A 118,326-nucleotide genomic window follows, 5' to 3' on the forward strand; every position below is an offset into this window, starting at 1 on the left:
ATAGTAACTAAAATGGGTACTAAAACCTGCTGAGCTTGGCAAAAGCTAGCTCTAGTTGTCGCGTACTTCCTACAGTTTTCCCTGCATTTTGAAGATCTATGAATTTCTTACTTTTGTGCTTATTCAGCAATGTTTATAATTATTTTTTTTAACAAATACATTTTATCCAGCATCTTGTTTTTGCTGAAAGTCTTTCCAGAGTATCCAATCCACAATGCCAAAAAACAGAAGCCTGAATTAGTTATACACGAATTAGAAGTTATACACTTCTCCAGCTATACACGGAGAAGGCAATGGCACCCTACTCCAGTACTCTTGCCTGAAAAAATCCCATGGACGGAGGAGCCTGGTGGGCTGCAGTCCATGGGGTTGCTAAGAGTCGGACACGACTGAGCAACTTCACTTTCACTTTTCACTTTCATGCACTGGAGAAGGAAATGGCAACCCACTCCAGCGTTCTTGCCTGGAGAACCCCAGGGACGGGGGAGCCTCGTGGGCTGCCGTCTATGGGGTCGCACAGAGTCAGACACGACAGAAGCGACTTAGCAGCATCCACACTACATTCTCCTGACCCTTGAGTCTGAAAAGAGTGGGCTGTAAAAAGGCCCAGAGTGCCAAGTTTGCAAAACGTCAGTGCTAACTTTAAGATGGAGCAAAGGACTGAAATGAAGACCAGAGCAGTGGGGTGCCCAGCACATTACCACGAATCTCTCTCGTATTTCTGTCTCAAGCACAAATGCCTATGGCATTCAAACTACTGCCCATTAACACGAGAAATACCTGGGGAGAGACAGCAAGATAGTAACCCTTCTGTATCCTAAATAAAACTGGAAGCTGTCTTTTCAAACAGTAGATAGACACATATTCGGTGAGAAGCCTGGCATTGTGCCTCAGCTAAGGAGCTAGTTGCCACACGCTCACACTATGGGTGGCTCCTGCAACTCCACGGACACGTGCGAGGCTCTTGACTCAACCCACTCGTGGGTAGTGGGCCCTGATCGTTTCTAGAGACCAGGAGTCCAGTCTTTCACCGCCATCGCCTGGGTTCAATTCTCTGTGGAAGTAAGATTCTGCGAGTCACGTGGTGCAGCCAAAAACACTTTGCTCCTACAATGCTTTTTCTATTTTCTTTAGATAGGTTGTCCTTGGGAGTGATTTTCTTTGGATAGGTTGTCCTTGGGAGTGATTTAAATCTCCAGACACATCTCCCTGGTTTTGGCCAATGGGGCCACTTGCTCCCCAGTTGGGATACTCTATTTGTAGCCAAAAATGACACTTTTGTTAAAATTTGTTAGGGAATTCTCTACTGCTCTGGAGGGCCCCATATCAAGGGAGAAGTTCATCTCCCATCCACAGAGATGGCATGATTTTGCAAAAGATGTTTCTCCTACCTACATGCCTGTCACCGGTATCTTAAATTCTAGTCAATTCATCCCTTTGAGACAAACGTTTCCTCAATGAACTCTTTCTGTGTGGCTGTCACCACACCCACCATGAAACTAGTATTACCGCCAGTGGAGCTGAGCCCGTCATCCTGGCTTCTATCATAGTCTGAGGCTCAAATCTTAAGCAAGTCTTCAGATCAGTGTCTCAAGTTGCAATTAACTCACCACAGGTATTTGAATAACCTAGGTTACTTAAGATTTCAGGATTCCTGAGTCCCACCTATTGAAGCAATTTTTGGAAAAGCAGCATGGAAATCTGCATTTTTAACAAGCTTCCCAGGTAATTCCTGTGTACTTGCTCCAATCTGTAAGACTAGGTGTAGGTGGTCTACAACTATCTATGAAAATACCAAGATGAATCTTTACTATCCAGTACTTCAGAAATAAACAGTGAAAAATAATGGTCTAGAATAACTGGTTCTTAGCTCTTCCTGGCAGAGAAGGCAATGGCACCCCACTCCAGGACTCTTGCCTGGAAAATCCCAGGGACGGGGGAGCCTGGTGGGCTGCCGTCTATGGGGTCGCACAGAGTCGGACACGACTGAAGCGACTTAGCAGCAGCAGCAGCAGCAGCTCTTCCTGCGTGAGCTATTTCTAATTTGTAACAAACTGCATTAGTTCAGGAAGAAACCAGTGGCCAAGTGAGGTCACAGGTCTGAGCTCAGTCACAAAGTATGTCACAGTGAGACTCACTGCAGCTACTTCACAAACATGCTCACAAAAAAAGCATCACTGAGGCAGAAGAGTGGCTGGGCATAACCTATTACCACCTCTGCTGGGAGTGGGGAATAAAAACTCAGGCTGTAAAGATCAGGGAATAAGTTGGCAAATCTTGACAAAATACACAGGATTCCTAAAGCTCGTGTCGAGAGACACCAAGAGGCTTCAAAAGTGTTACTAAATCAGTACCAAGAAACAAGATATATGGACTCTGTAGATCGTTCTTTTTAACACCTTGTTTTAGTTAAGGGCGGAGGAATGTTTTAAAAAGAGCACATTGCTATCGATATGAGAAAGCGTCCATCCGTTTCATTCTCTCATCTAAACCTCATGTACACAACAATGCCTGATACCTGGAAGATGCTGAGGAAATATTTATTGAATGAGATAAAACAAATGGACCAATCCAGGGAGAGGAGAGTAACGTTTGTGTGTAGCTCAATGCCAGCGGATAATAAATATAACAGAAATGAAGGCTATTCACCAATAGCCAGCATTTTCTACATTTAAAAAAGACACTCAAGCAGGGCTACCAAATCTCTCTATAAAGCAAACTCTAAGAGCCTTCCGGCTCTACACTTCACCTTTCTAGAACTACAACTGCCGGACACGAATCAAGCTTTAAAAGGCATCAGCTACAATGCTAAGATGTCCTGGTCTTACTAGTCCAAGAAAGTTTTCATACCTTTGAGACCTAGTTCAACAAAATTGAGACGTGAGCATCACCAGCAAAAGCTATGCATCTTTAATCTAAAGACTGGGCATACAAGAAGCATTTTACATCAGTTCTCGTCTTAACAAGGTAACAAGGCCCCTTTCCAGAGGTCTTAATCCTTGGCCTCTACACTGTAGACAACCCCTGGTAATCTGAGCATTTGCTACCCACCCATGCTACTTGGTAGACATGGAGGAAGCGATGGGCCTGCCCCTTACCATCTTACTAAAGGATGGCAGACAGCCTGAGAAGCAACCTCATGGCCCAGTGAGCCTTTTAATTCTTCATTTCCATACTTATTAGGATGACAGCTGGAGTTGGTAGCTTCTAATCTTCTACTCATAAATATGTTCAAGAGGGTCATGTATTGCAGAGCTCTACTCGTTAGTTTTGACAGATGTCACAAAAGAATCCCAGTGACTAAGAAATTTATTAATTCTTTATACTTCAGTTTCCTATCTAAGTTAAGCAGTAAGCTTCCCATGCTCTACATTTGATTTTTAAGAATCTTCGGAGGAAAAGTGTTTCATATATAATTAAAAGAATGTTCCTTGTTAAGAGCTGGGATTGGGCTCAAAATAAATCCATGCTGGTACAATCCCCTTCTGGGTGCTCTGGAGAGAAAAAGGACACTGATATATAATGAAGTAATCGAGATGAAAAGGAGAGAAGAGATACAAGCTTAAAGTGAAGAAATGACACAGACCCCCTAAATACACACTTTAAAAACTTTATTTATATAAAAAACTCATTTGTTTTTAAAAGCATTAACAAGAGAGAAAGAAAAACAGAAAAGGTCTGGGGCAGAAGACACGCCCCTCAGTGTTCGGTGGGAAGGTGGGATTTTTGGTTCTCTGAAATTGAATGTTTAGTGTTTTAATAAATGAAAAGAAAATAACAGTTAAAGGTCCCCAAAAGCCTATGGCTGTTCTATTACCCACACCCCACCGACAAAAAGAGCACCAGGAAAAGAGCAGAAAAAGACGAGAAACCAAGAGTGGAGCCAGGGCTGGACGGGGCGGTCTCCCCTGTGCAGTACGCTTAGTCACAGACAGGAAGAGGCTCCTTTTTGCCAGAAAAGGAGTGGGAAGTAAAGTGAGGAGGCAAAGGGGTAAATAAGGAACTTTAATGCATAGGAGAAGGGGAGGGGGGGTGGTGGGTTGTGCACTTTTCTCCTACCCCAAAGCCTCAATATATTAGGGAAGGGGGAGAGAGGAGAATAAAGATTTCCAGTTGCATTTGAACAGCGCTTTTAGATTGAGGGGAGGAGTAAAAAGTAAATAAGGGACAGGGTTTTTAAAAAAAAAAAAAAAAAAAAAAAATCAACCGCATTGCAGCCGATTCCTCTAGCCCAACCTGCAAATATACACTAACAGGAGGAGGGAAGGGGCGGGGCAGGGCGGGGCAGGAGGCGGGGATGGACACGCCTTCCCTGTCACCCCTTCAGAGGTGACGGTGATCCTGGGCAACCAACCTCATCTGGAGACTCATCAGAACAGGACTTTTGCAAAACCCCAACATATACAGTTGAGCAAAAACCTTCTATGGCTAAAGTCAGAGGCTGTTCCAATTCCCAGTGGAGAGACGGAGGGTCTCTAGGTCCCTTCTCTTCTTTCTGCTATTTGGGGCCAACAGTAGGTCAAAAAGCAACAAAGTATAATTTGCAAAATCATGAGAAATGAAACTGCAGAGGCAAAGAAAGGCACATGGAAGGGAAGGAGGAGATGCACCCCAGGCCAAAGGCACAAAGACAAGGCAGAGCCAGGGGCGAACCCCACCTTTTCAGGGTAGAGGGGGCAGGAGTATGTACATCAAGTCCTTTAGTCAGCCAGCCAGTCCAGGGGGGACCGGGGGCAGGACGGGGCTGCAGGGGTGAGGATAGGAGACAGCAGGGCAGGGGGAGCCAGCTGGGAAGCTTCCTGCCAGTTTCGGACTAAGCGAATCATGTACATTCCTACTAGCTCCTCCCAGAGGCGCTTCTCCTCCCCAAAGACATCTTTCTGCTCCTTTGCACCCAAAAAAGTCTTCCTTGACACGTTCTCCTCTTTCTACAGCCTCTTGCAAACAGCCAGACCGAGTCAGCAGACATTACCACGGACTGGGAGAGGAGGGTTTGGGACAGCCTCAGCGGGGGCATACGCGGCAGCTGGGGTTGGCAGGAGGCTTGGGGAAGAGATGGGGGGTGCAGGTCCTTGGGTGGTCCCGCCCCGCAGAGGATCAGGGCAAGGTCTCTTATTCTCCGCTCTAGGAAACCTTCACTTACTCAAGGGCCCTTGCCAAGTGGGATGTGCCAATGTTGCCGGCCTTCTTTGCTTCAAAAATAGTCATTAGGAATAAAAGAAGAGCTCACACTTTCCATTCTCAAAAAAAAAAAAAAAAAAAAAAGTCCCTTCCCCACCAGGAAAAGAAAAATCTTGATTAAGAATCATCAGTTTATCAGATTGCTGGACACGGCATGTATAGCATGTAACTTCCGGTTCTTTCCAAGGTTTCCAGTGAAGGTTCCCACTCTCTCCCTCCCTCCACCAAGGCCAAGAGTTCCAGGGAGAGCTGGCAAAAAGAGCTAATCTGCAGCAGTTTCTCAAAATATGTCTATAACTGAGTCAGGCTTCTCGGGAGTGACTGGAGGGGTCTGCAGGGGGGAAGAGGGACAATTAAGCTTCACTGGAAGCAGTTAGGGAGTTGATGGAAAGAAGGCAGCCACTTCAGGGCCATCAAGGCAGGAGGCAGCCTGGCAGTTGGCACAACAGTCCAGCGAAGAAAGGGAAAATCATCAGTCCATTTCACCACCAAAAAATAAAAGTACATATATTATAAGCCCGGATGTAGCGGAGAGAGTGGTGCTAAATCTTCTGCTGTAGGAAAAAAAGAGAAAGAAAGACATGTTAGTAAGGCTGGCAATAAGGAGAAGAACAAATCTGGAGGGAAGGAAGTGGCATAAACGGACAATCAGATCACCAGCGGCCTCTTAAGAGGTAACAATCACAGAAGCAGCGCCCCTAAACCCCACGTGGCCGAGAGCGATCGGATCCGCATGATTGGCAAACTGCTGGCACATAGAGGCCTCGTTCCTCGAGGACCATCTTGGGGGTGGCTAGGACATACCATGGGAGGGCAAGACATGGGCTCCCCCTCATCATCCAAAAACAATACATCCAACTCTTCCTCCAGAGATTCCTGCCCCTCGTCCTGCTGTGAACACATGCGATGTGTTAGTAGGAGAGCAAGGAAACAGGACCCTCACGAATGAGTGCAGACCCAGGGAAAACCCCCACATCTGTAAGGTCAAACAGGAGGAGGCAGCAGTAGTGAGGGAACGGCAAGATAGTCCAGAAAAGGCAGGAGGAGAAAGCGAGTGCTGTGAGGGAAGATCAGCTGGCGTTAGTCACACACGCAACACATTCACAACCTTGCTTCTCCCATCTCGACCACCACAGAATTAACAGTCCAAGAAATCTCAACATGAATCAAAAGTCCTAATTTTTCCTAAAAAAAAAAAAAAAAGCCTCAAGAAATGGATGCTATCTTCCACTATACCCTTTTTTCCTAATTCACAGAATACACAGGCTTCAAAACAGAAGTGGCCTCAGAGGGACAGCAGTACATAAAGAGGATTTACCATCAGGGGTGCTCCCTTCAGTGGCTCCATTTCGCCTAGATCTCCGGGTCGGTCCAGTGTTCTGTTGTGGTCCCCTCTTTCATTGAGTGTGGAATAGTTGTTATCTAGTTTAAAAAAAGAAAAGGAAAACTGTACACAGAGAGATGGTGTCCCCTCCAGAAGGGCATTACGGTCTGGCAGGCCTGGACATAAAAAACATACATCTCACTGGGAGGGCAATACATACCACGTGCGATAATAAAGCTAAACTGAAGAGATCTGTCTATGCAGAGAACTGGAGTGAGGAGAAGACAGTGAGGTGAGGCGAGCTGCAATAGTAAGGCAAGACCTAACCAAGGAGCCAGGACTTCAGCCAAGCCTTTGGGGAGAAGAGAACTTAGAGAGCAGTTGGGAAGGGCATTCCAACAGCAGACATCACAAGAGCAAAATAAAGAGAGTACGGAGTGAAGAGACAGGCCAGCAAGTAGACCAGGCGGGCTGCGGCACGGAGAGCAGGACAGCCAGCCGCGGCAGCAGGCCGTGAAGGGACACAAATGAGCTTCTGTGGTAACGGCAGAGGCACAGAGTGGTTTCTTTTTAACCTCTGAGCATTTGGAAATGTGGCAAAAGGTAGATAGATCAGGTTTTACTGAATCTCTTCGAACCCCTCCAGTGAAACGTGCAGCCAGCGCTCTTGAGGACGGCAAACAGCGAGGCTGCTGGAGAGAAGTGCAGCACCGGACAGTCCTCCTCGTCCCAGTGACCTGCTCCTCCATATGCTTAGGCACGAATTAATCACCTACCTAACGATTTCGTATTTGATCCCATACTGCTCATCTGAATTTCTTCCCGATCAGGTTTCTTATCTATAGAGAGTCAGAAAGTTATCCAGGTCAAAAACCGACTCTTCAAACTTTACACTCATCATAAAATCGCTCTCAGTCTGTCTCTCCTTCCCCTCCCTCTCATCAAAGCTTTACTGAGCACCACCCCCAAGTGCCAAGCTCTAGATAAAAGAGCTCCCTCTCCTACAGACTCTAATATAAGAAACCATTCACTCTAAGCCAGGGGGCTTCAAACCATTAGGTCTCAAAGCACCTTATATTCTTAGAAATTACGAGGCTCCAAAGAGCACTCATGGGTGCAGGTTACTTGTATTAACGCTTATGGCACTAAGAAATTCTAAATATTCATTTCATTTAAAAATAACAATAAACCTATCCCATGTTAACATAAATCATACTTTTAATTTTTAAAAAAAGCATTATTTTACATTTTTGCACATCTTTGGAGTTGGCTTAAGAGAAGGTAGCTAGACTCCCATATTTGCCTTTGTAATTCAATCTGTTGGGAAGTTATTTAGGAGAAGGCAATGGCACCCCACTCCAGTACTCTTGCCTGGAAAATCCCATGGACGGAGGAGCCTGGTGGGCTGCAGTCCATGGGGTTGCTAAGAGTCGGACATGACTGAGCGACTTCACTTTCACTTTTCACTTTCATGCACTGGAGAAGGAAATGGCAACCCACTCCAGTGTTCTTGCCTGGAGAATCCCAGGGACGGGGGAGCCTGGTGGGCTGCCGTGTATGGGGTCGCACAGAGTCGGACACGACTGAAGCGACTTAGCAGCAGTAGCAGCAGGGATGTTATTTTGGATGAACTGTATGAAGAAAATCCAGCCTCACACAGATAAGAAGTTGGACAAGGGAGGAGCATTTAACGGTGATTTCAGGTGACGGTGACCATTCTTTGTAGTGTACTAACACCCAACAGGCAGAGTTTTCCTTAAGGTCAGCACAATGTGGAATCTGAATCCAAACCAACGCTCTCTTCATCTTCTGTTCAATTAAAACCCATTTGTCTGTTTTGCACTTTGAATGGATCAATTAACCCTGTATGATTTTGAAAATCATGCATTGGTCACCTGGAAAATATACTGGTTCACAGTTATGCAGATCTTCTAAAGTTAACATATCTCATGATATATCAAAAAAAAAAATCCCACTCACTAAAATCAATGAGTTTATCAAAAAGTACATTAAATATTGGGATTTTACCAGGCTCACAGTGGCAGATACAAGTCTTCCAAAATTAAAATTTTCACTTGAAAATTCAGGCAGCAAGTACTTGTCAGTTACTTTTTCCTAAACTGACAAGCTCTCTGCATTCATTTTCAAGAAAAAGTCTGTCATTTTTAAGTAAAAATGGTGTTTCCAAAAAAAAAAAAAGGTGGCTTAGTTCACCTAGTAACTCAAACAAACAGCACAAGTGCTCCCCCTCAAGATAGCGGTCAGGCTCTGGTGCGCTGCGGCCCGTGTGAGCGCTCCCTACAGCAGACCGTTAAGGAGTCCTCAAGAGTAGAACCCATAAAACTAGTAACTGTTACAGTTCATCAAGTACATTCTTAAGTGAGACTGGCTTTTCTTCCTCCACCCTGCCCAAACTGGCTCGTCTTGTAACAGCAGCAAGTAAGTGGCAACAAAGACTACAGCAGCTGGCTTGGTTTGGGGTCACTGCTCTGGTTTGTGCTCAGCCCCCAGCAACAGAGCAAGCACCCCCCATGCTTCTGTACCGTCAGGACAAATGTCAACAGATTTGATGATCCTCAGACCACATTTCAGCAAAACCCCAGTGTCATTAAGACAATAAGGATTATAAAAGACACAAGTGACAATCCCTTCACAAAACAAAATATATTATTTGTCTTTTGAAGAAAATGTGTTTGCTCACATGGCAGTGTTTAAAAGATACAGTCCAGAATAACAGAGTTATCTCTGGACAACGGAAATAAGTCGTTTTTGTTGTTGTCCCTTTCCTGGTTTGCCTGTACTTTCTAATTTTTCACAGTAAACATATACTACTTGGTATTATATGAAAATTTAAAAGGGAAGAATAATCCTTTTGCAATATTCAGATCTCCCTTAGACTGATGATAGGGTTACGTCCTGATAACCTAAGCAGAGAAACCAGAGCAGGGCTCACTATCGGCCATCTGAAGTCCACAGGCAGAGTCGGGGGTCACACGCAGCCTAACTGCCTGTCTTATCTTCTGATGCTCTCCTATTTTCTAAAGTTCCGTGCTACAATCCCGAGGTGAAGTATAACTCTCCTTCACCAAAAGACAAGCTTGTTCAGAAATAAATGCACATCTTATTCAGTTAGATGGCAGGCCCACTAGAGAACAGCAGAGGTGGAGTGAACAGAGAGGTGCGTCGCCCGCCCTGTGTCCCCCCGCCCCGTGCCCGCCCCGTGCCCGCCCCGTGCCCGCCCTGTGCCCGCCCGCACCTGCTCTCTGGCTCCGGTCGATGAGCGGCAGCGTGCTGTCATCGTAGGGGTGGCTGCCCTGGCTCCGAGCAGCACTGTTCAGGCTCACCTGGGGGCAAGCGCGAAACGCAGTCACGGCACCGAGTACCGAATTCACCCATGCCCTACTCCTCAATGGGCCCAGACGTTTAGGGCCTTATCCCCAGACACAGTTCTTAACCAAAAGGTGACTCGCATGGCTTAAACAAACACCTATATACTGAGACAAAGTAGGATGCGATGGCTTTGATCTGTGTTTCTGAACCAATTCCAAAGGTACCAAACGCTCACACTATCCAAAGGAAATCCAGTCTCAGAAAGTGGCCAACTCCTTCAAAGGGCCACCGGTCAACACTGCCAGCAGCACTTACAGCGCACCACGCGACGTGCCAAGACCAGGGCTATTTCAGGCACCATTTGGGGGGAAAAGTAAATAAATGATTTCTTTACACACAGAGACGTGGGTCAAAAGTAGACTCAGTGTGACAGTGAAATAGAAGAAGCAAAGAAAGAAGCATTACCTGAAACCAAGGGGAAGAAAGGGGAAAGCCTCGGTCCCAACAGTCACTCTACCTGAAAGTCTGACTTCTTCCACCCTTCCTTTTCCAGTGGCTTCCGCAGCTCCTTATACCCCCAGATTGTCTGTAACACAAGCGCGGCTGCTCGAACTTCTTTTTCTGAGCGGTTCCTTTTAGGGAAATAAAACCAGATGGAATGTGGATGTAAGACCAGGAAAGAAGCTGAGAACATGTCCTCTCTAATACAATGTAACATAAGAATATAAGTCCCCAAATAGGCAAGACCAGGTTTTCACCAAGTCCAGTATTTCAACTCAAACAGTAACAAAAAAATATCTGACGGAAAAGTCTTATCAATTTATGGATCAACATTAAGATAGAAAAGAGAGCAATACCTCCTTCATTCTTTACAGGTGAAAAAGGGAAACAGCCCGCAGAATCGGCAGGGCAGAGTCCCTCCCCAGCGCCCTCTCCCACGCTCATGTGCCCCAGCTGTGACCGTTCAGTGTTACTCTCACCCTGATTTGTTGATCAAAACCAGCTTCTCAATACCCTGGGTCTCCCGGAGCTTTTTGGCAGCCTCCAAGTTCTCAGCGATAACTTCATTGATGGTGTTCAGAATAGAGACCACAGTGTCCTCAGAGAAATTCTGCGAAGAGCTCTGCTGCCCTCCCGGCAGATTCTTGACCAAGTTAGGAATGGCATGTTTACCTACAGCGGTAAGACGGGAGGCATGTACACAGGGAGAGCCAGCGTAGCCAGGCTCGAGGAGCCCAACGCTCACTGCACTGACCGTATCAAGGGCAGGGACCCCCAGGAGGATCAGCTTCATGCTCCTGTAGCAGCGTCACTTCAGAAGGGCAAAGCGCCGGACAGCCATGGAGGCGCTGTCCTTCCTGTCTGTCTCCTTATCCTCCCCTGCAGTCACGTTAAATCAATCTGGACACTTATGTCACATGTGCTACTCAGTCCCGGCAGACCTCTCGGTGAAAACGCTGCACTGAACGCTACACTAGTCTAAGGCAACAGTCACTGTGATGTGAAAAAACAAAACTGGGCTCTGCTTTATTAACTCTGGAGAAATTACTTAACGTGCCGACCCTCAGTTTTCTTGTTCTATTTAAAAAAAAAAAGTACCTTTGTAAAACAGTGACATTTAAATGAGAACATACAGATATGCTTAACAATCCCTACAAACAAAGTACATGCTCAACAAATAAGATATGATTTTTCAACTTTTAAAGAGTCATCACCTCTTCTCTTTCCAAGAACCGTTAGAATATAACCCTCTCTAATGCCCCAGATTCACAAACGATGGAGGACTAGGATTCTTCCTCAGCTGTTTCAACAAATAAACTCAGCACCTGCTGAATAGAAGGTGCGGTAGCAGATGCTGAGGTGGCGGCTGACAGCCAGCTCCTTACCAATCAACTCTTTGTTGCGCGCATCCACAGCCAGGTTTCTCAGGGCTCCGGATGCAGCTTTCACAACCCGCTCGTGTTCATTGGTCAGGAGGTCAGCAATGGCGGAAAGAGCTTTCTCTTGACGCAGAGCTGAGCGGATGTATCGACCATACTACAAGTGGCACGTGGAGAGAAGCAGAACAGATTACAAACGATAGCAGAAGAGGAAGCTAAGTCCTTCCATTCCCAAATGCATCTTGTACAAGGGTCTCACCGTCCAGCGCCCAGCACACAAGTTCTGGATGGCCCCAGCTGATGCTTCTAGGATGGCGGGATTCTTGCTCTCTTTGAGGAGTGAGATGTATATCCGAACCACCTCCGGCTGAAATAAAAGCTCATAGCCTGCACAAGAAAGGGCAAGAAAGCAGAGGGTGCTTAGCAGTGCCTACAGAGCAGGCTCTGGCTGACTACAGTCGAGTATTAGGGTTGACTCTGGGTTGATGCTCCTATACAAGCAGGCTCTCTAAAACACCTCCCCCCAACCCAAGAGCAAGGTCAGATTTGACTACATGCCTTCTCAAGAATAATTCGTCCATGGCAAAAGCAGGACATGTATCAACTCATATGCAATTCCTCTCTCTCCTTCCTAGTTTCTTTTCTAGCCACAGTTTACTCTGGCCATGCCCAGCTCTCAAGGGCTTCATTTACTCATCAACGGCACTGAAGAGTTAAAGATTTCTCATCTCAAATGATGGAGAAGGAAATGGTAACCCACTCCAGTGTTCTTGCCTAGAGAATCTCAGGGATGGCGGAGCCTGGTGGGCTGCCGTCTATGGGGTCGCACAGAGTCAGACACAACTGAAACGACTTAGCAGCAGCAGCAGCAGCAGCATCTCAAATGAATTATTTCTAACTTAAGTGAGTCATCCTGCTCACCCTAACTATGATTAAGCCAAAGGGTCTCTCATACATTTAATAACATCTAAATTTTAATATCCATGGAGAGCTGTGAATTTTGGACTCACCATATCAATGAACATAAAAAGTTCCTCGTCTAGACTACCATCAAGTCCTTACCCTCAAGTAATCTGAATAACTGCCATGACAAGAAGTCCTTTGAAAGTCACTGTTATAATATTTAAAATTTCCAAATACTTTAATCACCACTTCAAATTCCTTAAGTTGGGGGGACAGAACAGTGAACACACTGTATAGCCTAGTGGTAGGCTGCCGAACAGTCATCCGTGACGATGTTTATGAGAACCATGGAGCCTGAGAAGAATAAGATAACGTACCTCGAGCAGGACTGGTTCTTTTAGGGAAGTCCACTGTATCGTTTGTTGGATCCTCTGTGGGTTTTTTCCCTTTGGAAATTTAAAAAGAAAGTGGGGGGAGAAGGAAGTTTAAGAAAGGAAGAGTCCACTCAGTATATTCTTTATTCTTCAGTCAGAATGTTCCCATCAGAGATGCATCAAGAGGGGCATAAGACAAAACAACAAAGAAACCAAGACAGGATCCCCAAGAGCAGAACACGCGCAGCAGCCGGGTGAGCTAAGGACGGCCGCTACTGCTGCCGCTGTCCTCAGTGCCGGGAACAGGGGCTGCTGCCCAGAAACAGGTGCCGGGAGCCGCTCGCTCAGAAGAGCGCGACCGGGCTCAGCGGCCTTCCTCCAATGAATTTTCCTACATGCATCCACAGGGAAGGGTTAGGCAAGGAAATGCCAGGAACGCTAAAACCCAAACATGCAAATTAGAGGTAGGTAAGCCGCTTAAAAGATTCCACTCACCTCTGGAGAACCACTCATCTTCCAGTGCGTCACCCAAGGTGGAAAGGAGAGGAGAGAAATGAAGGAAGAAAAACGCAGGAGAGAGATGTCAACAGGATCACGGGAAAACAAGCAGGGAAGCACAGAGGAAAAGACAAACACAGGAAACAGAGGAGGAGGAGGGGGGAGAAGGCCCCGGGTCAGCTGGGCTCTCAGCCTTCACTGCCCAACTACTGATCCTGACTCCACCACCACCACCAGCACCAGCGTGAAGCCCACGGCACAGGGGACATCCCTGACTGGGCAGACTCCAGCACTGCCCAGCAAGCGTTCCACACACACAGCCAGAGACACCTTCCTCTCCCCGTCCTGCACGAACGAGCGGGAGAGCAGGAAGCAAGCCTCACCTTTGCCTTTCTTGGCCCCGAAGCAGCTGGCAGCGTGTGGCCCGGTACTGTTGGCGACGCTGGGAGGCGCCTCCTGGTAGCGCTCTGCTTGCGGGATCTCCCGGTGAACCTGGTAGGACAGGTTCCGAAGGAGGCAGACGCAGTTCTCGACAAGCTGGGGTCACAGAGAAAGGCCCAGTGAGAGGAGAGAACGACAGGGGGTCTTCCAGCACGCACAGGTTTCCATGATGACCCTCAAAAGCACAGCCCAATTCATTCTCTCTCATAATGCCTCTTAAGTGCCCCCAAGCTTCTCAGATTCTTTCAGCCTCAGGCTAATAAAGGTTTATGCTACCATTTGGTGTGCAACATAAAACTCGACGTCACACTGACTTTTTCCTAATTAGAAAAAAATGGAAGTATGGCTAAACAGCTTTAAAATATGTAGGCAGAGGACATTCCAAAGCAAACAGTTTTCCTCTAAGGTGAATACCCGCTTTAAGGAGGGGGCCGGTACAGGTATCTAACGTTATTTGAAAGCCTGAGATGATAGGTCTGTCTTACGGGTACCTGACCTACCTTGCTATCCGAATCTTTCTGTCCAATCTCAGCCTGGACAATGAAAATGAGAGCATCCACCAACCCATCGCACTCCCGAAGTTTCCGGCGCGCTTCACTCCTCTCCGAGCTGACATTCCTGAGGGGAAAGGGGAAGCTTCGAGATGCCTGAACTCCAGAAAGCCTCTCTTAGTACCCCTAGGCCCTGCAAGCTTCCTTACTGCCTTTCCACGGTCACAAACAAAGAGTATCTGTCAGGGGAGGCACTAGAGCTGACGGAAAGCAGACGTTCCTGCTTTCAGGACACTTATGACCAGGCCAGGGGTGGGCTGGAGGAGACCAACAGCAACAACGTCAGACAGAACAGACGCTGTTCGTGGGCAAGGGCAAATGACGAGTGGCGGCAGGGCACACAGGCGCATGTCCCGAAGAGAGATAACACACTGCACGCTTATAGGACACAAGACAAAGAACTCAGGAGAACGTTCTGGAATACAAACACCTGAGTCTGGCCTCAAAACAGAAACAAGCAGATGTGCCCTGCAGACAGGGAAGGACTCTTCCCCACTCTGTCCTTCCAGTATGCTGTACCCATTTGCTGCATTTATCGCAGTCTGACTTGAAATACAATTAAAGGCACAGACACACACAAGCCCAGGGCTAGACAATGGCCTTACACCATTGGTTTTGAACAAATTATATTAACAAAGTCAAAGAGGCACAGAAGTGAGGAAGATGTGTGGGAACCGCAAGTAAAGCCTACGGTACGCCAGCAGGTAGCGACGGGCAGAAGCACAGGACGGGGTCATGGACGCAACACAGACCGGAACGGAGTCTGAGTGACAGACTACGGGATTTAACGTGCTTCCAAAGCAGTTTCAGTCTTTAGAAGCCCAGTCTTCCCACGCTCCCAGCCCCTCTGTTACCTGAGGCAGCCGGCGGTATTGGTGAGCACGGACTCCCACTCGACGTGGCGTGGCTTACAGTCTTCGCTAGGTTCCCGCTCCCACCCCGAATGGGGAATGATCACTTCATCCGTCAAGGCGTGCAGCGCGTGGTCCACGATCTCCATTTTTATGGAGTCATGGGATGAGAGATTCCACAGGGTTCCTGGCAGAGACCACTCATCAGACAGTTCTCCAGCACCAAGACAGTACGTCTGAAGAATGCCAAAGAGAAACCCCTTTCCCAGCACTTCTCAGTCTTCCCCAATGACCAAATACCTTGTAACGATATTCAAGCTTTAGTTTGTTGCTCATGACAATGTATTTTACATTATGGCTCAATACAAACATACACATCATGAAGTAAGTTTTCTAAAACAATAATTACTATAAGCAATACTTTCTGGGCCTGCTATACCCATCTGTTAATCTCACAACCACTGACATTTTGGGCCAGATAATTTTTGTTGTGGAGAGCTATCCCGCCCATCATTAAATGAGTAAATGTCAGGAGAAGGCAATGGCACCCCACTCCAGTACTCTTGCCTGGAAAATCCCATGGACGGAGGAGCCTGGTGGGCTGCAGTCCATGGGGTCGCTAGGAGTCAGACACAACTGAGCGACTTGACTTTCACTTCTCACTTTCGTGCATTGGAGAAGGAAATGGCCCCCCACTCCAGTGTTCTTGCCTGGAGAATCCCGGGGACGGGGAGCCTGGTGGGCTGCCGTCTGTGGGGTCGCACAGAGTCGGACACGACTGAGGCGACTCAGCAGCAGCACAGCAGCAGCAGGCCTTCACGCATTAGAGACCAATGGCACCGTCCCAACTCCCAAACTCCCCAGGTTATGACAACCGAATACCTGCACACACTGCAAATGTCCTCTGGGGGCGAGATCACCCCCGACTGAGAACTAATCATCTGTGCTATTTCTTTTCCTTTCTTTCTCTTGGGCTGCTCACTGTGATCCACACAGGCTAGCGGAACACGCCCCAGTCACCTCAGACCGACTACTGGGCAGTGAGACAGGTCCGCTGTCACCAGCTCCTGTGAGTTTAAAACAGGAGCCAAGGATCTGGAATTTTAAGGGAAGTCTTCTGCGTTTAACACATTAGCAAACAGTGCCTTTAAAATCAGACTTCCCTGGTGGCTCAGACGGTACATACAGAATCTGCCTGCGGTATAGGAGACCCAAGTTCAATCCCTGGGTCAGGAAGATCACCTGGAGAAACGAATGGCAACCCACTCTGGCGTTTAAAATCTGGAAAACCTTGCACGATCTCTGACCCTAAACCTAGAGGCTCCCCCTCGGGCCTGGAACTCACCAGTAATCACTTCAGTGAGGTCCATGTCACGAGCCTTTCGGAGCAATCGCACGAGAGCAGGAACACCGTCACAGTTTTTTATAGCAATCTTGTTATCCTGGTCACGCCCAAAAGAGATATTCTTGAGAGCGCCACAGGCTCCAAGGTGCACCTCCTTTTTGGGGTGGTCTAACAATCCCACCAGCACTGGGATGCCCTTGAGCTTCCGGACGTCCGTCTTCACCTTGTCGTTGCGGTAGCACAAGTGCTGCAGGTAGGCAGCCGCGTTGGACTTGACGGCGTCCAGGCGGAACCCCAGCATGGCGATCACCTCGGGCAGCTCCGGCTGTCTCCAGTTGGGGGGCGGGGGTCCGCCCTTGCGCAGGCTGTCCAAGCTTGCCAGACTCCCTCGTTCGTGCTGGGCCAGAGGTGCCCAGTAGTACTGGTCTGATGGCACCTCCTCACCAATCATGTCTTCATAGCTCCTGAGGTGTCAGAAGGACCAAGAGAGGAAAAAGAATACACCGAGCTGTCATGCATGGTTCTTTGGAGAGCTCCCATTACCCCTCATCTTCAAGGAAGGAAGAACCCCAGCTCTAGTGTACTAGATCTCATCTCTCCTTTGCATAAAGAATATACTGATCGATTTTTCTTAATGAGATACGACAATAATTTTACAGGCATCTGCGATTAAAGCTATCATTTTTTTCTGTGACGTTTACTAGCAACAAACATTTGGACGGTTGATCACAAAAAAGAACCAAATCCTGACTGCTTAGTGCTTGAATGGTACCTGATACCTAATAAGTTCTCCAGATAGAGACTGAAATAAACCTTCAGACAGCAGAGTTAATGAAACCAATGAACTTGGCAGCAGAGAACTAGGGAACAACGTTTGATACCAGCTCTCGTGAGGCATTTACACACAGGAAACACCTGATGGGATAAGACTCTTAAACACATTTCACCTGTAAACCTGTCCTTACCCTATTTGGGGAGTTATTTTTTAAAGCGAGAAAGCGAGATTCTTACAGAGTCTCTCTTTTTTTGCGAGTAACAGCAGTAGAGGACACTGAGGACTTAGCTTTGGTACTGACGAGCTGTAAACTTGAACATGAGTTTGCACAGTTCATCCCAAGGTCATCTCTGCTACTCAACAAACGGGTTTGAGACAGGATTTCTAGTCTCCAATTTCTAAAGAGAACACTTCCACTTCTGCCAAAATACACTCTAATGGCCACCATCACATTTGGGATACCCAGCCACTGAGAAAAGAGCCAGAGCCAGAGCCACCGCAGGTGAAGAAGAATCTAACCCGGGACAGGCTTCCTACTCGGTGCTACCGACCACCACTAGAGGGTGAGTCTGTCACGCGGTTATTTACTCCTAACAGCCAGGAAGGAAGAGACCCATCATCTGCGAGCTCATCTCACTCAGTGGCTCCCGTAGGAGAGGGGAGAATCCATTGTGCAGAGCACTCCAAAGAAGCCTCTCGTTTACTCCACAAAACCACTGCCCCTGTCAGCAAACCCTCGAGGTTAGCCTGAGCAGAGGGCCAGCCTCAGAGCTGCCAACGTTACGCTCAAACACAGTTCAAATGGACAAAGCAGTCAGTCAAAAAAAAAAAAAAAAAAAATCACTATTTTTTAATACCACTGAAACAAAATACACAGGTTATATAGCTAAGTGTTAAGAGTAGGTTGCTAAACAGCCTATCAAGTAAGATTCCATTTCAGAAGGGAAAAATAAGGTCAGAGTGTGTTTACATGTGTAAGGAAAAGAACACAAAAGAAAAGCATAACAATGTTAAGGGAAGTGCTTTATCAATGGATGGATTGATGGTTTTACTCTTATTATTATTTTAATATAAAGCAATTGCAAAACAATCACCATAACGATTTTGGTCACTTTTACAAGTGGGTCATGACATTCTTTCCTTTGTCTTACAAATAACAAAGCTGTGCCCAGAAGGATTAGATGACTCGCCTGCGGCCACATGGCTGATGGCAAAGGCGCAGCTAGACCCAGGCCTCGGGTTCGGAGCCTCCTCCCCTCCTCTCTCCGCCTCGCGGTCTTCACTTGCCCTTGCAGTGCTCTCCGAGGCCAGGAACAGGAAGCAGCAAATGTTCCTGGCTAGTCGAGCAGGTTTCTAAGTCCAGTACCACCCTGGGATAAACCCAAGAACCAAGCCCAAACCCTCTTTATGTCAACTGCTCCAACCAGGGACAAGCGAATGACCTGGCCACCAGCACTCACTCAACCCACTCAGTCCACTAATGAGGAAGGCAGGAGAAGCACGCCTGTCCCCAGGAGAAGGTGCCGCCACCCGAGGCCGCCTCCTTTGGTGATGGCTGTACCTGGTGTGCCCCCCAGCCCCACCCCGGGAATAAACCATGAGTCACATGGGAGCTGGATTTGCTGTCCAAAAGATTCCTGAAAGGTGAGTGACTCAGGCTTAGATAATGGGCCCTCTAGCCTGGGCCCAGCCCCGTCTGCTGTTAACCAAAGCTACCTAATATGAGTAAAATGAGCACCAAGGCATCTGCTTTAGAAAGTCATGACCTCACAGAGAAATTCAGCAACAGCTGGTAGGATATTCTTACCATTAAGACATCCGTAAATCTTCTCCTATAATTCTTATTTCTCTTTGCTCAGAAAACACTGCTCTCTGATTTATTCTAAAACAAGGTTGTCAGCCCATGGGCCACATCAGCCCTGAAACTAAGAACGGTTTTCACATTTTTTGTGTGGTTTTTGCTCAGTCACTAAGTCATAGTCAACTCTTGTTGACCTCATGGACTGCAGCATGCCAGGGTCCCCTGTCCTCCACTATTTCCCAGAGTTTGCTCAAATTCATGCCCACTGAGTTGGTCGTGCTATCTAACCATATCATTTCATATTTTTAAAAGGTTGTAAAATGAACAATGACATACAACAAAAACAATATATTATTTGCAAAGCCTAAATCAGTTCAAAGGTTTAGGGCTTCCCTGATAGCTCAAGTGGTAAAGATTCTGCCTACAATGCAGAAGACCTGGGTTCAATCCCTAGGTCAGGAAGATCCCCTGGAGAAGCAAATGGCAACCCACTCCAGCATTCCTGCCTGGAGAATTCCATGGACAGAGGAGCCTGGCTTACAGTCCACGGAGTCCTCCCACAGGACTGAGCGACTAACACTTTCACTTTCAACTGTCTATCCGGCTCCTGAAAGCCTAAAATCCTTAACCTTGTTCTTAACACCAAACAAGAAGTGGAAGAAATTCACAAGAACAAGTATTCAATAGCTTCAGATATCAGGTTCCAAACGGGGGCGTCAAATCTTAGGCAGAAAATAAACAAACTCTTGACACAGAACCAAAGGCCTCTCCTCAGGACACAGACCAATTATCTGTCACAGGTTGTTTTCTATAATTAGAATATATGATATTTATAATGAAAAGGAGACCAAAAAAGCCCAGTCAGTATTTAGTAAAATCAGAAGAGGGAGATGAGGATGGTCTCCTACAGACGCAGGCCGGGGAGGGGCCCACTGCCTCAGTTCCCCGCGAGGAAGCGCGGCCCCTTCCCTCGGCCAGAGGCGCGCCGCCGCCCTCCTCCCTGCCCACCTGAGGCGCCGCCGCGGGTCCGAGGGCGTCCCCGTCCGCCGGCCCGTGCCGTAATCGGACATCATGCCGTAATCCACGTCATCGTAGCCCATGCTGCGCTGGTCGTCCTCCAGCCCGTAGGGCTCCGGATGAAAGCGGTGCAGATCCACACTGCTCCCGCCCACCCGGACCTGGGGCTGCGGCCCGTAGACGTCCTGCCGGCTGGGCGCCCGGTAGCCTTCCATGCTGGGCCTGTACCGCTCCTCGATGCGGGTCACCCGCGACAGGCTGCCGTAGTTGTCGCCGCTCCCGGGATACCCGTCCTCGTAGTGGCGGCTGTATCCGTCGGGCGGGTAGTGGAAGTTCCTGGGGAGGGTGGCCGTGCCTGCTTGCCCCACGTAGGGACCAGGGCCCCCGTTGCCATTCTTGCGGAAGTCACGGCCCAGAGTCTGGATGTAGCTGTTCGACACCGACGAGGCGTCTACAGGCAGCCCGTCGGGCCCCATAGGGACTGGCTGCACCGTCCGTGTCGTCACCGTCTTCACCACTTTCTTGACCTTCGAGTAAGGAAACAGAAAAGGAACGTTAATGACGTGAACAAATTAAGCGTCAACTCTAGACCCCTCTAAGAAATAACCCGGTGTCCCCAGCTTGCTTTCCCTAGAAATGCCGAGCAGTCTCACCGCCTCCCCGCCGATCTTCCGGAAGTCTGCCGGGAACAACACCGCACTGGGAGCCACAGTGCCCCAAGGAAAGCTGCTGAGACTCTCTTCCTCGTTCCATCAGGTTCCTCATATCTCTTCTAGCTTCCCTGTCCAGCCCGGGAGCGCTTTCTCTACGCCTTCACTACAGATCACTGGCCCTTCTGCCACCCTAGTGAACTGCCCGGCCCTTCCCTCTCATAAAGGCCACAGGAAGACCTCCACCCTCACCCCAGACCTCACACAAGGCTCAGCTTACTGTGGTCTCTGTGCGCCGAGTGGTTCCGTCCTCCGAGGTCTCCACGGAGACCACAGACATGGCACCCTCAGGGTCCTCTTCCGTGTAGGTCTCCACAATCTGCCCCGGCTCCTGCATCCTGGGGACAGTGCTGTACAGAAGGTGGCTGTGATCCTACACGGCAGAGAGAAGGAAAGAGCCACCCCTAAGCCATATACACTAATGATCCATCCCAACGGGCAGCACAGTCTCCCTGAAGACAACACATCTTCTGTGGGCCCAGAATTTTTAGGAGTGACTGTTCCCACTTTCCCAACTTGTACAAGAGGGCAGAAGATATAAGTTCCCAGTCCCATTCACGTAACAAACAGGAACTGAGTTAACTACAGCTACATCAGCACCCCCCCAGTGGCAGAGACAGCAGATAGCGTCCCAGTTCTAGTCATCTAAGTGAGCATGAACTGTGTAAAAAGCAGCTGTATCTGTATCTGAGTGATCCTTCAAATAAACAAAGTTTACCCAATAAGAACCTTTAAGATGAACCAGAAAACCTCAGTAAGAGCCATCTTCTGAATGGCTCAATGCGATTTTTCAGACATGCCTAAGGCTCAAGACCAGCTAGATTTCAGGTAGGGATTTCTGCAAAGTAGAACCACACCCACTCTAGAAAAGGGATGCAGTAATTGAAGGATCAAATACTAAATCAATGGCCAATGTACGTCCAAAATAAAACCATATATATACTTTGAAGCTCCACTTTTTTTCATTTTTTTCCACTAAATGAAACTAATTAACGAAGAGTTTACAACGTGCCAGGTAATTTAGAAGACACCAATATGCTCTCAAGCTGGGAAAGTAAAAAAGATATGAACAAGCAACCCAGACCTTGAACCAAAAGAGGTACCTGGGGTCCGTTGAGGTTTAGATCTGAAAATTTCTGTCGCTCAAGGTCAGCATCGCCCACAAAGCGGCCGTTCTGAAACAGAGCCCACAAGAAGACAATTCACTTCGCGGCCTTCTTCTGCTCTATCAAACACAAATGAGGTTTTTTCCAAACAGGAAAAGGGCTTGCAAGAAGGCGTTTGTGGCCCAGAGTCCGTCTGTCAGTACAGATAAAAGAACCACAGCGTGCCTTAGACTCAGCACCTCAGACCCGCAACTGGGCCTGGAGCTCAGGCAGCCTGGGTCTCTGGAACGTAAGACGGTGAGGGCTCTGAGGGCAGAGGTGTCTGTGCGCTTTGGTCAGTTTTGTTCAGCGCCTCCCTAGCACCCTCAACAGTGCCTGCACATACTAGGCACTCAAAACTCTCTTCTGAATAAGGTAAGTTCCCTGTGAAATCTTTTTGGAAAGCCATAAGAACATAGGAAAGTTGGAAAAGCTAGGGTGGGGGGTTTCCAAAAGCCTTTACTGTTTCATGCATCTTCATGCCCTACAACCATGGGAAACACCCACACCAGGAGGCTTTCTACAGAAAGAAGCAAGAGATAATGAGTTTCTCTTTCCAAGCAGGAAGAAAATAAGCATCTCAGCCCCCTTCAAGCAAACAAATGTCTCAGTATCTTCATCACCAATTATAAGATCCACAGAACACATTCAAAAATGCCATTCTTAAATTGCCCCATCTGAAGCAGCAGGAAATAATCTAATGACCTTATATATGTAAAAACACATTTGACTACTCCCCTTCCAAAAGCCTACAGTGAGATCAGCCACCTTGGGAGACTCTTCCCCTACCCTACTCGCATTACGTAGGACGTGTAATGCTGTAGGGAAAGGAAGTTAAACATTATTTTCAGGAAGAAGGAAGGGTGTGGTTTCACTGTTGAGCAGAAGTTAAAAATAAAAGAGAGAGACTCCATGTACTAAATCCTGGAATTCCCCACCACCTCCAAGGCTGAGCGCTCCTGCTCTCCTTTGCAATATATACCCCTTCAACCCTGAGCCTCTATTCTTGTTCCTGTAAAGATCCTAGAAGCCCTGCAAACATGGCTTCCAAATTCCTGATCGTCCCCAATTGAAATTACATCCTCTCACTCAACAAGCTCCGTAGCCTGAGGAACCTTCTCCATTTCAAACATTAATAAGCAATCATGAGCATGAGCATTGCTCTTGATTCCCATCAGGATCTCTTAAGATGAAGTCTATCAGGCAATGCCTACTACACACACACATACACACGCACACAAACGCACACACACACACACACACACAGACAAAACCTCAGACAGATTACATCACAACAAAGTCAGACTACAGAAACCATAGGAAACACAAGATACTTCTCGTTTCGAACACCAACTCACTTGAGAGTCACATCCGAGTCAGCCAACCCAGAGACCACTGGCTCCTGCGGTCATCTGGCTTAAATAGCAGCATGATGCTCCCTCTCCAACTCTAACCAAAAGAATTAACAATGACCCCCTTCTCCAAAAAAATGACTTGCACAGCCAACAAAAAGTGTGTGGAGCGGGAATACAGAATTTACCGACACTGCCACGCCTCTGAGCAAACTGTTCTGTGAGGGAGAATGAGAATGCAAGATGTCCAACTTCCCCAACCACGAAGCAGGCATTTAATATCCTGAATTTTTGATATGGAGGAAGAGGGAAACCAGGGGGGAAAAAAAGAAGTAACTTGAGCACAGCTTCAAATTATGATCTGCCACTACCAGAACAGCATCCCGACCCAGAAACCCCACTGCAGCCAACAGGAAGTCAGATGGATGCTTCGAGAGAGATGTCCACACAACTCAGCAGAGCAGCAATGTCCTGTCTTAATCAGTACCGAGCACCCTGCGAAGGCGATCACTAGGCAGGGGCACGGGATGCCCGCCGTGTGCAGAGCAGCCTCCCCGAGGGGTCCGTGTCCGCGGGCAGGCCTGGCGGATGGAGGGTTACCTGGTGCCGGCGGGTGAGCGTGCCGTTGGCCAGGAGCGGGCTGGCGTCCTGCGGGGAGACGCGGACGCGCTCCAGCTGCGCCGAGACGTGGCGCCGCTCCTCCTCCAGCGCCCGGGTCAGCTTCTCAAATTGCGCCTCCTGCTCCTTCACGGAGGCCAGGATGCTGGCGGGCGACTCCACCTCCGAGTCGTCCATGGAGGTGAGGGCAGGGCAAGAGAAGATGGCCCACTGAGGGAGGGGGGAAGGGAGGAGGCCCCTCACTGCTCACTGCCGGGGAGGCGAGAGAGGGGAGAGAAGGGCACAGGTCAGAGAGGACAGGCGCACGAGTCACCCCAGGGCCAGAGCTGCCCCGCGCGGTCTGCCTGCAGCGCAGAGGGAGAGCCGCCACCAAGCCTGGGGCCGCCACCAGCGCCTGCACAAGCAGGGTCCTCTGCCCGCTGCCCTCTGTAACAGCGCTTGGGACCGCCGCTGAAAGCGAAGGTGCGACCAGCCCTGTGCCCTGCAGGTCAGTAAGAGAGGACGGGGCTCAGGACTGCTCACACACAAGCTTCAAGTCAGGCTCCTTTTCTCAGCGAAGCTGCAACTCCGCACCACAGACAAGCGTTCAGGGTCCCGCGGGACAAGCCGCCTCTCGAGACAGAGGGGAGGACAGATCTTAGTTCACGTCTCCCAGATCCGAACACTGAAACTGCGGCGGTGGTGGCAAACACACTCAACCAACACGCGAGTTATAACACCATACGGAGCGGGAGAGGTGAGAATATTCCCACCACCAAAAGCAGGGAGTGAAACTGAGGCCCTCAAACTGAATACGTATACAAAGGGCTTTTCTACTTTTCAAAACTGTACTACAACATTGAAGGCAGAATGTGTGCCTTGGCTAACGGACAAGAAAGCAGCAGAATAAAAAAGACTGTGCGAAAAGGAGCCATTTTCAGTGACCTCCACATCTCTTTGTGGAGTAGGAAAAGGAGCCATCATATGAAACTATAATAAAGTTATCCCTTCTAGCAGTTCATAGACTAACCTTTAGTCGATAGCTGGGACTTCCTACATCCCTGTCATCCTGAAGAAAGCTCTAAATAGGCTTCATTTTTACATCTTTACTTATTCCAACTAAGGGCAAACATCCAAGCACCTAGCGAGGACTTGTGTGTAACTACCCCCACAGATGATAGTTACTCAGAACTGAAGAGTGCCCCATACCCTGTGACGTGAGCTACCGAGTTGGCTAGCAAGTGGACGGGCACAGCAGTTACACTGTTGGAGTCATTAGCGATTCTCGCTTACAAGTCAGCAGTGGGAGACTTTCTGGGGAGTCCCAGATGTACTATGTTGAAAGGTGGGTTTCAGAATAAACCCTCTATTTCCCACCCTCTCATCAACATCTCCAGAAAAAAAGCACTTAACAATTTTTTATTGTTAATAAACATATTTATATACACACCTGTTAAGAGAAGGTCGCAACTGATTGGTTTAACAGAAAACAGCCCAGGCTAGATCCAAAGTGTCATGGGAGAAGCATCCCAGCCACCACAGCAAGGAGGAAGCAGGAAGGAGAGAGCTGTAGGAATACGTGGAGGAAAAACAGGAGTGAGAGGAAAATAAAATATATCTAATGTATTAAAAAAAAAAAAAAAAAGAGCAAGGGCAGATATGGGCGGAAAAACAATCTAGGAATGGGGGTAATTTAAAACATGACCTAGAATTGCTTAATGTGACAGATGCCCTTTGGACTTTGCTGTTTTCAAATACACGGACCCTGAATGTAGTTTTCAATAAAACTGGATTCTGCGGTCATGTCAGAGTTTCTCTACCTGTACTTCTGCAGAGCACTAGGAGCAGGTTATAATATGGATAGAAATTCATTTACCCCCTGTTCCCAGCAACCAAATTGGGAAGAGAAAACTGCTTTTGGAACGCCCTTCCGCCTCCTCCCCACCCCTGAGGCAGATACGTCCAGAGCCCAGTCCCAGCATGCCCACAAAGACGTTGGGAAACCAGTGCAATCGTCGTGCTGGGGAAGGCGTGTGGGGACTAGCCAGGCTCAGCCTTCGGCTTCAGTTCCCTTTCCCACGCTCCCCAGGGCCCTACCAAGCACAGACGCTCAGGCCCGTCTGCTTCAGCGTACACGCAGCGTTCAGCAAGCACGAGTATCCAGAGGAACTGACAAGCAGGCGCCCAACAAACTCCTTGGGCTTCCCTGGTGGCTCAGCTGGTAAAGAATCCGCCTGCAATCCGGGAGACCTGGGTTCGATCCCTGGGTTGGGAAGATGCCCTGGAGAAGGGAACGCCTACCCACTCCAATACTCTGGACTGGAGAAGCCCATGGACTGTATAGTCCATGGGGTCACGAAGGGTCGGACAGGCTGAGCAACTTTCACTTTTCAGACGCCTTAATTAATTCTCCATCACCCAGACTCCTCCCAGTGGACCAGGCCCTCAGTCCAGGAACGCAGTCCTCCGGCCTCTGGGTTCTGGGCTCCCACAGCCACTTACCAACCCCGTTCTTCCTCTAAGTTCAAAGGCCGCTGTCGCTTTCTCAATCCCCTACAGAGCAACAGGCCACTCAAAAGTCTTTTTTAAAAAATATTCCTCCCTTTCATTTTTATTACTGAATTTTAAATACTTGTGCTTACCCACTACATCAATGACCTACGAACCTTCCATACTGAAAGGACTCTGAGCTCGAGAGCTTCTCCCAGGTCGGTCTGAACTGTAGTTACTACTCGGGCAGTCTCCACCCTGTAATTTTCTTTGCTAATAAAAGACCAAACTACCACTACTATCGAGCATACAATGACAACATTCCCTGTTGCAAAGAGAAACTGTCAGTCTGCCATAAAATCGCCGCCTTTTGCCCCCATGACTTTAGGAAGGGTAAGGGGGCTCTACCCAGGGCTCCGAAGCAGGATCTGGAGACCCGGCCCTAATTTGGAGAAGGTGAAAACATGAAGAAAGAGAAGATCCGATTCCTAGGACTAAAAGCATGGGGGAGGCTTATCTGCCCAGAACAGGGCAGAAGCAGAGCTTTGCAGGACAGAACTGGGCTCAGAAGACACACCCCGTCCGCGGTCCGCCACTAGCTGACGACGGCAGCAAGGCCTGCCACGTTCTCGTCTCTAAGGTGCCAACACCGCCAGCCCAGCCTAGCCCAGAGCCGCAGCGAGGAGCAGCTGTGACGAGGCACATTATATAAATGTGAGGTATTAAGTTGTTTCAAGAGTTAGGTTTTATCTTCCAATTACATTACTTAATGATAATGCCTCAGCCTAAAACTATTTTGTGAACTAGTAGATGAAATTAACTGAGTCAAGGGCATACCTGGGTTCTAAGGAGTGGATGAGCTGGTTTTCCTACTCCAGAACTATTTACTAGGAGGTCCTGCCTAGACCAGTGTTTCTGGGACGTAGGGGGCTTCTCTTCAGCGCCTGGCAGCCATCACAGAATTACACATCTGCTATAATCAACTCTCAATTCCCTACTTGAGGCTTTAGCAGTTTATTAACAAGGAGAAAGGGAAGGTGAAAAGAACTAACAATCACTGAGTGTTTGAGATTTATTATCCTGGCAATCCTTCCAAGGACTACTAAGGAAGTTTTACTGCAAATGAGAAAAAGGCCTACAGGTGAAGAAATTACCCAAGGTCTCAGTTAATAGCAAATTTGAACTTAACTCCAATATAAAATGATAGTCCAACACCTCTCTCCTATAACTCGTAAGAGGTTTATTCCCAAATATCAAAAGAAAGGGGGAAAAGAAAAAGTTTCTACTTATCTTTAGGTTAACAGGTTACCCATAATGTCTCCATATAAGAAATAAGTGGGATTAAAAAAATAAATAAATGGAAGAAAAAGGAAAGCATATGTGGGGGAAGAGAATGAAGCAGTTAGGTAAGCTATAGAGGACAGTTTTCATTCCAATCCCAAAGAAAGGCAATGCCAAAGAATGCTCAAACTACCACACAACTGCACTCATCTCACACGCTAGTAAAGTAATGCTCAAAATTCTCCAAGCCAGGCTTCAGCAGTATGTGAACGGTGAACTTCCTGATGTTCAAGCAGGTTTTAGAAAAGGCAGAGGAACCAGAGATCAAATTGCCAACATCCGCTGGATCATGGAAAAAGAGAGTTCCAGAAAAACATCTATTTTTGTTTTATTGACTACGCCAAAGCCTTTGACTGTGTGGATCACAGCAAACTGTGGAAAATTCTGAAAGAGATGGGAATACCAGACCACCTGATCTGCCTCTTGAGAAATTTGTATGCAGGTGAGGAAGCAACAGTTAGAACTGGACATGGAACAACAGACTGGTTCCAAATAGGAAAAGGAGTATGTCAAGGCTGTATATTGTCACCCTGCTTATTTAACTTCTATGCAGAGTGCATCATGAGAAACGCTGGGCTGGAAGAAGCACAAGCTGGAATCAAGATTTCCGGGAGAAATATCAATAACCTCAGATATACAGATGACACCACCCTTATGGCAGAAAGTGAAGAGGAACTCAAAAGCCTCTTGATGAAAGTGAAAGTGGACAGTGAAAAAGTTGGCTTAAAGCTCAACATTCAGAAAACGAAGATCATGGCATCCGGTCCCATCACTTCATGGGAAATAGATGGGGAAACAGTGGAAACAGTGTCAGACTTTATTTTTCTGGGCTCCAAAATCACTGCCGAAGGTGACTGCAGCCATGAAATTAAAAGACGCTTACTCCTTGGAAGGAAAGTTATGACCCACTTAGATAGCATATTCAAAAGCAGAGACATTACTTTGCCAACAAAGGTCTGTCTAGTCAAAGCTATTGTTTTTCCAGTGGTCATGTATGGATGTGAGAGTTGGACTGTGAAGAAAGCTGAGCCCCGAAGAATTGATGCTTTTGAACTGTGGTGTTGGAGAAGACTCTTGAGAGTCCCTTGGACTGCAAGGATCCAACCAGTCCATTCTGAAGGAGATCAGCCCTGGGATTTCTTTGGAAGGAATGATGCTAAAGCTGAAACTCCAGTACTTTGGCCACCTCATGTGAAGAGTTGACTCATTGGCAAAGACTCAGATGCTGGGAGGGATTGGGGGCAAGAGGAGAAGGGGATGACAGAGGATGAGATGGCTGGATGGCATCACTGACTCGATGGACGTGAGTCTGGGTGAACTCCGGGAGTTGGTTATGGACAGGGAGGCCTGGCGTGCTGCGCTTCATGGGGTCGCAAAAGAGTCGGACACGACCGAGCAACTGATCTGATCTGATATAGGACATCATCTCACAACTCTAACACCTGAGTCTCATGCCAAACATACACAGCATAAAAAACAAATTATCCTAGAGACCAGAATCTGCAAACCATTAACTAATTTTGGCAGTTAAGAGTCATGAAAGCCTCAAGACTACAGGCCAACACCTTTACCGGTTTGCTACTTTTATTCTCAATGGATTACACTTGTCCTCACTAAAAACAGGTCACTGGGAATTGCCTGGTGGCCCAGTGCCAAGGCCCTGGGGCTTCACTCTCACAGCCCCACGTCAGTCCCTGGTCAGGGAACCAAGACCTGCAAGACATGCAGTCAACACCCCCCAAAAAAAGATCACTAAGGAATTCCCAGGGTGGGGGAGGGAAGCAAAGTGAACAGGTGAAACGTGCAATTCACCGATCACTAGACTTGCTGAGAATACCCTCTTTATTCTTAACAAGCCAAGACCTATAGACCCTGAATCGACAAGGTTCCCATATTCAAGTACAGACAACAGTAAATATCCAATCTCTTCTATAAGAATTCTAAACCAAAAAAAAATAAAAAGTTGAATTAAATCAGATACCCAGAAAGACCAAACAGTTCAACCATGTCAACCAGGTAACAGGGCAAAAAGTCACCTGCCTACAGCACAATCCCCACGATGATGTTCTACTGTAAACAGGCTGCAGAAACGGTTTGGAGTTAGAATTCTTAGAGGTTAAGAATATCAACTTTGTAATCACACTGACTGTGTTCAAATCTCAGCTCTGTTGCTTCTTAGCTATGTGACTTTGGGCAAATCTAATCCTCAGGTTTCTTTTCTGTAAAATGGAGAAACAGGGAGAAACAAGACACAAGGGACAGCTGCGAGGATGAAATGAGAGGCTCCATGGCAAGCACTCAGCAAACGCCCGACGCACAGAAAGCTACTGCTACCAACACCGCTGCAAGGAGGCCAGTCCTGAAGACTCACTGGGAGGACTGATGCTGAAGCTGAAACTCCAGTACTTTGGCCACCTCATGCAAAGAGGTGACTCACTGGAAAAGACCCTGATGCTGGGAGGGATTGGGGGCAGGAGGAGAAGGGGACGACAGAGGATGAGATGGCTGGATGGCATCACTGACTCGAGGGGCGTGAGTCTGAGTGAACTCCGGGAGTTGGTGATGGACACGACTAATACTACTACAAACAGCTAACATAAAGGACTAAGGTTTTGGAGGTGTTGGGTTTGGGAAGTGTTGGGTTTAGGGAGGTGTTGGTTGGGGAGGTGTTGGTTGGGGAGGTGTTGGTGGGGAGGTGTTGGTGGGGAGGTGCTGGTTTGGAGGTGTTGGTGGGGAGGTGTTGGTTGGGGAGGTGTTGGTGGGGAGGTGTTGGTGGGGAGGTGCTGGTTTGGAGGTGTTGGTGGGGAGGTGTTGGTTGGGGAGGTGCTGGTTTGGAGGTGTTGGTTGGGGAGGTGCTGGTTTGGAGGTGTTGGTGGGGAGGTGTTGGTGGGGAGGTGTTGGTTTGGAGGTGTTGGTTGGGGAGGTGCTGGTTTGGAGGTGTTGGTGGGGAGGTGTTGGTGGGGAGGTGTTGGTTTGGAGGTGCTGGTTTGGAGGTGCTGGTTTGGAGGTGCTGGTTTGGAGGTGTTGGTTTGGAGGTGCTGGTTTGGAGGTGTTGGTTTGGAGGTGTTGGTTTGGAGGTGCTGGTTTGGAGGTGTTGGGTTTGGGAAGTGTTGGGTTTAGGGAGGTGTTGGTTGGGGAGGTATTGGTTGGGGAGGTGTTGGTGGGGAGGTGTTGGTGGGGAGGTGCTGGTTTGGAGGTGTTGGTGGGGAGGTGTTGGTTGGGGAGGTGTTGGTGGGGAGGTGTTGGTGGGGAGGTGCTGGTTTGGAGGTGTTGGTGGGGAGGTGTTGGTTGGGGAGGTGCTGGTTTGGAGGTGTTGGTTGGGGAGGTGCTGGTTTGGAGGTGTTGGTGGGGAGGTGTTGGTTTGGAGGTGTTGGTTGGGGAGGTGCTGGTTTGGAGGTGTTGGTGGGGAGGTGTTGGTGGGGAGGTGTTGGTTTGGAGGTGCTGGTTTGGAGGTGCTGGTTTGGAGGTGCTGGTTTGGAGGTGTTGGTTTGGAGGTGCTGGTTTGGAGGTGTTGGTTTGGAGGTGTTGGTTTGGAGGTGCTGGTTTGGAGGTGTTGGTTGGGGAGGTGCTGGTTTGGAGGTGTTGGTTTGGAGGTGCTGGTTTGGAGGTGTTGGTTTGGAGGTGCTGGTTTGGAGGTGCTGGTTTGGAGGTGTTGGTTGGGGAGGTGCTGGTTTGGAGGTGCTGGTTTGGAGGTGCTGGTTTGGAGGTGTTGGTTTGGAGGTGTTGGTTTGGAGGTGTTGGTGGGGAGGTGCTGGTTTGGAGGTGCTGGTTTGGAGGTGTTGGTTTGGAGGTGTTGGTGGGGAGGTGCTGGTTTGGAGGTGTTGGTTTGGAGGTGTTGGTTTGGAGGTGTTGGTGGGGAGGTGCTGGTTTGGAGGTGTTGGTTTGGAGGTGTTGGTTTGGAGGTGTTGGTGGGGAGGTGCTGGTTTGGAGGTGTTGGTTTGGAGGTGTTGGTTTGGAGGTGCTGGTTTGGAGGTGCTGGTTTGGAGGTGTTGGTGGGGAGGTGCTGGTTTGGAGGTGTTGGTGGGGAGGTGCTGGTTTGGAGGTGCTGGTTTGGAGGTGCTGGTTTGGAGGTGTTGGTGGGGAGGTGCTGGTTTGGAGGTGCTGGTTTGGAGGTGCTGGTTTGGAGGTGCTGGTTTGGAGGTGTTGGTGGGGCATTTGAAGAAACCACTCGTCTCCGCAGGCTCCCCTTTGCCACTAGCTGTAGTTCCATAAACTACAGGCTACACGAATCCTTCACACTCTTAAGGGTCGTGAAGTCGCTCAGTCGTGTCCAACTCTTTGTGACCCCATGGACTGTAGCCCACCAGGCTCCTCCATCCATGGAATTTTCTAGGCAAGAGTACTGGAGTGGGTTGCCATTTCCTTCTCCAGAGGTCAAAAGACCTGGAGTTCAAGACCTGGCTTTGCCAGAAACAGACTGTGAGACCTTGGAGAAGTTTTAATAACCCCATGTAAGCTTTACTTTTTGTTGCTTTTCCGAGTTTAGCTTTATAAGATATGTAAAACTGTAGACAGGGTGACTCTGAGCCTCTCTCCCACCTCCACCCAATTCAGCGAAGTATATCCAAAGAGATGACCAAAATTAGGCACATAAATCTCTGTGGAAAGAGAAAGATTATTTGTCTTCAGATGGAAAACTCTTAAACCCCACAAAACAGTCTTTGGGCTCTGGAAGAAAGCAAGAAAAAAGAAATTTTATCTTCTGTAGCCAGGTTCAAAGGCAGCGCTGTTCCCTTCTATTTCTTCATTACAGAATCAAAGATAAAGTTACGTCCTCCCTCTAAACGCAATGATTAGCAAAAACTTCATCATCCTAGGGATTCCAAACTGCTTTTTTAAAAGGTACAGACTGAGCCATCTACTGAAGATCTCTACACCTCAATAAAACATAGCACCTGTAACACTACAGAACATAATCAGACCAAAAAGCATAGGCGTTCTAAACACGTAAAGGTATTTATTTGCCTTGACTGGCATTTGCCAAGTTCAAACCAAAATAGTCCAGTTCAACCACACAAAGAGAAAATCCACACTTAATTTTTAAATCAAAAGGAATATATTTTGTCGATCGTTTTCCAGGGCTTCTTATCACAGAGTGCTTATACCAAAGTCCAAAGTCTAAGCACCCCACCCACCACTTGAAGTTCCACCATCTGAACTGAGAACAATTCAAAGCTCAGTCAGAACAATTCTAGTATTTCTCCCTGCTGGATAGACTTGCTCCTACACTAACTCAAACCCTGGACAAGATCTGCAATAAGACGGAAAGAGGACTATGTTCACTTCCCAACCTCCTGCCAACTGGGCACTTCTCAGAATTACGTGGCCTGCTTTATGACCGGCCCAGCTTCTCCACTTAAGAGCACCCAGAAGGCTGACCGAAGGAGACTCTGCAAGGAAGGACTAGGTCTCACCGTGTCCACCACTGCGTGCATGCGAAGTCCCTTCAGTCCTATCTAACTCTTTGCGACCCCGTGGACTGTAGCCCGCCAGGCTCCTCTGGCCATGGGATTCTCCAGGCAAGAACACTGGAGTGGGCTGCCATTTCCTCCTCCGGGGAGCGTCTTCCTGACCCAGGGATGGAGCCGAGTCTCCTGCCCTGGCAAGCGGGGGCTTGTTACCACTAGCGCCACCTAAATCTAATGCATTAAGGGACTCTGGTAAATCATCCTCCTCTTAGAAAAGAGTGATCATGCTATCTCATTGGAGTTTCTGAGAAAAAAAACGGAAAACAAATACATGAAACTCTTGGGTGGTTTTTTTTTTTTTTTTTTTTTTTAAGAAATACTCCTTGTTAAAAGGCAGCTGAGCTAGCAATCCCTATAGGTCACTTAGGACACCTTAAATATTCTAGTTACCTGTTCCAGGATTTAAATGTTTTTTACTGTGACTTAAAAAAAACAAAACAAAACAAAAAACCTCCACCATCTTGACCTTAAATTCAGAAACCAGATGGAACATTCTTATTCCTCTTTTCCCCTCCCAAGTATCCTGGGAACCCCCCAAACCGTAATATACTAAAATGGCTAAATGCTAGGCTGGCTTTGAAGCAAAGTAAGGGTGCGGCTCTCATCTACAGAGGGGGCCCAGGACTGAAATGGTATGGAAGGAAACAAAACCTGCTTCTCTGGAGGGCGAGTGACACACAGGCAGGACTGGTCTAACAAGTCCTTCCGATCTCTCAGGCCAGGCTGCCTCCTCCTCCCCCACTAACCACGTGCCTCTCCAAGGCCTTCCACCAGGACAGAGAGCACTGAATTTTCTCTCAATCCTGAGAGTCTGAGACACACTGAGCTACTTACCTGTATCCCTGTTGCAACCCTGCCAGAGGCACCTCAGCCAGCCTTATAAGGAGAAAGCAGAGCTTCAGGGAGAGGCCGATAAGAAAACAAAGATAAGAAGGAGGGGCCAAAAAAAAAAAACAGAGGGAGGTGTCAGACTGGAGGAAGGGGAGAGGCCAAATGCCTTTCTCCATTCTACAAAAAATGGGAGAACAAGAGGGAGGTCAGCATACAAAGGGAAATTAGGAAAAGTCTACTCAAAACGGAACTTCACTTCTGTCTCATAAAAGAGAAATCCTAAAATTAACTAGGATACCTTACACTCTTCACTACCACAGGCTAGGAACAAAAAAATCCACGGGAAAAAAGCTTAACCTTAAGGTTTACTAGAGGTCACCCAACTGTTTGAGTTCACATTGCTTTTTTAAAGTGGCAGCTTCTCACCGACCTGCCTAACTTTCTATCTCTGGTATTCCCACCGACTCTTTTTGCCCATTATTTGAAGATGACCTGGAAAAGCTGAAAGCATGTAACTGAATCACATCTACAGTCCAGCTTCCTCAGAAAGCCCTGAGCCCTAAAATGAGCAACAAGACACCGGTTCCATTAGGTTTAGGGTACGCCTCTTTTGACACAAGCAACAGAGAGACAAGTGTGAGTCTATGAAGACATCACGAGGTGTGAAGGTCCTATTTCAGCCACAGGGCAGATGGCTGAAGGAAATGTTTCGCTCTAAAAGAAGAAAATCTGACCTTATAGGGGACAGTATTTGTGAGTTATTAATTACTGACCTCTGCCTATAAAAACACACACACACTGCTCCCAACAACCTGAGGTAGCGTTGGCCCCTTCTGTAGACGAATAAACTTGCACATCAGAAGGATTCCTGCCCAAGGTCAACACAACTAGTGAGTGGCAGAAACTTGAAAGACTGAGTGAATATGAACTTTCTATGTTTCTTGGGGTTAAAAGTCATTCTAATTCAAATTCAGAAGGTGACCAAAAGTAACTTTTGGGTGGGGGGATGGAGGGGTGGTGACAGAGGATGAGGCGGAAGCATCTAGACCTTTGGGCACTACCTTCATTTTAAAGAGCAAGACCTTACTCAGTTCTGGAGAAGAATAGCCAGAATTGAAATACCTTAGATTTCTCATTTTAAAAGGAACAAGAACTCAGGAGAAAAGCTAAGAGAGACAAAAGAAGTATTACTTTGTATAAAATCACCTACTTTTACCCTGAAAGGCCTGCTATTGAAATCTGGCTACTTGCCACATTCTCTAAGCAGCGCGCAAGAAAGAAAATCTAATCACAAATATCCCTACTACCATTTTTAATGTGACACCTCACTAAACCAATAGCAGAGATTGGAGGTGGGATAGAAAACAGAAGGAACTAGAAGTAGGGAAGACTGTGCTAGGCAGCGTCAGAACAGAGGGGAGGGACTGTTCTAGTGGTATGCCAGCAATCTGCCTCTAGGGCAGCTGTCCTCCAGGGTAATCAAAGGCCGCTTGTGTGCGTCCTCAGGGACGAGCCAGCTCCGCAAGAAGTTGAAGACTCAGCCACCCAATCCACAAGTTGAGAAGAGATGCCTGATTCACAGCTGGAATGGAGGGCAGGGAAAACACAAAACAAGGGGAGCTGGGAGTGGGAAGGGGTGGGGGCGCTACAGGTGCTGGTTCAGTCTAGACGGAGGGGGAATCCCTGACATCGACCAACCGCAGCCCACTGGAGCCAGGGAACTGCCAGCACCTCTCAATACTGAGAAACGGGGGCGCGGGCGGGCGCTTCCCTTGGTGGTCCAGTGGTAAAGGCATCACGCTCCTGATGCAGGCAGCCCAGGTTCGAGCCCTGGTCAGAGGAAATGGATCCCCCATTCACTGGCACAGTGAAATGAATAAATACAAAGATAATTTTTTTTTAAGAAGTAGGTTTCTCCAGCTCCGTATGGACTAAGGCATCCATTGGAATTGCCCCTTTCTACGATGCATGAGACAGGGTGCTCGGGGCTGGTGCACTGGGATGACCCAGAGGGATGGGATGGGGAGGGAGGTGGGAGGGGGGTTCAGGATGGGGGACACATTGACTCATGTCAATGTATGGCAAAACCACTACAATATTGTAAAGTAATTAGCCTCCAATTAAGATAAATAAATTTATATTTTAAAAAAGGAATTGCCTGTTTCTATCCTTTTCAGACTCAACAGATCTGCAATATATACCGTGAATAACATAAAATAAACATCTACCTCCTTCTAATATTCCTTCCTTAATTAAATCCGAGAGATCTATAAATAGTAGCAGCACACATTAAAAAGTCAGCGAGATCCCAATATTAAGAGACGGTAGCCATTTACTTAACGCGAGTGCTGAACGCAAAAGGCCACAGTCACAACTTGCGCTCCCCGGCCCTTGGAGAAGCTCGCTGCCCCGAGACCCACTAGACACACAAAGGCTCTCTCTTCTCAGTAGAGCCCGGCAGCGGAGCGGCTCTCCAGGGACAAAGAGATTTCACAGGAGAACCACAAAGACATCGCCCCTCTCGGCTCCCCCACTCCCAGCTTCCCCACTTCCTGTCACAGTAGCACCAGACCACAGTCTCCCAGAAACAAACAAATACAAAGTGCTGGATTCTGGGCTGCAAGCCAACCGCATTCCAGGGCATCCTGTCTACCAATCGCCAGCCCGAGCTCCCACTCTGCCCCGCGCAGCTCCTTATCATGTTCAGGGAAAACAACCCTCCTCCCTGCCCCAAGCTACAGGGGACAAAGCTCGGGCCTTTCAGCATCGGCGGAAAGATCCTGTGTGAGGACCTAAGGGCTCAGAGGGGCTGGGGCGATTTTCAAGGCTCCTTCTTGGCTAGTTTCTTCACCTGGGGGACTGGGGATTTTAAAGCTGCTGCTGGTGTTAGCTCAGCTGTATGTGATAAATCCCACAGAAAGCTTCATTATGGCAACCTGATCATCAATCCGCATTCAGTCAAAAGAATACGCGCGCCTGGGAAAACGACTTCGGACACATCTCTATCCTGCTCTCTATCACCCATTTCTACTGTTTAAAGTCTTTCAAACTCTTCGCCACAAGCTAAAGCTGCTTTCTAAAAGGCCCCACAGAGAACAAACAAAACACAGCAGACTCCACCCTGTGTAGAGGCGGAACAGGCACCAGCAGATGCCAGGAGCAAAGTTCTCTATTTCCCCAGGGAGAGAAGGGAGGTCTCCTAGGGGCTGCACAGTAGTTCTTGCAGCAAGAAAGGTCACCACTACGGACTCGGCTTCTCCTGCTCACTGCTGCCCCTGGGGTGGGTCAGGGGCTGTATGTAGGTTTGGCACCTCATCAGGAAGGAAAACCTCCCTCCCTATAAGAGCCCTCAGCTCATACCAAGAACGGGATAAACGATACATTTTTGTATTGTCTTATACAAGCCCATTGGGTGTTAGCCCTAAACTCCAGAAGCAAAGATGCAGAAAGAAGTCAAGCCCTATTAACCAGATTCTTGAAATCCAAAGTAACACCCTTTGCCCCCAGGGCTCAATTCCCCTTGCGTAAAGCACAGCACAAGGTTTAGGGCGCAGAGCTCTCAAACCAGGGGGATATTCCAGGCAATTAACGAGTGAGTAATACACAGTTATTTCTCATCTTCTCCCCTTCCTTTCTCCTTCTTGGCTCTGCTAGAAGCTCCTTATGCGGAAACCTGATTTGGATGGTACATGTTGATGCAAAAAGAGATAAGTCTAAAACAGCACAATTAGAATGAATTATTCCATATCTGGCTATGATATAACCAGATACAAGGAGGTGGGGCAGGTATAGACACAATAATCAAGTCATTCTAGGACTGGACAGAAAAAAGAATATTTAGCCATATTCACCCTGTATTTCAGACCAGACAGAGCCTTGCCACTGCAAGCTCTATCGCTGAGGCACACAGTTTAAAATCTCTTACACAGCGCTGAATCAAACCAACTCAGGAATAACTTTAAACATTTGTATTAATTTAAAAGTTAGTATTCTTACCCAATTCTCCTTCCTTCATACTCCAGGCCAAATATATTCGTGGGAGATGGTTATACCAAAAGCAGATAAAACAGCACAGTAGGAGAGTTTAAGATATCTTTTTTTTAAGATACTTAAAAAAACACACACCCCAGACAGAGAACCGGACACACCAGTATCAATGTTGCTGTTACTCCAAAGGGATACTCAGCAAGTTCTCTGCCTCAAATTGAGCAGGTGAGACAGAAAATGCATGCTGACTCAGAAATACAGTCACCCCACAATGTGAGGGAGGGAAGCAGACCAGTATAGCCAACTGATCGCAGTTCAGCACAACTTCACCGAAGGCCCCGCTTCTACTCCTGTCCTATCTCTGGCTGTTTGCAGACAGTCAGAAAACCCAACCAAAGAAACAACAAAGAAGTAAGGAGAAAGTCAATGGAAGGGACCAAGACTTAAGCTGAATACTAAACGGTTGGGAAAGTATGAATCTGTTTTGCTATGTAACTTCACACATACCCCTTTCTCTCCCCGTCAGCCCAAAGCTGAAAGAATTGGAAGGAGGTGAGGCAGAGGAAAGAATGTGATTGGGAAAAGGTTTTGCTACATTCCAACTAGCCAACATCCCACATAGCATTAAAAGTGCCCAAGGATCCAATCCCACTACTGAGAGTTGCTAGGACTCTGCTAACACACACCCAATTCCTCTACCACCCTCCCCCTAACACCCTGAAAAGAAGCATAATGGAGATAGCTTGATGAAGGCACCAGCTGTTTCCCCCACCCTCCCTCCCCCCAGCCCCAGAGACCACAGTTCAAACTCACATCAAACACTTAATACAATTGACTGGCCAGTAGGAAGGAGAAGCCAGAACTAAAATAGCAGGGAGAGTGCCAACTGGCCCCACTTAGAAGGAATGCTTTCTTGGCTCAATTTAAAAATACGAAACTTCTGTCATCCACTCCCCTCTGCCCATTTATGCTCTCCTTTCCACAACCTACCCCTCAGTATCAAATGGATTTCAGTTTCTTCCCTCCTTGATCTATTTTCAAATGTCAGGGAATACAGGGGAGGTATAAGGTTTAATGTAAAATAATGTCTTGGAGACTGGAAGGCTTCCTGGACTGCAACAGCAAACGCAGCACAAAGCTATTAGATAATCTCAAGTAGAAAGCAGTCCACACAGCATCCATCTCCGGGTTTTAAGAAGGGAACAAATGCTTCTGCTCTTCCACACTGATATGACCTGACCTCCCCAGGCACAATAGCCAGTTAAAGCCCTACTGTGACCAGCCCCTCCCCCAGCCATATTCTAAGCGGGCCAGCATTAGCCAAGGAGGAAGGGAAGGAAGCCCGCACTTCCTTTTCAGACAGGAAGTAACATTGGCCCTTCCTGCTGAGTTTTAAACAAATTGTCCAGCTGAGTTTCAATGCTAGCATCCTCTCCTGAAGTTGTTCCACAATTTCAAAATGGAGATGGGAAATGGAGATGTGGTCTAAGTCTCCCTTCCCCCTAAGAGGCAAGTCCTCCACCCCATACTAAGCGCTGGCAGAATCCCCAAATCCGACAGTGACATCAGTCATTTATTTCAAACAACACGGGATACAGAGTAGAAAGCTTCCAACTACCCACTGACACCATGAACTAGTCTCCTCTATTTCTCATACTAAGTCACCACCCATCTGAGAAATCATACAGATCTGTAGCTTAACTCAAAAGTTCCGATTTTGTTGTCCTCAAACCTGAGTGATCAGAATCACCTGGGAAGCTGTTTTTAGAAATATCTCCCAAATCTACATCCCCAGTCCTCACACCTTACTATATAGGTGCCTCAGAATTCATCTTTGTGAAAAGCTCTCAAAGCGGTTCTGACAGCTGCTGGGAACCACCATCCTGGCCTAACCCTGACAACCCTCTGCCCACCACATTCCTCTCTCAAAAAGGACACTGGTTATAAAATACATTATTCAGACCTGCTTTACTGTTCATCAGACAGCTCGTTATTCAGTTTGGATTAAAGTTTCTTTGAAAGTATGGAATTAAATATATAGATGGCCAGAATGATACAATACTAAATGCTACATTCCAGGCTCAGAACCTAAAAGGAAGAACTATCTCACTTCTTTGGAATCCTGAGTTGCTACAGTGGAGGATATCCCTATTTACACTGCAGATTGGAAAACCCAATTATTGTTTTAAATGACTCAGTTTAACTTTCCTCCAAGGAACAAAGAGCTATACCACATTTCCTAAAATTGGTTCCACATTCCATCCCAAAAGAAGTCCGAAGTCTTAAATCTAACATTCAAGACCCTAGATAATTTTAGCCCAGTTGACAATATAATAGAAACACCAGAAACTCTGGATTCACGTGTTACCGCTGACACTTATCCAAGTAAGTCACTTTAACTTCTGCTTTGAATAGCAAGTGAATAGTAAGATGTTTTTAGAAGGAGCATAAAGAGGAGTATTTCCACAAGGAAGCATGTCACCAGAGACTTAGGAAAGAAGAATGGCATCAAAAGACTTACTTTCAAGACAACTATAAACATCTGTAAAGCAGTGATTTAAGCAACTCCAAAATTTGGAGAATCTGATTGCCGAGAGTATTTCCTGCAAGATGATACAGTTATCTGACCAAAGGAGAAGGGGACAGGAGGGAAAAAAAGTTTTCTGATTGAGGGCATCTCCCAAGGATATTAGGTAACAGAATGACAACTAGATAGGTATAATTAAAGGGAAGAATAGAGGGTAACCAGGTCAAGCTCTAGGGTTAAACCCCAAACTGAGAGAGAGACCCAGAAAGAGACAGAGACACTCTTTCACTAAAGGACAGACTAGCAAAACAAGAAATCTTGCAAGAGAAAGAAAGAATGGGTGATTCGAGACAGACTCCTCTGGGAATCACTATGCTTTTACTTTCCATTATGGGGGTGCCACAGAACATCGACCACTGCACAGCTAGTGCTTCTTCAATCCCACCAAAGCCAACCAGGCCAAGGGGTTCAGCCTATGTTTTAACACCATTACTGCTTAAACGTATCAATACATAAAAAGGGAAAACAGACATACAGTTAGTTATCAGGATTGATCACACCCCCCGATGTGCAAGACAGTAATATGGATACGGTGACCTATAAAATGGACCCTCAAGCTATTTAATCTCAATGATTAGGGCTGTGAGGAAGCAGGAACTTTTGGTTCAATGAGCAAAACAAAAAGCAGCAAATAAGTGGGGTAGGCATAATATTTGGTCATAAGCCAAATCAACAAATGTACTAAAAAAAAAAAAAAAAAAACTCAATGTACTCAAAAAGAAGGCTGTCACTTCTACTGTTCATAGAAATTTGACTCTGTAGATCAGTTGGTGGAGAAACAGATTTCTCTAGGGAATAAAAATTTGATCTCAGTTTCCACACACACACAAGCTTGTTCTGCATTACTTTTATCATTCTCCAAGACAAGGGTCATCCACCTATGCAGATTCTGCTACTTTGCGATTTCGTGCTGACTATTCTGCAATGGGACAAAGATGGAGGCTGGGCCAGGTGTTGCCTCAGCTCCTTGTAAAGCACACACAAAACTCGCTCTCAGCTGTGGTCTTTGGGGTCTGCGGCGAGGAGACTGCCCTGCGCTGCGCAGTGCAGGAGCCCACACGGCCTCCCGACACAAGCACACTCACCGGCCTCTGAATGCGCTTGCCGCCCCATCTCTCTTGCCTGCTAGTAACAACCAGTCTGTCAGGGCCTTTGCACTTTGTACCCTTATCTGTGTGACTTCATTCCGATTTCTTTTTCCTTTTTTTTTTTTTTTTTACAGCATTCTGTGTATTTTAATAGCCAAAAATTGCAAACAACGAAAATATCCATTAACAGGTGAACAGATAAACAAATGATGGTGGAATTCTACAATAGAATAGTTCTCAAAAATAAAATGGAAATCAACTACTGATAAATGTTGTAATATGGATGAACTCAAAATCATAATAAAAGAAGCCAGATTACACACAAAAAAGAACATGCTATGATTCTATTTAAATTTTGGAAAATGTGAACTAATCTATAGTGGCAGGAAGTAGATCAGTGGTTGTCTAGGAGCAAAGTGGGCAAGAAGTAAGGATTACAATGAAATAGGATGACACTTTCAGGAATGGTTGGTTGCTCACCATCTTAATTGATGTGATGCTTTCCTGTGCTCACGTGCTCTGTCGTCTCCGACTCTTTGCAGCCCTGTGGACTGTAGCCCACCAGGTTCCTCTACCTGTCGTATTTCCCAGGCAAGAATACTGGAGTGGGTTGCCATTTCCTACTCCAGAAGCTTTCCTGGGTATGTATATGTCAAAACTGCTCAGACTGTACACTTTAAATATGTGTAGTTTATTTCAGTCATATTTCAATGAAGTATTTAAATATGCTAATATAGTAATAATGTAGTGAGAGGACTAAGAAGAGTAAGTTTTTTTTCCTTCTCAAAGGAAGGACTGTGTGGAGCGCTGAAATTCAGAAGGACCTTAGATCAGTCAGTATTACTGGACGAGCTCGTCTGCAAGCTGTTACTGGTGGGGGTGGTGCTTTAGTCACTAAGTCGTATCTGACCTTTGTGACCCCATGGACTGTAGCCCACCAGGCTCCTCTGTCCATGGGATTCTCCAGGCAAGAATACTGGAGTGGACTGCCATTTCCTTCTCCACATTCCGATTTCTTTTAAGTCTCTTTCAAACATAATTTGTAAGTGAGGCCCCCCCTAACTGCTCCGTATTAAACAAGCTCACTCCTGCCCTTGCACTTGCTATTCACCACTCCACATATTTGGCTTTATTTTGTTCCTCAATAGTGCTATCATACTCTGACTTACTGTGTATTTACTTGCTCACTTAATGCCTATCTTCCTCCAGCTGGAATGTGAGCTCCGTGAGTCCCAGTGGGTGCACAGCAGGCTCTCGGATCTCTTTCAAAGGAAGATGTTTAACTTTTTCAGTAAAAGCAAAAAATTAAACTTTGGAAAAGTAAATCAACATTATTTCATTTTTCTTTCTACATATTTTTTTCTAATTGTGACGTTAGGCCCATCAATGGGGGTCTCAAGTAGTCTTACCTGCAGATTTGGCTGACCTTCAGCAAGGTAGACATTCAATGGCCAATTCTTCCCTGGTTTACAAAGCAGCCAACAGAGAACTAAACAGAAGAGAGGTTACAGAACTTCCCCCGTCCCAACAAAGAAACAGTGAAAAGAAATCAGATTACACCAGCTACTTTATTTGAACGAGATTTCCTTCATTTGCAATGAAATGGAAACTGTAGGTGCTTTGATAAAAGTACTGAAAAGTTGACCTAGTTTCTATAACAATGCCTTATATCCTCAACCACCAGAATACATTTTGGGTTTTTCAAATATAAGCTCCCTAAAACAAATATCTTTACTCCACAAAGAGACCTCCCAATACACGACCGCATTCAGTGTTGAGCAACATGGGAAACACACACGAAACTGATAAATATCCCATAAGTGACTTACTTTTACTCCGGGAAAAGTAAGAATCTTCTGCTCTACTGAATAAAAAATGAGTAATTAATTAGTAAATGTGGGTGATATTTGAAAATGGGGGGGGACCTTAATCTGAATTAGAACTCAGTCTTCTTGAATCATAACAATTAATCCTAATATAGACCTAACTGAAATAACCAAATTCAGTATCCTAATACTCGAACCTTCACCACATGAGTACAATTTATTCTATTTTAAGAATTAGAAATTTCTTTCATACTAAGTGTTAGTGAGGCAAAGTGATGCCCATGAAGACCACCAACCTAAGGGGAAAAAGATAGGGGAGGCAAAAAGGTAAAGGAGACACCAAATAAAAAGAGGAAAGCGAACGAAAAGGAGAAACAGGAGAATCAGTAGAGGGAAATGTGGGTTTAAAAAACCACAGAGGACTTCTCTGGTGCGCAGTGAGTAAGAATCTATCTGCCAACGCAGGGGACACAGGTCTGTCTGATCCCTGGTCCGGGAAGGTCTCACAGGCCGAGGGGCAACTAAGCCGCAACCACGGAGCCCATGGGCTCCACGGTCCCACAAGGGAAGCCGCATATTGAGAAGTCCACACACCGCAACTAGAGCAGCCCCCAGCTCGCTCTGTCGCAAGCAGAGAAGCCCACACACTGCAGCCAAGACCCAGCACAGTCAGAAATGAACCCCTGTGGGGTCAGGAGAAGTCACGATAGGGAGCTATAGAGAGCCAACAGAAACGAAGCGTAAAGACTTTCCAGAACACTAGTTTCATGGGTTATTTGGTATGAGGGAAGGAAAAACTTAGGCTGGAAGAAACCAAAAGCTTCCAGACAAGGCTGCAGTTAACACATATGTATTTCCCACAGGCCACAGTTTAGTTTTCCACATATAAGAGCAGACAGATCACTTTCACAGAAGCACACTTCTCACAGGAAGCACTGATGAACTCAAAATCTCTACGTGTCTCAGTTTTGCAAATGTCCCATAAATAAGGGTTGGAAATAGAAAATGATGTTTCCTTAACATTAAAAAGTGAGGTTTATTTCAAGAGAAGACAGTAAAAAAAAACCACCTTCATGGCTGTGCAATTGCTTCCTGTACATTCAAAACTAACGTTATCCTACAAAATCCTGGTTGGACAAGTGAGACATCAAGGGAAAGAAACTGGTCCGAAATTAAGAATAATAAACCCAAACAAAGCTTTTTCAATCCACTCTCTACCAAAATTAAAGGAAGTTTATCCTTGGATGCTTGAGTTCTGTCTCCTGTAGATACAAAAAGATGGGAGAAATTGTATTGCTGTTTTTTCCCCCTGAAGTATCCAAATCTCCTAAGAAATTTGCAGCTTTGGCTGCCACCAGCTTCTCTTCCCTCACTCACGCCTCAATTTATTAAGAGCTATCCATTCCCACAGCACCCGTATTTTGGACAACCCTGCCTCCACAACTTAAACTTGCCTATCGCTAAAGGCACTTTTTGTCTATTTAAAAAAAAAGAAAGAAAAGCCTATTCATCCAGGATACCCATTTATTCCATAATAAAAGCATCTATATCCACCACAGAGTCTCAGGTCTTAAGACACCTTAAAGGAAACTTAGTGAGACAAATGATGTTTGAATTCATTCAAAGTATCCATTCTAATAAGAAAAACGAGGTGTTCCCAAGAGCCAGACAACAGCCTATGAATTTCGCATGTATTAAGTCACTTCATCATCACAACAATCCTATGCGATAGTTAATATCATTGTCCTCATTTCACATACAAGGAGATCGAGGCATAGAGCAATTAAACAATCTTCCCAGGGCTACTTAGCTAGTTAAGTGGTAGAAGATTTGAACACAGGTACCCGTCTATGGGGTCGCACAGAGTCAGACACGACTGAAGCGACTTAGCAGCAGCAGCAGCAGTCCAGCTCCAGCATCCACGCTCTTAGCATGCAGAGCTGCCCTGCTTCTATATTTGTGGCACATTTAGATTGGAAATTCCCAGTTTGGCAGCATATTGATCAAAAAATACAGAATAATAAAGCATTTATGGCAAAATTTTAACAACTGGTGTTAAGGTGAATGAAGGATATACAGGAGTTATTGTACTCCTCTTCCAATTTTTCTGAAAGTCTGAAATGTTTTCAAAATAAGTTTTATCATCCAAAATGGGTCATGTTTTGTGACCAAATTACCTGTAGGCCATCAGAGAAGACTTTGAGAAAAGAAAACTCTTGATCTTTATAATGTCCCCACTACATGCCTAATCTAAATGCCCACATCATTCCAATCAGGTTTAAGGACTCACTGGAGAGGAAAATGGCCTTAAAATGGAAAATACTGTCCCTGAACCAGAATAATAAATATTAAGTATTGAGAACAGGGTCCACATTTAATAATCAATAACATGCAATTCCAAGTAGAATGGGGGGTGGGGGGCGGTTACTTCCAAAAATACATTATACAATAAAACTAAATACAAATCAATCCATACCTTCATATCCCACTGGATAGTTGTAACTGAACAGTCGTTCTTCCCCGCCTTTAAAATCTCCCTGCCAGGAGATATCAATGCCCTCTATTACAAACCTTGGAGGCAGCTGCATTTAGGCAGAGCAATCCCTATTTCAGCGTCTCACAGCATTTAACCCCTTTTGCAAGGAAAGAGAACATGAAATCACATAGTAATGACCTATGGCTCACTCCTTTAGGCAAATTTCTCATTACTATTATTCCTAATTTCCCAGAAAATTAATTTGGGTTCTTAAACTCATAAACTTTCCAATACACTTTGTGAACAAAATCTCCTAGTTTCACAGTGAAAGCAGTGACAAAAAAATATATATATATAATGATGTCCAAACATACTTTCTTTGAAGCACTAATGTTCAAACTATCATTTCAAGCTTTTTATGTTTTTATTAACAAGTATAAAAACCATTTACTTCCAACACAGCTGAAAGCAATACTTCCCTGCTGCTGCCCTAATATGTTCTGGGTAACCAGTTCCTCCCCTCTAGAAAATGGTTACCTATAAGGTTTCAGTGGCTGAAGTTAACAGCTGCCTATAATATGAAATGAACTGACTAGGATTCTTAACTATTTACACTATTATTTGTACTGCTTGCCCAGAAAAGAAACAGGATTAAAGAAAAATTCAAATTTTAAACCTTCAATTCTTTCTAAAAACTGTATTTAAAAATGGAAGGTAGGTAATGTATAAAAAGTTAAAACTACAGACTAAATTTCAAAATCACATTGCAATTTTATTAATCTTTGTTGAATTTCTTTCCATCTCAACTTCCTTTCAGCCTTCCCCACAAAAGTCCCTCACTGATTCCCATCGTGCCTTATTTAACCAAGATTTACTGAGCACCTCAATATATCACCAGGGCTTCCCTGGTGGCTCAGATGGTAAAGCGTCTGCCTGGAATGCGGGAGACCCGGGTTCGATCCCTGGGTCGGGAAGATCCCCTGGAGAAGGAAATGGCAACCCACTCCAGTAATCTTGCCTAGAGAATCCCATGGAGGGAGAACCCTGATAGGCTACAGTCCATGGGGTCGCAGAGTAGGACATGACTGAGCGACTTCACTTCACTCAATATATCCCAGACACTAAGACAGGTGCTAAGGGGATACAGAGGTAAGACAGTATCTACACTCAAGCAGGTCAGTATAGGGGAAAAGACAAAAAAAAAAAAAAAACACAGACAATTGTAATACAGTATGATAAACATTATTTGAACTACCTGCTACAAACCTCTCCCTGCAAATTGGCAATTCATTCCAAACCCAAGTCAGAAAATTCTCTGGAAGAAATTTCACTGACAATCAAATAAAGTTTGAGGCATTTCCAGTAGGTTTAAGAATTACAGGACAGTAATGGTGTGCATATGGAAAGATCCCTGTAATAAAGTTGAGATAATATCCATTCTAACATATCTAGCTCCTTACAGCTTTATGGAAAATGGATTTTTTACATACACTACTCTCCCTCGGAGCATGCAGTAACTCTAAGCAAGCACTGACCTTCCTCAGGATGAAGCACTCCTGCCTCTTGCAAGGGCTCAGTTTAGTACTGGCTCTTGTTTCTATTCTCTCTGGAGAACGGCAGTGTTTTAGCGGTTAAATCCACTAACTTTATATAGTCAGAACAGGGTTTAATCCTGGCCTTGGTCACTTACAAGCACTGAAATTTTCAGCAAACCTCAGGTTCTCTGAGGCTCAAATTCCTTTAAAAACAAAAAAATAAACCAAAAAACAACAAACAGAAAGTTACTGTAGGAAATTAAGTAAATAGTTCAGGCAAAATGGTTAGCACTCGCTGAGTAAACAAGGTGGGGGCGGGAAAGGGAGGGCTGGCACTTAGGAACAGGGGCACCAGGTACCAAAGCAGAAAGCAGTGAATTACACCGAGCTAATCACTTTGGTATTCCAACTGAATAATGATCTATGCTTAATTTATTTTCATCCATCCTCTCTCACTCATCTCTAGAGATCATCTACCTCATAAACCCAAGGCTGAAATTGCAATTACTCAGAGCTTCTTTTTAAGATTTCCAACAGTCCCCATTTTTATCCTAGCTGAAAGAACGTGTTCTAACCCCCTTGACTTTCCATAAGTGAACCCTAAGAAAGGAATTAAGACTCTAGACACCCAAAGGAGGCCCCTACCTGGAACACAGACCATACCTTAGTCATATAACAAAGAAACCAACAGCACAGAGGAGTCAAACAAGGAAAGGAAAATCTGCAGAACTCATACTTACTTGTCATTTTCTACCCCCAAACCAAAATGAGGAGCAAAACAAAAAATAAAAGATTTACTTATTCACACTCTTCCTCTATTTCCTGGAAGAACTAGCAGAGGTGAGGTAAAAGACGAATCTTCCATCTTATCATTCAAAAGGCTCTAACAGCACACACCAGTCAAAACAATGCCTCAGTTCGTGGAAATAGTCCTGGACGCTTTACAACCAGGATGCTCACTGCAGTGATACAAAGCCCAGTGTTTAAAGCTGGACCCAAACCACCACCACTCAGCCACCCAGAACCTGTTTTCAAACTGCCTTTGTACTCGCTCAGACTCCCTCATCCCTCCCCCTAAAGGCTGAGTGGGAAACGGACACTCTGGCAGCAACACGACCAATTCTCCAAAGATCCACCAAGAAACCCCCCTAGGCTGCAGTCAAGGCTGAAGGGAGCATTCGAAAATTTGGAAATGATATAACTACAGCCCAGCAAAATATACACATTGTCCTTTCTCTTTCTTTTTAACTGCACTTGCTATAATTAGATGATCCAGACATTAAAATCTTACTGTAGCCCTTGCATAAATTAGATTAAAAGCGACAAAGTTCAGTTTCCTCTGAAGCTACAACCTCACAAGAATGAAATCATCTTTCAAGAAATAGTCTTGTCCTGGAAAAGAAATTCAAGAAAATGGTCTAGTCTAAAAAGAATTAAGGGGCGGGGTGGTGTGGGGTGGGGGGGTTCAAAACCAGAGGATTATTATAGATACATACCAGTTTAAATCTAATAGCAGCTTACATATTAAGGACCATCCTGCTACAATTAGAGCAATGTCTATTGCACTTATAATTTTGCAGATGATTCGCATTTTCAAAGGCAGAAGGAAGGGAACATCCAGTTTTCAGCTACCGAGGAGCCGGCTATATGCTTATCTAGTATTTTTGCAAGAATGTATGTGCAAAACAAAAACAAATCTTAAGATTAAACGTAAGATACGAAAGCACAGCCATGGGCCTTCAGGTCTTAAAAGATTTCTGATTTCACAGCAAGTTAACCAAATCAAAAATGCACCTCCAAAAAACAACTTTCAGATTTGTTTAAAAATAAAAATTCCCCCTGTTCTTTCGCAAACGCACCCTAAACACTAGAGTCTGTATTAAGTGTTTCAGCCTGACCTTTTTTAATCCCAGCCTCTTTCAGAGAGCACAAAGCTGAAAATGTCTCTTGTGTGCTACTTTACTCAGGTGAGCTAAAAGGCATGGCTAGAGGTTCCTTATCCCTTTAAGCACGGGCACCAGACATTATTGTACATGCAGACTGAACATACAATACCGCCACAAATCTTTGCCATCAAAGGTAGTTTTAGAAGGAAGGGGATGGCAATCATGTTACCAAGGATCTATCTGTTTTTTTTTACAAGGCAAAGCAGGGAGGCTAAGTCTAGAAGGTGAAAGAGGCTCCCACCCACCACACCTGAAAAAGTAAAAGAGGGATCCACCCAGGAACAGCAGGGCTGAAACTGATCTGGGCCGTTCAAACTTTCCAGGGGAAAAATATCACTATTTAAGCTGCAAAGCTCCCTGCAACTTTCCACTTTCACAAATTTAATGATAAAAGGGAGAAAAAAAACTTCTAAACATATGAAGAACCATCTGTATAACTAGCTTCCGACCCGGACAAATTCCTTTCCCAGCCCACACACAACATGCCAAAAAAACCCAACTTTTGGTTTGGGCTCTGAAAACAGAAGTTTGTTAACCTAACCTAGAAAAAAACACATACAATCAAAGACCACACCAAAATGTAAATTTATGGAACAGCTCTCACCCCTCTGAATCTATTCATCTCCCTATATCAGACCTAGAAGTTTGTTTCTGGGTCTTGAATATCTTCCTTTGCTTTAAATACGATAAAATACCAAAATTCCCCCAAATAAGCAGAAAGAAAAAATTAACAATTGTTTAAAAGTCACCCGTCAGCATAACAGACCGTCTCGTTTTCAAATTCCCTCGGTTACCATAAGACAAAAATTCAACTTGGCTTATCCTGCTTTACCCGTCTATACACATATTTTTTAAAAAGGCACACACCTCAAACGTGGACTTCGGAAAACCACTTCTTTAAGAGAGAAAACCAAGGCTCCGTCAATGTGCTGAGAAAGGCAAATCCAGCAAGGTAGTTGCTTTTTCGCCACCTCTTCCTCCTTTCAGGATCTTTCCTGCTCTTCTTTCTCTCTCTCCCCTTTTTTTTCGCTCAGATCCAACGCCTAAAATGGAAGTTGCACCCAGCCAAAGGCTAGGGAGCCTGGGTGGTGACAAGCCGATCTGGGCGCCCTGCCCCCTCGCTTTCCTAAGTGACGTCAGCCCCTGAGAACTTCCAATAGGAGCGAGGCATACATCAGGGAGCGGATGTTATCCAATGGGAAACTTTATTATAGGAAACAGGGGGAAAAAGCAAGAGGAGGAGAAAAAGAGACAGGGGCAAGTTTTATATATATATTTATATTTAAAGTGGAGACTATATAATCTCTAAGGAATTACTGCAGAGCTGGGAGGAGTCGGGGAAGGGGGCTGAAGGAACAAGGGCTTTCTAGAATGGCATGCCTAAGAACCACGGTTCTCTTTGATGGTGGAGTTCTTGCTCCCTCCTTCCTTTCCGGGTAGGGAAGAAAAAAAGCTGATTTTATTTGCCTGCTGTTATTTGGTTTGTTGCTTTCTACCCCAGAGCATTTCCCACAGGAAGATAGGAAGGGAAGGAGCAAGAAACACTAGAAATAGGGCTACAGTGTGTTGACTGGGGTAGTAGGGGATATCTGAGGTAAATTCTCAATTTTATTTTGGTTTAAATGCATTAGAGTTAATTAGAAAAACAAGTACTTCGACTTAACATTCTTAGTGTCTATACTTTCAACTGGGCTTCCCTGGTGGCTCAGCTGGTAAGGAATCCGGCTGTAATGCGGGAGACCTGGGTTTGATCCCTGGGTTGGGAAGATCCCCTGAAGAAGGGAAAGGCTACCCACTCCAGTATTCTGGCCTGGAGAATTCCATGGACTGTGTATCCATGGGGTCGCAAAGGGCTGGACACAGCTGAGCTACTTTCACACACACACATACTTTCAACTAGAAGGAAGCTGAATCCACTAGGCTGTTGAACAAAATCAGTCTGCTCATTTGCCCCAAATCAAAATAACGTGGGCTTGAGGGGCGTAGTAAATGATATCCCATAAACAAGTGATATATTTGGAGACAACAGCACGTGCAAGGAAAAGAAACTCTCACATTAAGAAAATTCAATTCATTTGTGAAGTTTGGGCTTAAGAAGGTCTAGTTCATACATTCTCTTTACGCTTGACCTAAATAAAGGATTATAACAGGTATTCTTTTTCTCATTAAGAGTTATCTTTAATATGTTCTTAGACTATTAGGCCATGAAGGGCAGAGATTGAAAATTTTTTATGCTTACAAAGACTATTATATTATGGTCATTAACTATATGAAAATGATAATGATGAACTGAAAATTTTCTTTTTCTTTCTTACTGAAAAATCTAAAAATCTGAAGACTGCTACCAAATGAATCTTCATAAAGTTTTCATAATTTAAAATAGTGGTTAAGAGCATAGGTTCTGCAGTAAGGCTGACTGGCTTCAACAGTTTCTCCTAAGTATACCTAATCAAGTAAATAAATGTGCTGCATACTTTGCAGCTCTCCAGGTGGCGCAGTGGTAAAGAATCTGCCTGCCGATGCAAGAGACTCAGGAGAATGGGTTGAGGAAAATCTCCTGGAGAAGGAAATGGCACCCCACTCCAGTATTCTTGCCTGGAGAATCCCGTGGGCAGAGGAGCCTGGGGCGGGCTACAGTCCATGGGGTCACAAAGAGTTGGACACGACTGAGCAAGCAGCACACACATGCTACACACTGTGCAACCCTGGAAAAGTTATATAATTTCCCTGTGACTCAGTTTCTTAACTATAAATGGAGATAATAACTATATCTCTCTCATAGGACTGTTGAGAGAATTAAAATACATATAAAGTTCTTAAAATAATACATGGCATACAGTGTAAACTCAATAAGTTATGATTATCAATATCTACCCTGCCAAAAAATTTTCAATAGCTCACCATTGCCCCAAAATAGCAACCAATGATGAGGCATCCATCATGTAAGGGCACTTTGCACTCATTATCCCTAACTTCAAAAATACCACCATGGAGACAGTATTACTACCATTTTACAGATGAGAAAATCAAGGCTCAGCAAGGTTAAGAAACTTGCCTGAGTTCAACCAGCTAAGGAGTAAACCCTTATCAGTCTAACTCCAAACCCATGCTATTTCCATTACCTTACACTGTGGTCAGGATAAAGGCCAAGCTCCTCATCTGTTTTTAAGATCCATGTTTATTCATCCAATACATTAAAGTAACATTTATTCACCATAATCTGACCCTCCTTATCTATCTAAGCTGGAATTCCACTCCTCAGCATGCAAGTGCCCTTCCATTCAGGTTTATCTGATCATTATCCACCCCCTCGTATTTGGTCTACAGACTCATAGACCCTCTCATTTGGCCTAATGTGGCCAAAAAGAACTTCTCTCAGAAGTGCTGGAAGACCAAACAGACATCACAGCACCTGTCTGATGGGCTTTAAACAAACTAGAATGGGAAATGAATACATTTGACAAAGAAACAAACAGCCTTTAACTCTCATTGCTTAAGAATCTTTTCCAATTACCTTATCACATCGTTTACCTCTGCTGCTGCTGCTAAGTTGCTTCAGTCGTGTCGGACTCTGTGCGACCCCATAGACGGCAGCCCACTAGGCTTCCCCGTCCCTGGGATCCTCCAGGCAAGAACACTGGAGTGGGTTGCCATTTCCTTCTCCAATGCATGAAAGTGAAAAGTGAAAGTGAAGCTGCTTAGTCGTGCCAACTCTTAGCGACCCCATGGACTGCAGCCCACCACACTCCTCCGTCCATGGGATTTTTCTAGGCAAGAGTACTGGAGTGGGGTGCCATCGCCTTCTCCCTCTTTTACCTCTACTGTCCATCTATTCCTAGTCCTGTACAGCAAGTTTAAAAGCCAAAGATTATTGTCAAAGGAAAACAACACCAGAAATCAACCAGTTTGTTGATTCACTGGTTCCTAGATGAGAGCCATTATCTAGAATAAGCTATGATTTTCTAGAGATGAATTAGTCTCATTTTCTTCACACCATCACTAACAGATTGCAAATATTTTGACTTCCTTCCTTCATGCATGTGTGTCTGTGCGTTTTCCTGTCTCCCCCACAAGAAGATAAGCTCCATGAAGGCATTAAAAATTCTCTTTCTAGTGTATCCCCAGAGCTCAGCCTTGTATATCAAATTTAGCAACACATGAATAATGAAATGAAGTCTGTTGTCTTACTAGTTAAATAATCCTGGACAAGTCATTTAGCATTAATGAATTTGTAGATAACATTCAAAATAAAATTATATACAAATTTTTGAGGTTTGACAGAAAACAGCAAAATCCTGTAAAGCAATTATCCTTCAATAAAAAATAAATTTAAAAAATTATATACAAATTTAAACAGTTAACTCAGTGATGAAAAGTTGTTAAATTTATCTGAAACAGCCATCTTCAAATAAAGAATCATAAGGATTAACACTCACTGAGGGAAAACCTGTTTATACTCAGTGAATAGAAAATAAAATTAAAAGACGTGTTCCTTTTGGGTTATTTTGAACACCTACTGTAAGCCATGCGCCCTTCTAGAGGTCAAGGATAATGAGACAGACAAGTACCCTGCTCTCAGTAAGTTTACATTCTAGCTGGGTCAGGGGAAATTGCAGGTTAACAATTAAGATGTCAGATGGAACACTATGCAGAGATCAAACAGACTGATGAGAAGGACTTGTGGCTTGTTCTAGATTGGATGTCAGGGACAAACTCTCTGGACAAGTGACATTTAAGGGGAAACCTGAATGGTAAGAAGCAGCCAACCTTGAGAAAATATGAACAATGGTAACTACTAATGCCAAAGGGCTGAAATATACTGGATCCAGCAGAATATGGTAGAAATGAGGGAGGTATAGGTGGGAATCAGAGTATAAAGGCATCTATAGGTTAGAGAAAGGAGTTTTGATTTTATTCTAGGTGAAAGAAAGCCTGTGGAAATTTTAAACAGCAGAATGACATAATCCAATCAACATTTTGAAAAGGTCTGGCTGCTTATGTGACAAATGGATTAAAGTAGAGGGAAGAGTGAAAGCAGGAAATCCGTTTGAAAGTCAAGTTGCAGGGATATGGAGCTGACTGCAGAAGTAGCAGTAAAAATGGAGAGAAATCAGTGGCTGTGTTCAGAGAAAAAGGGCTGTTTTTATTGGAGCCTTTTCTCCCCCTTTCCTTTTTTCTTTCTGTTCTTCATTTTGTTTTTAATGCATGGAAGACTACATTCAGTACTCATTTTTACAACTCTCAAAGTTTAACTTCTCCACCCACAACCATCATCACATACACACAAAGAAAAGATATCATAAACTGAACTATGAAATAAAACTGTACTTAAAAAAGAAATGTTAAAATTATTATATAGGGCAGAGCATTGTGCTGTGATGACTTTACTTCTAAAACAGCCTAAAACTATAAATGCCAAAGAGAAGAAATTTTTAAAAATCCAACTCCAAAAAAAAACAAAAACAAAACACTGTCTACTCATACAAAGGAAAACAAAACATTTTTATTTCTTTCTCTGCTCTGATGGCAACACATTACCATCCTAAGTTTGCCATTTTTGAAGCCTTGGGTAGGATGGCAATATTTCATTCCCTTTATAAAGTCGACTAACGCAAGATTTAACTAAACTGTTGTTGCATTTCAAACAAACAAACAAACAAAAGAAGTGAGTCCTCTCTACCTCTTGAAAATTAGTCTAGTCCTGATAACAATATATTTCTGAGAGGATGCAGTATTTATATGTTCTTGACAAACGCCATAGATTCACCTACGGCGGCGCTGCACCTGACGAGTCAAGGCTCCATTTCCACAGTAACAGACGCTGCAAACAAGTATTCCGTCTTTTTCCCTTGCTTGCTTTCGTGCGTGTGTGTATGCGTGTGTGTATGTGTGTGTGCTGGAGAAGGAAATGGCAACCCACTCCAGCGTTCTTGCCTGGAGAATCCCGGGGACGGCAGAGCCTGGTGGGCTGCCCTCTATGGGGTCGCACAGAGTCGGACACGACTGAAGCGCCTTAGCAGCAGCAGCAGCAGCACGTGTGTGTGCGCGCGTGCGTGTGTGTGTGTGACGCACTGGCAGCATCTAAAAATCTGTCCTCCTTCTGCTAAGTTTTATGTCCTTTGACGAACTGCTACCTCTTCAAAGTCTGACAGCAACCCCAAATGTCGTTCTGTTCCCTGCTTCTTTCTCCATCTCAAGCGCAGGGAGCTCAAACTAGGGAAAATATTACCTGACTTGGCAATCCATGCCCCGCCCCATATTTCAACCACCTCAGATCCTTTTGAAAAGATGTAAGATAGCAATCAAGACACACTTGAGCGCCCAGTACTATTCAGCCCTCTCCGCTTTGTCCCTGGACAGGTTCCCCGTGTCTCAGGTACCGTCCTTCCTGCCTCCGGCCGGGTGACTGCACCACACTTTGTCCCAGGTGGCATTGGATCTGGCCGGCTCCGTCCAGCGCAGGACGACACCGGGCAGCTACCTGAAGCCGGGACCCGGGTCCTAACACGCACGGGGCAGAGAACTGCTGTGCGGTTCCGACGCGGCTTGGCGTGCTCTCAAAATGTGTGATCTCTAGATCATTTAATTTTTGATCTCACCCCTGAAAACAGCTTGTTTCCGACCAGGAAGTGCGCTAAAGACCTCAAGACTCGAGATCCCTCCGGATGGAGAGTTCTGCCCCCCGCCTCGGGTCATCAGGTCTCCCAGATGTGGGTCTGGGGTGGAGTCTATGACAAACCTGAAATCAGGAGTTAGCCCAGGAACCTTGTTCCAGAACATTCCTGGCCTCAGGAGCCACCTAGTGTGAAAGACATGTGGGACCAGGTGCGACTGGCGCCATCCGTAAGCCTTCGCCTCCATTACGTCTGGGGCGCTCTTAGCAGGACCGAGGCCATTAGCAGCCTCCTCCACGGGAAGCCGGAGGTGTCCTCCCACCTCCTTGGAGCCTCTTTTCCATTTGTTTTCATCGGGTGCCAAGGATGAGGCCTGCTCCTACAGAATCCCTCCCCGGCGGGCCCTTCCCCCTGTCTCTCACCTTGGGAGCCCTCTTGCCCCCAGCCCCCAAGTCCCTCGAGACTTAGCTTCCCGCCCAAAGCGCCCCTCGCCCTGTGATTGGCTGTCTGAGGGGCCTTGGCCAATGCGGGATGACGTATTCTCTCGGCGTCAACCCGCGAGGCTGGAGGAGGAGGAAGCACGTCGGATCCGAGACGTGAGTGCGTGTGGTGCGCGCGAGGTGTGTGGTGCTGGCTGCGTGGCCTCAGGCTTTCGCTGTCTGCGCCCCCCACCACCACCACCGCCCTGGTGCACGCGTGTGCCAGGGCCCGCGCCAGGACGAGGGCATTGTGGGGGCGGCTGCAAAGCCCGTGCGGCCGGAGGCGACAGTGAGGGCTAGCTTTGGATTCGGGCCTCCGGGACCCCCACACTCCATTCCCAGAAACCTTCGCGCCGAGAGGTCTCTCTTCAAAGGAGTTGGGCCCCGGGCGCCCGGAGCTTGCGGAGCGCCCCGTTTTGCAGGGCCTTCCCTGAAGCCCTGCGTTCCCCGCTCCGCCAACCCCGATTCCTTTGGTTCTGGACAGGGAAGGAGACCTCGGGACTTTGTGCAGCTTTGCTAAGCCTCCCCGCTCCAGGCTGGAGTGTGGGAGGAAGCAAGGCAGGCTGGATCGAGGACCCAAGCACCGAGACGACCGCAGGAGCATCTCCTCCCCCAGAGCTATTCCAGGTTGGGTCTGGGGGCGAGGCCCAGTGCTGGTGGGTCGGGAAGTCTCCCCCAGGGCCTACGTTTGGGCCCTTGCAACCGCTGCCATCCTCCACTTCCGTGTCTCTGGCTGGGATGGAATTGAACCTACGGTTTCTTAATTTACCTTTTCCACTCGTTTCTTTCCCGATAGTTTGACGTGAACCGTTTGGAGCCCCAGTGCCACCTGACGGAAACCTGCATGCCGGGAAAGGAACGCCACCTGTGCAGCGTGTGGGGCTCTCGGTGCAGAAAACTGGAAAGGTAGTAAGCCGGAGTCCGAATCCCCAGCTTGTGTTGGGAAGGGATAGAATCGAGCATAATCATCCTTGCTTCACTGTTAGCCAGATAGTTAACCAGATTGACAAACCTAAAGGCTAAATTCTGTACCAATTTCCAGGCGGAAACAGGCTTCCTCTGGACAAGAACATATGAACCAAGGGTGGCAGTCTTGTTATTTCGGTTGGAGACCTCACCAAGCCCAGCAGCTTCTCTTCTTTGCTGTGCACCCTCTGCTGGTTAGTGTGATAGAGTGAGCTTGGAGAAAATAAGGCGTGTGTGACTTCTTAGAGATCATTTAATACTCAATAAGTGTTTTGTTAAAATGTGTTAAATGTGGGAAGTATACCCATGAAACTCAGAAATGTGGTGCTCAGGAAGAATATGAGTAGTCAGCACCATGGGAGTTGAGTCCCTGGTAATTTGAATGAGGAAGGTTTAAGGATAACAAAAATTCCATTTGTGTAGTGCTAGATCTGTGCCAGGCACTCACAGTGCTAAGCAGTTTGGTAGAAATTGACTCATTAAATCTCTCAAACAGCCTTATGAGGTTAGTACAGGACTGTTATACTTCTCATTTCCTAGCTAGATCAGAAAAGTAAGACTCAGAGAAGTTAGAGCATTTGCCTGAAATTATATAGCTCAGCTAATAAGTAACAGAGCTGAGATTCAAATCTAAGGCTATCAATGAGCTCCCACCTGTAACCACTAGGATATTCTTAAGATACACTTGGGGGCACAATCCCTGGATTTATGGTTCCTCAATTCATGCTTTTGTCTCTTACTTTCAAAATTCCTCTGTCATTTTAAACATAAAAAGAAAAAAATTAGGTATAACCATGCCTCTGAAAGGTGTTATTTCACCCACAGGAATCTGATCCATGAAAACCCAGAAAGGTTGTTAAGAGATCAACATGTGCTCTCCTGCCAGTCCCAAAATCCTGTACAGGAATCCCCGGTTCCTCCGGTTAGCTTTTCTGCAGCTTTATCACCAGCAAAAGAGTGGTGTGTTCTGTGATGTCCTTCTGCAGGCAGAAGGTAAGAGACTAGTAGGGACTCAATTGAAAACTCACGATAGACTAAGAGAAAATGATTTTAGGGCCAGGCAGTGAAGGACAAAACCAGGAAAGTGTGTAATGATTGCCTTTGAGTCCTTTTTGGTAAAGAGCTTTTTCTAGGACGGGTACATTTCTCAAAAGTGAAAGTGAGATTATACTCCTCTTAAAAAAAAAAATGAACTAATTATAAAGCTCCGTAAGTGTAGAAATTCTATAAAATGTGGATAATACGGTAGTGGGATGATTGTGAAGATTGAGTTTGATATACGTGAAACACTTAGGTACTTTCAATGTTGTACTAAGCAGAATGTCAGTATTAATGGTCCTATTATGTACTTTTCTGCTTTCTTTTTTATTTCTCGTTTTGGGCTGCGCTAGGTCTTGATCGCTGCGCCGGCTTTTCTCTAGTGGCGCTGAGCGGGGACTCGTCACGCAGTGCGCAGGCTGCTCCTTGCAGTGGCTTCTCGTTGCGGCGCATGGGCTCTCGAGTGCGCGGGCTTCGGTAGACGGGGCCCTGGGCTCTAGAGCGCAGGCTTAATAGTAGGGCTTACTCGCTTCTCAGCATGTGGGATCTTCCCAGACCAGGGACTGAACCTGTGTCTCCTGCATTGGCTGGCAAGTTTTTTACCACTGAGCCACCAGGGAAGCCCTGTGTTCCTATTGTCTTGCCAAGCAAGTAACTTCGTCTCTTGGCAGCTCACTTTCTTCATTACCAACATTGTGTAACACTCGCCAGTTTACCAAGTACATACAGTATAGTTTAGTTTCTCATCTTGATTTTTACGACAGCCTTGTGATATAAAGAATGTTGTTGTATGGTTCCAGTTCTACAGATGTGCAAATTGAGACAGTGATTTAAGTGACTTGTCTGTTGGTTCTCTTAGTAAGAGTGGCGTTTCATTCCTTTATTCAAAGTAAACCAAAAAAGTATACTGTACGAGCATGGGCACATAGTATATATGGAGATAAAGCCCATCCTTGTAAGGAAACCATATAGGGGGAGATACTCCGGTAACCAGTGCATTCAGATAACGGGGCAGTGTAATAAATAATATTGGGGTAGATATAGGCTGATACAGGAGTGCAAAAGAGGCACCTACTTCACAGACCTGAGGAGGTTGGGAGATGGGGTTAGGGAGATTTTCTTGGAGGAAATAACCTCTTATATGAGTTGTGAAGAACAAATAGACGTAGGAAGAAGTGGGGAAGGATTTTCCCAGGCAGAGAAAACAGCATGTACCGAGATTTAGAGGTATGGGCCAGAGGTTTGCAAGTGGTTCATTATGGCTAGAGCACAGACTGTAAGAAGTGTATTGATCAGAGCTGTGGCTAAAGAAATTAGCAGGTCTGAAGTGTTATACCAAAGAAGATGCTCTTGTCCTCAGAACACTGGAATTATACTTGTAGATTTTAAAGAAGAAGGTCATAACTTGTTTAGAAATAGCACTCAGGCAATGAGGGGAATTATTAGATTGTTATTGAGTCCAGATAGCAGGCCGTTTTGGGATCCAGGAAAAAGAGAATTGTGGCCTGAACTAAGGCATTGAGAATAGAAAAGAAATATATGGTTTATGAGCTATTAAAGATAAGTATTAAAGAGGTATACGAATGTGAAAGTTGGACCATAAAGAAGGCAGAGTACTGAAGAATTGATGCTTTCAAATTGTGGTGCTGGAGAAGACTCTTGAGAGTCCCTTGGACATCAGGGAGATCAAACCAGTGAGTGCTAAAGGAGATAAACCCTGAATTCATTGGAAGGACTGATGCTGAAGCTGAAACTCCAATACTTTGGCCACCTGATGCAAAGAGCTGACTCATCGGAAAAGACCCTAATGCTGGGAAAGATTGAGGGCAGGAGGAGAAGGGAACGACAGAGGATGAGGTGGTTGGATGGCATGACAGACTCAGTGGATATGAGTGTGAACAAGCTCCAGGAGATAGTGAAGGACAGGGAAGCCTGATGTGCTGCAGTCCATGGGATTAAGAGAGTCAGACACAAATTAGCGACTGAACAACAGCAACAAAAAGAATTTACAAAATTTGCTGCAGTTAAGAACATAGGCTGAGGTAGCCTTGGGTTCAAATCTTGTCCCTGCTCCTTCAGTTCAGTTCAGTCGCTCAGTCATATCCGACTCTGCGACCCCATGAACCGTAGCACACCAGGCCTCCCTGTCCATCACCAACTCCCGGAGTTCACCCAAACTCATGTCCATTGAGTTGGTGATGCCATCCAACCATCTCATCCTCTGTTGTCCCTTTCTCCTCCTGACCTCAATTTTTGCCAGCCTCAGGGTCTCTTCAAATGAGTCAGCTCTTCACATCAGGTGGCCAAAGTATTGGAGTCTCAGCTTCAACATCAGTCCTTCTAATGAACACTCAGGACTGATCTCCTTTAGGGTGGACTGGTTGGATCTCCTTGCAGTCCAAGGGACTCTCAAGAGTCTTCTCCAACACCATAGTTCAAAAGACTCAAGCTTTCTTTGCAGTCCAACTCTCACATCCATACATGACTACTGGAAAAACCATAGCCTTGACTAGATGGACCTTTGTTGATAAAGTCATGTCTCTGCTTTTTAATATGCTCTCTAGGTTGGTCATAACTTTGCTTCCAAGGAGTAAACGTCCTTTAATTTCATGGCTGCAGTCACCATCTGCAGTGATTTTGGAGCCCAAAAAAGTAAAGTCAGGCACCATTTCCCCATCTATTTGCCATGAAGTGATGGGACTGTATGCTTAACTAACTAATTTTGCACATTACTAGACTATGCCGTCTATGGGGTCACACAGAGTCGGACACGACTGAAGTGACTTAGTAGTAGTAGTCTATGCCACGGTTTACTCATCTGTAATAACAACTACCTCACAAGGTTGCAGTGAAGATTAAAATTAATTCTGGTAAGAGCCTTAGGTGCCTGGCACATAGTAAGGACTCAAGAGTTATTAGTTTGTTTGTTTTTTTTTTGAAGAAAACTTAATATTTGATTAGATGCAGTGAGTAAGAGAAAAGGAAGAATCAAATATGACTTCTAGTTTTCAGGCCTGGGCCATTGGATGAATGTGTTCTTATTTTGAAGTAAAAATCAGGAAGTTTTGGAGTGTGGGGAATGGTGAGTTTACTTTCTAGAAAGCTTGCATTGGAGGTACTTGTGGGACATCCATGTTGTCTTGCAGGCTGTGGAATGCTTAGTATTTCAGAAGAGGTATCTGGGGCAGGGTTGGATCTGGGAATCATCAGCAAGCCTTTGCTAACGGAAGCCATGGGAAAGGGAAAAATTTCTCCGAAAGTACCCATAAAATGAGAAGGGGGCTCAGGACAGTGGATACCATGCAGTGGAGAGATTTCAGGAGAGAACTGAGCCCTGACTGAAAAGTGAAAGTCACTCAGTCGTGTCCGACTCTCTGCGACCCCATGGACTGTAGCCCACCAGGCTCCTCTGTTCATGGAATTCTCCAGGCAAGAATCCTGGAGTGAGTAGCCATGCCCTCCTCCAGGGCATGTTCCTGACCCAGGGATGGAACCTGGGTCTCCTGCGTTGCAGGCAGATTTCTTACTGTCTGAGCCACCAGGGAAGCAAGCTTCCCTGATTATCCTGATTATCCATATCCAAAGCTCATGATCTTTTGATTAGATCACAAGCAGCTTCTGTACAAATTTTTAAGCTCTTGGGTGAGTCAAAAACATTTATTCAGCAAATGTTTGATCCCCTACCTTGTGTCAAGTAGTGGGTATTCTTCAGTGAGTCAGACAGACACCGTTCCTGTCCTTGGAGCTTAGAAGTTTAGTGAAGGAGATGGACAATTCCAATGCAATAGCTGAATGCTGTGATAGCTAGCTAACCCAGACGGGATGGCGGAGGAGGGGTGGGCAAGGCTTTCTGAAAGCCTAAAATAAACCTGTAAAGATAAAAACTGAGTTAGCTGGGTAATGGCAGAATGTTCCAGGTAGGCAGAAGAAACAAATTTCTCCTACTTGAACTTCCATGAGGGAAACAGAAGGGACAGCACATTCAGGTATAGTGTCTGTGTTTAACCCACGAGTGTGCCAGTAGGCCTGAGATAAATACTTGGGTTTCCCTCCAGGTGAGGCAGTCCCAGCCCATTGCTGCATCCTGTCAGCCTGCAGCCCCTTCTTCACAGAGCGCCTGGAGCGGGAGAAGCCAGCCCAGGGTCGGAAGGTGGTGCTTGAGCTCGGGGGCCTGAAGATCAGGACCCTGAGGAAGCTGGTGGACTTCCTGTACACCTCCGAGATGGAACTATCTGGGGAAGAAGCCCAGGACGTGCTTTCCGCAGCCCGCCAGCTCCGTGTGTCTGAGCTCGAATCCCTTCAGCTAGAGGGTGGGAAGCTGGTGAAGGTCCCTCAGGGTCGAAGGCTGAACAGGGAGTGCCTGCAGCCTCCCAGCCCCGCGCCAATCTCTGCCAGGGTGGTGGCTTCCAGCCGGCGGCCTCAAGCCCCCCTGCCTGTCACCCAGGCGCCCTGTCCTCTCAAGGCAGCGAGACTGAAGTCCTTGGGGACGGAGGAGGGGCCCCCAGAGAAGAACCACCAACAGAACCCGGAGAACTCATCTGGCACTCTCCTACTCAAGAGGAAGGCCAGGGCCTGCCCAGCTCCACAAGAATCAAGTGCTTCACCATCGAGCCACAGTCAGGCACCCAAAGAGAACAGGAGTGACCCTGCCCTCGGTCCTGTCGCACTCTCCCCACCCAGCTTGTACCGCTGCGTAGATGAGCGACTCCTGCCCAGAAAGATCAAGCTGAGCCGCTCAAAGCCATCTCCCGATGTCTGCACATCCAAGCCTGCCAGCCTCCTCAGTGGAGCCAGCTCAGTGCCCACAGCCCCTGGCCGGCGTCTGTGGCGGCAGAAGAGTACAAATAAAGAAGCACCAGAGGACAAGCAGAAAATGGGGCGAGCTAGTCCCCTCAGGAGCAGCCCAAGTGCATCGGGTCTTGGGAAGACGGCTGGGAACAAGAAGCGGAGCCCCGAAGCCAGGACCCCTCACCTGGACTCTGCAGAGGAGGGGCAGGTTGGGAGAGTGAAGCTTCGCAAGATAGTCAACGGGACCTGCTGGGAAGTCGTTCAGGAGCCTCCCCTCAGAATCTCTCAAGATAGCCCTCAAATCCCAGAACTCAAAGACTCAGGAGAGCCTCTGGGGACACAGCCATCCTCAGGTAAGGAGCAGGACCTGTCATCCGCGAGAACAAACCTGTGTGAGGACTCACCCATGTGCTCCGGGCTACAAGACGTTTTGCTCTCTGCCGGCCGCTCCCCAGACCACCCGGTGGAGAAGTCCAAGTTTGGGTCCAGCCCAGAGCTGGTAGGGAAGGAACCTGGACTGGACATGGACTGCAGAGAGTCCTACACGTTCAACCCAGCCCTGCTTGGGCAGCCCTGCGAAGCTGAGGAGTACCGCATCACCGGTGCTGCCGCCACCAGCGAGCTGGAGGAGATCCTGGATTTCATGCTCTGCGGCTCCGACATGGAGCCGCCCATGGAGTCTCTGGAGAGTCCCCGGGCTGAGGGCTGCAGGACCCCGAGTTACCACCTGACAGAAACAGGCAAGACCTGGATGGAAGGGGAAGAATGGTGTTTGCCGGATGTGGAGCTCTGGCCCAGGGAGCTCACAGGACTGGAAAAGGAACCTCTTGGTGAGAACAAAGGGCCAGCTGAGCCCTTCAGCCCCCTAGTCCTGCCCTCTGAGAACAAAGAGCCAGCTGAGCCCTTCAGCCCCCTTGTCATACCCTCCGAGGTAAGTGAGGGGGAGGTGTTTTCAGTGGGAGGCTCTTGGACTCCAGAGCTGGAAATTAGCAGCTCCCAGCCACTGGAAGGTCAGAGAGACAAACTTCTCCAAATGGACTCCCTTCACCCTCCCCAAAAGTCCTATGGAGACCTCTCGCCTCCCTGTTCAAACTGGGTGGACGCTGGCCTGGAAGTGTCCCTATCAATGGATGAGGTATTATACCCAGCTCCAGAGGCAGGCAAGGAGGGATCTGGCAACTCTGAGTGGGTGGGTCCACTTCCTGCCAGCCCTGAAGAGGAGATTGATGTAGACTCACTGTCAGAGGGGAGTCTACCCATGGGTATTCTCTCCGTGTGGCCTGACCCTTCCTCAGAGTCAGAAACAGAGGTAGATATACTAACGTAGTGGCAGAGCGGGGAGGGCGGGCCACAGGGACTGGGAGGGAGGGACACGCTGGCTAAGAGGAGGCCACCGACAGGCCAGTGTGCATCCCTGTGCTCTCAGCACCAGAGGCAGGCACGCCCGAAGCGCTCCTTCCCTCCCCAGGCTTTTGGAGCCAGGCAAAAGTCATTCCATTGGTAGAAGATTATGAACTCGAATCCCCTTCTTTTATAATCTTGTCTTCCAGTTAGTGACAAGTGAAACAATAAACTCTGTGGTCACCAACTCTAGTGAGTCATAGGTGACAGCCAAAGCCAGTCTCCCCGATCAGCAGGCATCTAATCCCTAGTACCTGGTATGTATGATTAGTCACTGCCGACATGGGAAGTGTAGCCAAAAGCTCCACGGGGCTGGGAAGATGTCCTGCACCATCACTTCTGAGAAGTGAGGTGAGAAAAATAGTTCCTTTTATTTCCTTTTCCCCCATAGTTTTTACAAGTGTTTCTCATGCTCTAATAAGGACCATAGGAGACCCAAGTTAATTGGTGACCTCAGGCTATGAGGAACAGGAGGACCAATCCCATAAGACTGGCTTAGGGCACCCCTTCCCATATTAATAAATTTACTTCAGGACTCAGGCTTTATGTAAACTCAAATCCTTTAATTTTTATTAAACCAAATCCAAGAACTTTTCAATGTCTTACTAGAGGACTGCCTCACAACTGAACCATCGTTTCCGGAGGGGAGGAAACCACAGCTTCAGGGACATGACTGAAGTTTGGCCATGTCCCGTCATAAATGCTCCAACATCACCAGGGACAGAGGCTGTGAAAAGGAGAAAGGAAAAGAGTTAGAGAAGGGATCCAAGTAATCCTAGCCAGCCCTCCACCACTGGACACAGCTCAAGGGGTGTGCACACACACCGCCCCCATCTCACTCAACATCAAGTGCCTGACAACATGCCAAAGCCCTGTCTGCAGCACTCGGACAAGGACAGGGTCGGGTTCTGTGCCCAGGAGTGCCGGCACCACCACGCAGGGCCGGCAGCACATGCTGCTAACACAAGAGGGCAGTAGGCATACCTGAAACTACACAGAGATTTGGCCAGGGAGAATCAACACACACAAATGAGGGCATCGGTGGGTTTACAGGAAAGGGAGCTGTTTTTTTAGAAAACAGAAAATCGGCCCATACTCCAAGGGACACAGTTCTCTGCATCCTTTAAGGACACAATTTGCATTCTCATAGTCATTTACATTACCAACGGCATTCCACGACTTAGCTCAGAGACACTGGAATGAAACATAAAGGTAGCAAAGGGCACACTGAAGAGGAAATTTTTTTAGGGGGGGTGGGGCGACTTTCAGTTTTCCACCAGGAAAAAGGGGAAGAGGTATTCCCACTAGAGGAAAGCCCGAGAGCAGAAGCGAGTCATGGAGAACCTACGTCCTGTGTGAAATCGGGGATTGGGGGTTTAACAGGAAGGGCTGCTTCGCCAGCAGCCGCACGAAGATCAGCCCGCTCCCCGCCATTCGCCATCTCGAACCTCAGCGAGACGCCTTCTGCCCCACCTCCCTACGAAAGGTACTTCTTCAGCTCCTCCAGCACCACGTGAGGCTCCGGAAACTTGAGTTTGCGTGGGGGCCCCTTCTTAAGACCCGTCCAGAGCTCCGCGCCTGGGAAGAAAGGCCACGTGAAGCGCAGCGGCTATGGAACCCTGCAGCCGTTCCCCGAAGCCACCGGGAGGCGGCGGTCTGGAGGCCCGCCGTGTCTGGCGCCCGCGCCCGGCCCGCACTCACTGCTGCCGTCGGCGCGCAGCAACGTCACCTCGAAGCTGCCCCTCCGCGGCCTGGCGGGGTTCACCTTCACCGTCAGCTCGGGGGCCTGCAGGCGCAGCGCCTGGCTCAGGGCCGCGGCGTTGCGCCCGTAGACTCGTCAGCTCGTGCTGTGGGGAGAGGGGCGAGGTCAGAGCCGGGCCCAGGCCTGCGGCGCCCGCGCCCCGCCGCGCCCCGGGCCGCTCACCAGTGCTCGATGACGACGCTCGGCCCCTCCACTCCCCCTTCCTGGCCGCCGGCCGGCTTCTCCCGCTTCTCGGCCGCAGCGGCCAGCGCCGCCTCGGCCTTCCGCTTCCTCCCGCGCGACGCCATGGCGCCTGGGGCCCGGTTGGGGACAGGGCACCGCCGCGGGCACAGGCCAGACCGGCTCCGAGCGCCGAACCGCAGCCCAGGAACTCAGCTCCCGATGCGAAACCTCTTAAGCTGCGGCAAGCGTGGCGCAGGGCGCACACGTGGTCTGGAGGCGGGGCCTCGGGCGAAGCCGCGCTGCGCGCAGAGGCGGGGAAGTACGGGGCGCCGCGCCCATCCACCTGGCTGGGGGCCGGGTCGCTGTGAAAACAAGTCTTCACGCAGGCGTTTCTGTAACCGCGGCGCCAGCTTGAACGGTGTCCATCAGGACTGCTTCCCAGAACTTCGCTCCTGGGACCCACGGATCAGTCCCAGAGCAAGTGTACAGCTTAACTCTGGGGTTAAGTAAACTTTGTTACGGGTGCAAGATTTTGATTTGAAGCTTGGATTGTTTCCTAGTCTTTAAAGCCAAGCCAATATTATATCTCCAATTCATTTTGAGCTTCTTCCAAGTTAATTGCTTAGATCTAACGTCGGTAATCATTCAGGATCCTTCATTAATATGAATAAATGCTAAGTAAATTCACTATATTGTTTACATCATTGATTTTCAAGTGGGATGTTAGTAGGGTGTTAGTAGTATCAACACCATTTGAGGAACATTTTTAAATGCATGCAAAGGTCCTGAGGTTTTGACGAGCCTATCTATGTCTATTTTGAAAAGATGCCCAGGGATTTCTTAAGTCCTACTCATCCCTCATTTCCTCCCCCTTCTCTCTCTCATTAAGGTCTGTATTGTCATATCATAATAATCTAGTAGATTCTTCAGTTCTGTTGGATAGCTACTCTTCAAAAGGGCTTCCCAGGTGGTAAGTGGTAGAATCCACTTGCCAATGCAGGAAACATGGGTGTGCTCCTGGGTTGGGAAGATCCCCTGGAGAAAGGAAATGGCAACCCACCCCAGTATTCTTGCCAAGGAAATGCCATGGACGGAGGAGCCTGGCAGACTAGTCCATAGGATGACTGAGCGACTAAACACCAACAGAGGGAAGACCTAAACCTTCTGCAGCTGTCCACAGTGTGGGGACCTGTGTGCAGCATCTGATGAACTAATCAGGATGGCCTTTGAAATGAAGAACATGGCAGAGTCCTCTGCAATTGCCTGGCTTTTCTAATGCAGGAGCGACTAACACTTCCACTTGTAATGCATGAATCACACATGTGAAATCAAAAGTAATTCTCAGTCTCTTTATTGTGCAAAACCATCAACTGGGTGTGGGGAGGATGCAGGAGGGTTAAATGAGCCATCGTCCAGGGCCCACCACACAAAGGAAGTCTCCAACTTCTATTCCCCTTCTTCCCAATCTTCATAAAATACGTAGATTATTCAGTAATCTTCAAAGAGAAAAGTCTGTGGTTGAAGGTTTTTCCTTGGGACTGGTCACAGGCTTACACTTTTTAAAGTACAGGCCAGACTAAGCCAGAAGGGCCTAAAGGAGTAAGATTCCTTGAGGGGAAAATCTCAGCACTAACTCTGCACCTTGGCCTGTTTGTTGGGGTTTAATCTAGGTTAAGTAGGCTGCGTGGCGCCACCGTGAGGAATAATGAGACCAGAGCCTGATGGAGACGTCGGGCAGCACACGGTGATTGACGCGCTGGCCCCGCTTGGAGGGCAAGCCTTCTCCCTCCACCAGACAAGATCTTTCCCTCCCTCCAGTGAAACGGGGCCGCAACAGTGGGGGCCTTCCGAGAGGGTGCCTTTCATTGCCCTGGATGCCTCTTAAAAGTCAGAAGCGATACCCTCCCCATCTAGGCATAGCCAAACAGGGGAAACATAAATAAAAGGCCCGGGCCTCAGGCAAGGCTTGTGGTTACACAAGGGCAGGGCCCCTGAGGTGCCGGGGACTGACAGGAGAGGAAGCACTGGAGCAGGGGTCCTATTTGTCCTTCTTGCTCTCCTCATCTGGCACGGCAGCAGGCACCGCAGCCACAGGCTGCTCCTCGGGGATCTTATCTCCAGCCTTTGACAGCTTCTTGGCCCGCTGATAGAGCTCATTCAGGTTGAACTCTCGGATCACATTCTCCTGTGAAAAGGGACACACGCATTAGGTTCAAGTTGGAAGGGAGAGTGGTGTCTGGGAAGAAGTACAGTTGACCGTTGAACAGGGGTGTGGTTGGGGCACCGACCCTTTTGCAGTCAAAAATCCACCTATAACTATAGTCAGCCTTCCGCAACCACAGTCCGGCTCCAGCCGACCACGCAGGTTGCACAGCACTGTAGTTTTTACTATTGAACAACATCCACACGAGCAGACCGACACAGTTCTGACTCGTTTGTGCAAAGGCCAATTGTATTTACACAGTCTAGGAAGGAGGAAGCAAAGGACAGGAATCTAACCCAGATCTCTTTTTTGGGGGTACCTGAAAAAGTCAATTAATATTCACCTATTATGTGCCAGTCACTGTGCCAAGAATTATAGCTACATTATTTAATGTAATCTGCAAAACAAAACCTGTAAGCAAATGTTACCCTCTCCAATTTACTGCCAAGGAAACAGACTGTAAGAGCCACCGAGACTGAGTCTTAACTAATAACCGTTCCTTACTGCTATAATGTCTGGCACGTGGTAGAATAATTTGCTGAGTGAATCCATGATTGAGACCTAATAAACAGTCCACACTCTCAAAGCTGGTGGGCAAGTAGCAGAACTAGGAATCAAACCCAGGGTGGGCTCCAAACTGATCTCCTGTTCTACACCCTCCTGCGAACCACCTGCCCGCTCACATACCTCCGAGAACGTCCAAGAGACAGCCCGGCCCTTCTTGTCGATCTGCGGCCGCCGCATGACCTCCTTCCCACCTTGGAACAGGATCAGGGTAGGCAGCTGCTTGGTGAGGGGTGACGTGCTCACTTTGTACCTGCAGGATCCAGAAGGTTCTCTGTAAGTGCACTGCGTGTATCGCCCCAGGGGACACCCTGCCCAGGCCCTCACATACCGTGTACTAACGTCAGTGTAGCGTCCAACGTCCACCTTCCCAAAATTCAGCCCCGTACAGTTGTACCTGGGAGGAATGTATTGTTTCACAAGATGAGAGAGAAGGAATCAATGAAACAGAGGCACAGATACCTGAGGGTGGGGCGGGAGTGCCTTTGGTTGCAGTGTGCAAAAACCAAGGCCAAACCAACGAGAGGAAAGGGACAATTTCTACCGCCCCTCCCTCTGTCCCACTCACTTGAGCGAGAGGTCAGCATAGATAGGGGCAAATGACTGGCAGTCACTAGACCAGTTGGCGAAGAACTCCACGATCCAAGTTACCCTCTTGTCCCGCTCCAGCTCCTCCTGCCACACACAGGGAGGAAACGGTGAACTGAATTACACAGGCTCCTGGAAGATTCAGACTTTAGCACCTAATGTCTCATCTCGGCTTCCCCATACCTCTGTAGACCCCACAATGAACCACGGTGCCCTTGATTCTCCTCTGGAGCCCACAATGAACCAGTGCCCTTGACTTCCATTCTGAAGCACGGCTGTTCCTCTGAGTAGTGAGCGCAATGACAAAATCACCCCCAAGGCACCCAAGGAACAGGGAAGAAGAGTACTCACATCAATGGTTTTGTCACTGAAGTACTTGATGTACTCAGGGCCCATATACAGGGGGGGTTTGCATGTCATCAGGAACACTAAACACAGAAAAAGGGTGTCACAGGTGTTAGCTGCAAAGTGGCACTCGCCATCTACCTCTGTAAGGATTAAGTCACGTGCGCCCGCAGCTGCCGACCTTCAACACCCTCTGAAGGAGCTCAGGGTGCAGAGCAGAATCAAGGCACCCTGTGCTCAGGGAAAAACTGGCAGGACAGGTCTTCTGATAGTTAAATATTCTCAGGAGCCGATTTTATGAGCTCAATTCGTGTATCTCCTCACATCTAGAAAAGCACCAAGATCCTTTATGGTGACACTGGTTTCTCGTGACCAGCAGAAAGCTTCATGAGACTAGCACACACTTTCTATAAAAACATACGCTGACTGCATGTACTCCCCCCTTCGCCAAAATCAAATACACACTGTCCTTTCCTCCCACCTCTCTGAACCAGTTCCTCAGAGCTAACTGAGGTGCTGTCTCCCGGCCTGCAGGCCTCGTTTTCCCCAATTAAAACTTACCTTGCAGCTCTCATGTTGTGCATGTTAAGTCAGCACAGAAAACATATAAGGCCTTGAGTAGGGGATTTACTTTCAAACCAACCCCAAGATTCCAAGTACCAAAGAGTGCATTTTGTAGACATACACAGACACATTCCCTTCCTCTTAAAATACAATCTCTGTAGGTTCTCACCATCTGAGCCTCACAGTTAATTGGTTGTAAGCTATGGAAGACAGGTATGGAGAAACTGGTTTGGTGCTCGAATTTGGTTCCCATAACCAAGTCTTACAGTCTCCTTACCTATGCAGAGTGTGATGTAAAGCAGGCCCATACGGATATCCAGGCGGAAGAAAAGAATCGCATTGGCCACCTTACTGAACATGAAGATGTTGCCTACATGCTGTTCCACGGTGACTGAAACACAAAGATGTCAGAGGTCAGGCTGGGCTGCGTGCTCCCATGTTCTATTATTTGTCCCTCTCCTCGGAATACTTTGAAACGGGAGAGGGGGGAGAGGATAAAAGTCTAAGGTCAAATTCAGCCTTGGCAGAGAATGAGGGACAAGTTCACCAAGTTATGCCCCTCTCATAACATGAGGGGAAGACTCCGGAGGTCGTCAGTCTGAACCGCGGGAAACCACACTTACTGGACCTGCGGTTCTTCATCATCACGATGGCGCTGAGAAACATCAGGATCTCCACTTCTCTCTGGAACAGAATCAGAGCGTCAGGAATGGCATGAACGGAAACGATTTGGGTGACCAAGGGAGCCAAATATGTGATACAAACCAACAGAGAAAAAATGAACAAAGATCCTAACTGGGAATGCTAACAGTAGAGAAATAACAGGAGTCAGCTAAGGAGCGGTGTTGGCTTCCCAGGTGGCGCTAGTGGTAAAGAACTTACCTGCCAATGCAGGAGACACAAGAGGGGCGGGTTTAATCCTGGGTTGGGACAATCCCCTGGAGAAGGGCATGGCAACTCCAGTATTCTTGCCTGGAGAATGCCATGAACAGAGGAGCCTAGAGGGCTACAGTGCACGGGGTCGCAAAGAGTCAGACATGACTGAAGTGACTTAGCACACACAAGGGGTAGTGGGGAAAACACCAGTCAGAAGATCCAGGCTCCAATTCTACCGCTACCACAAACTGCCTGTTGCCTTTCAGCAAAGCACTTAACCTGGGAGCACGGGCTTCCCTGAGGATTAAAGAAGATAAGAAGTCTGAAACAGTTACATCAAGTATATGGTGTAAAACTATAAGATACTACAATCAACTCAGCATGACTCTGGTACAATAAAACTTTCCCAGGTAAACTTTCTCAATCATTCCCATCAGTACAACAGATGGTTATTCCATTTGTTTGGTTTTAAGATAAAACATTCCTCTCCACCTAATATTCATAATGATAATCCATGCACCTTGAATATAACCTGAGAGCTGAAGGAGGCCTTTCAAACCTCTCAAAGGGACTTTTCAGTACCACTAGTTTACTGTTCGTTCTCACCTTCTAGAAGGTAAGTTGGATGTGAGTTAAGTGAGACAGACAATAAAAATGACAAAGACACAAACTTCAAAGAGTAAAGACTGCAGTGAAGAGTAATAAGGACTTTGTGAGAGATTGCACATGGGGAGGGCCTTCTGTAGATTGGAGGGTTTGAGGCGTTCCATACCTTTCTGTTAGTCATACAGGATCCAAATCATTATTTCAGACAGAACCAATTAACTGTGATTTACGGCTGGCAATCAGGGACCTAGGTTTTTAGCCTCCATCTCCAACAAAAAGCAACTGACTGGATTTAGAAATGGACATTCAATGTGTGGGGCGGGAGGTGTAGGTAGGAAATATGACAGACCTTACTAAATATTCCACCTGAGTAGAAATTAGGAAGAGTTTTCAAGAATGAAACTGGCTTTAAAAGTGGCTTTTATAATTATGCAAAGATTTAAAAGAGAATTATGCCCAATCAGGAGACCAAAGACAGGACTAAAAGGAATATACTCTAAAGACAGAATGGGTCTGTGGTAAAGACCAGCCATGTATACTCCAAACCTTCCTTCCTTCTTCTCCTGGACATACTGCATCTAGGGAGAACTGTGTGACCAGCACTCCTAAACACACTGTGAGCAGAAGTGACGCGCCACTTCTGTGCCCAGGCAGTTAAGAAAGGGGATGCACATCCTTGCAGGACAGCTTTCTTTCTCCACCTGCTGGCATGGTGCTGGGATGATCTTAAGGCCATCAGTAGGAGACAGGACGAGACTGGGTTCCAGAACAACTGCATAAACAAGAGCTCCCTTGGTTGTTTGCTTTTTTATTCAGCGTTTCAAACTTTTTTTTAAAGCTAATTTTATCTTTACTTGTTTTTGGCTGTGCCGGGCCTTTGTTGCTAGGCAGGCTTTTCCCTCATGGGGGTGAGCAGGCTTCTCACTGGGGTGGCCCCCTCATTGCGGAGCACGGGTTCTAGGGCACGTGGGCTTCAGTAAAGCAGTGCGGCTCCCGGGCTCCAGAGCACAGGCTCAGTAGCTGCGCGCCAGCTGAGCTGCACCACACCAAGTGGAATCCTTCCTGGCTGGGCATCAAACCTGTGTCTCTTGCATTGACAGGTGGATTCCTTACCACTGAGTAACCAGCGTAGCCCTGTTTCAAACTTTTTATTAAGGAAATTCTCAAACACACACCAAATCAGAGAGGATACTAAAGGGTGGCAGAACACGCCACTCCCAAGTACGCCATTTTGGCATAAGGATTATTTTGAGTCTAAAGGCAACTGATGAGAAGTAAAATAAAGAAAAGCTCCATGCCCTTCCCTTACGTGTCTAAGAGTAGGACAAAAATTTACCTTCTTAACCAAGGACAAAACTAATCAGGGGAGATAACTTTAGATGCTATCAGCCTGGAGATAGCGCCAGAGGGATCTACCGCAGCAAACTCGCCTGTATCTACCACCAGTTTACCTTTCCAACCTTCAGCTCCTGCAAACCTAAACTCCTTCCTTCTTCATCCTGTCATTTCTCCACAAATCTATTGTTCTTTGTTGAAGATGCCATATAAGCTGGAATTCTAAGCCTCTTTGTTACTGATTTTTCCCTGGGTATCTCCCTTGTACACAAGTTACACATGTTAATAAATGTGTTTGTATTTTACTTGACTTCAATCTGTCTTTTATTACAGTAGTCTCAGGCAAGACCTCAGAAGGGCAAAGGGAAAATTATCTTCCGCCTCCTACAATACCTTAGTAAACCCCTAATACTCAGTTTCAATAGTAGTATTTTGCCAATATGGCAAAATATTTCATCTACGCTACCCATTTCTTTTGCTGGAGAAACTTAAAAGCAAATTTCAACTGTATCATTTCGACTATAAAGATTTCAGTACATATTGCTTGCAGATAAGAACTTCTTTCTTAAACTAAAATACCATTATCATATCTAACAAAATTAATACCACTTCCTTGTTGTTATCTAATACTTGGCCCTTATTCAAATTCAAAGGTTGTGGGTGTATGTGCTTACTCACTCAGTCCTGTCTGACTCTTTGCAGCCCCATGTACTGAAGCCTGCCAGGCTCCTCTGTCCATGAGATTTCCCAGGCAAGAATACTGGAGTGGGTTGCCATTTCCTTCTGCAGAGGATCTTCCCAACCCAGGGATCGAACCCAAGTCTCTGCACTGGCAAGTAGATTCTTCACTGCTGAGCCACCAGGGAAGTCACATCCTTGCTAACACTACATACCTTAATACTGTAACTTCCAAATCACCAGGGTAAATGAGTAAAACACAGATTTTCCAGGAAGACAAACAGTTATGAATACTATATAGTTAAAAAAAAAAAAAAACAGAGTAAAAAGAAAACATAACACCTTCCAGTATTTTGCATATAATTAGGGAAGAGTATTCAGAGAAATTAATTGCATAAAAAGTCCCTTTTATAAAAATCTTTATTTCCATCCACTTATATGTTTGAGTCTTATTTTGGTTAAAGTGCAATAGATAAAAAATAGATCTTTTGAAGAAGATGGCTACATCTGAGCTAATTAATAACACTGGGAAAGGATAGAGTATGAAAAAGTGTGAAGAATAAAAAGTAAGGAAGCAGGTTCTGTTAAAGATCAACACTCATTTGGGCCTTTGGGGAAAAAAGACAAAAACTCAGGTGACTGTCTTTCCTCAGTACATGTATGTGGCTCTTCAGCAGAGGGCAGAGAGCTTCAACTTATTTTACACTTTTTTTTTTTTCCCTTAAAACATGCAGAATCTTAGTTCCCTGGCCAGCGATGGAACCCAGGCCCCCTGCAAGTGAAGTACAGAGTCTTAACCCCTGGACCACCAGGGAAGCCCCTCAAGTTATTTTTCTGAGTGGTCCCTCCATTCCAGTTCAGGGAGGGCTGCAAGAGGCTTGAGACAGATTTCTGTACTTTTTTTTTTTTTTTTTTTTTACAATTCCATTTCCATAGGCCTAACAATTTTATTTATTTTCACATCCGCAGCATGCGGCACAGAGCCCAGCGCACCGTCCGCCCTGTGAGACTGTTAACTTAATTTTAATAAATGGCTGTGTGCTGTTACCATGGCTGAAGCCTGGCTGCAAATCCTCGTCGCTCACTAGTTGTGTGACCTTGGACGAGTCTCCTAACCACGCCAAGATCCGTTTCTTCATCAATGAAACGAGAATACCAGAAATACTACTTGCCTTGTGCAACTCACCGGTTCCTCAACGGGCGTTCCTAACGAGCAACACTGGAAGAGAGTGCGAGTGCCCAGTTTGGGGAGGACTGGTCGAGCATGCACTGGGCGGTGGGAAGGAGCCTGGACTCAAAAGGCAGAAGGCTTAGACTGCTGGGCGAGCTAACCGGCTGCTTTCCCACCCTAAACAAGGGGGGTTTAGGCTCGATAACAATCCACGCCCTACACTCTTAGTCGTCTGTCAAGTCCGCTAAGGGGCTCGGAACCTGAGGCGTTCTCAAAACGGCCAGCCTCGGGGCTCCCGGCTGCGACCACCAGGGCGGGGACAGGCAAGGTCGTGGGGTCCCGAGGAGGGGGTCGCTCACCCAGTCAAAGTCACACGGGTTGCCGTCTTCGCGTTGCGTGGGGAGACTTTCGCAGACAGGGGGCAGCTTCCTCACGAGTAGGAAGGCAGCAGAGAGCAGGGCTGACAAAAAGTAGTAAGGCCGGGCCAGCCATCGTGAAAGTCGCGGGACCGAATACACGAGAGCAATTAAAGGCGCTAGGACCGCCATCTTTCCGGCCCCCTGAGGCGCCGGCCGCTCTCTTCGGCTTCCGTAGGTCTGGTCCCGCCTCTCTCACCATTGAAGGTTTCCATTGGGCCAAGTGTCAGATGCCCCGCCTCTAGACCCGGAACTAGATCTCTGATTGGCCCCTACGTCAGGTAAGGAAGGTGAGAAAGGGATTTGATATGTTATTGGCTAACCTAACTGTCGCTTTTTCTACCTAAGTCATTTCATTGGTTAAGCGATTGCTGCGTTCGGAGGCCTCGGAAAATTTAATAAAGTTAAGGTGTATTTCCGGAACGTTCTCAGAAGGCGACGGAAGTCGTTGCCGGAAGAAGGTAGGCAGGGCCAGAGGCAGTCCAATGGTAAACGGCTCCTGGAGGAAAAGGGCGGTACCCCGTGAAAAGATTAACCAATGAGAATCATTAACGCCAGACACTGGGACGGCGCCGGGGCGGAGGGGATGATGGAGAATTTCACGGCGCTGTTCGGGGCCCAGGCTGACCCGCCACCTCCCCCAGCGGCACTCGGCTTCGGACCCGGGAAGCCGCCCCCTCCGCCGCCGCCGCCTCCGGGCGGGGGGCCGGGTCCGGCCCCGCCCCCGACCGCCGCCTCGGCCCCTCCCGGGAGCGACAAGTCGGCGGCAGGCTGCGGCCCTTTCTACCTAATGAGGGAGCTGCCAGGTGAGTCCGAGGCGCGGCCGAAGCCGGCCAATCTGATCGCCGCGAGGTGGGGCTGGGCGTGGCTCCTAGACGCCAAGGGAGGTGAGGGGTGGCCCGGGCGGCGCGTTCGGAGATTTCGGAACTCCGTGTCGGAAAGGACTGCGAATTCACGGCCAAAGGCACCACAGGAATTCTCGGGATGGACTGGGAATGAGAAGAATGGGGCTCTGTGGCCACCTTTCACGCTCCGCCCTGCCTCTGACCCTGACGGTGGTTTTATGACTCCCTAAAAAGTACTCTCTGGTGGTTCAGACGGTAAAGAATTCGCCTGCAATGCGGGAGACCGGGGTTTGAGCCCTCAGGCGGGAAGGTCCCCTGGAGAAGGGAAAGGCTACCCACTCCAGTATCCCTGCTTGGAAAATTCCATGGACGGAAGAGCCTGGCGGGCTACAGTCGATGGGGTCCCAGAGAGTTGGACACGACTGAGCGGCTAACTCTGAAAAAGCACCCAGAGTTCGAGTTTGGAATTTGAGAGTCCTGATTTAACATCCTTGCAGACCTAGTTCCACATCTGCTTCCGACTTCCTGTTGGTTTGTTGCCTTCCTTTTTTCTCTGGGCCTGGGAACAAGTAAATAGAATTGGACCAGATTCTTTCATTCAAAAAATTATTTCGGTGAGCACCTATTCTGTGTACCAAGGGGTATTGTACACTGAAGATACAGCTGTGAACAAAGGCTGACAATATCCTTGCCTGTTTGGGAGTTTACGTGCCCATGGAGGAGGCAAAAGATACAGGGTGAAATCACATAGCAGTTATGGCTGTAGGAAAAAAAAATGTGATAAAGATTTAAGGGAGCGGAACTGAGAAGGCAATGGCACCCCACACCAGTACTCCTGCCTGGAAAATCCCATGGACGGAGGAGCCTGGAAGGCTGCAGTCCATGGGGTCTCTGAGGGTCAGACACGACTGAGCGACTTCACTTTCATTTTTCACTTTCATGCATTGGAGAAGGAAATGGCAATCCACTCCAGTGTTCTTGCCTGGAGAATCCCAGGGACGGGGGAGCCTGGGTGGGCTGCGGTCTATGGGGTCGCACAAAGTCAGACAGGACTGAAGTGACTTAGCAGCAGCAGCAGCTGCTTTAACTAGAGTGATCAGAGAAGCTCTCTCTGAGTAGGTTACTTTAGAGTTAAAATGTAAGCGCAGAGAAAGAGCTAGCCATTCATGAGTGGGAGAAGGGATAACTGGATACAAAAAAAAAATTTGAAATCAACAGCCCCAATGTGAGAAAAATCTTGTAATGTTGGAGGAACAGAAGACCAGCTGGACTCCAGTAAAGTGAACAGAGGAGTGATAGGAGATAAAGTGAGACTAGTAGGCAGAGGCCTGTATTACACATTTAGATTTTAACATAGTATTGACCAGAAACATGTCAATACATTTTTTAGAGAGTGAAACCATTAACATCACTGTGGGAAGTTGTTAACACTTAGAATTGATCAAGGATTCATTATACAACTTATCATTGACATTATCATTCGCATTTTGCTCTGTTAGGTTTGTATTCCAGCCTTGTGCACCTTATAAACACAAGTTTATTTTCAAAAAATTTTAAAAAGTGACACATCATTAAATTTTGAGTGAAGAAAATTTTTTCAGTGAATTTTATGCAGGTACTTTCTCTTATTGTCCAAGCAACATATTTACTAGTGTCTCAGAAGATGATAGTTGTTCCGAATATAGTTCTGATTCAGACGATGTGACTGTTAGACCAACAAAGAGACAAAAAACCTTAGTGATTGTTTTCTGATATGGAAAGTGCAAATGAAACTCATGGTGCTGGAGAAGACTTCACAGGTGTGTCAGCTGTAATTATTGAATGTAATAATGCAAAGGACTTCCCTGGTGGCTCAGACGGTAAAGCGTCTGTCTACAATGCGGGAGACCTGGGTTCAGTCTCTGGGTTGGGAAGATCCCCTGGAGAAGGAAATGGCAATCCACTCCAGTACTATTGCTTGGAAAATCCCATGGTCAGAGGAGCCTGGTAAGCTACAGTCCATGGGGTCGCAAAGTGGTGGTGAAATAGCTGAATTAATTATCGCTTTAGTTTCTGCAAAAATCCCCCTTTCAATAATGTTACTGCTTAGTGGTCCAGGAAAGAGATGGTTTGGACTAAGCGATAGCAATGGAGGAAAGAAGTAAATGGATGCAGGATAAATGTTAGAGGTAGAACTGACAGGAATGAAGGATTGAATATAGAAGTGGAGGAGAGAGGAGGAGGATTTCGAATTTTTGACTTGAATAACAGGGTTGATGGTAGTGCTGAGGTCAGGAAAGAACAAGTTTGAGGAGGTGGAAATCAAGTCATTTTAGACATGTTAGTCTTGGGGACGTCTTTCAGTTCATCCCACGTCCATAGCTTTGACTGTACGGACCTTTATCAGCAAAATGATGTCTCTGCTTTTTTAAAATGCTGTCTAGGTTTATCATAGCTTTCCATTCAAGAAGTAAAAATCTTTTAATTTCATGGCTGCAGTCACTATCTGCAGTGATTTTGGAGCCCAAGAAAATAAAGTCTGTCACTGCCTCCAGTTTTTCGCCTTCTATTTGCCATGAAGTGATGGGACCTGATGCCATGATCTTAGTTTTTTCAATGTTGAGTTTTAAGCCAACTTTTTCCACTCTCTTTCACCCTCATCAAGAGGCTCTGTAGTTCCTCTTCACTTTCTGCCATTAGAGTGGTGTCATCTATCTGAGGTTGTTGCTCTTTATCCCAGCAGTCTTGATTCCAGCTAGTGATGTTTCAGTAAGATGTTTATACGTTCAACCACGAATGTAAGTCGAAGGAATTTGAGCTTTTTCCTGAGGGAATGGGAAACCATTAAGATTTTTGAACTGAGTACAGCTTCTAAAGGTATCTGGAGAATAAAGGAACCATGAGTGAGGTGGGGAAGATTTGCAGTTTAAAAAAAAAAATCGAGGGCATCCCCTGACAGTCCGGTGGTCAGAGTGCCGTGCTTCTGCAAGGGGTTTGCTCCACGGTCAGGGAGCTACAATCCCATAAGCCTCCTGGTGCAGCCAAAAAAAAAAAACAATCTGCAATGAATTAAGAGAATGTTGGAAATGGAAGATTAGTTTTCAGGAGTGGAATCAGGACTGAGGAGAGAGATTTATAAATCATCTTCATAGAACTGATGGGCAAAACAGAATATCGGATGGACTCTTTTAGGTTAAAGAATTTAGAAAAAGCACAGAGTGGGGAAACGGAAGGAGGCGGTGCTGATATGAGAAGCACCGGGCCCCTGAGCCTCCTGCCATTACGTGGCCCATTCTTCAGCGACAGCTGGCGCAGAAGACAGCACAACAGAATAGGGTAAGGCCTGTCAACAGGGAGGAAAAATACCATGTTCATTTAATGTTTATTGAGCACCAGTGACACATGAATGAACAAGGCATTTTTCTCAGCCCTCAGTGGGCTGATAGCTCAGAAGCTGAGTTTTCTCAAGTGAATGATTATAAACAAGTCACTTTTGTCATTTGTACCCCGAGTGTTCATCATAACTAGACTATGAAATTGTAGGGTAGATATTTCTACTCTCACCACTGGACCCTAGTTAAATTACTAAGAGGAGAGTGAAAAAGCTGGCTTGAAATGCAACATTCAAAAAAACGAAGATTGTGGCATCCAGTCCATCACTTCATGGCCAATAGAAGGGGAAAAAGTGGAAGCAGTGACAAATTTTATTTTCCTGAGCTCCAAAATCACTGCAGATGGTGACTGCAGCCATGAAATTAAAAGGCGCTTGCTTCTTGGAAGGACAGCTATGGCAAACCTAGGCAACGTACCCAAAAGCAGAGACACCACTTGCCGACAAAGGTCTGTCTAGTCTAGTCAAAGCTACAGTTTTTCCAGTACTCATGTATGGATGTGAGTTGGACGTAAAGAAGGCTGAGCACCAAAGAGTTGTGGTGTTGGAGAAGATTCTTGGGAGTCCCTTGGGCTGCAAGGAGATCAAACCAGTCAATCCTAAAGGAGATCAACCCTGAATATTCATTGGAAGGAGTGACGCGAAAGCTGAAGCTCCAATACTTTGGCCACCTGATGGAAAGAGCCAACTCATTGGAAAAGACCCTGATGCTGGGAAAGATTGAAGGGACAAGAGAAGAGGGCGGCAGAGGGTGAGACAGTTGGACAGCATCGCTGACTCGATGGACATGAGTCTGAGCAAACTCCAGGAGACATGAAGCACGGGGGAAGTCTGGCGTGCTGTGGTCCACAGGGTCTCAAAGAGTTGGACACGACTTAGTGACTGAACAGCAACAACAGCAATTCTTTGAGAAAAGTCAGCCATGAGATGTTTATACTGATGATGCCTTCCACTTACAGACTTTATACTTTTCAATATGTTTTCATTTGAACCTTGAAAAAACATTGTTTTTTTTTTAAACATTAAGTTTAACATTATGATAGCTTCCATAGATAAGCAGAAACAGGCATATAAAGGATTACAATTTTAGTTGCCCAACTTCTAATCAGACATTTCTTTCTTCTAGGCAGAGCTATCATATCTGGTATTATAGGAAGAATAAAGATGGTGGTAACAAAAGTTACCAGCAGTAGCTAGAAAAATCTGTTTTTCTCTGTAAAGGTGACTGGAGTTTCTTGCTAGTTTAAAAAAAGAAAGGAAGCAAGACACTCACCACTGGGTAATGCTATGCTACGCTATGCTAAGTCACTTCAGTCGTGTCCGACTCTGTGCGACCCCATAGACAGCAGCCCACCAGGCTCCCCCATCCCTGGGATTCTCCAGGCAAGAACACTGGAGTGGGTTGCCACTTCCTTCTCCAATGCATGAAAGTGAAAAGTGAAAGTGAAATCGCTCAGTCCTGTCCGACTCTTCGAGACCCCATGGATTGCAGCCCACCAGGCTCCTCCGCCCATGGGATTTTCCAGGCAAGAGCACTGTAATAGTTGGCCTTAAGCATGGTTGTAGCTGAGCTGTGAGGTTATATTATTCTAGTCACAGCCAGAAGTATTAACTTCTCATTAGCATATTGATGAAACACAGAGCAATGTTTAGCACAGACTATAAGCACTGTATGTTATTACTCTGGTTAGACTGTCTCCTTGATTGGGTTAAAGTGGTTTCCACCACTGCTCTATTTGGATTTTTGCCTATTTTTTCTCCTCATTCCAACCTACCATTCTATAGTGTAGTATTTTTAGTGTTTGTTATGTGTTATTATTTATTCTTGCTATTTTTTACTCAAAAATAACTTTTCTTTATTGGTAATTCTAACTTAAAGATTCCTTATTTAGGTTAAAATATAGTCTTTCACTTTCCCTTCTAGGTCAGTGAATTTAAAAAAAAAAATCTTTATTTTTGGAAAAGACCCTGATGCTGGGAAAGATTGAGGGCAGGAGGAGAAAAGGGCTACAGAGGATGAGATGGTTGGATGGCGTCACCAACTGAGTGGACATCAATTTGAGCAAACTCTGGGAGATAGTGAAGGACAGGGGTCGCAGAGTCAGACGTGACTGAGCGGCTACACAACAGCTCTTGGAACTGATTCTTCTCCTTTCTCTTCTCCCTGTATCCTCCAGGCAGCACGGAGCTGACAGGCAGCACTAACCTGATCACACACTACAACCTGGAGCATGCCTATAATAAATTCTGTGGGAAGAAAGTGAAGGAGAAACTGAGTAACTTCCTGCCCGACCTACCCGGGATGATTGATCTGCCTGGTTCCCATGACAACAGCAGCCTGCGCTCCCTCATTGAGAAGCCCCCTATCCTTGGGGGCTCTTTCAATCCCATCACAGGGACCATGCTGGCTGGCTTCCGCCTGCACACCGGCCCGGTGTGTGCCCTCCTGGGGAGGAAGGGGGCAGGGGGGAGGCCTGGTATGTGCCCTCCTGGGGAGGTGGGGGGCAGGGGGGAGGCCCGAAGGCTTCACGATGGAGGTCCTCCCGGCGTCTGTACCTAACAGTACTGCGCAGAGCAGGTGATGGGAGCAGAGCAGATGACGGGAAGGGGGGTTTCCGCCCTCTGGTCACTCAGCCCTTCCTTCGGCTCCTTCAGTTGCCGGAGCAGTGCCGCCTGATGCATATTCAGCCGCCTAAGAAGAAGAATAAGCAGAAGCACAAGCAGAGCCGCACCCAGGACCCCGTCCCCCCAGGTAAGAAGCGGTTGTCTTCCCAGCTGGAAAGCCAGATGCTCTGAATCTGGTTTGACCTTCCTCAGTTAAAAGCTCAGTTAAGTTCCTCATGAGCCCTGGACTCCCCACTTCTCCTTAGAGAAAAAGCTGACATAATGCAGCCCCCCGGGCAGGCGGAACTCGGGCCAGGGCTTCAGCGGAGCCTCTGAACGCATCCTGGTCGTGAGGAGAGCAGTGCCCTGGACTAGGGGTTTTCCTCGCATCCCAGAGCTTTAGCGGTGCAGAATTTGGGGCCCGACCCGTGACGGGCACCTTGTATCCCCCCCAGAGACGCCGTCTGATTCAGATCACAAGAAGAAGAAAAAGAAAAAAGAAGAGGACCCTGAGCGGAAGAGGAAGAAGAAAGAGAAGAAGAAGAAGAAGGTGCGGTAGGAGCCCGTGGCGGCGGCCCTTGAGTCCGTCGGGCCCTCGATAGAGGTCCCTCCTCTTCCTCTGCCCTCCTTTCCTTCCAGAACCGACACAGCCCGGAGCACCCTGGGATGGGCAGCTCTCAGGCCAGCAGCAGCAGCAGCCTCCGCTAAGGGCCGGCGGACCCTGCCAGGAGGACTTCCCTGCTGGGCTGGAGGTGGCCCGGGTCAGCGCCGGGTGCAGGGACGGAAGCCGCTCAGCCGGAGGAGCCTACAGGGACAGGCTGGGCTCCCGGCAGCCTCCACCCGCCTTGCTTTCTCGCGGACACCTCTTCCCCTCCCAGGAAGCTTTCTGTTCACCTCTTGTGTGCAGTTTGTCTGATGTAGGACTTGGTCTGATTTGTTAGGATTTTTAATTCTCTTAAAATTGCATTTATCAAACTGGCTGAAGCGTGGCTGCCTGTCAGGAGGTAAGTGCCTTTCCGTGGGAGTCAGGGTGTAAGCCAAGGTGTGCTGAGGTCTGAGGGGGCTCGGACCTTGCGTGGGATGGTCTCCTCAGCAGGCGGGGCAGCCGCCCAAGACGGGGGAGCAGGGTCCAGAAGCGGAGTGCGCAGACGCCTTCCTGCCCCAGGCTCGTTACCGCCCTGCCTCTAAGGTTGCCAGCTAGTGCCTGGGTGACCTTCCTGCTTAAGGCCGGCTGTGTCCTAGGTCAGTTTCGTGTGGCGACTCGGTAGTCGATGGAGAAAGCACCCACGGTCAGAAGTGAATTTCAGCAAGGTTGCTTCTTGGTCAACCCTGTGGTTTTTTTTTAAAAAATAAATTTCTGGCAAGCAAAGGTAAATGATTCTCTTTGTAATAAGAACTACTTTTGATCTTTGTCACTCCTTAAGACAGTGAAATTATTTGGCTGATGTGAATGCCTATCTAAACTTCTAAGACAACAAAAAAAAAGGCAGCCTAAACTAAACTAGCGAGCTCCCAAATCTTTGACTACCTGATGCAAAGAGCCAACTCAGTGGAAAAGATGCTGATGCTAGGAAAGATTGAGGGCAAGAGAAGGGACTGGCAGAGGATGAGAGGGTTGGGTGGCGTCACTGACCCATGGATGTTACGTTGAGTGAACTTGGAGAGACAGTGGAGGACAGGGGAGCGTTGGCATGCTGCAGTTCAAGGGGCCGCAGAGTCCGATGCGACCAAGTGACTGAACAAGGTAAAATAAATCCCTTCAGTGTCTGCAGCAGGCCAGGCAAGCAGAAGCTACGAGAGCCCCAGCCGATGTCGTCTTGACCTAAGCCCAGCGTGACATGGCTGAAGTCCGCTGGGATGAGCCAGGGTTGATCCTAGAGTAGCAGATGGAAAACCACTCCTTCTGCTCATGTTACCCTAGGATTTCAGAGCGAGGGTTTACAGACTTCAGTTACAGACAGGAAAATAAAGGGTTCTGGCTGGCTTTTTGAGATGAGTGTCTAAGGGTGCCTTATTTAAATGAGGACACAGCCTTCTGCTTTCCACAGAAGAGACGGCCCGCGTGTCCCTGTGGTCTGCCTTTCACACGTGATCATCCACTGGCTCGCCTCTGGCTGCCTCCAAAAGGAGCTTTACCATCCAGAGAAAATTCTGTTAAGGGATTGTAGGCAAAAGTCAAGAGCTCTCTAAACTCTGAAATTACAAGTTTTGGTCGTTACAAGACTTTTTTTCTGAAACATCCAATTAAATCATTGAAATAAAAACAGGATCTCTTTTGTCTTAAGTGGTTCTCTTCACCACAGCCGTGCTTAAGGATGGGCCCGGACCAGAAACGCTTACAAGGTCATCCTTGTAACTTCCCATCAGAGATCAGTCACCCTGCCTTAAGCGCACAAAACAAAGCAAGTCGGTGGGGCTGGTTAGATCAGGATTTCTTTTTATTCCTTGTTGGTTTAAAATGGCTAATCAGAATAAAAAATAAAAGGGCCTCTGTCTAGAGGCTGGGGTCGCCCCTATTTTTGAAGGTGAGAACCCAGGTGTCCCCTCTACCCAGCACCATACTGAGGTGGGCAGGGGGGACCCCCAAGGGACAGCTGGAGGGGCCTAGGCCTGCCGCTCCTTCTCTCCATCCCGTTTTTGGCATGTGATGAGAAATATTGCTTTTTGGATTCTTCTTTCCCGGCCTTGGGTTTAAAAATAACGTTAACGTGAACGGGGGAGGAGGGCTTTGAGGGGCCCGCTAAAGCAGCCCACTCTGCTCCCTCTCCCCCAAGAAGGGGGGGCTACCCCAGTATTGTTGCTGGAGCTCCGCCAAGCCCTTCTGACCACCCCACGACCACCAAAGGGCTGAGGCGCCCTCCTCCTCTGACAGACCCTGCCCTGCCTCTCCTCTCCCTGGGTGTCTCTCCTGAGCACCAGCACGGGGTGCTGTGTCCTTGGACGGGAGCTGGGACCAAGAGCGGGAGCCGTGGGGAAGAGGAAGACCTCAGGACGTCTCCCCTCTTCCAGCTGGTCTGAGGAACAGGAAGAGTAAGGGGCCCCACACACACCTCCCTCCCTCATCTGCCCATCCCAGGATAGATATATAATTTCTTTGATATTTATAATATATATATATATATATATGTACACACACACCTGGTAACGCAGAAGAGGAAAAAAATAGAATCCGTAACAATAATAAAAAAAATTATTTCTGGTTTAAAAATGATCTGGTTCCCTCCAGGGCGAGCAATTGCACAAATGTCCACTGAGTCTGGTCCAGGGGGTGGGGGAGGGGGGGTCTAGAAAGGTGAAGGGGGGTCGCCACCCCAGTCTCGGGGCCCCCACGCTCCGACCCCCCCCAGCCCCCCGCATCTTATGAAACGCCCCTCTTCCTCTCGGAATCGGCGGTTCACACATGTCCGTGCCGGGGAGGGGCCCTTTGGTGCAGGTGCAGAGGCGGGGGCCGGGCTCACACCGAGATCTCGTAGGTGGTGCCCCCCACCCCCGACACCTTCTTGACGCCTCCCCTCGTGGGGCTGCTGAGAGGCGGCTGGCCGGGGCCGGGGGTGGCTGAGCCTATGCTCTTGGGCTGTCCGTTGGATTTGCTGTAGGCGGTCTTGAGCTGTACTTCATCTCTGAGAAGGAAAGGAGAGCGGGGTCAGCGTAGAACACGACACAGCAAAGGGATGCACTTTGAAACAGGTTGAGAGAAAATGCCATGCTCTCTATATATGCCTCTCTCTCTATATATGCCTCGCTGACCCAAACACCCCCTTTGATTTTATTGCCCCGTTGACAAGCTCTCCCCTAATTATTCCTCCTCCCCAGGAGCAGCCACACTGCTCACTTCCTCTCCGGCAAACAAACTGCTTTTTAGGGAGACGAAACTTAAGGGAAACGTCCTCTCCTCAGCCTTTCGAGAGGCAAGGCCCAGGGAGAAGACAAGAGGAACGGGAAAGGCAGGGCTCTCCCCAGGCAGGCCGAGCCGGGTCTGTGCGCTTCGGGAACCCCGAGGCTGCCTGCAGGCAGCGTACTGGAGCCAGGCCGCGGACACTTACTTGGGCGTCAGTAATGGCTGCAGGGCCACTTCCTCCGTCTCCGGGACACCAGGGGGGGCCTTCTGGCTGCTGTAAGACACGGAGCGGCCCAGGTAGGGGGCGGGCAGGCCTGGTTCAGGGGAGGCGAGTCCCCGGCCCCTCAGCCCATCTGGCTTGCTGAACCGGGGGGCCACTGGGCGTGCCAGCGGCGTCTTGCCCAGGGGTGAGCGCTTGGAGTCGTCAGAGGAGGAGCTGGTGCGCGGCGCGTGGCCCGAGCCGGGCGTGCACTGGACGCCGGAGTCCCCCAGGCCCGGCTCCTCCTCGCGGCCGGGCGGCGGTGACTGGCGCAGCAGCTTCTCGCGTTCCTGCAGGGAGGCCACGATGTGGCGCGACAGGTTGTCGTAGCGGACGGGCGAGGGCTCACGGGGCGCCGGGCCACCGGGCGCCAGGCGGGGGTGCCGCTCGGCCTCCCGCTGCTGGGCCAGCCGGGCCGACAGGAAGGGAGATGTGTAGCCTAGAGGTGGCTCTGGCTCCGGGCCCGCCTGCACAGACTCGAAATCGGGGCTGTCGGAGGGCGTGAGCAGGCTGTCGTAAGACAGGCTCCCGTTTCGCGTCTGGTTGGCCAGGCTCTTGTAGGAGGTGGAGGTTGTGCCCTCGGAGCGGATGGACTGCAGTGGGCCCAGCTCGAAGCCCGTGCCCTGGGCAGACTTGAGGCTGGAGGAGCGCGAGCCACTGGACAGCGGGTCAAAGGGGAAGCCCTTGCCCAAGGTGGGCGATCGGAAGCTCTCGGGCTCCAGGCTTGGCTCCGAGCGGTAGCTGGGCTGGCGGCTGCTCTCTGCGATGGAGGGCGGCTCCTTCAGGCTGTCCCCGCGACTCAGCTGAGGGAGAAAGCAGAGCTGGCTCTAGCCGCCCTTCCCGCCAGACGCAAGGCCCCCGAGCCCAAGGAGTCGTCAAAATCAGTGTGTATCACGCACCAGCAACATGCTTCGAGTTCACCTGCGTTCCCATGTTTAACCCCCAAGGCTCATCTCTGATTAGGAACAGCAGGGAGTAAGGCGCAGACAGGTTAAGGAGCGTCTGCGGCGGCGGAGCTGGCCTTTGAGCTCAGCTGAGGCTGTCCTCAGGGCCTCGTGGATGGGGCCACAGGGGCCCCTCTGGGGTGAAGGACACTCAGCAAGGAGACTCAGCACCACCAGCGCTGACAAGGAGCAATACGCTTTGCTTCTCTTCTCTCCCTTTCGGTGCTTCCTCCCCCTCGCCCGTCCCCGTTTTCCCAGAACCGGCGGCCTACATCCCAGCCCTACTTCCTCGCGGGCACGCGGTACCTTGGCGCTGGATGAGTGAGGCATGGCGGCCGACGCGCTGCTGCTGCTGTAGCCCGGCCGGTACTTGTACATGGTGGGTGTGGGGGGGCCGTCCTTGCCCAAGAGGCTGCTCTCTGCAGGAAAAGAGGCCCAGGGACATACACGAGTGTGCTGAAACCAAGACTGCAGACTCAGCCAGCCCAGAACCAGAGTGAGTGAGTGCACAGAGAGCTGGGCGTGCACCCTGGCGGCACACGCACGCGGCAGCCCCACCACGGCCCAAGCTCCATGGGACCCCTCTCCCGCTGTCTGCAGAAGTGGTTCAAGCACCGCTTGCTGGGTTTTCTCAGTCACAGCGCAGCGGCCTCCCCCAGCCCTTGCCCGTGCCATCTCTGGAGTGATCTCACTCCTGCGGCTACACTCACCCTCATTAGTGGCCAAACTGAGGTGTGTTCGTAGCCCCGTGTAACGGCTCAGGTCCGGCTTAGGAGGTGGGGGCGGTTCCGCATCTGCTGACTGGCTTTCTGTTACCTCCAGGCTGCCTTTAGACTGGAGAAATGAGGCAGAAGGGAGCGTCAGGGCGACTCGAAGTACAAAACGGGGGGAAGGGGGGCAGGGGGCATCGTCATGTGCTTCTCAACTAGGAAAGGAGAAACCAGTCACTCTGGGGACGGTGCTGGAGAGAGAGGTTTTCCTCAACAAGGGTTTCATTCTGTCATTATTTCCACCAACTACTTGTTGAGCTCCCACCATCTGTAAGCTCTATGTTAAGTCCTAGAAAGGCTTGCGAAGGAATGGACTCAATTTCTGTTAATGAACTTAAAATGCAATGGGAAAAGGAGTTACGTATTTAAGTAACTCCAAGACAAACCAGAAAGTGGTAAATATGGTTAGAGAAATTTAAACACAGCAAGCTTCTACCTCTGCCGTGGTGGCGGCTCCCCAAGGTGCCCAGTGTTACCCCCTGCTCCCCTACCTTAGTCCTCCTCAGCTCCCCCTGGATGCCATTGTCCATGATCTTCACGGTTATCTGACCATCTGACACTTCGGGCCGAAGGAAGGGCGGTCTGATGACAATTGTCTTCTCTTTCTTTGGTCTCCCCAAATACCTGAGTGTTAAGAGCGAGAGGGCTTTTATTCAGTCATTTAAAAATATCTACTGGCTGCTTACCCTGTGGAAAGCACTTTTACAGATACAAGAAACAGTCCTAGCAGGCCAGGGTAAAGACCAGAATTAAACTGATTTCTCCGATTCTATGAAGTACAAGACCGACAGCAAGACCAGGCCTCTGGGCTGACACAACCAGCGCGAGGCACGCTGGAGTACGTCTCATTCTCGCCTCTCCAACGGGAGCACCATCTAAAGAATGCACCAGACTCACAGGGTCTGAAGGTCGGCACTTCAGCACTTCCCGTTCTAGGAGAACCCGCCCTAAAAGGCAGCCCCCCACGCCAGAGCCAACCCAAAGACGACGGACGTGTGTGACTGAGGGTGAGCACTGGAGCACGGGGCAAGTGTACCTGGGCGCTGGCGAGCTGCAGAGAACACGGCTGACGTTGTTACAGCAGCCATTGGTGAAGGGGTTCACGCCTCCCCGGAACTTACCCGTGACCTGGACAGAGGAGAAAAGACCAGGTCAGTCAGACAAGGGCACCGTGACCTCCAGAAGCCAACACACCATCGGCGACAACTTACTGTGCACCCACTACTGGGAGACATAAGAATGAGCAACGTACAATCCTACCATGAAGAAGCGCGTCTCTGTGGTGACTGCGAATGGGAAGTCTAGTCAGGGCCATCAGTTCAATTTCTAGGTCCACCTCACAGTAGCTACCTGACCCTAAACATCAGTTTCTTTATGGAAAGTGGGGATCTCTACGTACGAGTAAGCGAGTACCATTAGCTACTACCACGTGCAGGGAAGTAACTACAAGCTTCCTGAGGGCTGGCCCAGGTCTTTACCGTTTCTACTGGCTCAGAGCCCAAAGCGTCCAGTACCAAGGACACATTCTGTAAATGCTTATTAACTAAGACATGGCCTGTTCCCATGCTTCATGAGGAATGTGGACACCTCATCACAAAAAGTATACGCCAATCCCTGGGCCGAGACACAGCCTGCTTTCCCATCACGGTCTCCCATCCCTGGGCCGAGACACAGCCTGCTTTCCCATCACGGTCTCCCATCCCTGGGCCGAGACACAGCCTGCTTTCCCATCACGGTCTCCCATCCCTAGGCCGAGACACAGCCTGCTTTCCCATCACGGTCTCCCATCCCTAGGCCGAGACACAGCCTGCTTTCCCATCACGGTCTCCCATCCCTGGGCCGAGACACAGCCTGCTTTCCCATCACGGTCTCCCATCCCTAGGCCGAGACACAGCCTGCTCTCCCATCACGGCTCCTCCTACCTGTTCATTGGTGGTGCGTCCCCTGGCCACCAGCACCACGTGGAACCCCGTGAGGCCAGCGACCGGGATGAAGAACAAGCCGGCTACACACATCACGGCCATCCTGAAGCCAGCGGTCAAGGAGAGCAGAGTCCCATGGTCTGGCCCGCCTCGGGCCCTTCTGTGGCCGCCATCCCTAGGACCCCCGCCGCCGCCACCCCCCGCCCCCAGCAGTCCGGCAACCCATAGGCCTCAAAGGATACGTGACGGCCGTGCGGACCCCGGAGAGCTCCTCCATGTGGTAGAGGACGTAGAGGAGGCCGAAGCCAAACACGCCCGTGATGTGGGCCGTCAGGGAGAGCAGGAAGAGGAAGAAGTAACGGTAGTTCCGGCGGCCGATGCAGTTGTTCACCCAGGGGCAGTGGTGGTCGAACTCCTGTGGGCGGCAAGGCAGGCTGGGGCCACGGCAGACAGAACTAAACGCTGCTCTGAGCGATGTGTGGTCACATTTACCATTTAGTTGCAAAATATAAAAACAGGCCCCTGCAGTTTGTCTATCGCTCTGTAGGACTTCCCAGGTGGGAGAGAATAGTAAAGGACCCGCCGGCCAAGGCAGCAGGCATAGGAGACATACATTCCATTCCGGGGTCGGGAAAGTCCCCTGGAGAATGAAATGGCAACCCACTCCAGCGTTCTTGCCTGGAGCATCCCATGGACAGAGGAGCCTGGGAGGCTACAGTCCAAAGGGCTGCACAGAATTGGAACAACTGAAATGACTTAACACATCAATCTGTAACAAAAGACCCTCCAGAGGCTGATCAAAGGCCAAGGCCATCTCTCACAGTTTATCCTATGTGACCAAGGAACTCTGACAGGCACAAATGTCAGAGGCTTGCAAATCCATTAAGATTTTTCTTTAAAAAAAAAAAAAAAAAGAGGCTCAGAAAAAAAATCTAGTAGGCAACTGCTTATAGCCAAGTAAAAATGGACTGGGAAAAGGGTTAAAAATAAAAGACAAGGAGTGCAGAAAGACAGAAAGAGAAATATAATTGTATAATTTGTTTTGTGTGTTTTTAATTTGAAAATTGCACATTTCTTTTTAAATTTTTATCTGAGTATAGCCGCTCTACCGTGCTGTGTCAGCTCCTGCTGTACGGCAAAGCGCGTCAGCCGTGTGTAGCCGTGGACCCCTGCCCGCTGAGGTCGCCACAGGGCGCTGAGCTCCCTGCGCTGGATGGTGGGTTCTCATCAGTTACCTACTGTAGAAGGTGAGCGCAGCAGCACGACGGCGTGGGAGACAGCGCGGGAGACAGCGCGAACACGCAGCCAGGACAAAGAACCGAGAAGCTGGGCCAGGGACGAAGGCCAGGCTCTGACCGGGGGTGGGAGAGCCTGTGCCTGCCCACCGGGGTCCCGCCCGCAACAGGCCGCGCACAGGCCGCCTCTCGCACGTATGTGGCTGCCAGCACTCTGGCAGAGCGAGAACAGCCCCAGGAGCCGCCCTGGGCCAGAGCCCACAGGACCCGCCCCGATTCCGCGGGCAGGCCGCTGATGGCCTGGGCGTCCCGCCGGCGCTCACCTCCACGCAGTTGTCGCAGACGCTGCAGTGGGAACAGCGGGGAGGCCGGTAGAAGCGGCAGGTGGCACACCATTTCATGCGCACCTGGATGCCCTTGATCTCCACGGTTTTGTAAAGGGGCGCCCGGAAGTCGTCTTCTTTGTCTTCATCCTCTTCAGCTGTAGAGAGGAAACGTTCCTGAACACACGGCTGTGCCGCAACTGTGCTAGGCCTGGGGACGCGGTGACACCGCCTTCAAGGAATGCAGCCTAACGAGAGGGAGGCCAGGGGCCGGCAGCTTGACGCCGCGAGCTCAGCTCTACATACAACACCGCAGAAAGGAGGAAGTAATTTACTCTACACTGGGGAAAGCGGTTAAGAGGATGACTCAGGCGGCTCCGTTATGGATAGGCTGGGATTCTTGGTTTACATATTATGAATATATTTCAAAAGAAATAGATGACTTACATATCAAAGTACATATATAATGAGTCTGCGTAACAGCTCAATATTTACAAGTACACGACTGAACTACAGCAATCCAAACGGGGGAGGAACGAACTAGCATGAGCCTTCTCTCCATGCACAGCCCCTTGTCAAAGGCCTTCCCCTGATTCCCCATACATGTCAGTACTGTTCTTGGTTCCAGACACTCTCTTTCCCTGAATGCGCTTTCAATTCTCAGCTATCAGAAACTTATACAGCAGAAAGCAATACAACACTGTGAATCAACTGTTACAATAAAAAACTCACCACCCCACTTCAAAACTGAAACATTATTTGCCTTCATCTACAGTAGGCAATTTTCATTAAATTATTAATTTAAAAAAAAATACCTGTGGGAAGGAAAAATTAAATAAGTGATGGTGTAGTAATTATTAAAGTTTTCAAATTTACTGACTAAGGGAAACGCTAACAATGTAACTAAGTGAAAAAGGACAAGGTAAATCACTGTACAAACTAAAGGATCCCATTTTGAAAACAAAAGTAGATACGCATGTGTGTGCTGCAGGTGTATGGATGTATCAACGTTACATGTGTAAGTCTTCAAAATGTTGACTGAAGGAAAATATACGACAATGTGATAGTAGTTACCCCTGGGCTGTGAAATTACAGGTGACATTTATCTATTTGATGGGCTTCCCTTGTGACTCAGCTGGTAAAGAATCCACCTGCAATGAGGGAGACCTGGGTTCGATCCCTGGGTCAGGAGGATCCCCTGGAGAAGGGAAAGGCTCCCCACTCCAGTGTTCTGGCCTGGAGAGTTCCGTGGAGTCAGACACGACGGAGCGACTTTCACCATCTATTTTATACTTTCTACATTATGAAGGTTCTACTTTTTTAAAGGAAAAAATTCAGACGCTACTTATTTTGAAATAACTGATTCTTCCACACCGTCGTCTATCAGAAGTGAGCTCTTTCTCTTCTTACAGTTCTACAGTTTTTTGATTACTCTTAAAAGTCACCAGTGTATGTATCTATGTAAATGTCTTCCCTATCTTCCCTTCTAGACAGAGCTATTTGAAAGCAAGGACCTTAAAAAAAAAAATTGCAAATGACCATAATCATCAGTAAATATTTGATAAAGGACCATTAAACACTTGGTACAGCAGCCTTCCTTGGTGTTAGGATCTCAAAGCACCTCCTGTTACGCTCGCCCTTGACACAGACGCCGCAGAGCACGGCGACACGGGCTTTGTGAGCGGTGAGTCTCAGACACGCCTCCCCGCGCTGCAGCTGCTGCCCAACCCCAGCCTCTCTCATGAGGCAACCGCAAGTGTGAGAGAAAGTCAGATGCCATCAGCAAAAACCGCCAGCAGCCACTTCTCCTTCTACCTCATTCCAGCCATGCTGGGCCTCACTCTCGCCTCCTGTTCTAGAAACAGTCCAGCTCTGTGAGCAGCACCCTTCCGCCAGGAGAGGGGGAACGCTCTTCCTCCCGGTCACTCTTCAATTACCCACTTCCCTCAACTTCAGTCTCTCTCTCTTCTCTGGCTCCACCTCCTCATACTGCTGCTGCTGCTGCTAAGTCGCTTCAGTCGTGTCCGACTCTGTGCGACCCCATAGACGGCAGCCCACCAGGCTCCCCCATCCCTGGGATTCTCCAGGCAAGGACACTGGAGTGGGTTGCCATTTCCTTCTCCACCTCCTCATGCTACCAGCATGCTAATGTCTTCTGTATCACAAAACAAACGAGACCCTTCCCTCTCACCGAAGACACTCCACCTTCTGCCTTCTCTGCTCTACTTCCTGAAAGAATAACCTTAATCCTCTCGGACGCTGCTCCCTCATGTCGCATTCCCTGGCTTCCGAACCACTGCAGTTTCGGTAACTTCACTGTCTTTCTCCCACATGCATAAACACACGATTAAAACTATTCTTGTTGGGAATTCCCTGGTGGTTCAGGGGCTTGGGTTCAATCCCTGGTCATGGAACTAAGATCCCCCAAGCTGCACAGCAGGACCAAAAAGTAAAGATTCCTGTGTGTGTGCTGTATCTTTTTGGCCATGCCATGAAGCTCTGCAATCTTGGTTTCCCAACCAGGGACCAACCCCGTGCCCCCTGCAGCGGACACACAGAGTCTTAACTACTGAACAACAGGGGTGTCTCAAGCAATTCTTAGTAAGATCACCAATTTCTTAGTTACTAAAACAACGGGCAACTTGGAGTTCCCACACTGCTCAACTTTACTTCTGGTAACACCAACCGTCAGCTGTGTCGTGAGCTCCCCTGGCTCCCACTTTGTGCATTTCTCCTCCTGCCTTCTCTTCTTGCCCAGCTCTCCTCAATGGCTCCTTCTCCTCCTCTGCTCATTATTAATCGAGGCTGGTCAGGCTGACACATGCTCCTTCCTAACCTCATTCTACTTTCTCTAGACAGCCTCACTCCCGCTGCTGGCAGATCTGCGCGGCTGAGGACTCTGCCACGAGCCTCACGCCTCAGATGCCACCAGGTAAAGCGCACCTGACGGTCCACTGGAGTGGAGTGCAGGCCGCTCAGTCGTGTCCCACTCTTTGCAATGCCATGGACTATATATACAGTCCATGGAATTCTCCAGGCCAGAATACTGGAGCGGGTAGCCTGTCCCTTCTCCAGGGGATCTTCCCGACCCAGCAATTGAACTGGGGTCTCCTGCATTGCAGGTGGATTCTTTACCAACTGAGCTATGAGGGAAGCCAGAACGATCCATTAAGTATCTCAACGTGTCTAAGATGCTCTGTCTTCCCTCCAAAACTGCTCAACGTTCCTGTAACTTGAATCTTAGTTCATAAAAACCAGCATCCAACCTATCTTTCAAGTTAGGAACGGTGGAACCACCCTAGACAATTCCTTTACCCTCTCACTCTCACCTAATAAGTGATCAGTCGTGAAAAATTCTCCTGGGTCTAAATCTGTAAATCCAGCTTTGAATTCAAGTTCATCTGGTTTGCATTATTGCAGTAGCCTCCCAAAAGGTATCTATTTGTTCTTACAAGAATTACTTTTGTGAAAGGAAATCTGATCCCATGACTCCTCCTATTCGAGGCCTCTTGCTGTCCAAAGCAAGAACTGCCATCTGTGTAACACACAGTCTTCCAGCCTTGGCTCTGGTTCACCTCTGCCCCCTGGCCTGACCCTGCACTGTCTTCCACCCACCACATTCTGTGTTTCCCGGTCACAGTTCAGTCATACGCTGCTTCCTCTGCCTAAGTGCCCTTCCCTCCCATCCTCCACGTGGTAAGATCTTCTCTCCCCACCTCCAGCAGCATTTCCCCAGTTTACCTGGGCAGGGTAAGTGCACCCTTTCCAAGGTCCCACAGAACCTTGTTCATGCTTCCGTTACAGGTTGTATCACAGTGTTACTCTCTGATTTAGATATTTATACTCTCTGATTTAGATATGTTACTCTCTGATTTATCTTAGATATTATCAAAGCTAGCAATAATGCCCAACCCATACGCCTGAAATAAATTTCTGCTGAATGAGTAACTGAAAACCAGAGTTGACCCAAAGTGGATCACAGGCCTAGAAGTTATAAAACCTTGATGTGCTTTTCACCATTAAACTACAGGAGTATCCCAAAATGCAAGACCCTGAAGGCCCCAGACCAATCGTGTACGCCAAAACTCATTTTTCTCAAAGGCAGTTCCGAGAGAGAAGAGGGAGCTCTTACCTCGAGGGAAGACCCCTGGGTCCATGAAGGTGGCCATGCTGAAATTGGCCAGCACAAAGAGAAACACCACCGCATTGTAGACGGGCACTGCAGGCGACACGGACAGGCTCAGCCCTGGACAGCTGCGCAGACAATAAACAGAATGAGGGGCTGCCTCGACACTCAGGACAGCGGCTGTATAAAAAAACATAGGTGTGTGCGCCCCACACCTATATACACATCTCATGTGGCTCACCTTCGCTGTCTCAAATTATCTTCACCCTCCCCAACAAGTGGGTCTAGTTTCCCAGGGAAATGCTCATTTTAGATCAAGGTACAAGACTCGTATGCCCTTGCACTGAAGTCTGTGTTCTTCAAATTCATTCCTAACCTGTGGATCGCCCACGTGTCATGGCCTCTGTCCTGACCTCCTCTTAACCAGGCCCAGGAGCAGGGACTAAGAATGTAACCGACACCAGCTGCAGTCCTGCTCTGGGACACCCCGAGGCCCCTGGACCCCAGCCATGCCCCACTGACCCACACGCTGGCCCAGAGCAGGGACCACCACCTGCCTCTCTGGCTCCAAATCACTCGCCACTGCTTAAAGTTTCTTCAGATCCATTATAGATACAAATATGTATCAGATACTTTGGAGAATTTTATTCAACTAGAGGCTAGTTCTCAGGGTAAACAAAAGGAAACCACTCATAGATAAGGAAGGATACCAAGACCCTGAGATCAACAAATGAAGCAGAAGAGTGGAGGAGAAAAGAGAGAGAGAGAGAAGGTATCAGACCAAAGTGGCCCTAAATCCTGCAAGGAAAAGAAACGGGCCACATGCATCGAGTATTCCAAGTTCAAACCACGAGAAGGCTTTAGGGAACTTCTCTTTGACACCAAGAGTGAGCTGGGCCCTCAGCTTCTGTCAGGACAGAAGCCTCAGGAATGCAGCCCGCTCACCCTTTCCCCGAGGGTGGTTCCTGCAAGTGTCAGGAGAACAGCTGGTGAGCTGCCTGCGGGGTCCCTGGTATCAAACACCCTCTCTTCCGGCTCAGCTCAGAAGAACTTCCCACTACAAGACAGTGGCTGAACACCCTAATCTGCTCTGTGGCTGGGAACTTAATCTCCAGAATTAGGCCAGCATCTGTCCCTGTCCCCCTTCACCCAGAGCAGCCGGAAGGAGAGGAAGAATTCGCTGAAGGAAAGGAAGAGGCACCAGCAGGACAAGACAGCAAATGACTCCGGAGACTTAATCGACGGCAGGCCTGGATTCTGCTGAGAGCAGATCTGTCTCCATCCGAACAACAAGCACAGCCCTGAGTGGTGATTCAGGATGTTCAAACGAACGGAGCTCCTCGGTGAGGAATAAACTAACAACGGGGCTTCCCTGGTGGCTCGGCAATACAGAGTCTGCCGCAGACGCAAGAGACGTGGGTTCCATCCCTGGCTGGCAACATCCCCTGGAGGACGACATGGCAAACCACTCCAGGATGCCTGCCTGGGGAATCCTGTGGACAGAGGGGCCTGGCGGGCTACAGCCCACGAGGCTGCAAAAGACTCGGATGCGACTGAGCAACTACACAACTCGACAGCAAGCTAACGATAAGAGGCCACGCTGGCGGTCACAGAGCCCCTCGCAAGCCTCCACCACCACCACTAACTCAAACTCCATTTACTGTCACAGAGCCCCTCCCAAGCCTCCACCACCACCCATTTACTCAAACTCCATTTAGCCAATCATTAAAAAAGACTGAAGCAAACATTCACGATGTGCCAGGGTGTCTTAGGTAGTAACTATCAGTTAACTCTGCCTCACTTGATGGGCCAGTACCTACTTGGGAGACAAAACCATGAAGCTAGAGCGAGGGCAGTGATTTCAAGGAAAAACAGACCTGCAGTAATGGCTCTAGTTTTATTCCGCCAAAGTCTCCTAGGGAGCCTCTTCCTCTGGGGGCTGATTCAAAAGAGTTGACCCCACACCTTGGCAGGGTTTGGGGTGGAACACAAGCAAGAAGGCAGAGTCTTCACACAGCCCCACCCAAAGCACGACCTCCTAGGCTCCTCGGGAGGGAGAGAAACTGGAAACCAGTCACCAGGTCAGAGCCCCTCCCTGCTCCTTAGCTGTCACTTCAATTTTCGCCCAGGGAAGAGGAGAAAGGGTGACTCACTTGACTCCTACAGCCTGGGAAGATAATTAGAAGGGAAAAAGGAATTTAATCCTTAGAACACTGAGGCCTCTGTGATTTAAAAGTCTTCTTCCTAGAACTGGCTACTGTGGCCTCTGGAGCTTCGGAAACAGTGAGGGTCCTTCCGCCTCTGAGCGAAACTACGGTGGACACGGACACGCCAGCCCGACAGAGGTCAGTCTTTCTGAGCCCATTCTTTCCTCAGTTTCTGCATTTCCAAACAAAGCAAATCGCTCCATTCCTAGGACATCCTGCCAACCACCAGCCCCTGGATAATGAACCCCTCCCAGCTGAAGTGTATGACCCTAGAATCAAGTTCCCATCTCTGTTCCAAAATAAAAAATAAAAGTTCCAAAATAAAGCTGATCCCCACTGTGGCAAATATCTAGAAAGGATGCAAATAACTCCACGGCATGGGCAAGCCTTGCTCCTAGATTCAAATCAAAGACTACTGCTTCCAACCTGAGCACTCCAAGTCAGGTACCTCCCACCAAGGAGAGGCCTTGCGAGCAGGGCCTGCTCCTGCCACACCCCACATCCTGCCTGGCTCCAGGAGGGGCTTGCCGTGGCTACAGTACTTTGCCAGATTCCTAGGTGACCCCCTTAAGTGGCCTGTCTCAATCTGCTGCCTTTGATGGGAGGAGGTGAGACCTGAGCTGAGGAGCTGTTGGGGCTTGTCCTCCGCCGAAGGCGGTAATCACAGAGCTCCGAGCGCAGGGAGTGGCGTCACTCAGAAGGCTGGCTGAGTCACGGGTGAGACTCCCAGACCTACACCACCCCAGGGAGAACAGGTTCTTGTGCCCGCCGCTCCAGCACTCCTATTTCCAACCAAATAAAACTGGAGCTGCTGCTGCTGCTAAGTCACTTCAGCCGTGTCTGACTCTGTGCGACCCCACAGACGGCAGCCCACCAGGCTCCCCTGTCCCTGGGATTCTCCAGGCAAGAACATTGGAGTGGGTTGCCATTGCCTTCTCCAAAATTGGGAGAATGGGTTTCAATACTCATAGTACTGAAAATCTGTTCCCCAGCCCTAACTCTTCCTAACATATATATATATATATATATATATATAAAATTAAATTCCTGGTGAAAACACTAAAGTAGGAGTCAAGAAGCTTTGGGTTTCAATCCTGTCTTCATCAATGCTTTGCTATTGTAGCCTTAGGTAATTTACAGGAAACTCTGCAAGCTTCTTACGTCAGCTACATCATACAGATATGAGAATGAAAGAGACAGGGTCTGAGAAGAGCTTACAATTCCTTTTAAACTAGCTGGCTTAGTATGAGGATTCACAAGATAGAAGCAGCAAACAAAAACACATTATTAACCATCTCCATCATCATCAATTATCATTCCAGCCCCACCTCCCTCCCTAACTGCACTTCCTCGGTCTGGGTATCAGATTCAAGAACACAACAGAGGTATTTGCTCCTAAGCACAGGTCTATGCATTCATGCCATGCCTAGCACCTACTCCAAGCGTATGCGGAGTGTTCCTTGGTGATGAGGCAAGCCTAGAAAGAACATCCCACTTCTTGCCCCGGGGGATCCTCAAGATTCCACGGAAAACAATCCCTTCCCTTCTAGGTGGGTAAATTTCTCAGCAAACACTGGATTTGTCCTGTCTTCTCCAGACTGTCAAGCAGCCGAGTACAAGATGCAGGATTTGGGCATGTATTCCTGGATGAGAAAACAATGTGGGAAGGAAAAGAACCACCACTGCTCAATTAACGCCCTACATCACGAGGCTGCTCCCACACTCAAATCAGGTGCCAGCACCTCTGCAGTCATGAGAAAGAAACCCAGAGGGAGTCACCGAGGTTGCCCAGCTCAGCGGGTGCGATGCTGGAGGGGCGAGATGCAGAGACGGGAAAGGCGGAAGCTCCTCCACGGCTAGGGCCTTGATAGGACTAGCACGGGTTTCTGGACAACCCTGACTTCCCTTCCTGCAGAGGATGACTCGCAGCCCAGACTTTACCCCCATGCCCGCCCCACTGGTTTTAGAAACAGACACCTCAGACGCTGGCTGACATTCCACCACAGCTCAAGGAGGCTTTGGAGGATGTGATTCAGGGACTTATTTCTAATGGTATTGCTAGGAGCCCTAAGGAGGTCTCAGGGTCCCCAGGAAAGCAAAGAGGAGATACCCAGGGTCTGGGGCTCTAGGCGCCAGCCTCTCTTGAACCAGAGCAGTCCTACCCTTATACTTTATATACTGGGTTCCACAGAAGAGCTCAGTGGGGGGAAAAAAAAAGGTGGGGGGGGGGGGCATATTGCTTAAATAAACTCTCTAGGTCAACTTCCTCATTATACAGAGAAGACAGAGGCCCGCAACAGCTAACCAACTTTACCGGAACCAGCTTCCCCAAACAGGGCTTATTCCTCTCCCCTGGAATTGCCCGCTGCCCATCACAAAAGAAGACTCAGCAAAGCCAGGTGGGGTCCAGGCCGGTGACCTTAAATGCAGGGTCTATTACCTAACCGGGACCAGGAGGTTCCTTTAGCAGGCCCCTGACTTCCCAAACAGTGGAAAGAGTAAAGAACCACAGGGTCCCCGATAGCTCCTGCTTGGTTTCAGTGCTGGACAAAAGCTGTAAATGAGAGGTCACGGGGGAGACCTCAGCAGTTCCAGGCGAGCTCCTCTGGAGCAGAACATCACGTCTTGCTGACCACACCCAACTGCTAATTTCTGCTCAACGCTTTCCCTGCTTGACAAAGAAACACAGAGGGTGAACTGTGCCTAGTTCCCCACGAACTATACCTGCCAATCGAGAGGGCTCATCCTCCTCCCAGGCCTGTAGGCCCCAGAGGAGCTCTCACCTGGGGCCTGCCCTGATGTGACAACAGCCAGCGGCAGCCTGGTGGGGGAGTGGGGTGGCGGCAGGGGCCGACTCGAGGCTCAGCAGGAGCTGGTTCCAGAAGAGCCTTCCTCCAGCCTATCTGAAAGCAGTCTTTTTTAGGCTGTATATGGTTTTAAACGGAGCACTGAACCTCAGAAGGGACGGGGCAGTTTGGGAGAAGAGTGCTACCTCGAGCCAGGCACCTGCTTGCACAGGCGCTGCGACGGTCAGATGCAGAGGAGGAGAAGAGCACTGCAGAGGCCACGAGCACCAGGGCGTGAGACAAACAGGGTGTCCATCACGTCCCCATGGAGCAGGCAGGGGCGAACCCGGAGCGCAAAGGCCAGCCAGACCCGTGTCCCGAGGAGACTGCCGGCGGAACTCGAGTGAAGTCTTAACGTGCTTCTCACTTCGGGTTAGAGGCAACAATGCAAGGAAGAGTCAAGCCTGTCCTCCAAAACCCTTTCTCCTGGAGCTGAGAGCACAGGGAGTAAGAAGGGCCCCTGACTTTTCTGGCACCAGGCAACAGGAAAGTAGGTTAAACAGTTTCAACTATCAGTTGAGAAAATGCCTATGTCAGGACAACTCTTTGTGGCAAAACTGGTAGAACCAGCCAAACACTTCAGTGGCTCCAGAGGAGCAAATTAAGACTGAAGATTCTGCTTGCCCCAACTCAGGAATGGATGGGTTGAAAGAGAAACCACAGAGCCAGTCCCCAATCTCTTCGCTTCCCAAAGGCTTTGCCTCTTAAAGGAAATGACTCCCCCCCATCAGGTGGGTGGAGGGTTAGGGTTAGTCTTGAACCTGCCCCCCTAGTGGCACCACAGCCGCGGCAAAGACACCGAGATCTCGGTAACCACCCTCGGTAAAAACGCCGACTCCTCGCAGTGGCTGTGACAGCAGAAACCAAACAAGCCCGACACGAAGGCTCTGCCCTCCTTTGTGGAAGGCGGGGCTGACCCGAGGGACTCCACAGGTGTGCTCAGGCCCAAGGGCCAGGCCCAAACAATCTGTGACCTGTCTGCTCTGCCAAGGGTGAGGTGGGAGGTGGGATGATGGTCATACCTTAGATAACAGGTTTATCCTTCCCTTGTTTAAAAACCAAACAGAAAAACACTGCATTTACTTTACTTCTGCATTATTACTCTTTTGGCCAAACAACCCAGTTTTGAGAATTCCTTTTGGCATCAGAAGCTCTATTTGGAGGGAGGTGGTTCCTTCCCTCCTATCACAGACTTAATTTCTGTTCGACTTTCTCCCCATAACACTAACTGCCCGCTTCAGTCATCCTTCAATGAGTCCAAACTGCTTTTATTCCCGATCACTCCAATTCATCTTCTTCTTGCCAGCCACCTCACACTGGCTCTAACCAGCACCCCACAATTAGGTCTGAGCCTGAATCACGGCAGAGTCAACGCCCCAGAAAACCTAGCATGCTCTGATTGTTTCAAGAGCTACAACTAGAACACTAACTCAATGACTCAACAGTTTAAGGCTCAGAAGCCTGGTGTATGTTAAATTATAAACAGGTAACAGCAAATATGCTTACCAGGTAGTCGACAGCTGAAGTAACAGGGAAAACAATGAAGACAAATCACTCAGATCCCCTCCAGTAACAAGCAGATGAACAAAGGCTGAATATCCTAAGTGGGAAGTCTTTCAACGCCAACTGCTTTTCCTAAAAGGACCATGGAATGGGAGAAATGCCTGCCATCCCCTTCAGCAGGAGCCGAGGTAAAGGAAGCCTTCTAGGACTCTCTTCTTGACCTGCTCTTTCCCAGTGGCCTTCACTTCTCCAGCTTCGACCCTAAGAAAACCAGGGCTTCCCCGGGGGCCGAGGGCCGAGGATTCAGTGCCCGCACCGTGGGGCCTGGGTTCGATCCCTGGCCAGGGAACCATCTTGCACGTCACACAGCACAGTTAAAACCACACCCACACCACAACGGAAACCATCTGAGCAACACTGAAGGCCCAAACCGTCTCAACGGCAGACCTTCTAAATCAAGTCTGAGATTATCCAGGACTCTGAGTCCCCACAATCGCAAACCTGAGCTTCAGTGAACCTGGGGAAAAGCCACGACTACTTGACCAACCTTCCGCCGAGTCCAGTTCTCTCACAGAACTGACTGCTGAGGCTGCTTCATGCTCTCTGGTGATTCCCTCCCACCTCCTTTCTAGTTCAGAATCGTCTAATGATGAAAATGGGTAGGAAAAGAGGAAGACATCTGTGACTCCAGAGGAAGGGAGGCGGGGAAGGCAGAGGACCGAGCGGAGAGCCTTAACGCTTCTCACCACACCTCTGGGTTTCCCTTTACCTGTGTTAGACCTCAAACACTCCCAGTCACTCGGCGTTGCAAGTAAGGAGCCCAACTCAAGAGGAAACATACCCCCTCCCTCCCCACCCCACACCACTGCTGGGAGGAAACTCACGTAAAGGCAAAGAAGAGGGTTGTGGCTCCCACTAAGAAGATGGCAGCTGCTGAGACGGGAACATACTTGCTGGGTTTGAACCTCTTTGCAGACTCTGCGGGCATGTTGGAGCTCTGCTGGGAGATCTGCCCTGCCGCATAGCACAGGCCCACACAGCGGTAGAACGGACCAGAACACGGGACAAGGGGAGGCCACGGAGAGCGGAGGACCGAGGAAACCAGGGACACAGAAAGCTTGGAACCACCACCCTTCCCCCTCCCAAATAAAACCAAAGGTCAAGAGATCTCCAAGGAAGGAAAGCACATGGGAGGGGGAAAGGTGACTCCAGATGATGAAGAACCACCTCCCCAGAACAAGGCAGAAGGAGCGATTAAGAAACACAAGCGGTACAGCTTAAAACCCGGAGACCCACAGGAGACCGCACACATGCAAATGGCCGCAGGTAGAGAGCACGGGCGGCTGGGCAGGTCGGGGAACAGCGCATGGAGGGAGGCAGGTCCTCCGCAGGGAAGGAGGGCAGGAGGCGGGGGAGCACGGAACACCTCTCGCGAGGAAAAGTCTTCCGAGGAGACACCACGACCACCTCACTCCCACCGGAGGGTGAGCGGCCCCCGAGACAGGTGCCCTGTGTTTCTATTTCAATCCAAGAAGGGACCTGGGGCCCCTTCTGGCTTTAAAGAGAATGGTCGTCACTGCAGTCCGTGTCCCTCAGGCGGTTTTCTCCACGCCACCACTCCCACACCTTGACTTCAGGGCTGGACGTCTGGCAGTGGCAGTCGTGGTTTAATTTTATTTACTTTCTCTTGATGGCTAAAGCTAGGCAGCAGCTGTTACAAGGTTGAGTTGTAAATCCTTTTCTTTGAAGGGGGGAGGGAAAACAGAGCCGAGGGTATGCACGAGCGCAAGCTTGTCTGTCTTCAGTCTCTTCTCGTTACTCCCAAACCCTTCAAGGGCTCCGTTTCCTGCAGAGTTCATGCAAAACTGAAGGGAAACACAAAATTCCCGAAGCCATGTTCTTCCCAATAAGCAAAATAAAATGAAGAAAATCAATTCCACTTGATGATACGTTTGGAAGGTCACTGTGGATGAAAGCAAAATTCCCAAGAGGTCCCTGTTTCCAGGTCAGTCAGTGTCTCTGATCTTCTTTAATCTTGGGCTTTCTGGATACAAAGTTCAATAAGGTTATGGTGCCTCACCTGGAGAAAAACAAATACCTTGATCAGAGAAATTTTTTCACGGCATTTCTTAGGAACACTGAGGCTAAAACCCCATAAAGTATCCTATTAAAATGTGCCCTCTGAAAGAAGATGATTTTCTACTTCACTATGTGTATATGGGAAGGACTCTGAACTGGGAGGACAGTGGGCTCGAATTCTTCCCTCTTCCAAGTGCTCTTCATTTTGAAAAAAGAAAACCATGGCTTCACCTGGCCTAAGAGCATCAGAGAACTAGCTCTCGGCACAGAGAGGACCCGTCCCACCTGACACCAATGGCAGTAACAAATACCAAGAATATCAAAATCTGAAAACAAACAACAGCACAGCAGAGAAGGGCGGTCCTAGAAAAGAGACTTCCCTTTGAACAAAGAGAATATTTATTGCTACAATGAAAAAAGTAGGACAAAATTAGGACAGTCAGGCTCATTTCCTTTCTATGTCTCTCTCGCTCTTATCCTTCTATGATTTTAGTCACAACCTTAAGAGAGGCAAAAGCTGAATTTCTGGTCTTCTGAAATAACTCACGAAAGGACCTGGATGAGAAATGTCCCTGCACTGAAAGGTGAGATGCCCTCTAGGAGAAACTGAGGCAACCAGAGGGGCTGGTCTTTCTCTTCCCAAGTCAACAGTTTTCTGCTCCTATACTGGCCTAATAGGAAGTCAAGGGACCCCACCTTCCCTGATATGATTAAGAATAGCAATTATTTCTGTTGATGGTAGTAGCAAAATAACACTTTGCATTGTATGGGATGCTTTTCATCTAGTGATGTCAAAGCACTTAACTCACATTATCTGATGACACAGTTCCTTATCCCACTCCATAAAACTGAAGGTTAGAGAATGCCTGAAGCCGTCTACTAAGTAGTCAGGTTCAGAACTCACAGTTCACAGGCCCCCTCTGCCAAAGCAAACCTTTCCTACCTTTCTCATCTACTACACCACCTGTCCGCTGAAGACAACTTGGAATCTGCAGACCAAACATTTTACTTAAGGTTTTGTTTTTTTTTTTCCCATCCAAGAGGTATGGTATCTCCCTAATACCAAAGACAGAGATGAAAATATCAGAAGTTTTGAATAGTGAAATATGAATGTACCCTGGAATCGATCACTTCCTCCTTTCTATGGCATGGGAGACAAATCTTCCTTCAAGATGCGCTCGCGCGCTTTCTCACTCACACACATAAAATGTTGTTTTAGAGGGCCACACAGCATTATTAGAATAGATTGATTCCTACAGGAATCAAAGCCAAACTTTCTGAATTTAGGCCTCAGTAACTTTGTTAACAGCGAGGAGCAAATTCTTAGTTTGCAGACAGTACTATTAAACTTTTCCCTCAAAGCCTCAAAGAATGGAGAAGTTGGAAAATTGCACTGCTTATATTTTATCTAGGGTAGGATATCATTTAGATACCATATGTTATTTCAGATTATATTTTTCTGACAGGAAAAAAGTCATGTGGGCTAATATTGCCAAAGTAATTCAGAGTCATAAAAGGCCAGGCCATTTGGGGAGGACAGTACTGGGAAACAAAAGTGATCAGCCTAAGATATTTAGAGGATATATATTAGAAGTGACAAGACAAAACCTAAGGAGGCACTGGGTCTACTAAAGACACACCAGGTCAGAGCAGAAGGATGTTCTGTGAGTAATCGAGATGAGACTGCAGCGTGAGTGTGGTTCAGCAGAACCAGCAGTCTGGACCCACACTAGTATGACCAAGGTGGACAGGCACGTGTGTGACACCGCCAGGCAGAGGACTCTACGGAAGGCGACCACGTATACTGTGCTGTTTCAAGGCTTTAGGGAAGCTTTAACACAAGTACCTCCTTAAAGGGGTGAATGGACAGGACAGCAAGACTGAGGGCACAAGTCCTGTTTGTTAAGATAAAGTCGTGTAACAGTATAATACTGCAAATCCGAATACAAAGTTATCAGTACGTGTGGAATAATCCACACGGCAAGATACCTGCTGAACAGCCAAAAAGGGGTTTAATATGGGTGTGATCTTTATAAACCGAGGTAGCAAGGTACATGGCAATACTAATCTTGTAAGTATTAGGTGGGTTTTAACGACTAGGTGATACTACTCTGAAGAGATTTAATATTGTACAAAGGGATCCTGGGATTAAAAAATAATAGGGGAGGCGAATATAAGGTCAACCTGGACAAGATGGCAATACCCAAGAAGCGAAAACGCCAAGGCAGAGACGCTGTCTAGAGGATAACGTATATCTGATCCCAAACATCCTTCCAGAACTTTTACTTCTCATTTCGACGTCTCCATTTGGCCAGGTCGGTAAACACTTTCAACCTTCCTGCCCCAAAGAATTCCTATAGGCAAAATAATGGCCAGCGCAGTGGAGCTCCCACTTGTGAAAAGTACAAAGTACTGGGAGCAGGGAGCTCCATGCTGGTGGGGGTAGGGATGGAAGCGGGCGGATGCGAGGGGACAGGTAACAGGATGAGGCTTGGGCCAAAACAAGGGTCGGTAGAGCGGGCAGAGGGACTCGAGCCGCAGGGAGAAAGCGGAGCCCAGTCCCCACCCCGGGGCCGGGGCGCCGAGGGTCGCCGTCCGGGGCAGGGTCGGCCCACACGGAGAGGACCGGGTCGGCGGCCGCAGGGGCCCGGGTCCCCTCACGACCCGGCCCTGAGGGAAGCCCCGGCCTCTGCCGGTCGCTCTTCTCCGGGGCCCGAGGGTCCGGCCGCGGCCGGAGGACCCGGCCCGGACACGGAGCGGGGACTCCCACCGCCTCCCCTCCTCGGTCCCCCTTCCCTAGAGGTCATGCTCCCCTCCCACCCCCGGACCCCGCACTTCCGCTTCCGCAGGGGCCAGCGGCCCCGGCACTCACCCGCGGCCAGCTCCGCGTCGCCGCCGCCGCCGCCGCCGCCTCCCGGCAGTGCCGTCCGGCCTCTGAGAGGCAGCGCGCGGCCCCCGCACGCTCCGCCCCCGCCCGGCGACGCTCGCCTTCCAGCCGGCGCGCGGCCGTTGCCCTCAGGGCCGGGTCGCCCGCCCTCTCCGCGCTCCCATTGGCTCCTGGCGCCGGGCGCGCGCGTTGCGTCTCGCGCGGGGCGCGTTTCTCTCATTCATGCGGCTCACGCCGCCGCGCCCGCCCCCGCGCGCGCTCCCATTCACCGTGCGGCCCCCACCCCCATGCCTCCCTAGGGCGTGCGCGCTCACCCCGGCGACCGCGGCGACCTCGCGGCCTGATTGGCTGCGGGAGCAGAGCGCCGCGCCACGCGAGAACACACGAGAGCGCGCGCGCGCAGGGCCGTCGGGCTCCGCCGGCGACTGCCCGGGGAGGGTGGGCGTACTGCTCGGGAGTCAGAAATGGGGGAATGGTCGGGCAAGTAGGTCCCCTTTTCCTGCGTCCCGCTTTCCGCCCCTCCCGTATAGACGCAGAAAGCCTCAGAAGCAAAATATAGTTATATGTGTCTTCTGAAAGTTCTCAATAACAAGACGCCACCCTCCCGTATTCCCCAAACCCCCCCACCTCGATAACTGTGGTACCAGCCAGACAGGCTTCTGAGGTAACCAATCACCCTCGGGCCCCGGCGTCTTCCTGTTTCAGCCCCTCCGTGCATTGGCCAACCCCCGGCCACCCCGCCCCTTTTTGATGGCGAAAACTTTATTTAAAACAATCGATGTCACCGTCCCCAGTCCGCGAGTTCCCCGGTACCAGCAGAGGTGCAGGATGATGGCAAGACCTGGGCTGTCGCTTGTGCCTGGAGGGTCTGCCGCGACTGGAAGACTCCGTTTAGAGGACGAGTTAGTTAGTGTTAGTCACTCAGTCCTGTCCGACTCTTTGTGACCCCCATGGACCCCTCCAGGCTCCCCTGTCCATGGGATTCTCCAGGCCAGAATACTGGAGTGGGCAGCCGTTCCCTTCCCCAGGGGATCTTCCCCTCCCAGGGATCGAACCCAGGACTCCCAAGGATTCTTTACCAGCTAAGCCACCAGGGAAACCCAAGAATACTGGAGTGGGTAGCCTATCCCTTCTCCAACGGCTCTTCTGACCCAGCAATCGAACCGGGGTCTCGTGCATTGCAGGCGGATTCTTCACCAGCTGAGCTACCAAAAAGGGCGAAGCTCCAGCCAAAGATCCGGGGAGAAGAGACAGGAGAGCGGGCAGCAGCCTTGGGGCCCCAGGGCCACCCGTGGGAGGGGACGCCGGGAGTGCGCGCGGAGGCAGCAGCGGTCCCTGGAGTAAGAGTTTCAGTTCAGTTCATTCACTCAGTCGTGTCCGACTCTTTGCGACCCCATGGACTGTAGCCCACTAGGCTCCTGTGTCCATGGAATTCTCCAGGCAAGAATACTGGAGTGAGTAAGCCCTTCCCTTCTCCAGGGGATCTTCCTGACCCAGGAATCAAACCGAGGTCTCCCACATTGCAGGCACATTCTTTACCATCTGAGCCACCAGAGATATGTGTATATGTATAACTCAATCACTTTGCTGTACACCTGAAACTCAGTTCAGTTCAGTTCAGTCTCTCAGTCATGTCAGACACTGCCCCCATGGATGGCAGCACGCCAGGCCTCCCTGTCCATCACCAACTCCCAGAGTCCACCCAAACCCATGTCCATTGAGTCGGTGATGCCATCCAACCATTTCATCCTCTGTTGTCCCCTTCTCCTCCTGCCCTCAATCTTTCCCAGCATCAGGGTCTTTTCCAATGAGTCAGTTCTTCACATCAGGTGGCCAAAGTATTGGAGTTTCAGCTTCAGCATCAGTCCTTCCAATGAACACCCAGGACTGATCTCCTTTAGGATGGACTGGTTGGGCCTTGCTTAATTGCCTTAGTGTTTCGCTGTAGCACAGGGGCTGGACGACCCCACGCCTAACCTTGGGCAGTCCGGAAATACAGGCCAAAGGCAGGAAAAGGTTCTCCAGAAGGTGCTGCCCATGGCAAGCTGCTGGCCAGTTCTGCCTAGATCTCAGCACCACGGTTTGCCCTAATTAGTCCTACACAGCTGTGAACCCAAGAGCAAGGCCCGGTGTTCTCTCCTGATTTAGCTCAAGGCCATTTTCTACTCTGGCTATTACATAATAGTCTTTCAAAAAAGTGTTCCACCAGCCAGTTCTCTGAAGCCAAGGTTTCTCACCTGTGAAGTGTGATTCTAAATCCTGCTGTCTGTCCTCGGCTTTGGTGTCACATGTTGCTGCTTTAACTGCTCTGATGTTTAGAAGCTGAGCGGCAAGGGAGAGGAGAAGGCCTGCCTTCTGTTTTCTGAGGTCTAGCCTAGTTCCTTTTCTGGCATGGCATGTGTCAACAGGCTGTAGTTCATTCTGGCTAAAGGCTTCATCTACCATTTCTTGCAGCACACTGGAGAGTTCTCTTAATGACTGTGTACTTTTTAAAAATGCAAAGTTTTTAAACTTTCTACCTTAGGATAGGTAAAGTTAAGGTGTTATTGGAGATAAAATATTTGTAGAGGCTTTCCTATTTGTAAAACAGCTTAATTTGTTTCCTTAGGGAAAGATAAAATTTCATTTATCTGTATTTTTTTGGGGTTTGTTGTCATTATTTTTTGGCTGCGTGGCACACCTTGCAGAATTCTGGTTCCCCAGTCAGGGACTGGGCCTGTGCCCCCTGCACTGGAAGTACGGGGTCTTGACCGCTGAACCGTCAGGGAAGTCCCTTTTCTTGGACTTTTAAGACTTCATTTCTCCAAGTTCACAAATTAGGCATTTTCCTTTTCCCACTTTCAACAGTCTAAGAGCCTATAAATTGTTTTGTCTCTTGGCTAGACAGTGCTAAATGGGAATGAGCATTGGACATTCCACTGACCAGCCACATATACTGAACTCCCCTAGGACACTGGATTACTGAATGCCAAGCTCTTAACTGGATGAGTACTGACAGTGGCATAAACTATCCCAGGGTTTAGAGAGAGATTCCATTTTATTTTCCAATTTTCCTTAGAATTGTGCAAGATATTTCCTGGAAAGGATGTTTAATAGAACACAAGATTTAAATTGATAGCCACTTCTGAAAAGTATTGCAAAATCTAGACTAAAACAATGAGATACCCAGACCACCAAACTTCACATAAATTACTTTGCTATGTATGTCAAGTAATACCTCATAGTTTCTCCTGGTGTAGTTTATCGGTATTTTCAAAGTATCTGTACTTTTTTATCCTCTCTCCCAAAGTTTCCTCAATCTCAGATCCAATCTAGATGCCCAAGTAAAAAATGTGGGTATCATTTTTGATATCCACAATCATATCACCTTTGATTCCACGTGCTTTTCCTTACCACTCCCATCAGTAAGTCCTATCAATTTTACCTCTGAAATCTCCGGAGGCAATCTACTCAACTCTCTCTGCTGCCCTCTTCTGAATCATTAATTCTCACGCTGACCCTACCTCAAAAGTCCAACTTGTGTTCTTGCTTCTTTTCTTGCCTCTATAATCCATTTTCTGCCCAGCAGTAATCTTTTCAATGTAAATTAAAACATGCCATTCCTGTGTTCAACCACCTGCAATGGTATGAATTTTTGTGCCCCGCCTCCCCGCAATTATGTTGAAATCCCCAATATTAGATGAAACCTTTGAAAGATGCTTAGATCATGAATGTAGACCTTCATGAATGGGATTAGTGCTTTTATAAACAAGGCTCCAGAGAGTTCCCTGCCCCTCTCACTCTGTGAGGACACAGTTGAAGCAGGTAATCTGCAACTTGGAAGAAAGCCCTTGGCAGAATGTGACTATGCTTGGTGCCTTGAATTTGGCCTTTCCAGCCTTCAGAAATCTGACCATTTTCAGATGTTTGTAAGTTACCCAGTCCGTGTTTTTGTTGTTGTTCAGTCCCTAAATCATGTCTGATTCTCACAATCCCATGGACTGCAGCACACCAGGCTCCTCTGTCCTTGACTATCTCCCAAGAGTATGCTCAATTTCATGTCCATTGAGTGAGTGGGTAGGTGATGGTATCTGACCATCTCATCCTCTGCCACCCTCTTCTTCCTTTTCCTTCAATGTTTTCCAGCATCAGGGTCTTTCCAATGAGTCAACTCTTCGCATCAGATGGCCAAAGTATTGGAGCTTCTTACCCCTCTCCCATCGTTTCCCACTCTTCTTGGATTACAAAAGCCCTACACTATCTGGTCTTTGCTGCCTCCCACCCCGGCCTGAGTTTTTCCCCTCTCCCCTTGATTTGCTATATCACTCCCACCATGCTGGCCTTTCCCTTCATCTAACACACTCAGCTTGCTCCTTTTAGGGTTTTACACTGCTTCCTCCACCGGGAAGATTCTGTCCCAATTGCACACAGCCATTCAGGTCTTAACTCAAAACGTGTGCTCAGAAGAGGCCTCTCCTGACCACCTGATTTAAAAAGCCTCCGGGCCGCTCCGCCTCCTATCACCCAATCTTAAGCCTCTCTGCACAGCACCTCACTTTTTATGTTTACTGTAAGCTCTGCAAGACTCTGTCCACCTCATTCCCCCATCTAGAAAGGTCCCTGTCACACAGTAGGTGCGTGATAAAAATTTGTGAAAAGAATCAATGGATAAGGTCATCATGATACTTATTCAATAATACAAGTCCAAACTAGGGAAACTAATTGTTTGCAAGAGATCAAAGAGATGGGCTGTCCCGGCTTATCACCTGGAAGCTCAAATGTATTTTTTGACTTGGGATCTGATTCCAATTAAACAGACAACAGGACAGAAAGCAGAGAGCTGTAGCTGAGAGAAAATGAGCTATCTCTGGATAATATCAAATCTGAAATCTCACCCCAAGTTTACCACCACCTGTTTAGTTCCTTATATTAAACCCATCACTGACAACAGATTTAGGATCTATTCACCCAAGTGCAGAGGAAAAGGAAACCATCATAAATATTCACCTGCTTAGCTCACAGGTGGGCTCTTGGCTTTCTTCCTCTCTAGGCATTCAGTAATACATCATTCCAATAATGTTTCTACAATGCTTAGGGGGAAAAAACCCAAGCTTTAAAAAATGATACCAACTCCTGTGCTATGGCAAAAATATTTATTAAAATAGTTTTTTCTTTTTTTCCAAGTATGAACTTTATTGGGAGGAGTCCTTTGAATTCACTCTTTGCGGACAAATGAGATAACAAGTAGTATATGCAGAAGATAAAATGGTAATAAATGAGTCCACGTGGTAGCATAGTGAAAGAAAGGGGGCTTCTCTGATGGCACCTTCGGTGACCTAAGAAACCTTTGGTTCACAACTGGACGAGTTAGGTGACCACCACCTGTTTTTAAGAGGTAGAACGTCTGCTTTCTGGTAGTCCACCATTTACCCAGCAGCCTGGCCGCAAGAGGTGCTCATCCTTCAGCCCTTCTGCCCTTGGTGATGGCCGGAAGGCCTCCAGGCCCCAGGCAGCAAGGCTGCCTGCGGATCGCTACTTAAGATCCATGAACCGGATATCCATGATGAGAAGGAAGTTCTTGGGCAGCGGGCGGGGGGCCGGAGAGAGAACGGTGAACACCTGGTGCTCCAGGTCCACACTGGTCACCACGATGAAGCCCGCCACGCTGGTCTCGGAGAGGTTCTCCTCCGTGCCCTCCGCCGTGCTGACGCTCAGCAGGTGGTGCACCATATCTCGGCCGGGGGTGACAGGCACCAGCTTGAGCTGATTATCTTCCTGAGACATGCCCAGAGGCAGGCAAGAGTCTGGGATGGTGGGTGCCCCGACTTTGTAGATTTTCACATCTGAAAATTTGACGTTGAAGGCATGGGGATAGAAACAGCCCCGGAACCCATAGAAATACTCACGGATGCGCTCATCCCGGCATTCCCGCCGGAAGTCCTTAGAGCGCTCCACCACACCCCCCGACTTGGGGAGCAGCACCGTGCGGACGAAGTGAGGCAGGTCCCGTTTCAGTTCGTTATACAGCCGTTCTTGATCCAGAACCACAACGACATCCACCTCAAAGGCTGAGGCTGCATGGACCAGGGCCTGGTAACCAGAGCCCTTGACCCAGCCACAGGTGTTAATGACACAGCCGCTCACCGAGGCCCTGCGGTTCACTTCACACCTCTGGTTGAACACATCGGCTAAACGAGATGTAATCTGCAGAAGAAAGGGTCCACGTGAGGGAGAAAAGGCACAAAACGAACCCTCGGCCACACAATCCTTCCTTAGCCTAAGTGGTATCAGGTTCAAGAAAAAGGACATTCCTGATGGCAGTGGTTTTGACCACATAACATGGATTTAGTTTTCATTTTATGTTGTTTATTCTGTCTCTGGTATTTCATGTCCCAAGTTGAAATGTAAAAAATTACTTAAGAATGAAGTGAAGTCGTTCAGTCGTGTCTCGCTCTTTGCGACCCCATGGACTGCAGCCTGCCAGCTTCCTCCGTCCATGGGATTCTCCAGGCAAGAGTACTGGAGTGGGGTGCCATGCCCTCCACCAGGTGATCTTCCCAACCCAGGGACTGAACCCAGGTCTCCCTCATTGTAGGCAGACGCCTTACCGTCTGAGCCACCAGGGAAGAATAGGACCTACTTAAGAATAGGTCCCTAGAAATGTTTAACCATCTGAGGTTGAACTATTTTTGAAACTGTCTTTTCCAAAACCCATCACCCTGGAAGTGATGGCCACTGAGAGGAGGCAGAGTTTTACCTGGCAAACGCCGGCCCCCTCCCTCCAACCGCCTTGCCCTGGGCTCTGACCTTATTATAAAGCTTGATGTTGGTGCCAGGCGTGGTGGAGCCGAAGTGGTACACCAGCGGGGCCTGGATGGAGAACCCCTCCTCAACGTCCGCCGGCCGCTCAATGTACAGGGCCCCCATGGTGCCGGGGATGGACACAGAGCCCTGGCCCACATCCAGCTCCACGTACGTGGGCCTGCGGCCCAAACGCACCGCGTAGTTGAGCAGCAGACGGCACACGGTGGACTTGCCCACGTCCGTGGGGCCCACGACCATCACCCGGGGGCCTCGCTCCTCCTCCTTCTCTGCCTGCCTCCGCATCTGCTCCAAGGCCGTATGCGTGTTGAGATAAAGCAACATCGGGGTGTCCTTGGAGACGTAAGCCACCTCGGTGCGGCCACTGAGCTGCAGCGAACAGCCGTGCCAAGTGAAGACAGCCACCTTGGCGCCGGCATCAAAGGTGAACTTCTTGTTTCGGGTCAGCTCTGTGCCGAAGATTTCTGCCATGCCGGCCAGCAGCTCCAACTGAACTGACTGCGACGCCTCCACCTCAAAGCGAAGCTCTGTCTCCCGCTCCAGTTCAAATTTAGTTGTTGGCTTCTTGTCATCATTGGCCTCCTCTCCCATCTTTCCTGTGTGGCTGCTTTGTCTGGAACGCCAAAATCAGATCTAAACAGAAGTTAGGACTCGGTTCAAAATCCTCCAGAGGATGTTTCTCCTTACTTTGCTTTATTCTTCCCCCTTCTCTCTCATCACCACCTGTCCCACTATATATCTGATTACTGTCTATCCACCCTCACTAGAAGGTAAGGGTTGGGCATTTTGGTTTGGTGCTGTAACTCCAGTACCTAAAATAGAGCTTGACAACCAAAAGGCACCTCTGTAAAAACACCGAGTGAATGAATAACTCAGACGTCGGCTGAAAAAAAGATACCTACATACTGACAGACTCGATTACAGCACCTTTGTTGCTCCCTTCATCACTATCACTCTTTCGGGTACTCCAGATTTGAAAAAGCTACAGTTGCCCAGTCCCTAATCCTTGGGTCAACAAAAAAGGGAGTCAGCAATCTGGAGGCAGAGCAGAGAATACCGAGTTGGGACTCAGAAGCAAACAGCATCAAGGAAACCGTTCAGCAACACCAGCACTGTCTTTTTCACTTAGCTCCTCTAAACCTTTTCCTCTGCTGTCAACTGGAGGCGCTTACAGTTCCCCACACAAAGTGCTGTTCTGGGGATTAGCCGGGATGGTCGGAGGGAAAGAAAAAAATTAGTAAACTAGAAAGCGCCGAGGAACAGCAAAGAATTATCTCCGATCTAGATCGCAGTTCCAAGTCTAGCATTCGTCCCAGCCTCCCCAGGCACCGAAATCTGCGCAGGCTCTAAGGAGGCGGCGGCTGCGATCCTGAACTTACTCCCTCACCTGTACAGCCACGAGCTCAAACCTCTAAACCAAGAAGACAGGACCTAAGGCCAGAAGCAAGACGCGCTCACCGAGACCCACGCCGAAAACAAGCATTTCCGCACTTGCGCAGTGGGGAAGGCGCAGCCGCGCGGGGCCCCCTGGGAGATGTAGTTGTACCAGAGCTGTCGCTAGCGGTCGCGCTCTCGCCGCTGCTCGGCCCTCTGGGACTTGTAGTCAAGGAGGGTTTTTGACCGTGACGTCAAAGGTGGGCGGGGCGGCTGCCGTCATTGTTCGTCAAGCAGCTGGGGAGGGAAGCAGGAGGCGTGGTGGTTACGCCCCCGTGCGCGGCGGGGACCGGTAGGTGAGGGGACGGCGGCCGCTGAGGCGCCGTGGCTGCGGGCCCTCTCCCCGTCGCTCCCGCTCACCTGCGGCCCGAGAAGGGGAAGGGAGGCGGGCAGGGGAGGGGGCTCACCATGTAGGCCCCACAGCCGCCTGGAAGCGGGGCGCGGAGCCCTGTGTGGATACGAGGAGCCCTAGGGATAGGGAGAGGGCAGCCAAGCAGCTCATCAGAGACTAACTGGACAGCCATCCCCGTCCTGACACAGCGTTTGACCCCTGGAGAGCATTACAGAGCATTTTGCTTAAATAAGAGAATAAAAAATAAATTTCTTCCAGTTACTCTGCAAGGCAGTCATTACCCAACAACCCCTCTCCTGTTAAGCGGGGAGCTTTGCTGGGGACTCTTTCCCTCCCCAAATCTCTGACGGTTATACAAGGGCAATCATTCACCCCACAAACAACAGGTTGGGCCACATCTATACGTTCAGACGGTAAAGCAGCTCTGCAAGGTGGGAGACCCGGGTTCGATCCCTTGGTCGGGAAGATCTCCTGGAGACTGGAAAGGCTACCCACTCTAGTATTCTGGCCTGGAGAATTTCATGGACAGAGGAGCCTGGAGGGCTACAGTCCATGGGGTCACAAGAGTTGGACACGAGTGAGCGACTTCACTTTCACTTTATACACTTCTGATGCGTTTGGACTTGGGAATATTCTTTGCCACTTGCTTGCTGTGTGACTTTGGGTAAATCACAGGCTTAGACCCAGGTGTTGTTTGGGTTTTTTTGACTGTATTATAGAGATAACAATTTATCTTCAAGTTGTTTTGAAGCATGAATAGGATAATGCATGCTGCTGCTTCTAAATTGCTTCAGTCGTGTCCGACTCTGTGCGACCCCATAGGTGGCAGCCCACCAGGCTCCCCCGTCCCTGGGATTCTCCAGGCAAGAATACTGGAGTGCGTTGCCATTTCCTTCTCCAAGGATAATGCATATAAAGCACTAAAGCCAATGCCTGTAACATAGAAAGCATCGGATGTGAGCTCTTAAGGCTTTATTATAGATTGAGGATGGGAGCTATAATGAAGCCATCTGTTTGTAGTTTACATTTTTCAAAGCCCTTTCAGGTGTCCTCTTTCACGGCCACCTGTAAAGTCAGCTTTATTAAATTTCAGGTGAGAGAGGAGACTAAGACAGGTGGAGGGATTTGCCCAAGCTAGTATTCAAACCCTGGAGAAGGCAATGGTACCCCACTCCAGTACTCTTGCCTGGAAAATCCCATGGATGGAGGAGCCTGGTGGGCTGCAGTCCATGGGGTTGCTAAGAGTCGGACACAACTGCATGACTTCACTTTCACTTTTCTCTTTCATGCATTGGAAAAGGAAATGGCAACCCACTCCAGTGTTCTTGCCTGGAGAATCCCAGGGACGGGGGAGCCTGGTGGGCTGCCGTCTATGGGGTCGCACAGAGTCGGACACAACTGAAGCAACTTAGCAGCAGTAGCAGCAGTATTCAACCCAAGGTTTTGGAGTATGAGTTCAGTTATTACAATAGCGAATGCATAGTACTAGATGCCACATCGTGCTCTATGGGCTTTAAGGGTATAAATCCATTTAATCCTCACAAGAATCCTGTGAAGGACACGCTGTAACTGTCATCCGTTCGTTAGAGATGAATACTTTCTTCAGTCCAGCTCACATGGTTAATCCTGGTGGAAAAGCCTAGGAAGATTTTCTGGGTTGCCTTTTTCCAGCTGGCCCCACCTTAGCCTTCACTTTCTAAGAGTGCCATCCTCACTTCTCACGTTTCTTTCTTGGATGCGTGTCTGTGGTGTGCTGAGCCGCTTCAGTCCTGTCT

The 118,326-nt window shown here is 48.4% G+C and overlaps 8 protein-coding genes across 29 annotated transcripts; 2 read left to right on the forward strand and 6 right to left on the reverse strand.

Moving 5' to 3' along the window:
- Positions 1–3,594: 3,594 nt before the first annotated feature.
- On the reverse strand, positions 3,595–50,848 carry CTNND1 (catenin delta 1). Of its 15 annotated transcripts, XM_044929083.2 has the most exons (23): positions 50,518–50,836; positions 43,277–43,356; positions 25,526–25,642; positions 24,079–24,345; positions 22,085–22,156; positions 21,202–21,354; positions 20,263–20,798; positions 16,679–17,142; positions 15,337–15,520; positions 14,432–14,549; positions 13,874–14,027; positions 13,488–13,505; positions 12,996–13,064; positions 11,975–12,102; positions 11,722–11,872; positions 10,816–11,008; positions 10,353–10,467; positions 9,762–9,849; positions 7,282–7,344; positions 6,500–6,603; positions 6,290–6,366; positions 5,986–6,069; positions 3,595–5,735 (listed from the first exon to the last, which is right to left on the reverse strand). In XM_044929083.2, exons 4-23 carry the CDS (start codon positions 24,271–24,273, stop codon positions 5,654–5,656), a joined length of 3,048 nt encoding a protein of 1,015 aa, XP_044785018.1. In that variant the 5' UTR covers positions 24,274–24,345; positions 25,526–25,642; positions 43,277–43,356; positions 50,518–50,836; the 3' UTR covers positions 3,595–5,653. The 15 variants fall into 15 exon arrangements, with proteins under 15 accessions (XP_044785018.1, XP_044785017.1, XP_044785020.1 ...); XM_044929082.2 differs by lacking the exon at positions 43,277–43,356; XM_044929085.2 differs by lacking the exons at positions 43,277–43,356; positions 50,518–50,836 and adding an exon at positions 36,547–38,154.
- On the reverse strand, positions 29,202–34,202 carry LOC123464995 (proteoglycan 4-like). The gene has a single exon (XM_045162906.1). It carries the CDS (start codon positions 32,059–32,061, stop codon positions 30,550–30,552), a length of 1,512 nt encoding a protein of 503 aa, XP_045018841.1. The 5' UTR covers positions 32,062–34,202; the 3' UTR covers positions 29,202–30,549.
- A 6,384-nt stretch (positions 50,849–57,232) lies between the features above and the next one.
- Positions 57,233–64,862, forward strand: BTBD18 (BTB domain containing 18). 3 transcript variants are annotated; one of them, XM_044929092.1, is made up of 5 exons: positions 57,233–57,370; positions 57,540–57,652; positions 57,786–57,903; positions 58,535–58,702; positions 62,803–64,862. In XM_044929092.1, exons 4-5 carry the CDS (start codon positions 58,579–58,581, stop codon positions 64,860–64,862), a joined length of 2,184 nt encoding a protein of 727 aa, XP_044785027.1. In that variant the 5' UTR covers positions 57,233–57,370; positions 57,540–57,652; positions 57,786–57,903; positions 58,535–58,578. The 3 variants fall into 3 exon arrangements, with proteins under 3 accessions (XP_044785027.1, XP_006054103.1, XP_044785026.1); XM_006054041.3 differs by having other exon boundaries at positions 57,540–57,649; XM_044929091.1 differs by lacking the exon at positions 57,786–57,903 and having other exon boundaries at positions 57,540–57,649.
- A 616-nt stretch (positions 64,863–65,478) lies between these two features.
- On the reverse strand, positions 65,479–67,146 carry SELENOH (selenoprotein H). 2 transcript variants are annotated; one of them, XM_006080889.4, is made up of 4 exons: positions 66,861–67,139; positions 66,638–66,783; positions 66,385–66,514; positions 65,479–65,663 (listed from the first exon to the last, which is right to left on the reverse strand). In XM_006080889.4, the coding sequence occupies exons 1-3, from the start codon at positions 66,983–66,985 to the stop codon at positions 66,414–66,416; spliced, it is 372 nt and encodes a 123-aa protein (XP_006080951.2). In that variant the 5' UTR covers positions 66,986–67,139; the 3' UTR covers positions 65,479–65,663; positions 66,385–66,413. The 2 variants fall into 2 exon arrangements, 1 of the variants encoding a protein (XP_006080951.2); XR_003103848.3 differs by having other exon boundaries at positions 66,285–66,514; positions 66,861–67,146.
- A 1,049-nt stretch (positions 67,147–68,195) lies between these two features.
- TMX2 (thioredoxin related transmembrane protein 2) lies at positions 68,196–76,390 on the reverse strand. Its single transcript, XM_006054038.4, has 8 exons — positions 76,150–76,390; positions 71,748–71,808; positions 71,402–71,515; positions 70,567–70,643; positions 70,196–70,302; positions 69,959–70,024; positions 69,751–69,880; positions 68,196–69,045 (listed from the first exon to the last, which is right to left on the reverse strand). The coding sequence occupies exons 1-8, from the start codon at positions 76,336–76,338 to the stop codon at positions 68,899–68,901; spliced, it is 891 nt and encodes a 296-aa protein (XP_006054100.1). The 5' UTR covers positions 76,339–76,390; the 3' UTR covers positions 68,196–68,898.
- A 356-nt stretch (positions 76,391–76,746) lies between these two features.
- Positions 76,747–85,309, forward strand: MED19 (mediator complex subunit 19). Its single transcript, XM_006054040.3, has 5 exons — positions 76,747–77,012; positions 82,599–82,855; positions 83,077–83,173; positions 83,481–83,575; positions 83,665–85,309. Exons 1-5 carry the CDS (start codon positions 76,793–76,795, stop codon positions 83,731–83,733), a joined length of 738 nt encoding a protein of 245 aa, XP_006054102.3. The 5' UTR covers positions 76,747–76,792; the 3' UTR covers positions 83,734–85,309.
- A 131-nt stretch (positions 85,310–85,440) lies between these two features.
- On the reverse strand, positions 85,441–108,179 carry ZDHHC5 (zinc finger DHHC-type palmitoyltransferase 5). The gene is made up of 12 exons (XM_025266020.3): positions 107,950–108,179; positions 103,883–105,078; positions 96,449–96,570; positions 92,317–92,474; positions 91,001–91,173; positions 90,759–90,861; positions 89,873–89,964; positions 89,328–89,460; positions 88,777–88,900; positions 88,373–88,485; positions 87,069–87,925; positions 85,441–86,645 (listed from the first exon to the last, which is right to left on the reverse strand). Exons 2-12 carry the CDS (start codon positions 103,984–103,986, stop codon positions 86,480–86,482), a joined length of 2,145 nt encoding a protein of 714 aa, XP_025121805.1. The 5' UTR covers positions 103,987–105,078; positions 107,950–108,179; the 3' UTR covers positions 85,441–86,479.
- A 4,903-nt stretch (positions 108,180–113,082) lies between these two features.
- CLP1 (cleavage factor polyribonucleotide kinase subunit 1) lies at positions 113,083–116,381 on the reverse strand. 5 transcript variants are annotated; one of them, XM_006080738.4, is made up of 3 exons: positions 116,224–116,381; positions 114,751–115,398; positions 113,083–114,147 (listed from the first exon to the last, which is right to left on the reverse strand). In XM_006080738.4, the coding sequence occupies exons 2-3, from the start codon at positions 115,354–115,356 to the stop codon at positions 113,476–113,478; spliced, it is 1,278 nt and encodes a 425-aa protein (XP_006080800.1). In that variant the 5' UTR covers positions 115,357–115,398; positions 116,224–116,381; the 3' UTR covers positions 113,083–113,475. The 5 variants fall into 5 exon arrangements, with proteins under 5 accessions (XP_006080800.1, XP_006080804.1, XP_006080797.1 ...); XM_006080742.4 differs by having other exon boundaries at positions 114,751–115,378; positions 116,224–116,379; XM_006080735.4 differs by having other exon boundaries at positions 116,153–116,311.
- Between the last annotated feature and the right edge of the window lie 1,945 nt (positions 116,382–118,326).

The sequence above is a fragment of the Bubalus bubalis genome, chromosome 16, assembly GCF_019923935.1.
Source record: "Bubalus bubalis isolate 160015118507 breed Murrah chromosome 16, NDDB_SH_1, whole genome shotgun sequence".
In the NCBI taxonomy this organism is placed as follows: domain Eukaryota; kingdom Metazoa; phylum Chordata; class Mammalia; order Artiodactyla; family Bovidae; genus Bubalus; species Bubalus bubalis.

What these genes read in the sequence shown, in the direction of transcription:
- CTNND1 (XM_044929082.2), bottom strand. Translation starts at nt 24,273, where the DNA reads ATGGACGACTCGGAGGTGGAGTCGCCCGCCAGCATCCTGGCCTCCGTG. An exon ending in TGAAGGGAGCACCCCTGATG is followed by an intron (nt 6,367 to 6,499) that starts GTAAATCCTCTT and finishes TTTTTTTTTTAG; the next exon opens with GAAAAATTAGGACTTTTGAT. An exon ending in GTCGAGATGGGAGAAGCAAG is followed by an intron (nt 6,070 to 6,289) that starts GTTGTGAATGTG and finishes TGTTCACAGCAG; the next exon opens with GACGAGGGGCAGGAATCTCT.
- LOC123464995 (XM_045162906.1), bottom strand. Translation starts at nt 32,061, where the DNA reads ATGCCCCACCAACACCTCCAAACCAGCACCTCCAAACCAGCACCTCCA.
- BTBD18 (XM_044929092.1), top strand. Translation starts at nt 58,579, where the DNA reads ATGTGCTCTCCTGCCAGTCCCAAAATCCTGTACAGGAATCCCCGGTTC. An exon ending in TGTCCTTCTGCAGGCAGAAG is followed by an intron (nt 58,703 to 62,802) that starts GTAAGAGACTAG and finishes GTTTCCCTCCAG; the next exon opens with GTGAGGCAGTCCCAGCCCAT.
- TMX2 (XM_006054038.4), bottom strand. Translation starts at nt 76,338, where the DNA reads ATGGCGGTCCTAGCGCCTTTAATTGCTCTCGTGTATTCGGTCCCGCGA. An exon ending in GATGAAGAACCGCAGGTCCA is followed by an intron (nt 71,516 to 71,747) that starts GTAAGTGTGGTT and finishes TTTGTGTTTCAG; the next exon opens with TCACCGTGGAACAGCATGTA. An exon ending in TCTCTTGGACGTTCTCGGAG is followed by an intron (nt 69,046 to 69,750) that starts GTATGTGAGCGG and finishes CCCTTTTCACAG; the next exon opens with GAGAATGTGATCCGAGAGTT.
- MED19 (XM_006054040.3), top strand. Translation starts at nt 76,793, where the DNA reads ATGATGGAGAATTTCACGGCGCTGTTCGGGGCCCAGGCTGACCCGCCA. An exon ending in CCTAATGAGGGAGCTGCCAG is followed by an intron (nt 77,013 to 82,598) that starts GTGAGTCCGAGG and finishes TGTATCCTCCAG; the next exon opens with GCAGCACGGAGCTGACAGGC. An exon ending in AAGAGAAGAAGAAGAAGAAG is followed by an intron (nt 83,576 to 83,664) that starts GTGCGGTAGGAG and finishes CTTTCCTTCCAG; the next exon opens with AACCGACACAGCCCGGAGCA.
- ZDHHC5 (XM_025266020.3), bottom strand. Translation starts at nt 103,986, where the DNA reads ATGCCCGCAGAGTCTGCAAAGAGGTTCAAACCCAGCAAGTATGTTCCC. An exon ending in ACCCTCTTCTTTGCCTTTAC is followed by an intron (nt 96,571 to 103,882) that starts GTGAGTTTCCTC and finishes TTGTCTGCGCAG; the next exon opens with CTGTCCAGGGCTGAGCCTGT. An exon ending in TCTGCGACAACTGCGTGGAG is followed by an intron (nt 91,174 to 92,316) that starts GTGAGCGCCGGC and finishes TGCCGCCCACAG; the next exon opens with GAGTTCGACCACCACTGCCC.
- CLP1 (XM_006080738.4), bottom strand. Translation starts at nt 115,356, where the DNA reads ATGGGAGAGGAGGCCAATGATGACAAGAAGCCAACAACTAAATTTGAA. An exon ending in ACATCAAGCTTTATAATAAG is followed by an intron (nt 114,148 to 114,750) that starts GTCAGAGCCCAG and finishes TTTCTTCTGCAG; the next exon opens with ATTACATCTCGTTTAGCCGA.